The sequence below is a fragment of the Mustela putorius genome, unplaced genomic scaffold, assembly GCF_011764305.1.
Source record: "Mustela putorius furo isolate JIRA1106 unplaced genomic scaffold, ASM1176430v1.1 tig00000145_pilon_pilon_pilon, whole genome shotgun sequence".
Taxonomy (NCBI): Eukaryota; Metazoa; Chordata; class Mammalia; order Carnivora; family Mustelidae; genus Mustela; species Mustela putorius.
The window spans coordinates 15,985,414-16,115,728 of record NW_025421294.1 but is presented as its reverse complement, the minus strand read 5'-3'; the positions used below and the strand labels follow the sequence as shown (position 1 = coordinate 16,115,728).

At 38.4% G+C, this 130,315-nt stretch overlaps 1 protein-coding gene across 5 annotated transcripts; it reads left to right on the top strand.

Moving 5' to 3' along the window:
• Window positions 1–15,060: 15,060 nt before the first annotated feature.
• RBM27 (RNA binding motif protein 27) lies at window positions 15,061–96,130 on the top strand. 5 transcript variants are annotated; one of them, XM_004744699.3, is made up of 21 exons: window positions 15,061–15,323; window positions 30,526–30,644; window positions 32,096–32,220; window positions 40,460–40,551; window positions 41,217–41,410; window positions 42,138–42,398; window positions 44,770–45,063; window positions 46,696–46,830; window positions 55,787–55,951; window positions 57,604–57,753; window positions 61,431–61,575; window positions 62,229–62,382; window positions 65,113–65,409; window positions 66,682–66,822; window positions 72,827–72,946; window positions 73,871–73,945; window positions 74,089–74,253; window positions 75,691–75,795; window positions 75,917–76,108; window positions 91,530–91,640; window positions 92,859–96,130. In XM_004744699.3, the coding sequence occupies exons 1-21, from the start codon at window positions 15,265–15,267 to the stop codon at window positions 92,940–92,942; spliced, it is 3,183 nt and encodes a 1,060-aa protein (XP_004744756.2). In that variant the 5' UTR covers window positions 15,061–15,264; the 3' UTR covers window positions 92,943–96,130. The 5 variants fall into 5 exon arrangements, with proteins under 5 accessions (XP_004744756.2, XP_004744759.2, XP_004744758.2 ...); XM_004744698.3 differs by having other exon boundaries at window positions 15,062–15,323; window positions 42,135–42,398; XM_004744702.3 differs by lacking the exon at window positions 55,787–55,951.
• Window positions 96,131–130,315: the final 34,185 nt, after the last annotated feature.

Sequence of the window (130,315 nt, the reverse complement as noted above, 5' to 3'; positions counted from 1 at the left end):
GCTTGCCACTGTGCACAGATATTTACTACTCTCGGTGGCATTCAAAGGCCCGGAATCCAGACATTTTATAACCATTTATTAACAGTCTCTGTTTTTAAGCGCGGAAGCTTGAAACCTACCGAGTTCCAGTGTTCCAAGCTCACACTATTCAACTGTACTAGCATCTAAGACTGAGGGGTCCAATACGATATTCACGAGTTACATGTGGTTATTCATGTTTAAATTAAAATCCAGTAAAATTTAAAACTGAGTTCTTTAATCGCACTAGCCACTTTTTAAGTGCTGGATAGTCCGTGTGGCTAGTAGTTAGGGTATCATCGGACAGCGCAGATGTAGAACATTTCCACCATAGGAAGAGGAATTGACAAGCAATGATCCAAAGTTTTTACTTTCTGAGGTCAGATTAGGTACTCTCACGTGCATTTATTTATTAATTCAATAAACATTTATAAAACATTTACAAGCCGTTACCAGGGGCAGGTGCAGCAACAAGCGCAGAAGTGTGTCTTCCTAAAGGACTAATGGAAAGAAAAAAAAATTTTTTAATAAAAACTTTAATAAATTTAATTACTTTAAAATTATATATGTATATGTATATTTATATTTTTCAACAACTAATTATGAGACAAAAGTTTAATAATAGCTTAATGCCTGGGACATGGTATGGACTTGATAAAATTTGTTGCATGAGGGGCACTTGGGTGGCTCAGTCCATTAAGTGTCTGCCTTTGGCTCAGGTCATGATGTTAGGGTCCTGAGACTGAGTACCCTATAGGGCTCCAAACTCAGCAGGGAGTCTTCTTCTCCCTCTCTCTCTCTGCCTCTCCCCCCTGCTCTGCATGTGCGTTCTTTCTCTCTCTAAAATAAATAAATAAAATCTTTCAAAAAAGTAAATAAAATTTTTTGCATGAAAGGATGTGAACAAGGAAACAGGCTATGGAGAAACTACCAATAACTCTTTTGCCTCTGAGCTCTTACACTCACACGTACTCTCCATCACTTTTTTCCATCATATCTTCTTACTTTAGCTACTAACAATTTAGACATATACTTCCTGACAGCCCAAGTCTGGGTTAAATGTCCTCCCCTCCTAAATGTTCCCTGAAGCACACACTTCCTGCCTTCCCTTGGGAAGTTTCTTCACTGAATTTTTTTTAAAAACAAGTATTTATTTGAGAGACAGAGAGAGAGCACATGCACCTTCGCAGGGGGAAGAAGAGGGGTGCAAAGGAAGAGGGAGAAAGAGAATCTGAAGCACCCTGCTGAGCTTGGGGCTGAGGCAGGGCTTGATCTCACCACCCTGAGTTCCTGACCTAAGCAAAAATCAAGAGTTGGACACTCAACCGACTGAGCCACCGAAGCATCCCTCATTGAATTTTAACTGCGTGTTTATTTTTTTTAAGATTTTTATTTATTTGAAAGAGAGAGATCACGAGTAGAGAGAGAGAGAGAAAGAGAGAGAGGAGGAAGCAGGCCCCCTGCCTAGTAGAGAGCCCAATGCGGGACTTGATCCCAGGACCCTGAGATCATGACCTGAGCTGAAGGCAGAGGATTAACCCACTGAGCCACCCAGGCAGCCCTTAACTGCATGTTTATTTATCACTAGACTGGAAGCTATATGACAGCAGGCTACCTAGCAGGGTCTGGCACATAGTAGGGGCCTTATGAACATTTATTGAATGAATAAAAGAATCCTCATCCTCCACAACTCCCATAACATGGTTATATTTCCTGTTCCAATTCTGCCTTTACCAGTACTGTCATCTTTGATTCATCAGCTTTCAATTCACACTGGTAATTGAAATTATTAATATAACAGATATTCATTGGTTACCTCCTGTGAACCTGACGTAGAGCTAGGATACAGTAGGGAACAAGACAGACATGGTTCCTGTCCTTATGGAGCCTACAGGCTAAAGGGCATGAGACGTCAAAGAAAATAAACAGGCATTACACGATTAAAAACTATGAAAAATCTATCCCTTATTTAAATGTCCCATCCCCATGGGGAACCTGGGTGGCTCAGTGGGTTAAGCCTCTGCCTTCAGCTCAGGTTATGATCTCAGGGTCCTAGGATCGAGTCCTGCATCGGGTTCTCTGCTTGGCAGGGAGCCTGCTTCCTCCTCTCTCTCTCTCTGCTTGCCTTTCTGCCTACTTGTGATCTCTCTCTGTCAAATAAATAAATAAATAATCTTAAAAAAAAAATAAATGCCCCATCTCCTATCCCCTAATAACCCATTTCCTATGTAAATGAATAATATTCTTTTTTTTTTTTAAAGGGTCATTTGGATTCCATTCATTCAACAAAAATGTAGCTTCTACTATGTACAAGGCACTATGCTAGGGGCTAGAGATGCACTACTTTTTTTAAAGTTTATTAAGTAATCTCTACACCCAGCATGGGGCTTGAACCCACTATCCTGAGATTAGGAGTCGCTTGCTCCTCCAACTGCACCAGCCAGACACCCCTGGAAAGACAACACTTGAACAAGACAGGTGCAGTCACCTTCTTCACAGCGATTGCAGTCTAGCGGAACAGTCAAACATTGAAGCAAACGGAGAGATGCAGGCCCATGGAAGTGTTTTAAGCAAGGAAGGGACATGATCCCGTGTATTATAGAGTTCATTCTGAAGAAGGATTGAAAGAAAGCAAAAGTGGAAGAAGGAGGCTTCTGCAATTGTCCAGCTAAGAGGTGAAAACATTTTAGATTATGGTGATGGCAGTCAAAGTAGAGAAAGGTAAATAGATTCAAGATATTTGGAAAAAGAATTTATTACACCTTAGTAATACAGCTTTTTAATTGAGAACTGTCAATTCTTTGCTATGCCATATGGAATACCCTTTCTAAAGAGGTTTTTTTTTTTTTTAAGATTTTATTTATTTATTTGACAGAGAGAAATCACAAGTAGATGGAGAGGCAGGCAGAGAGAGAGAGAGAGAGGGAAGCAGGCTCCCTGCTGAGCAGAGAGCCCGATGCGGGACTCGATCCCAGGACCCTGAGATCATGACCTGAGCCGAAGGCAGCGGCTTAACCCACTGAGCCACCCAGGTGCCCTGGAATACCCTTTCTAGATAAATAAACTTAGAAAGGTAGCATAGTGGGAAAGAATTCAGGCTCTGAATCAGACCAGGTTCATCATTTTATTAGCTGGGTGACCTCAGGTGATTCAATTAACCACTTTGTTAAACAAGGGTCATAAAAATAAGTACCTCATAGGATCACTATGAGGATTAAAAAAATAATATGTATATAATATGTATACATATAATAATATGTAAATAAACCATATATACATACATATGTAAACACCTGGCATATAGTAAGAACTTTAAGATGTCAGCTATTTTATTATTATTTTAGGAAAATTGGTCTATACACATTAGTCTGATTAAAAACAGAAAAGCTGGGGCGCCTGGGTGGCTCAGTGGTTTAAGCCACTGCCTTCGGCTCAGGTCATGATCTCAGGGTCCTGGGATGGGGTCCCACATCGGGCTCTCTGCTCGGCAGAGAGCCTGCTTCCCTCTCTCTCTGCCTGCCTCTCCATCTACTTGTGATTTCTTTCTGCCAAATAAATAAATAAAATCTTAAAAAAAAAAAAAAAGAAAAGCTTACTTGTTCTCTATATTAATCTCTTCCCTAACCTAACTGAGCTACTTATCACTATAGAGTTGTATGATACACCTTCTCCAACTGTCAGACCAATCTGCTCATTATTCAAAACTCCACAACAGAATTCGCTTCCTCTTGCTTTTCTTTTAGATTTCTTTTTTGTCCAAACTCACCCCACCAGTCACTCTAGTAAATTCAACTGAATCACCACATCTTAATTTAGATCCATAAAACTATAATTACCTTTAGCTTGTCTCTGAGTCTCTTTGTGTTTGTTTTTCATGCATATTTACCTGACTTCCCTATCTTGAGATTACAGAGTCAGAGGAAGGAATTGTGGGCACTTCTTCTTTTTTTTTTTTTTTTTAATTTATTTGACAGAGAGTGAGAGAGAACACAAGCAGGCAGAGCAGCAGGCAGAGGGAGAAGTGGGCACCCCGCCAAGCAAGGAGCCTGACATGGGGTTTGATCCCAGGACCTTGGGATCATGACCCGAGCCAAAGGCAGTCGCCTGACCAACTGAGCCACCCAGGCACCCCTGGGCACTTCTTTTAATACTTCTACGGGAGTGCAGCATTCAATGAATACGGTTACTTCCCTAGCCTATTAGACACCTTTTAATTTTAAAATGATTTTTCAAACTTTTTTTTTTTTTTTTTTGGTTTAAAAATGGTTTTCAAGGGGCGCCTGGGTGGCTCAGAGGGTTAAGCCTCTGCCTTCGGCTCAGGTCATGATCTCAGGGTCCTGGGATCGAGCCCCGCATCAGGCTATCTGCTCGGCAGGGAGCCTGCTTCCCCTCCCTCTCCGCCTGCCTCTCTGCCTACTTGTGATCTCACTCTCTCTGTCAAATAAATAAATAAAAATCTTTACCAAAAAAAAAAAAAAAAGCTTTTCAAAAAAAAAGCTTTTTTTAACCTCTATACTAGTATTCTATCTTAATTTTTATACTTTCTGAATGGTGAATGGACTTTTTTTTTTGGTAATGATAAAAGCAATGAGTATGAAGAGAAGAATGAAAAATCTGTCTAGGACTTCTGGGATTAGCTAATCCTGGAGTTGCTCTGTGTGCAGCCTTTGACAGTGAATGGGCAGCAGAAGAAGAGTGTGTGGTGGTTGTGGTCAAAGGCTTTGGAGTAAGATGCCTGGGTCTAAATTGAGGCTCTGTCTCATGCTAGCTCTCTGCTCCTTCAACCGTGGGACTCTGGAACCTCATGTGTAAAATGTGAATAATGATAATACCTACCTCTTGAGGTGGCTGTGAGAATAAAATGAGCTACCAAGCAAACTGATTAGTCCAGTGCCTGGTTCATAGCAAGTGAATGTTCAAGGATTTTAAGCTAAAGAGAAGGAAGGAAGGAAGAAAGAGAAGTGGAGAATACTGGAAGCCAGTTTGATCAGTGCTGGGTCTGAATGTTTGTTTCAAACTTTATATGTTGAAATCCCAATGCCCAGTCTGAAGGTATTAAGAGGTAGAGCCTTTGGGAAGTGCTTAGTTTGGGAGGATGGAGTCCTTATGAATGGAATTAGTGCTCTTATAAAAGATAATCCAGGGGCGCCTGGGTAGCTCTGTTGCTTGAGCATCCGACTCATGGTTTCAGCTCAGGTCATGGTCTCAGGGTCTTAGGATCAAGCCCCACATCAGGCTCCAAGCTCGTCATGGGATCTGTTTGAGATTTCTTCTCCCTCTTTCTCTGCCCCTCTCTCCACTCTCTGTCTAAAAGAAATAAATAAAATCTTTAAAAAAAAAAAAAAAAAAGAAGAACCTGAACAAAATAAAACAAACAAAAAGAGAGCCCACAAGCTCAACGCCTACTTCCACTTTGTGAGTAAACAAACAAAAATGTAGGACCCAGAAGAGGGCATTCACCAGACATGCTGGCACCCTGATCTCACACCTAGTTTCTGAAACTATGAGAAATAAACTTCTATTGTTTATAAGACACCCAGCCTGTGGTATTTTGTTATAGCAGCTCAAAAGGAAATAATAAAGGGAAATTCTAAATCTGACTGACATGAGCTAAGAACAAGTAGCCGTGTTAATTAGGGAGACTTAGATATTAAGACAAATGTACCCGAATTAGAGAAGTTGCACTTCATAGGTACTAAAATTTTTAGAAACTTCTGTTGCCTAGATTTCTCCTGAAGTGGTGATACCTGTAATTCTCAGGAATTAGCAATCACTCACTCATGCTATACCACTCCAGACTCCGGAACCACAAGCTTCAGCCTGCCATCTTGTCAACATTCCACAAAGCATTGCCAGCTGTGTCATGGGCTCGTATGGGAAACGTGACACCTGAGTCATCAAAACACTGCTTGTTGTTCCTAAATAGCCTACCTACTCAAATTATCACCACCATTACCATCATCATTGTGGAGCAGTCCTAGGGCTCCTTAAGGAATGAAAGGAAGGAAGGAGGAAAGGAAGAAAGAAAAGGAGAAGAAAAAGCAAAGGAACAGCTAAATACAAACAATTATTAATTAATGAGATTCCAATTTTGAGGACCACATATATTTATTTGTATATATATATATATATTTTTTTTTTGAGGAGAGCAAGAGAGCACATGAGTGAGCTGGGGGTGAGGGGCAGATGGAGACAGAGGGAGAGAATCTCAAGCAGACTCTATCCCCATCAGTAGCCTGATGCAGGGCATCATCTCAGGAATAGGAGATCATGACCCAAGTGGAAATCAAGAGTCAGATGGTTAGCCGACTAAGCCACCCAGGTGCCCATGAAGGACTATGTTTTGAAAATTTGTTTTGCACATTTATGACATTTAAGATCCCTATTTTTACAGTACCAATGAAATGGGACTGCTCTGAACTATGTAAATTGGGGGCACAACCATAGGCCTGCTTTTTTTTTTTTTTTGTCAAGCTCTCAACATCTTAGTGGCCAGAAGTCAGTATCTTTTTCTAGACATTCTTCCATATAGCATCTGAGAATGCAGGCTCTAGTGTTAGATTGCCTGGCTTTGAATCATGAACCCCTTCCATCACCTCTGTTCTTTTTTTTTTTTTTTTTTTTTTTAAGATTTTATTTATTTATTTGACATTACAAGTGAGAGAGGCAGGCAGAGAGAGAGTGCTGAGCAGAGAGCCCGATGCGGGACTCGATCCCAGGACCCTGAGATCATGACCTGAGCCGAAGGCAGTGGCTTAACCCACTGAGCCACCCAGGCGCCCTATCACCTCTGTTCTAAACTTGTTGTGTGACCCTGGGCCAATCACTTGGACCCCTTTAGGATAGTACTTATTTGGTAATATTGCTGTAATGTTGTATAGTCATTTATTAATATTTACTGAGGATTGGGACACCTGGCTGGCTCAGTTGGTTAGGCATCTGCCTTTGGGTCAGGTCATGATCCCACGGTCCTAAGATAGAGTCCCACATTGGGTCCTTGCTCAGCAGGGAGCCTGCTTCTTCCTCTGCCTGCTGCTCCCCACACTTGTGCATGCTCTCTTTCCAACAAATACATTTTGAAAATCTTTAAACAAGGGGCGCCTGGGTGGCTCAGTGGGTTAAAGCCTCTGCTTTCAGCTCAGGTCAAGATCCCAGGGTCCTGGGATCCCCTGGGATTGAGCCCCAAATTGGGCTCTCTGCTCAGTGGGGAGCCTGCTTCCCTTCCTGCTTCTTTGCCTACTTGTGGTCTCTGTCTGTCAAATAAATAAATAAAATCTTTTAAAAATTTTAAAAATATTTACTGAGCATTTATTACCTATCAGGTTTGTTTTCAGTGCTAAGGAAAAAGGAGGACAAAATTCTTGACTTAATGAAAATTTATATTTTAGTTAGGATGAGGTAGAGAAAATAAATAAATGAAAAATTTCAGACTATGAAAAATGCTCCAAGGAAGATAAAACAGAATTATGTGATAGAAAATAACCAGAGGAAGGAAGTGAGGTGTTACTTTAGATGGGAAGGTCTGGTTAGGCCTTCCTAAGGAGGTGGATTTGAGCTGACAAGAAAAAGTTAACCACGCAAATATGTATGGAAAAGAGTTCCAGGCAAAAGGACCAGAAATGCCTGAGGTGGGAAGGACCCTGAAATGGTTGAGAAACCAAAGATGCTTTGTCCTCACTCCTCTCTCCCCAAACATCCAGGATCCCCTCCTCACATTCAAATGATGATTTCTTCTTAATTCACTGAAAACACAGAAGCTATCAGTAAAGAACGTCCATGAGTTACATTTCCTACCTCCATCAACAGGTGTTCTTTTCTTGACATATTATGAACAATCAGAGCGCCAATTAAGACCTACCGAACACTTGTACACTAAGTCCTGCTCTTTTTTCCTACTAAGAGATTTTATTGTTGCAGTTGCTCACCTCACCTCTCACATCATCAGATTTTCTTTCTTCATTACATCATACTCATCTGAATCCATACATATCATCTTACCTAATGCAAGCAAGCAGACAAAGAAGTGAAAGAAAAACAGAACAAAATGCAAGCTAACCCTATCTTCTCTATCTCACAGTGCCATCGAGTACCACCATTGTTCCACTCCCCTTTACAATAAAACCCTTCATGAGAACTGTCTTACTATCTCTAATTCCTTTCCTGAACTTGTTCCAGTCAAGTGTTCATTTCCTCCACTCTATGGAACTATCCAGGTCATCTGTGATTTCCACGCTGCCAAATTCAGTGGTCAATTCCTTATCATCATTTTCCTTGATCCAAGAACTATATGTATGACACTGTTGAAAACTTCCATCTTTTCTGAGACATATTTCTTTTCTCTCTGTTCTGCTGTCTCATGGCCATGCCTTCTCAGTTGACTTTCTAAATAGGGGGAAGCCCTAATGACCTTTCTAGATATAGTCACTTCCTAGACGATCTTATCCAGGCCTATGGTTTTAAACAAAATATACATGCTGATGAATCCTCAATCTTTAACACCAGACCCAATCTTTCTTATGAACTCCAGACTCACAGATCAAACTGTCTACTTGACATCCCCACTTGGATTTTTATATTTTTTATCAATTATGCCTAACAAGCTACCCCCAAACTTAGTGGCCTCAAACAATAACCATTTATTATCCCTCACAATTTCTGTGGGTTAGGTGTGTGGGAGCAACTTGACCAGGTGGTTCTAGCCAGTGGGGTCTTGAGATTACAGACAAATGTTGGCCAAGGTTATAGTCATCCAAAGGTTTGACTGGGGCTGGAAGCTCTGCTTTTTTTTTTTTTTTTTTTTTTTTTTTAAAGATTTTACTTATTCACTTTGACAGACAGAGAGAGATCACAAGTAGGCAGAGAGGCAGGTAAAGAGAGAGGGAAGAAGGCTCCCTGAGCAGAGAGCCCCATGCAGGGCTCAATCCCAGGATCCTGAAATCATGACTTGAGCCAAAGGCAGATGCTCAACCCACTTAGCCACCCAGGCACCCCAAGGAAGATCTACTTTTAACATGGCTTACTCACAAGGCTAGAAAGTTAGTTGTGGCTATTGGTAAAGAGGTTTCAGCTCCTCAAATTGGGGCTTGTTCACAGGGTTGATTGTCATGCAACATGGCAACTTACTTTCCCTAGAACCAGAGATCCCTGTAGAAGCTACAGTGCTTTTTATAAGCTAAACTTGGAAGTCAATTGTTGTTCCTTCTAGAGCATTCTGTTGCTTGCAAAGGTAAACCCTGATCCAATATGAGAGAAAATACACGTGGGTGTGAATACTAGAAGGTGAGCATCATTGGGGGCCACCTTGGAGGCTGGCTACCACAATGTATAACGTCTAAGAAAATATGTACTGTCTAATTTATGTCCAATACTGAATGTATGATCTACCAACCATTCTTGAAATCTGCTTCCCACTTGTTTTCCCCACTTCAGGCCAGTTACTCAAGTCAAACCCCTTGGTATCATCCTTGATTCCTCTTTGTGTTTTATACCAACAACTAGACTCTCAGTAAGACTCATTGATTCTACCTTCAAAATATATCCAGAATCCAACTTCTTACCATCTCTTTCACCGCTATTCTAGGCCAAACCAAACCACCATTACTTCCTAACTGGTTTCCCTATGCTTGAATTATTATCAATCCTACTTTTAAAAATTAAAAACTGGGGCGCCTGGGTGGCTACAGTCCACTTTTTCGGCCCTTCCAGCCTAATTACCACAAAGGAGCCATTTCAATCCTACTTTTAAAAATTAAAAACTAGAACAGATAATTTTATTCATTTGCTTAAAACCTTCAGTGTCTTCTGGTCTCACTCAGGGTAAGAACCTGAAGTCCTTACCATGACCAACAGAGTCCTCTGTGACTTGGCCTCTAATGACTTCTGTACCATTACTTTCCTCCTGGCTCACTCCACTCCAACCCCATTGCTCCCCACTTTCCTGAAATGTGCCGAACTAGTACCTGCCTCAAGTCTTTGCACGTCCCTGGAAAGCTCTTTTCCCAGATACCCATGTGACTAAAACCTTTACTGCTTCTTGACCACTGCTCGGAGAGTGCTTTAAAGTTCCCCATCGTGCTCTATCCCCACACTTAATTTTTTTTCTTTATAGAATATATCCCACCTGACATGATAGCTGTTCATTTGGCATCATTCTCCTCCTGCTAAAATAGATCTCCAAGAGAATACCTATTTTCTTCACTGCTAGAACCCCACGGACTCTATCGGTGCTTTGCATATTAGAGGTTTTCAGTAAGTGTTTCTTTTTAAGTAGGCTTCACACCCAAAGGGGCTTGAACTCATTATCCTGAGATCAAGAGTTGCATGATCTATCAACTGAGCTAGCTAGGTGGCCCCGGTATTTCTTGAAAGAAAGGCTGGGATGCCTGGCTGGCTCAGCTGGGAAAAGCATATAACTCTTGATCTTGACATTGTGAGTTTGAGCCTCATGATTGGTGTAAAGATAACTAAAAAATAAATAAATATACTAAAAGAAAAAAAGAAAAGAAAGGCTAAGCGCAGGAACCGAGGGACACCTAGGTGAATCAGTTGGTTAAGCATCTGTCTTTGGCTCAGGTCATGGCCCCAAGATCCTGGGATCAAGCCCCACATTAGGCTCCCTGCTCAGCAGGGAATCTGCTTCTCCCTTTCCCTCTTGCTGCTCCCCCTGCATGTTCTCTCTCTCTCTCTCATAAATAAATAAAATCTTTAACATAAACAAACAAACAAATAAGTAAATGTAGGAACTGAGGGCATATTGGTGGCTCAGTTGGTTAAACATGGGACTCTTGATTTTGGCTCGGGTCATGACTTCAGGTTCATGAGATCAAGTCCCGTGTAAGGTTCTGCATTAGGCATGGAGCCTGCTTGAAATTTTTTTCTCTCCCTCTCACTCTGCCCTTCCCCCCTCAAATAAATAAATAAATAAATATAGGAACTGGAAGAAACTAACCCATGAAACATTACCTGGTAGAGTGCCCAGCACAAAAGTATGAGGTATTATTATTTGATGTTTCCAAATCCCAAGGGGCTTATCTGATTTTTTTTTTTTAAGATTTTATTTATTTATTTGACACAGAAAAAGAGACAGTGAGAGAGCGAACACAGCAGGGGGATTGGGAGAGGGAGAAGCAGGCTTCCCACCCAGCGGGGAGCCCGATGTGGGGCTCAATCCCAGGACCTTAGGATCAACACCTGAGCCGAAGGCAGATGCTTAATGAAGAAGATACCCATGCGTCCCCCTAAGGGGCCATTTATATTAGCCATTCCTACAGTTACAGAGTGGGACAGAACAGCCTAAGTGTCTGCCTTAGGCTCAGGTCATGATCCCAGGGTGCTGGGATCAAGCAGCACTGAGCCCTGCATCCGGCTCCCTGCTCAGCAAGAAGCCTGCTTCTCCCTCTCCCATTCCCCCTGCTTCTGTTCCCTCTCTTTCTGTCTCTCTCTGTCAAATAAATACATAAAATCTTAAAAACAAACAAACAAACAAACAGGGACGTCTGGGTGGCTCAGTTGGTTAAGTGTCTGCCTTCAGCTCGGATCATGATCCCGGGGTCCTGGAATCCAGTCCTTCATGGGGCTTCTTGCTCAGCAGGGAGCCTGCTTCTCTCTCTGCCTCTGCAGCCGCTCTGCCTGCTTGTGTTCTCTCTCTGATAAATAAATAAAACCTTTAAAAAAGAAAACCAAAAAAACCAAAAACAAACAAACCCTTAAACATATTTCTCTGAAGAAAACAAATCTATATTTCCATAATGAAGAGAGACCATTCAAATCATCTCGCTATATATCTGCTAACTCACCTTGCCTTTGCATAGCCAAGATTCAAGTGACATTTATTTATTTATAAATAAAAGTAAGTTCTACATTCAATGTGGGACTTGAACTCATGACCCCCAAATCAGGAGTTTCATTCTCCCCTGACTGAGTCAGCCGGTGCCCCGAAGTGACTCTTCTCTGAGTCAGATGAGCTGCTACTTGTGACCCAGACTCAGCCGAGACTGATATTTTGATGGATGTGTGTTTAATTAGGTGATCATCTATAAACGTAGAGGCATGAGAGGGTCTGTTTGTAACTATGAAATTCCTGGTTTGAAATTCTACCAAAGCTTTGTCTAACTGCATTTTGGGAAGACAGATTGTGATTATACATTACACAGAAATTTAAATCTGAAAAATTACTCTTAACCTCTCTTATACACCTGGGACAGCTCTCAGCCACAGGTTAAAGAAGATGACCAAAAATAAAAAAAATTGTGGGCAAATCCACTTTGATTATGGAAGGCCTATCCACCTCTAGCAACACTTGTGTGAAATTGCATAGTTAACAGTTCTTCCTGGTTGAGGCCCAGTTACCCTAAAGCGGAGAAAGGGAACTTGGTTTGAATAAGGATGGTATAGATGTATATTCTTCCTATAGTCACTCTCTCCAATGCCTTATATCAATAACCTCTCTTAGATCAACTGACATCTCTTTCTCTTCTTGTGAAGATAAAACTGAGAGAAAAGCCAATCTTTGTAAAGTATCCATTTTTAACATCCACCTTCATTAAGGAAAGAACATTTATTTGATATTAGCCTTATTCTCTACTCTCCCAAGAACAGTGTCTAATAGATGGTAACGGGCTTAATACATATTTGTTGGATTAATTTTGAATGAACCACATCGTTAATATTTCAGTGTTTGCTTGCATGATATTTAAGTGAAGGTTATAGGTGTGGACTTTGTGGTCAAACACAAAGAAAGGCTGGGCCCTTCCACTCATTAGTTTCATGATCTCTCTGGAATGCAATTTTCTCATCTGTGAATATTGTTTACTATACAGGGGGCCTATGAAGGGGAGAAGCAACAATACATTGAAATATTTAGCACAGGGCCAGCACAGAGTATGTTCTCAAAAACTGTGGCTAGGATTATTATTTACAATGCCTGACTGGTTGGCTCCCGGAATCTGAACTCCCCAAAGGCTGGATCGATATAAATGGATATAACTTTTCAAACTTCTGTGATAAAAGCAATTCCTATTCCATTTCTATCACACTACTATTAAGTTCTTACCTAGCCTGAGGCCTAATCACATCACTCACATTTCTCTTTTTTATTTATTTATTTATTTATTTATTTTTAAAGATTTTATTTATTTATTTGACAGAGAGAAATCACAAGTAGTCGGAGAGGCAGGCAGAGAGAGAGAGACGGAAGCAGGCTCCCTGCTGAGCAGAGAGCCCGATGCGGGGCTCGATCCCAGGACCCTGAGATCATGACCTGAGCCGAAGGCAGCGGCTTAGCCCACTGAGCCACCCAGGCGCCCGACATTTCTCTTTTTTTAATTTGTCATTTTTGGGTAACACTTCATCTCTGTAGTAGGACGTAGTGAAGGAAACGTGAATAAGCACAAGGAAAGGGAGGAGGAAAGAGGGAAGCGGCAACCCTTAGATATGATAAAACTATGGGCTTACTAAGATCTAGATGCAAATTCTGATCCACCTGCAAATATGTGTGATTCTGGGTAAACTACTCAGTCTCTGGCCTTTTCCCCTCATTTGCAATGTTGGGGAGAAGGTGTCATGAAGGAAGCTCATTAGATGATTTCTAAGTGCATTTTGCTACTACTCTATGTAAGAGGCCCACAAACTGCAGGCAGCAAGCCAACCCTGGTTGGCCCCTGCTTCTGTTTACTTGCAAGGTAATGATGGCTTTTGCACTTTTAAATGCTTTTTTCTTTTTTTAAATTAAAAAAAAAATGTTGTGACATTTGAAAATTATCTAAAATTGAAAATCTTATATAAGTTTTATGTGGATACAGTCTTAATCATTTGCTTACATATTACCTACGGCCAGCTTCATGCCAAGCAGGCAGAGCTGGGTGGGTGTCAGAGACCTCCTGGCCCACAAAACCCAAGATATTTACTATTTAGCCCTTTTAAGAAAAATTTGCCTTTTCCTGCTCTATGCATAGATAGCATACCTGTTTATTTTAGGCTGACTCATCTCTCTTATAGAAAGGGTATGCTCATCAGGTATTTTTCAAAATATTATTATTGTAATGCATAATCCCATAAACTGTTCAGCTTTCTAAGAGGAGAAACCATTTTGCTCACCTTTGGAATCCAAGTGCTAGTGCCTTACATTGTGCTGGCATATAGCAGGTGCTCAGTATCTGTTATTGGATAAGCATTGTGAGACCAGTGCCAAGCTGGGAATTTCAAAACTTCAAAAGGAATTTCTCATTCAGTACAAACTAAGTTGGCTATTTTGGTAATTTCGATTGGAAAAAAATATTTCTAAAAACTTTTTTGCTGGCCAAAATTTCTCCCTGCAAAAACAAAAACAAAAACAAAAACAAAAAACAAAACAAAACCCTACTGAATTTAGATATCTAGTGAAAAGAGAATTTTAAAAAATATTAGAATCGTTCTTCTTCCTAAATAAAGCATATGTTAAAAAGATTGGTAAAATTGAAATGGCCTCAGCCTTCTACAACTGTGCGTCACGTTTTAAAAATGACGATTATTGGAGTCCAGGGCATGGTTGTCAGAAACATTCTGCGTAACTTAGGCATAGCGGCGAGAAATACAAGCATGTATGCTAAGCAAAATGATTGTGTAAGAAAAAAAAAAAAAAGTAAAATTTTGCATTCTGTGCAATGTGTCGAACGTGAACGTATTGCACGTTGTGTTGCAGATTTACTACAGCTGAGTCATTTCGGGACACAAGTGTGTTTCCAGGAAAAAACGAGAGGAAGGAATCAGGCTGAGGGGCTCGCCGGGTTCCCCCAGGCACTCCCAGTAGCAGACACCGGTATTCCGCGGCGGGCGGCGGCGTGGTCAAAAAAGGAGCCGCGGCCCCTTTAAGAGGCACAGCACCTTCTCCAAGATACCATCTTGCACCAGGAGTTCACGTAAGCTCTCCACCTACCTTGCTATATCCCCTCCTTCTTAACTGGGTACGGCCGGCCGGCGGGGCGAGCGAGCCTTTTTATTGGCTTTGCGCGCACGGCCTTCTTCCTTCTATTGGTTCTTGCGCCCGCCACTCGGCGCTATCTCCCGCCCAACTGAGCCGTCGGGCTAGGTTGAGTGAGGGCTCTTGGGTTAGTTCCTGTTAGGCCCCGGCCGGGGGAGTAGGTTGAAGTCTTCTAAGATGCCCGGTGGGCTGGGGCACCGGGAGCTGTGAAGAGGGCGTGAGGAGGCGGCGAGGGGAGACCCGCGGCAGGCCTGAACAAGAGCGGCGGCCGAGCCCGCCTTCCCTGCACCATGCTCATAGAGGATGTGGATGCCCTCAAGTCCTGGCTGGCCAAGTTACTGGAGCCGATGTGAGTGAGCCAGCCTGGGCCAGGGCCGGCGAACGTGGGCGTTGGGGGCCCGCGGGGGTGTGGGGGGAGGGGAGGCGGCGTGGGGGAGGGCGGAGCGGAGGGGCCGCGGTCGGGAGGTCCCGGCTACGTCCTGTATGTAGTACTATCACCATTGTGGGGGGGGCGGTGGGGGGGGCGGTGGGGGGGGGGAGCCAGAGCCTGGGGCGTAGAGGCGGTGTGGCTGTGGGACGGGGTGGGGGGGGCGGCAAGGACAGCGAGGGCTTTTTAAGTATAAATATTGAGGTGCTGGAAGGGGTAGCAGAAATAGTGAGGGAATTTAAAATTTTGTTGTTTGAGAACTGCGAGAGATCGCAAGGCTGTCGAGGGATTTTTAAACGTGAATATTGGGATCTTGAAGGGTGTAGCAGGATGTCGAGGGCTTTATTAACCGATATTAGTGTGAGACTAAGATCCAGAAGCGGAGTGTGGAGGGCCTTTTAAAAACGTGAGGGCAGAAAGGAGTAGTAGGGACATTGAGGGCTTTATAGCGATTATTGATGAGCGGTAAGGGTTCAAGAATTTTGAAGGATTTGAGAAACACGGGGTAGTTGAAAGGGATATGTGGGCATTGAAGTGTTTTTGGGAATTACTGGAAAGCTGTGAAATATGATAACAAGGATATGAAGGGATTTTAAAATATTATCCAAGAGTTGATAGTGCTAGGAGGACTAATAACTTCTAAATACCATTAAGGGTTGGAAAAAATAAGGGTTTTAAATTTTAAGGGTTGAAAGGGCGACCCTGGTATTTAGTATTATTGGAGGAGTATTTGAAAGGGGGAGACCTGAAGCATGCAAGCATTTTTAGTTATAGCTATTGGAGGAATAAAAGGTATAGCAGAAAGACTTAAAGAGTTTTGTAAATATTGTTGAAGGATTGTGAGGGCAACTGAGGATAGTGAGGTGTAGGATATTGTTGAGCAAAAAAGAATGAGAAGGGCTTGTTTTTTAAAAATATTTTGGGGGGTGTTAGTTGTAGAAATATTGGGAGGCTTCAAAGGGATAGCAGAGGTACCAGCTTTGTTTGATTGTTTTGTAACCATTGTAAGAGGGTTGGATTGTGGTGTGTTTATTTGGGATACCGGGGTATAGGTAGTTTCTGAGACATCTCATACAGGGAAGAGAGGGAAGGCTGAAGGGAGGATTGGAGAGAGATGATACCTAACTCTCCTGGGAAAGAAGGCATGGAAGGGGAAGGGAAGGGATCATTTCTTGCCTTCTTCTCATTTCTACTACTTATTCTATTAGAGGTGAGGACTTCTAAAGGAAAACTTAAAGGACTGCTAAAGGAAAAGGTACAAGAGGAAGGGATGGGCAGGCATGCTTCATTAGATGAGATTACTGTAGTGAAAAAATACAGTTTTTCAGAAGTGGAAAAAAGGCATAGTGTGGGAGGCATGGAGGTATGGTGACTTTGGTGCTCTTCCGAGATAGCTACTTCCCCGATTATCTATTTCCTGGTCCTTTTGAGAAATCTTGTTAGCTAACTTTGTTTGTTGTTGTTTTGCTCCTTTGATTTCTTGGACGTTAATGTCTAGGAAGAGATGCACCTGTAGTCCAGTGTATCAGCCTTGTAAAGGTAGGCTGGTTAAAGGAGACAGCATTAGGGGAGGTTTTTTTGTTTTTATTTATTTGTTTGTTTGTTTTATTAGGGGAGTTTTGATATCTGAAGTGCTATTTATATTCTGAGGATGAGGAATATGTGAGTAGAGTACAGGTGTTAGTGAAAGTACACTGAGGCTTTTGGGTTTTATATTAGCGATGGTCTGTTTGAAAGTTTTGTGGGAGAATATGGGCCGCTTGAGTATTCATCATACTTTTTCCACAGTATACTTTTGGAGCACAGTGATGGAGATGGATTGTGACAAAGGTGGGAAATGAAGTAAATAGATTTTTTTTTTTTAATTTAAATTTAATTTTATTTTTTATTATTTTTTTTAAAGATTTTATTTATTCATTTTACAGAGAGAGATCACAAGTAGACTGAGAGGTAGGCAGAGAGAGAGAGAGAGAAAGCAGGCTCCCTGCTGAGCAGAGAGCCCGATGCGGGACTCGATCCCAGGACCCTGGGATCATGACCTGAGCCGAAGGCAGCGGCTTAACCCACTGAACCACCCAGGCGCCCATGAAGTAAATAGATTTAGGGAAATTGACCACATATGGAACAGACTAAAAAAAAATAAAGAAAAAGGTCTGTGTTTAAAAAAATTCTTAACCTTCATGTTATTTAACATAAACCCTTGTTTGTGTGTGCTGGACAGTTTTGCATACAGGCTCTGAGTTTTTTAGTTAAATATGTGTGTCTTTGATAGAAGGTGACAAGTTTTAACGTTATAGTTAAGTGCCCTTCTTTTGTAAACTCCCTAAAATGTTTTATTCTGGGTAGTGGTGTTTTCTTTTTTCTTCTTTTTTTTTTTTTTAAGATTTTATTTATTTGAGAGAGAGAGCAAGAGTGAGGCAAGGGGCAGAGGAAGAAGCAGATTCTTCACTGAGCTAGGAGCCTGATGAGGGACTTGATCCCAGGACCTCCCAGGACCCTGGGATCATGACCTGAGCCATAGGCAGCCACTAACTGACTGACCCACCCAGGCACCTCTGGTTTTTTTCTTTTCTTTTTCTTTTTTTTTTTTTTTTAATATTTTATTTATTTATTTGACAGAGAGAGATCACAAGTAGGCAGAGAGGCAGGCAGAGAGAGAGGAGGAAGCAGGCACCCTGCTGAGCAGAGAGCCCAATGTGGGACTCATCCCAGGACTCTGAGATCATGACCTGAGCCAAAGGCAGCGGCTTAACCCACTGAGCCACCCAGGTGCCCCTGGTTTTTTTCTTAATATGAAAATTTAGTTTGGGTAGGAACTTATTAAACCTCCCAGTAGTATTTTCTCTTGACTTTTTTTGGGCTATTTATACTGATAAGTTTATAGATATTCTGTATTTTCATGGGTAAAAAGTATTTTTAAAGTGATTATTTGAGGGGCACCTGGGTGGCTCAGTGGGTTAAAGCCTCTGCCTTCCGCTTGGGTCATGATCCCAGGGTTCTGAGATAGAGCCCCACATGGGACTCTGCTCAGTGGGAAGCCTGACCCCCCCCCCCCCCCACCTGCCTCTGCCTGCTTGTGATCTCTGTCTGTCAAATAAATAAATGAAATCTTTAAAAAAAAATTAAAGTAAGGGGCGCCTGGGTGGCTCAGTGCTTTGAGCTGCAGCCTTCGGCTCAGGTCATGATCTCAGGGTCCTGGGATCGAGTCCCGCATCAGGCTCTCTGCTCAGTGGGGAGCCTGCTTCCCTCTCTCTTTCTCTCTGGCTGCCTCTCCGTCTACTTGTGATTTCTCTCTGTCAAATTAATAAATAAGATCTTAAAAAAAAAATTAAAGTGATTATTTCAGTTTGGTTTCCTCATTTGTTTTGAGTTACATGTTCAACTGAAAGCACACATCATGCTTTTTTTTTTTTTTTTTTAATCGTTACCTTTTTAGGGTTAAAAAGAGCTAAAAATCAGTTTAGATTTTAATAATATAGGTAGCTTTTCTCGAAGTACAAAATAAAAGTACTAAATTTTTAAAAAGATTTTATTTATTTATTTAATATAGAGAGGGATCACAAGTAGGCAGAAAGGCAGGCAGAGAGAGAGGGAGAAACAGGCTCCCTGCTGAGCAGAGAGCCGGATGTGGGGGCTTGATCCTGGGACCCTGAGACCATGACCTGAGCTGAAGGCAGAGGCTTAACCCTCTGAGCCACCCAGGCGCCCCAAACATACTAATTTTTAGTTCATATACGTAATGGTTTTGGATGGAAGTGGTAATAGGAATTAGCAAATGCAAAAAAAAAAAAAAAAAAACAGAAACAGAAAGAAATAGCAAATGCTGATATCATACATATTTTCATTCTTAGTATGTTGTCATGGGAGATTATTTTTTGTTTAGATACCCTAAAATGTAATAAATGATATGCTAAAATGGGTTGTATTTGTAAATTCACTTTTGGCATATTCCAGATTGAAGAACATTTTCATGGCAGATTGGCATGTTGTTACAACATAGCATTTTGGAGCAGTTGTTAGGTTTTCAGATAATGGAGTTGCAGTGGATATGTTGAATTCATACTATCCCTGGGCATGATCCATTTTTGCTTGTTTTATTTAGCTTAGTTTACAGTTAACTACATTTATAAAAGATTTTTAAGCATGTTGTGTCTAGTCACTGGTGTAACAAAGGCATACAGTGAGGTATTTCTGAACTAATCCATTAAAAAAAATTTTTTTTTTAAGATTTTATTTATTTATTTGACAGAGAAAGATCACAAGTAGGCAGAGAGGCAGGCAGAGAGAGAGAGAGGAGGAAGCAGGTTCCCCGCTGAGCAGAGAGCTCGATGCGGGACTCGATCACAGGACCCTGAGATCATGACCTGAGCTAAAGGCAGAGGCTTTAACCCACTGAGCCACCCAGGTGCCTTGAACAAATCCATTTTCTATGTAATTATTCTCTATAGACAAATTAGATATATCATCTGCTAGTAGAACTTATCTGTTACTTGCCACTACTTTTGTAGAGGTGGTACCTATCTATTACTTTTACTAGAGGAAAGACAGAAGAATGGTGCCGGAAGAAATGACTGCTTTAACAGGCCAGAGAAAAACCTAGTACCATATTTGTTGGCAGTGCAGTTCAGGGAGAGAAACCATCTTAGTCAAGAAGTTTATATATTTCTTTTCTTACTGTTACGTGAATAGACGAACTCACAAGTCTTGTTTGATGTCTTTATATTGCCTCACTTCCAAAATATCCTAGATATCTTAGTCATAGAGACTATGTAGGGATTATGCGCAATTGGGAGATGTCATGGTTTCTCTCAGAAATAACTTCTCATTTTTCAGTATGTGAATCCTTTAAGAGCAATGTCTAAGTAAATCTAGGGGATATATTAATCACTGAAGAAATTAAAAGTTTAGAAAAAGTTCAGGCAAGCATTTTTCAGTAACAAACATGCATTTCTACCCAAAAACGTTGTCTTTAGTGGGAAATGTTTTAAGTTATTTATACCAGATATATTAAATATATATAAACATATATAATTCAAGGTTGCTCGTTTGGCTTATTATAAAAATTTGTCTTGGTGTTAGTTTTAAAAAGAGTGATGGTGTTTGTAATACTTCTTGGACACTTGCTCTATTATAAAACATCTTTATGTGAATCAGGTTATTTAGTTTCTAGTTTGTCTCTATGTCTGATTTACTGTGTGACTTTAGAGAAATTCTCCAAATTTTCTCTAAACAGTTAATCATATTAGCCTTCTACCTACCTCACTGATATGATATGAATATTAATGTGTAGGCTATAAAAAGGGCCTGTGTACCTTAGAATCATTAAATATAAATGAAATTTTATGGCTTTTGAAATATGAAAATATATTAAACTCTTTTTTGCAAAAATATTTTACTTATTAATGTTAAGCTGTACTGTCACTTTCATAATAATCTAAGGCATGCTGGAGCTAGAGTCTCATTGCAGGCCCTGTAGATAGGACTGGGAATTGCTAGGGAAAGCCATGGCTATGAGGTGCACTTTCTGTGAATTCAGTGAATTCAAGATCTTTTTAAGTGCACTAGGAGATTGAATATGTTGTCATCTCCGAGTGTATGATGGATAAGGGAGCGATAAGCTTCACATACTAAGATCATTTTATTGGTTCAGTGGTCGTGGAGGGGTTATACTTTGGTTGAACTCTGGAGTTACATCGTGCCATAGATTTGCAGTCCTTAATCACATTAAATTCTGATTAGTAATGTCTGGGGCTGCTCAAATGGGGGGAAAATTTGTCACCTAGCAGCTGTGAGACCTGACCTCTCAGATAAATAAACTACAAAGGTGAAATGAGTATTTTGGAGCTATGTTCTTGAGACTGGGTAGTTCTGATAATGTAGTTAGTGGCTTCAAGGAGTTCGTATACCTCGAAAGTGCTGTTGGACTTGTTTAAGGAGACGGTTACCTATTTCACAGAAAAGGGCTTATTTTGACCAAAAGACTTCTTGGCAAGTTTTAGTATACTAAGTTAAGGACATATTTGTTCTTATGTCCTTTGGTCTGCCTCCTAAATATGTCTGACTTCATTCTTCCTGGCCCAACTGCTATAGGCTAGAAGCCAGAAGTTGCTTTTATAGCTCTATGTTTCCTATTACTGCCTTGTCTCATCCTCTTACAGGGCTGTTACTTACTTTGTTGTTAATTTTTTTAACCATTCGTTATTTTGCACTGTAATTATTTGTTTTCATGTTCATCTTTTGGCCACTAGACTGCTTGGCAAGGTATGTCTTGCTCAGAGTAATTTCATTACCAAGCAAGATGCTTGGCCTTTAGTGAATGATCAGTAAATGTTTAAATGAATCATTTTACTTCTATGTACATATAGGTTGGCTGACAATTTAAAACACAAGATTTTTTAAAAAAATGTTTTACTTAATTATTTGACAGAGAGAGAGAGTGCACACTCAAAAGAAGGGGGAGTGGCAGGCAGAGGGAGAGGGAGAAGCAGGCTTCCCGACATGGCCTCAATCCTGGGACTCTGGGATCATGACTTGGGCCGAAAGCAGATGCTTAACCGACTAAGCTACCCAGGTGCCCCTAGATTTTTCTTTTTTAATAGTCTGATTTTAGGGTGTACTTAGGTGGTGACTGCTGCTTTGTGACCCATAGTCCAAATATCAAAATGGTGTTTGCGTATGACAGATATATGTGTGTGTGTGTGTATATATATATATATATATTTTTTTTTTTTTTTTTTTTTACCCAAAATAAATCTAGGGGTAATTTCTTCAGTTCATGAAAGCCTTTAGGGGAAGATGAAAGCTTTTATTTGAAAAGAAGTAGAAAAAAAAATGAAAAGAAAAGAAGTAGAAGTACCATTATTTCTCTCATTTTTTTAAAAAAAAGATTTATTTTATTTATTTGACAGATAGAAATCACAAGTAGGCAGAGAGGCAGGCAGAGAGGGGGGGGGAAGCCGGCTCACGCTGAGGAGAGAGCCGGATGTGGGGCTCGATCCCAGGACCCTGGGACCATGACCTGAGCCGAAGGCAGAGGCTTTAACCAACTGAGCCACCTAGGCGCCCCTATTTCTCTCTCTCTCTTTTTTTAAAGATTTATTTATTTATTTATTTGACAGACAGAGATCACAAGTAGGCAGAGAGGCAGGCAGAGAGAGAGAGAGGAGGAAGCAGGCTCCCCGCGGAGCAGAGAGCCCGATGCGGGACTCGATCCCAGGACCCTGAGATCATGACCTGAGCTGAAGGCAGTGGCTTAACCCACTGAGCCACCCAGGTGCCCCCCTATTTCTCTTTTTAATATCTGTTAACAGGTTCTTAGAACTTAATAGTTATTCACATTAACAATTTGAAAATGTCAACTCAGATATTACTTCTTTTTCTTTCTTTCTTTTTTTTTTTTTTTTAAGATTTTGTTTGTAAGTAATGCCAACACCCAACATGGGGCTTGAACTTAAAACCCCAAGGTTAAAAACTCTCAGGGGTGCCTGGGTGGCTCAGTGGGTTAAAGCCTCTGCCTTTAGCTCAGATCATGATCTTAGGGTCCTGGTATCAAGCCCTGCGTCGGGCTCCCTGCTGGCCGGGTAGCCTCCTTTCCCTTCCTCTCTTGCCTGCCCTTCTGCCTGCTTGTGATCTCTCTCTGTCAAATAAATAAATAAAATCTTTAAAAATAAATAAAAAAAAACCTCTCAATCTCCACCAGCTGAGCCCGCTGGGCGCTCCCCCTGGACCTTTACTTGTTTTTCCAGTGTTGTTTTATTGAAGGAATAATCAATCTGAACATAGATCAGAAGCAGACTTTTTGTTTTTTTATACACTTTTTCTTATAAAAATGCAGAAAAAAAAGAAAATTATTTGTATTTATTTCTAGTTTCTCTTGTGTATATGAACTTCCATGTGATAGCTTCCATATGATAGCTATAATCAGACTCAAATGTAGAATTTTTTAATCTGTATTTTTCCATTTGACCTTCTTATCAGAAACATTTTTCATATTTGTGTATTGTTTTTATAACCATTCGCTTTGGATACCTAATATTTCATGAACAGTGGAATGGTTGTGCTGACATGACTTTTTCTGTTAAAAATAATGCTGTTTTCAGGGGTGCCTGGGTGGCTAGTCGGTTAAGTGTCTGCCTTCTGCTTAGGTCATGATCCCAGAGTCCTGGGATTGAGTCCTGTTGGGCTCCTTGCTCAGCGGGGAATCTGCTTCTCCCTCTGCCTCTCCTCCTACTGATGCACATGCTCTCTCTCTCACTTTCTCTCTCTAAATAAATAAAATCTTAAAAAAAATATAAAGTTCTTTTTACACCACACACACATACATATATCTATCTATCTAGTGTTAATTAGGTATCAGTATTTTCTGTGTTTGGCTTTATTTCCTGAGACTAACTTCCCTGAAGCTAACTACAGCTACTGGTCAGAGAACATCAACTTAAAAAAAAAAAAAAAAAAAAAAAGATTTATTTATTTTAGAGGGAGGGGGACCATGTGTAGCTGGGCGGCGCACCTGCACATGGAGGGGGAGAAATTCAAGAGACTCCCCACTGAGGGTGGAGCCCTACTCCGATTGATCCCAGGACCCTGAGATTACCACCTGAGCTGAAACCCAGTTGGACAGTTAACCAACTGAGCCATCCAGGCACCCCGTTAATATGAACCCCATGAATATTTATTTTTAAAGATTTTATTTATTTATTTGACACAGAGAGAGAGAGAGAGATCACAAGTAGGCGGGGGGGGGGGCGGGGGGGGGCGGTGAGTAGGCTCCCTGCTGAGCAGAGACAACCCCCCCCCCCCCCCCCCCCCCGCAGGACTCCATCCCAGGACCCTGAGATCATGACCTGAGCCGAAGGCAGAGGCTTAGTCCACTGAGCCACCCAGGCACCCCCCGAGAATATTTTTATTGGTTGTTGATATACATTAAGAGATCGTGTTTTGTTTTTTTTCCTCCCAGTGGCTCAGTAGCATATTCATTAATTGTCTCACTTTTTTAGTATATGTGCTGTGGAAGTGAGCATAATTGTCTCACTTCTAAAACAAATATTACACCAAGGTAGAACTTAAAATTGAGGGGCACCTGGGTGGCTCAGTGGGTTAAGCCTCTGCCATTGGCTCAGGTCATGATCCCAGGATCCTGGGATCAAGCCCCACATCAGGCTCTCTGCTCAGCAGGAAGCCTGCTTCCTCCCTCTCTCTCTGCCTGCTTCTCTGCCTACTTGTGATCTCTGTCAAAAAAATAAATAAAATCTTTTAAAAAAAAAACAAACTTAAAATTGAGCCCATATTCAGAAACGTAGACTTTTCTGGAAATGGAAGAGATTTAAGTAGTGTTGGTTTTTCCTAAAACAAATAGACTTCGATTTTTTTTTAAAGATTATTTATTTATTTATTTGACAGACAGAGATCACAAGTAGGCAGAGAGGCAAGCAGAGAGAAAGGAAGGGAAGCAGGCTCCACGCTGGGCAGAGAGCCCTATGCGGGGCTCGATCCAGGACCTTGGGATCATGACCTGAGCCAAAGGCAGAGGCTTTAACCCACTGAGCCACCCAGGCGCCCAGACTTTGATATTTTTAAGTAGTGTTTTTTGGGTTGGGGACTAAGGTAAAGAAAGACCTTTGCTCTTTGGTCTTGGGATTGGGTATATGTATGAAATCTGTGAAGCTGATGTGCCAGCATAGCAGATGTGTCATATACCTGCAGTGGAGATTTCATTAAGGAGGAAAAAGACAAATTAGAGGTTTTACACATAAAACCTCATTTTACTTTACATTTTTAGGGCAATATCTCTGTTAACTTCCCCTGATGAAAATTCATTCTTGTTGATAGTTATTTTTTAAATAAAAGATAGATAATTGAAAGATGTTCTTAGAACGTTATTATGCAAGATGTGAATTTTAAGGAGTCCTCATATTTCTAATTTCCATTAAACTTACAGAGATTTCTTTTGTTTGTTCTTTAATTAGAACAGAACTACTGGTTGAGCCATAGAATGCGGATTTACAGTAAGAAAGTAAAAATACATGTGGTATAAAATAGATTTTTAACTCTGTGGAATTGTAACTGAGTTTTCATTCCATAGGTGTGCTTTCTGCCTGATCTTGAGTGGATCACTTAATTTGTCTTTACATACTTACAAATTTAGGTATCTATAAAATCAATAGTAACCCCTTGATTGTACTGTTAAGGCCTTTTAGAGACTATAATAGAATAGTAATTTTAGATGGGTATTACTGTGTTTTCTAATCTCTTTTTATAACAGAAGCCCCTTTCTATCTAGAAATGTGTGTATTTAATATAGCCATGGATTTAAAATCTTAAAATCATCTTCATTCCCAAATATTCTTGTCCCTGTAGTTACTTAAAGTGAATTTTCATAAGCTTTGGTTACAAATAAATAGCTAAAGGATTTTAAATACTCTGAGGTAAGAGAAGTAAGAAGTAGTCCTGCATTTGTTGTGTAAATTATCAAGGATCTTAGTCATGCTCGGATTTTTGCAATTCACTCTGGAAGTTTGGTTGGGCTACTGTTAGCATTGGTGCCAGAGCTACTGCAGTATTATAATTGTCAGATTTTAAGGATTATATAGTGGGGGTGATGAAAGAATAAATAAGAACAGTGATAAAGGTACAGAAAATTACAGCATGAAATTCCCCAGTGTATTTAAGTTTCACCATTTGATCGGTGTGATTTACTATTTCAGACCACCAATTTCCTTCATAGTGTACTTTATGGATACAGATTAAGAACTGTTAAATTTAAATGGTCCCATTCCGTTGGCTGTAAACATGCTTTTTGTATTTGGTACAGAATTCTAACTATCAGTTACTAACAATCACTCATATTGCACAAATACTTAATATCTGTGATCACTCTCTTAAGAATCTAGATTTTTTTTGCTCTTTTACCTTCTTGTAACTATTCATCTTGAAGCTTAACACATCACATCAAAATATATTTCATCAGGAGCAACCTTACTCTGCATTTGTTTTTCAGAGTGTGAAGACTAAATACATGTTTAAGGTATCTGGGTTTGTTTAACTCCCCTCATTTATCCAGTAATCTCAATGTTGTGCCTGCTTCTTGCTAGAAACCTCGTTATTACCCAGCTTTCTATCTTTTGGGTCATGAGACTCCTCAAAGGTTCTCCTAACAGCAGAAAAAAATGAGATTGTCTCTTTCTACCATTCTCACTTACTTTTATTTTTAAAAATGTTATTCATTTATTAGAGAGAGAGAGAGAACTCGCGTGCCTGTGAGCACAAGTTGGGGGAAGGGCAGAGAGAGGAAGAAGCAGGCTCCCCGCTGATCAGGGAGCCCAATGAGGTGTTTAGTCCCAGGACCCAGGGATCAAGAACTGAGCCAAAGGTAGCCGCTTAACCGACTGAGCCAACCATGCGCCCTTGCCATTCTTATTTTTATTTTATTATTTATTTATTTATTTATTTAAAGATTTTATTTATTTATTTGACAGAGAGAGATCACAAGTAGGCAGAGAGGCAGGCAGAGAGAGGAAGGGAAGCAGGCCCCCTGCTGAGCAGAGAGCCTGATGTGGGGCTTCATCCCAGGACCCTGGGACCATGACCTGAGCCCAAGGCAGAGGCTTAACCCACTGAGCCACCCAGGAGCCCCCCATTCTTATTTTTAAAAATCCTTTTCTTTCTGTGTTAAAATATCTTCCTTATCCAGGATCTGAACTTTTTAAGTAAAGGTAGAAATCTGATAGATTTTTTTTTTTTAATCCTCTCCCATTCGAATGTTGATTAGAACTATTCTGACCAAATACCTTACTGTTTTCAGGAGTGAGATCAAATCTCTCTACACATTTCTGTTTTAAGGGGTTTATGGATTAGCCAAGGTGAGAATGGCCTCTGTAACATTTTTGAACATACTATTATTTGTTTTATTATTTATTATTTTTTTTAGATTGAGTAATTGACATACAATGTTATATTAGTTTCACATATACAACATAGTGATTTGATTTATACATGGTGTAGTGGTCATCACAATAAGTCAAATTAGGGGCGCCTGGGTGGCTCAGTGTGTTAAGCCGCTGCCTTCGGCTCAGGTCATGATGAGGGTCCTGGGATCGAGTCCCGCATCGGGCTCTCTGCTCAGCAGGGAAGCCTGCCTCCCTTCCTCTCTCTCTGCCTGCCTCTCTGCCTACTTGTGATCTCTCTCTGTCAAATAAATAAATAAAATCTAAAAAAAAAAAATGGTAATTTTCAAAAAAAAAAAAAAAAAACAATAAGTCAAATTACAGTCTGTCACCATACAGAGTTATTAGAATATTATTGATTGTATTCCTCAGGCTATACGTTACATCCCCTTGTCTTACTTACTTTGTAATTGGAAGATTGTGTCTCTTAATCCCCTTCACCTATTTCATCCATTTTCTCTCCCCACCCCCCGCATCAGCTCCCCTTCCTCTTGCAGCCATCAGTTTGTTTTCTGTATCTGTGAGCATTTCTGTTTCTTTTGTTTTTTAGATTCCACATGTAAGTGAAATCATACGGTATTTGTCTTTCTCGGACTTAGCACACTTAGCATATACCTTATAGGTCCATTAATGTTTTTGCAAATAGCAAGATTTCATTCTTTTTTATGGCTGAGTAATAATACATTATATCTATATATACCATGTCATTTTTATCTTCTTTATTCATTTACCTATCAGTGGATTTTTTTGGTTGTTTCCTTATCTTGACTCTTGATGAACGTAAGGGTGCATATGTCTTTTTGAATTAGTGTTTTCATTTTCTTCAGGTAAATAGAAGTGGAATTACTGTATGATGTCATAGTTCTATTTTTCATTTTTTGAGGAACCTCCATACTGTTCTCCATAGTGGCTGCACCAGTTTACATTCCTATCAAGCAATGCATGAGTGTTCCCTTTTCCTTACATTCTCACCAAGTTGTTATTGCTTGTCTTTTTTGTTTGTTTGTTTGTTTGAGAGATTTTATTTTTCAATAATCTCTACACCCAACATGGAGCTTGAACTCAAAATCCCTAGATTAAGAGTCACATGTTGTACCCACTGAGCCCGCTAGGTGCCCCTCTTGTCTTTTTGATCATAGCTGTTCTGACAGGTGTGAGGTGATCTCTTTTTGTCGTTTTGATTTGCATTTTCTAGTGGCTAGTGATGTTGATCATATTTTTAAACGCCTGTTGGCCATTTGCATGTCTTTTTTGGAAAAATACGTGTTCAGGTCCTCTGCCAGTCTTCTCATTTTTTTTCTTTAAAGATTTTTTTTTTCTTTTTGATTTAATTATAGTTGACAGGTTTTTTTTGGTTTGTTTGTTTTAGGCCTTCTATTCATGTTTTGATCAGATTGTTTTTCTGATATTGATCTGTCTATCCATTTGAGAATTTAGAAGTTGGGTTTACCAAGGTAATCTGTTTGAAAATGGAATTTACATTTTTTACTTAAGAAAAATTCTGGCTAAACTGCCTTTTTTTTTTTTTTTTTTAGATTTTATTTATTTATTTGGCAGAGAGAGATCACAGGTAGGCAGAGAGGCAGGCAGAAGAAGAGGGGGAAGCAGGCTTCCCGCTGAGCAGAGAGTCCCGATGTGGGGCTCCATCCCAGGACCCTGAGATCATGACCTGAGCCAAAGGCAGAGGCTTAACTCACTGAGCCACCCAGGCGCCCCTAAATTGCATGTTTTTATTAATGTGTAGCTCCTCATCTTGCACACTTACACTTTCTCCTAGTGCACTTTGATCCTTACCCATAACATTAGCTCTGAGTTTTTTAAGATTGACAGTCACTGAAAGTTGCTTCCTTGGATTTGGTGCATAAATGTGCATTGATGTTCAAAGAATTAGCCTTTCCCACAGCAATATTGGCAATAAAAATTTTTATTTTATTGAAATGTGAACTTTAAAAATATAGACAAGAAGGAAGTAAAGGTGCTGGCTGATGCTTGGTTTTCTTTTTATAAAATTCGCTTTATGTACTTAAAAATATATTTTTCCTATATACATAGATGCACACATCTATGTATATATATTTATGTGTAATATCTGAATATATCTAAATATATATGCTTATTTATTTATATATAATATAATTTACATATAAATTACATATAAATTTTATATAAATATATAAATATATATAAATATATAAATATAAATTATAAGGTAGATAAAATGTTAGGCCTGAAGATTGCTACATGTTAGGAATTGACAACTTAGGGAATGTGGGCTGCCCTGGCATAGATGGTTTTGAATGTTGAAAGACAGGTGACTGGGGCATCTGGCTGGTCTACCTTCAACTCAGGCCTTGATCCCGGAGTCCTGGGATTGATCCCCACATCAGGCACCTTGCTCAGAGAGGATCCTGCTTCTCCTTCTCCCTCTGCTTCTCTGCCTGCTTGTGCTCCCTCACTCTCATTTGCTCTCAAATAAATAAAATCTTAAAAACAAAACAAAGCAAAACCCAAAAGACAGGTTACTACTGCCTAGGAAAAAAGAAAAAGACAAGTAGATAGAGGCTGTCCTTACTGCCCTTCTACCACTTCTTTTCTTTCTCTTCTAGGTCCCAGATTTTTTTCTCTTCTTGCTTGTAGCTGCTAGAGTATTTGTCAGTAATATTTAAGGTGCTAACCTTCTTGTGTTCTTATTTTTTAAAGAGATCCTTAAGATACTGAGAAGATTATCAGTGGACTTGATCACTATTTTTAGTTGCTGGTACCTGGGGTTATAGGGAATGGGGGAAAGGTGTCCCACTTGCCCTGGTTTTTCATCCTTGGTTACATGGAACAACAGATAGTTCTTGAGGATATCAACAGTGCTTCTAGAGCAGTGTAACTCAGGGGTTGATTGCCACCCTTTCCCTGTTACCATTGAGAAAGCAAACAAATGCAGATTTGGTTCAAAATTCTGGGTATAATTAGAAAATTGAACATAGGAGACACAGTTTTATAAAAATAAGCAGAAAGGAACAGTGTTGCTTGCATTATGTATATGCTCTTTGTTATACAAATCACCTTTGTTTGCAATCACTTTATTTTAAAGACCTTTATTTTTCCAAAATAGGGGTGACTTTATTAATGACATCGTTATTTGAAAAAAAAAATGTTTGAAAATTTTTGTTTTCTCTTTGTCTAACTAGATGTGATGCTGACCCTTCAGCCTTAGCCAACTATGTTGTAGCGCTGGTCAAGAAGGACAAACCTGAGAAAGAATTGAAAGCCTTTTGTGCTGATCAACTTGACGTCTTTTTACAAAAAGGTAATTATTATGTGCCCCCAGCCACATATTTACGTTTTAAATTTAAAGCTTTGAGTAAAATATTGAAATTAAAGTTTGGAAGGAAAGAAATCAGTCATCAATCCTTTAACATTTGAATATGTCCATTGCTGTTAATTATTTATCATGTATTTTGGAAGACTTTTTTTCCCCCCTTTTGTTTCCTTCTCTGCTTCTTTCCTGTGTTGAAGCAGTTGTAACTCCAATGCTTTTTTGGGGGAATGGGTCCTCTGTAGCTTGTAGCAGAGTCTAGTTGATGATTGGCAGTGTGACAAGTTGTAGATAATGTAGCTTCTAATGTCCTACTGCTTATTAGGACACTGAGCTACTTCTTTTTCCCCCTCTTGGCTGGAACCTTCCTGACCCTTCCTGTCCAGGAAGAGATGGATATGGATCTTCTCTTTGTGCTTTTAACTTCTGATCTTCTTACCAAAGTCCTTTCCATATGTGCAGAACTTCCTGGAGTCCTCCCCTACTAATTCTCTGACCTCAGCTCCTACCACTCCCCTTCACTTGTTCCATTCTATCCACCTTGTTCTCCTTGCCTTTTTTTTTTTAGCCTGGCAAACATGTTCCCAACTCAGGGCTTTTGAACTCATTTTACTCTTGCTTGAAATGGTTTCTTCTCTAATGGTTTCTGGTGTCTTCTCAAATGTGCCTTTTCAGAGTAGTTTCCTTTGAGTGCTTTATGTACAGTATATTATACCTCATGCCCCTATTCATCCTTTCCTCTTCCCAGTCTGGCTTCATTTTGTTTGTCATGGCGCTTGTCACTTCCTGCCATGTTAAATGTTTGCGTTTTTTTTTATCTGTGTCTCCTCGCCCCCGCATCGTTTGTCTTTCCTTTGTTGAGAACGGCTACTTGGAACCTGCGGAGCTTGGTACATAGAATGTATTCAATAAATATTGTTGAATATATGAAAGGAATGTAGTTAATGCATACTTACTGGTTGATCTAACAGTTGGTATGAGAAGATATCCTTTAATTCAAATATCTCCTTAGAAAGGAAAGATAGTAAGTAAGTATGGCTTCTTACTTGAAAAGTTAGAATTACATAGTTTTGGGTGAATTTTAGGGCTTTTTTTTACACATAAAAAATCCAGTGATTTCTCATATATATATATATATATATATGTATATATGAATATTCATCTTATATGAATATATAAACATATTATATGAATATATATTATAAATATAAGAATATTTATTCTCATATATGAATATTTTCTTTTGAAATTATTAATTTGTATTACTTGGTTTATAGTAGTTTCAAAATCCAGAAATAGTATCCTTCATCATAAGGGTTAGACTCATTTTTAGTTCCACCACCAGTATTTGAGATGTTCTCCTTTCCTCACCTTTGCCGTAGAGTGTTTTCAAACATCTGGCTTTGTTTGTTCAACACTTAAATAGTGTTTCTTCTCCTTAGAAACTTCAGGTTTTGTGGATAAACTGTTTGAAAGTCTCTATACTAAGAACTACCTTCCACCTCTGGAACCAGTTAAGCCTGAGCCAAAACCACCAGTCCAAGAAAAAGAAGAAATTAAAGAAGAGGTAATACAAAATTTTCTTTGCCTTTGGGGACTTTTAAGATCCTATTACTAGTATCATTCTTAGTTGGAAGTTGACCTCTTAAAAGTAATCATCTGTTGATTGTAATTTCTGTGTTTGGCACATGATACAGATTCTTTATCAGGGCTTCTAAGTTCTTTGGACTTGAAATGTTGGAAGAGTTTCAGATAGTGTGTTTAGTGTTCCAAGAAAAAGTTTAGTAATATTGAGGAATTCAGAGAAATCTTATTCAGGGACTTTAGAAACCGAAAACTTGGTTAAATGTAGAGGTTTGATTAAAGTAAAGTATTGATAAAACCTTAAGAGAAATTATTAAGTAACACATTTCCATATACTCGACCATCCATTTTCTCTTCTTTAGCCAGAGTATTTTTTTTTATAATTAATGTAGTTATAAATATCATTGTTAATGAGTGAAAGAAAAAGAAAAAAATGTTTTTATAATGTTGAAGTACAAAAACATTATTATTTATGGTAATCTAATTGTTTGAACCAAGGGGAAAATTTTATAGAGTTCATTCGTAATTCTTTTTATATATAGACAAAACAGTGTTATATAAGAATATGGGCTCTAAAATCAGGTTGCATGAGTTAAAATTTTTGTTCTAAAATAAGTTACTTGGTTGCATGGGTGGCTCAAATTTTTGAGGCTAAAATAAGGGGTCCTGGGATTTGAGCCCCGCGTCGGGCTCAAATCTGCAGGAAAATGCTTCCTCCTCTACCTGCTTGTGATCTCTGTCTGTCAAATAAATAAATAAAAAATCTTAAAAAAAAAAAAAATAAGTTACTTATTTGCTTCATTTTCAAATTAGGAAAATGATCATTACTATGATCTACTACTAAGTAGTGGTGAAGTACTACTAAGTAGTACTATTGAGTAATACTCCATTGAGATTTAAATGAGATTTTTTATACTTACACATCCTAATCAACTCCCTGGTACATAAAAATTATTATACAGAAATATTTATTAACTTTTATTTTTATTGTGAGTATCTAATAAGCTTTTTATTTAGGAATGATTTTAAGTTTACATAAAAATGACAGGAATCCTACCTAAAAGTTCAGTGCACTGTCTCTCTGTATTCACCTATTGAAAATTAGCCCCATTTGCTCTCTTTATATGTTAACACCCCAGATCATCATGTTCTGAATCTAGGAGTAAGTTAGATACATCATGATCTTCCAGTATTCTGCATTTCATAAGAATAAGGATGTTCTATTACTTTTTTTTTTAAGTTGGCTCCACACCCAGTGTGGAGCCCAGCGTGGGGCTGAACTCACTAGTGTAGAGATCAAGATCTGAGCTGAGATCAAGAGTCAGATGCTTAACCAACTGAGCCATCCAGTCATCCTGAGGATGTTCCTTTAGATAGCTATAATATCATTACTAGTTTCATTAAATTTAATAAAATATCTGTATTTCAGTTTTATCAATTGACACATCAGTGTCCCCGTTGCCTTTTTTTTTTCCCTCCCCAAAAAAGTTTCCCCTTTTTTATAGATTTTTTTTTCTCCTCCAGTGCAGGATTCAATCTAAGGATCATGTATTGCATTTAGTTGTCATTTCTGCTCTTAAAATGCTAGGTTGATTGAATGGATCCATCATTAAAAGAAAACAAAAGAAGTCATTAAATGACTATATTTAAGATCAGTGGAAACCACTGTCACAGTTTTGGTTTTGGCTCATGCCTTGTAATTGTTTCATAAAATCTTATTAAAATAGGAAAGACTCCTGGTGTGTTATTTCAAGTAATGGAAATAAGAGGAAACTTATCTACCATTACTTGATAATGTATAATTTTGGGTCTATGTGTATATGTTAAATCTTTAAGAAATAGTTAAAATCTTTGTGCTATCTGTCCTTTTCTATAGTTGTTGAAATTCAGCGGACCAGAAATATCTGTTTGAAAGATAGCTGGTTTGAATATAGGAGAAAATTTGCATTATTTTGAGTTTGGAAGGACAGTTTGAAAAAACATCACATTGTTATGCCATTTCATTTTTGTATCTTTATTTATTTATTTTTTTTTATTTATTTTTTTAAGATTTTATTTATTTATTTGACAGAGAGAGATCACAAGTAGGCAGAGAGAGAGGAGGGAAGCAGGCTCCCTGCTGAGCAGAGAGCCCGATGCGGGACTCGATCTGAGGACCCTGAGATCATGACCTGAGCCGAAGGCAGCTGCTTAACCCACTGAGCCACTCAGGCACCCCTCATTTTTGTATCTTTATAGTAAATCCTAATTTTGAAAAGTTTGAGGTGGCTATCAGCTTCTGTGTGTAAATATCCCAAATGATACTGTCTGGCATTTTTCTTGTTTCCTAAGATTTTTATACACAACTTAATTGTCATCATTGACATAAATAATAGCTCATATGATAGTATATAAACTAGTTTATAGTAATTCTGTTAGATAGTGTGGAATGAAAGGGGTTTGAAGTACCACACACCATTGGCTAATGGGCTGTGTTTCTGGTCTGTGCTGAGTTAATGCTCAGAACAGTGTACAAATCCACCTAAGACCTAGCCATTTTAACTTTATTCCTGGGTCCCCAGTTAACGTTGTACCATCAGTAGTTTTAACAGATTATTGGTCACACGGGGAACCATGTAAGAATTTGGATCATTGTCACAACTCAGGTGCAGGAAAAACCTTTGGTATATATGTGCCATATTTATGAAGCACAGTGTATTTTATCTGTAGTTGGAAGATGACTTGTGAATTTTCTATTCTTAAAATTGGCTGTTATTAAACCCTTACCCTAAGTTCATGCATAAGCAAAAGAATCATCCATTGTGATAAAAGATCTTAAGTATTATAATTCCTGATTTGTACTATGCCTGGTCATCTGAAATGTTAGAAGGCAGTTTTTCTTAGATATGGATTTTTGACTGGAAATATGAGAACCTGTAGCAGTTTTTCCTTCCTTTGTTTGAAAATATATTTCGTTTTAATTTTTTAACATATTACTATATTGTAGAGAATTTTCAGCATACGTCATAAAGGGACAGTTTATAATGAATTCTTACCTTTCATCACTCAACTCCAACAACCCATCAGTCCATGGCCAATCCTGCCCAACCAAATACCTGTTTGGTATACATTTTTTTTTTTTTTAAAGTAGGCTCTACACCCAGCATGGAGGTCAAGACCTGAGCTGAGATCAAGAGTCAGATGCTCAACTGACTGAACCGTCCATGCATCCCTTATTTAGTATACTTATATATCAAAAAGTGTTTAGTAGAATGGAGGCTCTTAGACTTGTGTAGCTATGATAGATCAAGATAATGAATAATTAAAACTTATATGTGCAATGATTAGACTTCTAATAGAGGATGTGAAGTAGAAAGATTTAAGTCAGGTGGACAACATAGGAGAAAAACTTTAAAAATTACTGTGCCTGGTGATACCATGATTCTATAAAGAAATTTACTTTTCATATTCTTAGAATAGTAAGATTGAAGTAGATGAGAGGTTTTGTTTTTGAAGTGGTAAGTTTATTTATTTTTTAATAATCTCTATACCTATCATGGGGCTTGAACTAAATGACTCTGAGATCAAGAGTCGCATATTCTTTCTAATGGAGCCAGCCAGGTGCCCTGAAATCTTCATATAGAATTTAAATCCAAGAATATATAGGATTATAATGCCAGATATATGTATGTATACACACACACACACATATATATATGTATATACACACACACACACACACTCACTTTTTATTTTTTAAAATATTTTATTTATTTATTTAACAGAGGGATAATAGTGAGAGAAATCACAAGTAGGATGAGCAGCAGGCAGAGGGAGAGGGAGAAGCAGCCCTCCCTCACTGAGCAAGCAGCCTGATGCGGGACTTGATTCTAGGACCCCGGGATCATGACCTGGGCTGAAGGCAGATACTTAACTGACTGAGCCACCCAGGCACCCCCCAAATAACTTATTTTAGATTAAGTTAGAAATAATTGTGGAAAAACATATCCTTAGCCACCAGGAAGTTGTAGAAAATTTATAAAATGGAGAAGAATGCAGATTTTTATTATTATTATTATTATTATTTTTAAAGATTTTATTTATTTATTTGACAGAGATCACAAGTAGGCAGAGAGGCAGGCAGAGAGAAGGAGGAAGCAGGCTCCTTGCTGAGCAGAGAGCCCGACACGGGACTCAATCCCAGGGCCCTGAGATCATGACCCGAGCCGAAGGCAGCGGCTTAACCCACTGAGCCACCCAGGCGCCCCTCAGATTATTATTTTTCAACTTTTAAAATGTATTTGTAAGAAGCCAGAAAATAATGAAAGAAGTCTCCATGTACCCATCATTCACCTTCAATATTTACAGATCTAGGAGCAGTGATCTTTTACTATAGTTCAGCCAGTTTTTAATCCTCTTAAATTACTTTGAAATAAATCCCAAAGATATCATTTTATCTATAAATACTTAATATGCATGTTTCTAAAAGATAATATTTTAAAAGTGATATTTAAAAAAATTTATATAAAAGTAATTCCTTAAAATAGTAACAGATACCTAGTTAGGGTTTAAATTTCTGATTGTTCATAAATGTCCATTTTTCCCCATTTGTTTTAATCAAGATCTAAATAACCAGGTTGGTTGATATTTCTTTTTTTAAAAAGATTTTATTTATTTGAGAGAGAAGGTGTGCATGTGCGTGTGCACACAAACGCACACAAGAGTGAGGAGGAACAGAAAGGGAAGAAGAGGGACAAAGCAGACTCTGTGGGGAGTGCATAGCTTGCGTCAGGCTCTATACCAGGACCTGGGATCATGTCCTGAGCCAAAACCAAGAGTTAGATGCCTAACTGCTTAACTGACTGAGCCACCGAGGAGTCCCTGAAATTTCTTTTTTCTTTTTTTTTTTTTTTAAATGTCCTTTTCCTTATTCCCTCTCACTTCCCTCTCTCCAGGGTAACCACTATTCCTTCCTCTAGTACCATGTACTAGTTTCTCCTGTTTTTTCCATTTTATGTAAAAGGAATCACAGTTTTTGCCTTTCTTTAGTTTTTTTTTTTAAGTTTTTGTTTTTGGGGCGCCTGGGTGGATCAGTTGGTTAAGTGGCTGCCTTTGGCTCAGGTCATGATCCTGGGGTCCTGGGATCGAGCCCTGTATCAGGCTCCTTGCCCAGCGGGGAGTCTGCTTCTCCCTGTACCTCTGCCTGCCAATGCCTGCTTGTGCTGTCTGTCAAATAAAGAAATAAAATATTAAAAAAAAAAAAAAGATTTTATTTTAAAATCTCTACACCCATCATGGGGCTTGAAATTAAAACCTCGAGATCAGGAGTAGCATGTTTCACCAACTGAGCTGGTCACATACCCCCCATTAGCTTATTATGTGAGGTTCATCCATATTTTGCAGGGCCTTTGACTTCTTAATAGCATTATTGAAATACAACTCCCCTACTATACCATTCTCCTATTTACAATGTACAAATGTGATGGTTTTTATTGTATTCAGAGTTGTACAGCCATCAATATCCATTATAATTATTTTCATCATCCAAAAAAGAAATAGTGTACCTACCCATTAATCTCTTGCCCTCCAACCCTTCTCCTCCAGGCCCCTCCCCATCTCTTAGGCAACCACTAATCTTTATTTCTTTATGGATTTGCCTGATCTGGATATTTCATGTAAATAGAGTGATACCATTTGTAGTCTTGTGACTGGCTTCTTTCTTTCACTTCGCATAATGCTTTCAGAGTTCATTTGGTTGTATCATGTATTCTTTTTTTAATTTTTATTTTATTTTATTTTATTTTATTTTTTTTTAAAGATTTTATTTATTCATTTGACAGAGAGAGATCACAAGTAGGCAGAGAGGCAGGCAGAGAGAGAGAGAGGAGGAAGCAGGCTCCCTGCTGAGCAGAGAGCCCGATGCAGGACTCGATCCCAGGACCCTGAGATCATGACCTGAGCCGAAGGCAGCGGCTTAACCCACTGAGCCACCCAGGCACCCGTATTCTTTTTTTAATGGCTGAATAATACTCCATTTTATGGATATATCACATTTTCTTTTCTTTTTCCTTCTAATTTTTTTTATTATGTTAGTCACCATATAGTACATCATTAGTTTTTGATGTAGTCTTCCATGATTCATTGTTTGTGTATAACACCCAGTGCTCCATGCAGTATGTGCACTCCTTAATACCCATTACCTCACATATTCTTTGTTAGGTCATCAGTTGATGCATATTTGGGCTGATAGGCAAGCGGTTAATACATTTTGCTTTTAGGAATAATGCTGGTGTGAGCATTTATGCCCAAGTTTTTAGATGATGTTATATTTTTATTTCTCTTCAATCCTTTAACTTTTTTTTTTTTTAAGATTTTATTTATTTATTTGACAGAGATCACAAGTAGGCGGAGAGGCAGGCAGAGAGAGAGAGAGAGAGAGAGAGAGCAGGAAGCAGGCTCCCCGCTGAGCAGAGAGCCCGATGCGGGGCTCGATCCCAGAACTCTGGGATCATGACCTGAGCCGAAGGCAGAGGCTTTAACCCGCTGAGCCACCCAGGCGCCCCATTTTTAGATTTTATTTATTTATTTCAGAGAGAAAAAGAGAGCATGAGTAGGAGGAGGAGCAGAGGGAAAGGGACAAAGCAGAGTCTGTACTGAGCACAGAGCCTAAGGCAGGACTTTATCCCATGACCCTGAGATCATGACCTGAACTGAAGTCAAGAGTTGGACACTCAACCGACAGAGTCACCCCAGCTTCTTGATCCTTTAACTTTTTTTTTTTTAAGATTTTATTTATTTTTTTGTCAGATGGAGATCACAGAGAAGCAGGCAGAGAGAGAGGAGGAAGCAGGCTCCCCGCTGAGCAGAGAGCCTGATGCGGGGCTTGATCCCAGGACCCTGGGATCATGACCTGAGCTGAAGGCAGAGGCTTTAACCCACTGAGCCACCCAGGCGCCCCATGATCCTTTAACTTTTTAAGAATATTTTTTCTCCATTAGAAGTTAATACACATCCATCAAAAAAATCCTTGCAAAATACAGAAAAGGAAAAAGATTTCCAAGTTGATGTCTTTTAAGTTTCTCTTAATCTTTAAATCCCCCTTTAAACCTACTTATATCTTTCTCTCTGTCTTCTTTTCCTCGCCTCTTTTTTCCCTTAAATTTTATCTTGTTGAAGGAACTTAGTCTTTTGTGCTATGGAGTTTTAACTGTCTGTATTTGTAGATTGCATCCCAGGGGAGTAATATATACTCTTTATTTCCCGTAAATAGGTAGAAAGAATGATTTTTAAATATAATCTAAGCAAATGATTCATGTTTTAGCCAGTGCCATATGTTTGCCGTATTGTAGCTATCATTTTAGGTTGCCTGAGATTTACTAAATTGTTATCATCTGTCCCATTCACTGACTCCTATTTGTTAAGTAAGCTTCTCCATTAGATGGACATTTGTTTAGCTCTTGTAAATGACTTTATTTCACCTTTCTCTAGTAGAGGCTATTTATTTGTTTTGAGATTAACTTTTTCAAAACAATAAAATCACAGATGATTTCTGGTCAGTCTTAACTGTTAAGCTTTAAAAGAAGATAGTATTTCCATGAATTCCAATACCATTTTTCTGTAAATCTTGTGAAATGTGTAATTTTATGGCACTTACTAACTTTACCATTAATTCTTGAAACCTTTCCTGTGAAATAAATCTACAGTTCTGAAATTATGAATATATTTTACAATTAGGGAAATAAATCATTTTACTGTATAATACTTAGAGACTTCCTCTTTCTGTGGTTTCATTATAAGGGATGAATTGCTGTTTTCCTTCTTCTGCTATTCTTACCTTATATTAATATTTAGGGTGTGTGGGTGGCACAGTTGGTTGAGGGTCCAACTCTTGGTTTTGTCTCAGTTGTTACCTCAGGGTCATGAGATAGAGCCCTGTTTTAGGCTCCATGCTGAGCTCTGGAGTCTGCTTGAGATTTCTCTCCTTCTGCACCTCCTGCTTGTGTGTTCTTTCTCTCTCAAATAAATCCTAAAAAAAGAGAAATTAACATTTAAAAATAAGTGTATTACTTTTAAAGTGAATTCAGCATCTTTTTTTACTCCTCTCTGTTGCCTAACTTTTTTGTATATAATTTGCAGTATTTCATTGTATTTGGCCCTCTCTTGTACTAGAAAAATTATCAGATAGATGTGTTTCATAAATAATAGAAGGACTAATCTTTTTCCTATTGAATGCTTTCATATAGGTATTTCAGGAGCCAGCAGAGGAAGAACGAGATGGTAGAAAAAAGAAGTATCCTAGTCCCCAGAAGACTCGTTCAGAATCTAGTGAGCGAAGGTGTGTGTTTATATTTAATTAGGGAGACACTGATAACTTGCATTTTAGTTACTGCAAGGGCATTAATGGGGTTTTTAATGTATGTACTGATGCCTCTCTCTCAACTGATTAAAGAAGGAGGTGGTTATCTTCCCTCCATTCTGTGTTTTTTGTCTTTGTCGTACTTTCTCTTCCTTTTATAAACAGTCATCATTATGTGCTTTCCCCAAGAGCACAGGGGTGGGAGTAGTCTCCTTAGAGGATATTAATGAAATGTTCCATTTGGTTAGGGGTGCTCACTATTAAGATAATCCATAGTATATTATACTACAAATAGTTCAGTTTATATGTTGATTCATCAGCCTGTGATTAAAAAAATTAGTCTTTTGTTTAGGAAAACTTTGGTTCTGCCTTTCTTTTTCTCGTTTTAAATTAATGCTTTTCCCCTACCCCTGCCCATACTTTGGTTTCACCTCTTTTTGTCATTTCTCCCCACCCAGTGTAATTGAGGGAATGTTTTTTCTTTTTATATAATGGGTCAGAGGAATTATGTTGTGGTTTTACAGCTTTCTGAAAAAGCTCAGACACTATGACTTTTGATGAATCGAGGGTATTTCGTACTCCTGATTTGTTGGCGTACTTGGTTTCTATAGTATACATATGGCGTTTATATCTGTGTATTACAGGACACGTGAGAAAAAAAGAGAAGATGGCAAGTGGAGAGACTATGACCGGTACTATGAGCGGAATGAACTGTACCGTGAGAAATACGACTGGAGAAGAGCCAGGAGTAAGAGTCGGAGTAAGAGCCGGGGCCTGAGTCGAAGTCGAAGCCGAAGTAGAGGGCGCAGCAAAGACCGAGATCCAAATAGGAATGTTGGTGAGTAGATGAGGCTTCCTCCTAAAAATCTCTGTATTCCTTATCTTGCTCTGTCTTGAGGATACCAGATTGCCCCTTAAAAGCACGTGTACCTTTACATGTTTGAGCAATGCAAAATCTAGAATTGTCTCAAAAACCTAATGCTAATTTTGTTATAAAGATAGGGCTCTGTTGTCAGGATGGAGTCAAAGGAGTTGGACTGAAATGCTTTTTGTAAGGATATCATAGTACATGCCTGGACTTAAAGTCATTTTGTGTAATTGAAACTAATGTCTTTTAATCAACAAAGCTATCACTGGAGGAAAAGTACCTGTTCCGTCCCTCACCCCCTCACTAAAAATAATTGTTTTGCTTTAAGGTGGTCTGGAGTTTATAAAATTAAAAAGGAAACAGATAAGTAGATAACTGAGATCCCAACCACTGATCTCTCGGGATATCCGTTTGGAAGTTAGTTCTTAGATACCTTCCTTATTAAATATGAGTTTTTTTCCATTATGTATTGATGTCGTTGTTATAAAAGATGATTTTACACAAGTTACTGGTCAAGATATGTCATGTTGTTGATGTTCCTTCTTTTAGGATATATTAATAATGAAAACACTTTGAAATATGGACAACTTAGTGAGTTTATTGCAATATTCTGTTCCCTGTTCTGTGAGAAAACAAACATCATTAAGAACACAAGTGTCTAATATTATTTCTTGTTTTTATTTTGTCTCCGAAGCAGAGCACAGGGAAAGATCAAAGTTTAAGAGTGAAAGGAATGACTTGGAGAGTTCCTATGTGCCTGTGTCTGCACCACCTCCGAGCTCTTCTGAGCAGTATTCCTCTGGGGCACAGTCTATTCCCAGCACTGTTACTGTGATCGCACCTGCACACCACTCTGAAAACACAACGGAGAGTTGGTCTAATTACTATAACAATCATAGCTCTTCCAATTCTTTTGGTCGAAACCCACCACCAAAGAGGAGATGCAGAGATTATGATGGTAAAAATTCTCTTTTATATTGTACCCAGAAGTACTAGTAAAGCAAATGTTGCTAATATTGCTAGTGTATGCAGAACTTATCATGGCAAAAAGTCTCTTTTCTCTTACATCCAAAAGTACTAGTAAAGCAAACGTTAGTATTGTATACCTTTTCATTATAGTCCAGATTTTGTTAAAAAGGATGAGTGAGAAAGAAAACCTCCTTTAGCATATGCTTATTTACTTTCTTGATTTAATAGTTTGGCTCTGGTTAAGAGAATGTTCAAATTTGACCCATTTGTTTGTTTCTTATTGTTCTTATTACTTTAAACATTGTAAGTATACCACAAAAATTGGTAGACATTAGGAATTGTAATTTTTTTTGTAGGTTTTAGTGCTGGGAATTTGTTAAGCGTTATATAACCTACTTAAAATTTTGATTTGCTGACTCTCCACTTGAATGAGTCTATTTGTTTATGTGTGTTTCAATTTTTTATTATGGAAATATTTAAATATTAGTAAAAGTTGACAAAATAATGTAATTAACCCTAATGTATCCATGATCTCATATCAATAGTTAGGAGATCATGGGCATTTTTGTTTTCATCTGTACTTCTCTCCTTGTTCTCCCAGACCATATCATATGAAGTAAATTGCAGACATTGTAACATTTTTTTCTGTAAATACAGAATATCTATTTTTACATTTTATTTAGTTTAAGTAGGAAATACAATCAAATCATAACTCAGGCATTATCTCATTCTCACCCTGGTCTCCTAGCTACTGAGTTCTCATTCCCAAGGCCAATTTAATGTTACTAATTTCTTGGGTAGCTTTCCAAACATAGTCTTGTGTATATGTACGTAAACAGATACGTGTAGTCTCCCCTGTTTTCTCTCCTACATAAACCCTAGTATACTCTTCACACTCTTCTGCACGTTTTTTTCACTTAGTGGTATTTTATGGCAGTTATCCTCATTAGGGCTTCCTTCATATCGTTTTTAGGTTTCTTAATTTTGTGAATGTAGGAAAATATGTTTAACTTAATTCATTATTAGTGTGCTTTTGTGGTATTTCTAATATTTTGTTATTATAAACAGTGCTTCCGTGAATAACCTAGTAAATAATTCCCACTTGAATGGTTTTTGTTTAAATTTTATTTTTAAGTAAACTCTGTACCCAGTGTGGGGTTTAAACTTAAAAACTTGAGAGTTGGTGGTGCCCATTGTACCAACTGACCAGCCAGGTGCCCCTTCTCATTTGAATATTTTATTTTATTTTATTTTTTTTTAAGGGGGAAGGGGCAGAAGGAGATGGGTGTGGAGCTAACTTGGGGCTCAATCTCATAACCCTGAGATCATGACTGGAGCCGAAATCAAGGGTCGGATGGTTGGGGTGCCTGAGTGGTGCCATCAGTTAAGTGCCCGACCCTTGGTTTCGACTCAGGTCCTGGTCTCAGGGTTGTGGGATCTAACCCTGCTCAGGCTTCATGCTCCGTTTAGAGTCTGCTTAGGATTCTCTCTCCCTGTCCTCCCTTTTCCCCTTTCACCTGGTCGTGCTCTCTCTCTCTCTCTCTCAAATAAATAAATAAATCCAAAAAAAAAAAAAGGTCAGATGCTTAAACCATAGAGCCACCCAGCTGACCCCTAACTTAAATATTTTAAACTAACATTTCAAATTACAGATACAGCAAGAGTGTAGAATTTAGAATAATACCATGAAAATAGGTAATTGAAATTAGATTGTCCAGTTAAATCCCTTACACATAAATTTCCTTTAAGTAATCTCTACAACTAGTTCAGGGCTTGAACTCATGACCCCAAGATCAGGAGTCATATGTTCTACCAACTAAACCAGCCAGGCACCTTGAATCTGAATATTTATTTATTTATCTATTTATTTATTTATTTATTTAAGTTTTTTGTTTTTTAAAAATTTGACAGAGAGTGATCACAAGTAGGCAGAGAGGCAGGCAGAGAGAGGCGGAAGCAGGCTCCCTGCCAAGCAGAGAGCCTGATGCAGGGCTTGATCCCAGGACCCTGAGATCATGACCTGAGTGGAAGGCAGAGGCTTAATCCTGAGCCACCCAGGCACCCCAGAATCTGAATTTTTATTATGAATACATAATGGCAAATAGGTTTGTAGTGGCTAGTAACCTGTTTTGGACCCTGTTACTTGCTACCTCAACAAAGCAGGGTCTCATGGAAGGTAGAGTACATCCATCTGGCCTTACCTCAGGCATATGTGATGATTAACAATAACACTAAGAAGGCTTCTAAAGTCCTTGGAGAAAAATTACTTTGTAAATCAGATTGGTAGGCTTTTCAGGGTCTTGTTTTTTTTGTTTTCTGAGCTCTAAGATCATAATAAGATTCTTCTTATATTCTTTCAGAAAGAGGATTTTGTGTACTTGGTGACCTTTGTCAGTTTGATCATGGAAATGATCCCCTCGTTGTTGATGAAGTTGCTCTGCCAAGCATGATTCCTTTCCCTCCACCTCCTCCTGGGCTTCCTCCTCCACCACCTCCTGGAATGTTAATGCCTCCCATGCCAGGCCCAGGCCCAGGTCCAGGCCCAGGCCCTGGCCCAGGCCCAGGCCCAGGTCCAGGTCCTGGCCACAGTATGAGACTTCCTGTCCCCCAGGGACATGGCCAGCCTCCGCCTTCTGTTGTGCTTCCCATACCAAGTAAGTACATGTTCATTAAATATTTTGTCCTTTAACAAAGAATTGTATTTAGAAGAATCTCTTCACTAACTTGACACTGGGTTTAAAGTTTTTGAAAGATAAATTAATAATAGAATTTCGAATATATTCCTGTAATTAAAATGTTATTCTTTATTCTATCCATTGTTTTATTGTATTATTTATAGTACCTTGAAAAAATCTTGGGTGACAGAATCTTGCTGGTTGACGACATCTTAAGAAATCCAGTTGTTTTGAAGATGTCAGAAAGAACATGAAATTTCCCAGTCTTTAAAGAATATCTCTTTGGGGGTGTCTGGGCGGTTCACTTTGGTTAAGCCTCTGACTCTTAATTTTGGCTCATATCATGATCTCAGGGTCATGAAATAGAGCCCTGCAGTGGGCTCCACACTCAGCAGGGAATCTGCTTGAATTCTCTTTGCCCATCCCCCCACTCATGTACCTCCTCTCCCTCTCTCTCGTGTGTTCAGATAAATAGATCTTATGATGGTATGTATGGTATACATACTATTTATTTATCAGAGAGAGAAAGAGAGAGCGAGCACAGGCAGGCAGAGAGGCAGCAGAGGCAGAGGGAGAAGCAGGCTCCCTGCTGAGCAAGGAGCCTGATGTGGGACTTGATCCCAGGACGCTAGGACCATGACCCGAGCTAGAGGCAGCTGCTTAACCAACTGAGCCACCCAGGCGTCCCTGGTATACATACTATTATTCTACTTCTGTGTATATTTCAAAATTTCTCAGATAAAAGACTATAAAAATTATTTTAATTTCTAGAAGAACTTATAAAAAGATGTGAAGAATGGGAATATTTCTGTTTAAAAATGAAATCCGAGTGTCATTTTCCCCAACATTTTGCTATGAAAAATTGCAAACTAACTGAAAAGTTGAAATAACTTACATTGAACACCCATATACTCACCATCTAGGTTCTATGATTAATATTTTACTCTATTTCTATTATCACATTATCTTTTTATCTCTCCCATTATTATTTTTTATTCATTTCCTAGTATGTTGCAGACATCAGTACATTTAAACATGTTCCTGCTGTATAGAACTTAAGAGTTCTATAGAACTCTACTGTTATTCTAGGAGTGTCTGGGTGGCACAGTCTTAAGCGTCTGACTCTCGATTTTGGGTCAGGTCATGATCTCAGGGTGCTGGGATGGAGCTCTGCATTAGGCTCCTTGCTCAGCGGGGAGTCTCTTTGAGGATTCTCCATTCCCCACTGAAGTTTTCTTTTTCTTTCAAATAAATCAGTAAATCTTTTTGTTTTTTGAAAAAAAAGGAGCTTACCATTATGCCAGAAAGATTGTTCGAGTTCCTTGTCAGTCATTTTTCATCCCTGCTCCCCAGAGGTAACCATCCTGCTTTTTTTTCACCCTAGAATTATTTTGTGTGTTCTAGAACTAAAATGTCCTCTTAATTATGCAATTTACTGTGCTGAAGCCTGCCTATATCAAATTCCTTAATTCTGTTCTGTGCCAAAGTAGGTACTTCAATTATGACTATTCCTAATTAGTTTTAGTATAGTAGGTATTTTTTATTAGTTAGGAAACTTTCATGCTCTACCTTTTTCTTCTTCTTCTTTTTTTTTTTTTTTTAAATTCTTAGGACCACCCATAACACAGTCAAGCTTGATAAACAACCGTGACCAGCCTGGGACAAGTGCAGTGCCCAATCTTGCACCAGTGGGAGCAAGACTACCTCCTCCTTTACCCCAGAACCTCCTTTATACAGTATCAGAACGTAAGTAAACATTGCTTGTCTTAAAATTGCTGGAGTATAAAAAAGCTAAGTTTCAATGTCATGCTTTAAAAAAATACAACTTTTCTTCTTATGGACTATGGACTATGCCGTATAAAAATTACATTTATATTTATATTCATATTCACAAGGCAGTTTACTTTGTGATTATGCTATATGGCTGTATTTTAACTTGTGTGCCAGTGGAAGGAAAGAGTAAGGCCTTCTGCTGTAGAGGAAGCAGTAACATTTAGTATCTTCTGAAGGACATGTATTTTGAAGCTTTAATCTCTTCTAAATGAAATTTATTTTGGAGCTTGTGTTAAAAAATTGAACTGTGATTGAATTTCCAAAACATAAGGTTTATCTTCTAAGGGTATACAAAAGGTTGGATAAAATATGCTGAATAATTTTTTAACTTGTATGCTGGAGTGACAGTTGAGAGCATCACTTAAACTGTAATATTTAGTGGCTATGCTATTTATAACATTTCTTTTTAACTATAATAATTTGTTCTTAAATCTTGGTTTTCTGATTTCTTAGGTATTTTTGTCATTATTTTTAGTTTATTTAAAGCGTTTTGAAATATTCCTTTCTCTAAAAACATAAAAACAAGGTGATTGGTTGTTAAAAGTATTAGATTTTTTTTTTTTTTTTTTTTAAGATTTTATTCATTTATTTGAGAAAAGAGTGAGAGAGAGAACATGAGAAGAAGAAGGGTCTGAGGGAGAAGTAGACTCCATGTTGAGCAGGGAGCCTGATGTGGGACTTGATTCCGGGACTCTGGGATCATGACCTGAGTCGAAGGTAGACATTTGACTGACTGAGTCACTCAGGTACTGTGAGTTGTTTTTTTTTTTTTTTTAACAGAGCTATGTAGTTCTATGAATAAATTCATCGTTTGTGCAGTGTATTATCATAAACATTTCTTCATCTTTATGATGTCATGGTAAGGCAGTTCAGCAATAATATCATTAAGCCCAGGTTTAAATCCTGTTCCATTACTTACTTTCATTGTCATCCTAGACAAGTTACTTAACTTCATAGAATGTCAGTTTTCTCTTTTGTAAAATAGGAATGATAATAACATTACTCACCTAAAAAGCGTGTTTGAGGAATAATTGCTTTAATACATCTATCTAGAATAGAACCTAGCTTCTAGTAAGCTAAATATAAAGGTTAGTTTTTATAATACTATGGTTACTATTGTCTCCTTAAAATGCGACTTTGCTGAAATCAAACATAATTATCTTCTCTTTGTCTACCTCCATTATTCTTGTGTGTCTTTATAAATTGAAATAACACCCATTAATCACCTAGAATTGAAACCTTGACATGATTGACTAATTGCTTTGTTTTGTTTATATTGGTTAATTAAGAAATCCTTTCTCTTTTTCTTTGAAATACCCCATTCTGTTTCTACTGTGACTTCTGCCCTCATCAACACTTGAATCACCTGACATTTGGGTTATTGCTATGATCTTGTTGACTCCATTATGTTTCAGTCCCCATCAGTCACATCATATAATGCTGCAATGCTAATTTTCCTGAGAAAACAAATCAGAACGGTACCTCATGAGAACTCTGCTGTGGCCACAATTTCCCCCTGAATTGCATATATATGTTTTTTATAAGTAGGCTCCGTGCTGAGATTAAGAGTCTGAGGCTCAGCCACCTAGGTACCTCTCACAGATGATCGTTGAGCCCCTCCCTATAGTTTCTCTTTCTATGATCTACCCTGCCCTTTTTGGTAATCTCTTTTTTCACTCAACTCCCACATGTATCTTCTCTGGTTATGCCAAATATACCTTGTCTTTGCCCCCTTGTTGTGGCTCAACTTTATTTTTCTGTCTTCATTCTAATAATTTGCTCTCTCTCTTTCAAGAAGACCTAAATCTTCTAAGTACATGGGGAACATTATTGCTCTGTTGTAAACTCCTACAGGACTAAAAAGAATTTATTACATATATGGCATATAATTGTACACAGGCCTACTGTTAGATTTCTTTTCATGGGTGTTAATTTTATGTTCAGCTGAGCTTTAGAACAGGAACCACGTCTTAGTATCTCAGTCTTCTAACTACTGTAGTGTTTTTTCGCAGAACGTGTTTGTTTCACTGCTTCTCTTATTTTTTTAAAAAGGTTTTATTTGTTTATTTGAAAGAGACAAAATGAGAGAGAGAGAGAGAGAGAGAGCACGACACGGGGGAGGGTCTGAGGGAGAAGCAGACTCCCTGCTAAATAGGGAGCCCAATGTGGGACTCAATCCTGCGACACCAGACCCTGACCTGAACTGAAGGCAGTCGCCCAACCAACTGAGCACCCCTTTTCTCATTTTTTAATCAGAGAAACTTTAAACAAAAAAATAAAAAAGGATGTATAATGCATTCCCATATACCTGTTACTCAACTTCAACATTCATCCATCCTGTATCATTTATTCTCCCCAAATAATCTCTTAGCATTATTTCTTAATGCCATTAGACTTGTAAGTACAAAAAATGGATTATTTATCTGAGAGTTTGTTGCAGATGGCACATTTTCTTACTGTTAAATTTAGCATTGTGATTCACAATAAAAATTCTATTTTGTTTTTAAATTTTTTAAAAGTCCGACAATTACCATTTTTTAAAATATCGTTAAATGTAACATTGTGACTCGCTCTAAAAATTCCATTTTGATTTTAATTAATAAGAATCTGGCAGTGGTCATCATCTGAGTGACTTAGCTTCATTATTATTAATGGAGCAAATATTTATTGAATGCTTTCTATGTGCCAGGCACTGTGCTACGTGCTTGAGAGCCAAGATGAAAAAAGGTAAACTCCTTGTTACTTGAACAATATTTTTCTCTTTTTAAGAAGCAAAAATATTTTGTGATATATTAGTAAAGTCCTTTTAAACATAAGTTCCAAACTTCTGTTTTAGATGCTGGTAAACATTTTTAAGAAAATTTGGGGGAGCAGTACAGTTAGCAACTTTTATTTGCCACGTTAGGGAATTGTATATGAAAATATCTAAGATCATTTCAATTTAAAAAATAAATTTTTACATTAAAATAAAAGATAAAAGGCTGTCCTTTTATATTTGGTTTTATGAAGTATTAATTACATTTTTTCCTTCTTTTTGTCTCAGACCAGTAAAAGGTGGTAACATCCTTTCAGCATTTGTGAATTACTGCTTTAGAGGATAGTCTCTTAGTTTGAATCACCGGTTTAAAGAGACTTATTTGGTTGGCAACTGAATGTTTTGAAAGTTACAGAATTATTTGTATCAGACAATTTAAAACTTCCTACTATGCAAACTACTCTTTTCCTTATTTATTTTAAAGATTTATATATTTTAGAGCGAGAGAGTACGCACATGTGAGTGGGAGGAGGAGCAAAGGGAGAGGTAAAGAATCTCAAGCAGCCTCCCCACTGAATGTGGAACCCGATATAGGACTTGATCTCAAGATGCATGAAATCAGTACCTGAACTGAAATGGAGTCAGATGCTTAACTGACTGAGCCACCCAGCAGCCCTTCTCTTCCTTTTTTAAAACTTAAATTTTTATTCTAAAATTTATACAGGAATTTGAAAATGTAGGGGATAGTTTCTGATCTCAGTGTAAATAGAACTTTTTTGGGGGGGCTATAATATAGTTTGTTATTCATAAATTTTTTTGTATCTTTCTATTCACTTGATTTTAAAAAGTTTTTTTTTTTAAGTTCGTTCTTTGCAGATAAATTGAATCTTTCAAGTTGTTCAGGTATACTTTCCTCAATAGTATAATTGGTAATTTTTAAAAAATTTAGAACTTGACTTCAAATGAAGTAAAAAAACTATGTTTACAATGTATTAGCTCTCAAAGTTTAATAAGTTGGGAAAGTTTAAATTATGGATATTTTGTTATCAAAATTATCTTTAAAATTCATAACACAGAAAATGTTTATAAGTGGAATAGAGTGTATCAGATGGTATTTCTGAAAAATATGTCAGTATAGACCCGAATATACAGAGAAAAATGAAATCTGGAGTTTTAGAGGTAAAAATAATCTGCTCAAGGCTAGGTACTGGGAATATACAGATGAATAAGAAATGACTCTTCCAAGAAGCTAAAAATCTAATAGTGGAAAAGAAATGTGTTTATTAAAAAAAAACAAAAACACCAAGTACAGTATATTTTGCTGTTATGACTAGATGAACAGAGTGGCTTAGAAATACAGGTGACAAAGGAACTAATTCTGTCAAAATTAAAAACCATAATTTTGGCTGCAATTATTACTTGTTTTGGAATGGGACCATTGATTATTAACTGAAGATAATAAATTATATCCACCATGTAAGTGGGTAGGATATCAGTGGCTCCTGGTAATGCTATTTAAAAGGTGACGTCAAATGGATATAGTTTAGAAAAAACTCTGAAATTTTGTTGTTTCTTGAATTAAAAATGTCACAGATACTCTGAAAGGACTTAAGTAATAGATGTAATTGAAATTTTATAGAAAGAGAGCAATATCACAACACCTATTAAAATCAGCTATTATGGGGTGCCTGGGTGGCTCACTGGGTTAAAGCCTCTGCCTTTGGCTCGGGTCATGGTCCCGGGGTCCTGGGATCAAACCCTGCATCGGGCTCTCTGCTCACAGGGGAGCCTGCTTCCCCCTCTCTCTCTGCCTGCCTCTCTGCCTACTTGTGATCTCTGTCTGTCAAATAAATAAAATAAACTCTTTTTAAAAAAATCAGGTATTTCCTCTGAAGTACTTAAAATATTTTACCTAAATTTGAATTAACCAATTCACTATGTATATTTTTTGTTTTCACAGTACCATTTTCAAGTATATTCCTTTATTCCCTTAAATTCAACCTGTTAAGTTTCTTTGAAGAAGACATAGTAGAAATATTTTATGATTGCTAAGCTCACTCTAAGGAGTGTGTGAAAAAGTAATAGAGTATAATATCTTGTATTCTACAGATTGATTTTTAGGTTAAAGGTAGTTATTAGTCTTCAAATAAATTTCTATCAGTTATCTTTGTGTTTCTGACAATATATTTTCCTGTTACCAACTATGTAAAATTACTGAAACACTATATTCCTACTAAGCTTGGGATTCCTCATTTAATTCTGTGGAACATTTCCCAGTGCAGAATCATGGATTTTGATGTCTAGAAAAGTATATCGATATCTGGTAGAGTCACTGAATATTGTCTGGGGTTTCTCTCCCCATATGTTTTACTTTGGTTTTCTTATATTCAGTATCTTACTGCCATATTTCAACATACAGACTTTCATCCAAAATACTTGTCATTGGGATACTTGTAATAAATAAATTTTCATCCTTTCTTTAAATGATTCTTTATTGAGTTCCTGCTATGCACCAGGCACCATTTAGGCCCAGGAGTGTTATATGGTGTGCCAGGTACCTTGGATTCTATGATAAATATGGCCAATAATTGGAAGGTGTAGCTTTTTTATTTTCGAATTGGGGTTTTAGTTTAAAACTTAAGATTTTTCTCCTGGCAATACTCTTAATGACAAAATCAGGAAATTACAGAGTAGCTAAAATTTCAGTGTGCTGAAAGACTGTCATCACATGACTAGAGTTAACATTAAGAATGTAAAAATTTTGCTCTCAGGCATGTAAGATGTACAAAAGACTTAAGATAGGAGCATAAACTTGGGATGTTTGCAGTTTGAAATTATCTAGTCATTCTCTTCCCAATCAGAACTAAACTGAATGAATATAAATTGTGACCAGCTCATCTTCACCAATATTGTAACCTAGTTGATTTAAGAACAGCTTATTTTGGAAAATTTCTGATATACACCAAAGGAAAACAAATACTGCAGGAGTCTTTAGGTACTCAGAGGCTTCAACACTCCTTGATATAATAGGTTAATCATGCTTCATCTATAACTCACCCCTCACTTGATTATTTTAGAAGCACCCCCAAATGTAATATTTCATCAGTAAAAACTTCAGTGTGTATCTTTCAAAGATAAGGATTAATCATATACCATCACAGTACTTTATCTCATAGTCCCAAAATATTTATATTTACTGTTGTCAAATATCCAGTCAGCATTCATATTTCCAAATTGTACGATAGGTGTCCTTTCATAGCTGATTCATGTGAAACTGCATCCAAACAAGGTTATGTATTATATTTAGAAGATACCTTTCTTAAGTCTTTAAATCTTAAACAATTTCCCTTACCTCTTTTTTGGTTTTTCCTTGACATTTATTTAAGAAACAGATCATTGTCCTGAATAATTTTTTCATATTCTGGGCTTGGCATATTGCATCCCCTCGTGTCATTTAACACATTTCTTCAGGCCTCTATATTTCCTGGAAATGGGGGGCTAAATTTGGAGACTTTAGGTTTACGTTGGTTTTTTTTTTTTTTTTTTTTTTTTGGTCATGAATATTTTATTGATATACTTCCTACTTCAGTATTTTATGATGGACATAATGTGGAGTTTTTTCATTTGCTGTAAATATTGATCAGTGTATACAGGTGTTTTCGTTCTGATTCATCCACTTAAAAAGTTGCTTATGGTTTCAGCAGCCATTTATGACCACTGCTTAGATATGTTGTTTCATTAGGGGTTAAAAAGTGTGATTCTAATTCTGTAATTTCTTGTACGTTAATTGACTGGCATTCTACGAAGTGAAACTCAGTATTGTTAACCATTTGGTTAACCTGAAATGCAGTTTTTATAGGAAAGACAGGATAAATACTTGTTTCCTTTCATTTGTCAGTTTTCAGAATAATGACCTGCTTTCCTAGTATCTTCCAAAAGGAATCATTATGAACTCATGGATTTTTAAAATTTTAATTGTAATTTTTAAAAAAGATTTTATTTCTGTGAAAGAGAATGAGAGAGAGAGAGAGAGCATGGGGGAGCGGGCGTTCAGAGGGAGAAGCATACTCCCCGCTAAGCAGGGAAGTGATGTGGGACTCCATCCTGGGACTCAAGGATCATGAGCCAAAGGCAGTCGCTTAACCAACTAACTGAGCTACCCAGGAGCCCAAACTCATGGATTTTTTTTTTTTCAAACTCATGGATTTTTAACATGTTTAATACGTTTCACCCCATTGCATCCTTTTTGGTGCTCACATTGTTTCATCTTTGACCATGGGAGCCTCTTCATGTTGGCTCCTGCAGATTTTGTTTTTTGATACACCTAGTGTTAGATAGTTTTCTTGCTTCTGGAAGCACAATGTATATATATATGACAGTATACCAGGTTCATCTTAATTTTCTGACCAAACTTAGAATCAGCTTTTTTATCTAAGGAAGCTTTTTGTTTTTAAATAGTATTTAGAGATTTCAGTAGTGTTGTTGAAGAACGTCAGGCTTCATTTGAATAAATAGCCTTCTTCCTGAAATGAAATTCATGCTGTCATGCATATTGAAAGGACATTGTGCAAATTAGCCTTTGACTTTTAGTTCTCATATGGACTGAGAATGCACTTCCCCATTTTTCTCTTTAGTATACTCCTTAATTCTGTAAGAAATTCTGCCAATAGGTCATTCTTACAACTGTTATTAGATGCTTGATCTATTAGATTGTTTTTTAACATAATGATTGAAAGAGACTTTTTTAAAGATAAATATTGAAAGAATTGGTGTTAAGTGCAGTTTTGTGTCTGCTATACAGTATGATTTGTCACTTGTACCTTTGCTTCGCATGTAGAAGGATGGTAAAATTTAGTACCTCTGTTTCCCTTCTACATTTCCTATGAAATCAGGTAGTTGCTTTGTGGCTTGTTCTGTTAAAGTTTATTAAAAATCTTTTGGAGGGGCACCTAGGTGGCTCAATGGGTTAAGCCGCTGCCTTCGGCTGAGGTCATGATCCCAGGGTCCTGGGATCGAGCCCCGCATTGGGCTCTCTGCTCAGCAGGGAGTCTGCTTCACTCTCACTCTCTCTGCCTGCCTCTTTGCCTACTTGTGATCTCTCTCTATCAAATAAATAAATAAAATCTTAAAAAAAATCTTTTGGAAATTTATAACTTTTAAGGACATTGATTGGGTGTAAAAAAACTTCTAAATTCGTTTTATTTTATCTTTTGCCACATTGTGAGTGTATGACTTTAAGTATAAAGTACTGAGTAATAATTGTAAATAGGTCTCTTGGGGTAATCAGTAGAATAATAGTAGTAAGTGACTGATGAAAAAACTGCTCCTTGATACTTCTTTTTAAATCCTGTTGTATCAAATTTGACTTCATTTTGTCAGACATTCTTCCATTAATAAATGTGAGCACTAAATGTCTTTTCTTTCAAAAAGTGATTCCTAATATCTGAGGTAATTTCATAAATACACTGATTGGTCTGTGTATCTGGGGTTTTGTCCTTTTTTCTTTGACTGTACTTATTATCCATCTGCTAAGGGGTAACAAGTTTTCACTATCTTGTTTAGTTTTTCTCTTTTGAGTGTTTCTTATTCTCTGTGAGGGTATGTTCTGGTGTATATGTGTGTGTGTGTTTAATTTCTTTTTTGATCTTTTTTCTGCTGTCAGAAATGGGAGTATGTTTTGTGTGAACCTGAAATTATGTGAGTTTGAGGAGAAGAGTTTTTGTTTTTAATGGGTATGACAGTCTTCACAACTACATGTTTTATTGGATACAAGTCTCTACCGTCTCAGGGTTTCAGGGCACCTTTGTCTGATAGTGTGATATGGTTGACTGTTTAGTTTTGGGTATGGTTAGCACATAGTTTTTCACTTTAGATTACAAAAGATGGAGATTATGCAGTCATACTATCTAATTCTTGCTCTTTATACCTCAGTGCATCCCAGCCCAGTTGTATGTCTTTTTCTTGAGTTAGGAAGAATCTCAGTAATACCTTTCTTGACTGCCATTCCCATGGATGTACTTTCTCTGTTCTTGGCTGAGGTCTCAGGAAGTATGGCATTACCTGAGAAGCTTGTGACTCTCATTCCCAGCTGCCCTCCTATTCTTTCCTCTGTAGGACAGCCCATGTACTCTCGTGAACATGGTGCTGCTGCATCTGAGCGACTTCAGTTGGGGACACCGCCTCCTCTGTTGGCAGCTCGTTTGGTGCCACCTCGAAACCTCATGGGATCCTCCATTGGGTACCATACCTCAGTCTCCAGCCCCACCCCTCTGGTCCCAGGTAAGCTTTGCTACAAATGGCCATCCACCTTTTTTGATCTTTTGTACCACAGCTTGCCAGCCTACGTGGTGACTGACCTACTGATCTACTGTCACCGATTCCTATTAAACCTCTTAGGTTGTTTTCTTTCCTTTTTCTTTGCTTCTTTGATTTGTCCCTAGTGGTTGCTAGATGATGAGGCCTCCTGTGTGTCTGTTACCTCTGGTGTCCTCTATATTGAGTTTTAGTGCCTCAGGAACAAAAGTCATGCTAATTCTTTGAACTAAATTTTAATCCAATAAATAGGAAGAGGATATCTAGTTGAATGTTTTCTAATCAGTTTTATATTTCAAGAAAAACTCAGTTAATTTTTTTAAAAACAAACATCTGATTTCTTGGTGATCAAGGGTGAACATCTTTTCCCCCCACTCTGCTCCATGTATGGACTGGCTGTGTATAACATAGTGATTTCTTGAAAACTCTTCCCTCCTACCTACATGTACATGTTGAAGACCTATGTGGAGTGCTTCGTGGGTGTCTCATGAGGTTTTTAACATTTCTCCTTTTGCCTTTGGATCTCCATTCATCGTAATTAACTTAAGGACTTTGAAGTTTCTAGGAGTTCTATATATTCTCAGGAATTAGAGAACAAGGTCATTTGATTATGTAACTTCTTTAAAACTCTCTGCAGCTGTAGGAGATTTAACTATAGGAAATCTTCTGTCAAGACTACCAAATGGTAACTGAAAACGTTTTTTTGTAATAATTTGCCGATCTTCTGCTTTGAATCATGGAACTGATTGGCCATTAATAAGGATCTGAGTGTCTCTTACCTTGTAGCTGAAACTTCCTATGAATGTCATAGAGAATTTTTCCACTAAGAAAATTTTTAAAAAGGTGCAGGAACTTCTAAAGAACAGTAGGGAAAACCAATGTCTTCACTTAATCTTAACTGTTCTTTGATTTTATGTAGGATAAAGAAGATGTATACTGTTTAGAGATTAACACGCAGAATTTCTTTAACACTAACAAAATATTTAGCATTAGAATTGTAAAAATTAAGTATTTAGTTTTAGAGAAAACAAAGGGAACATGATAAAGGTGGCATTGATGTGTGGTGGTAGGGAGTAGAATTGTGATTACTTTTAGACATACAAAATTCATCTTACTTATTTAGCTGTTTGAAAGAAAGCATTTGAAATGTTCTGTGTATGAAACCAGCTATTGTATCTGCATTTTAAAGTGTAGATAACCAAATAAGCAGATTGTTTTTTTACCCCTAATTAAAAGAGTACCTAGAAATTGGTGAGGCATGATAACTGAGGAAACCCAACCAGTCCTTTATATGTGGTGTTTATATATGTGCATGCTTCTCTTAAAAATGTTCATTGATGTTAGGATTAGGTGATGGATATAGAGGATAAAAATGAATAGGTAAATAAATGGAACTCTCTACGTAGTCAGGAATGGATCTGTGTATCTGTGTTTTGGGACAGGAGCATTTTCAGTTCTTTCACTTCTAACAGGTATATCTATTTACTGTAATTCAGATATGTATGTATAGGTCAATATATTTGTTGAAGAAAAATATTTTTTGCAGTTGTTTATTTTATTAATGAGAAATTAACTTCTCTCTGATTTGTTACGTGTTTTGTTGTTTTGTTTTCCCACAGATACGTATGAACCAGATGGTTATAATCCAGAAGCTCCTAGTATTACCAGTTCTGGTAGATCTCAGTACAGACAGTTCTTTTCGAGAACACAGACACAGCGCCCAAACCTGATTGGCCTAACATCTGGAGATATGGATGCAAATCCAAGAGGTGAGACTGCCTCATATTTACTTTGATGCTGTTGTTACACAGGAGTTCAGTATAGCATTCCGACCTCACTAAAGTCCGGAGTTACGTATATATTGTCTTTTTGAAGAGTGCTATGTAATTATATCAGATAAATGTGTTTGAATAACTGTATCTCCAAATTTTATTTTAAAGCTATAATTAGAATATATTTATTTTAAAATAAAAGTAATACTCATATTTCTTAATTCTTATTTTTGTAGATCTTTAGGCTGGTTTAGCTGTTTACTGGGCACTGTGTTAAATATTAGGTAAAGAAAGATGAAATGACATGGTCCCTTGCCCTCAAAGAACTGATCACTTAAAGGCCTACTTTGTATCCTATGAGCTGTGCTTCACACTAATAACTGAGAATCTGAAACACTGCAGTAAAATTATCATTTGATGTTTTTTAGTATTTATGATTACAACCCTATGTCTGGACCTTTGCAAAGAATAGTTGCAAACTTTTAAAGACTAAATGCAAAAAAATAAAATAAAGATAAATGCAAGTATTTACCTTAAATATGTGTTGATGTCATCCTTTCTCCTTCCCTCAAAAAGGGAAGGCTAGAAAGTTTAATGACATTCCAGTTCTTCTTACTTATATAGTTTGATTTGTAATATTTAATTTGAATTTGAATGACTGGCCATGGGCCATCCTAATAGTATTTTTCTGTTTTAATTATATGGGTATCCTTTTTCCTGTTCTTACCTTCTTTCCTATCTTGCTTTTATTAACTTTTCTTTAGTGCATTAATATCAGTGTTACTACTGCAGACTAACAGTTTTGTGTCAAGATGAAGCCAAATGCTTTTATATGTATGAATGTCTTTTATTCCTTTCCTATAACTCCTGGAAAAATGGTACTATATTTATTCTCTTTTTATAGATAAAGACACTGAGGCTTAGAGAGGTTAAAGATCTTGCCCGAGGTTACACAGCAATTAATGACAGAACTGGAACTTGAACCCAGGCATATCTAATGAAGAATGTGCTTTTACCTTCTGTACTATAATGCATAAATTATTACCAAATTATTTGAAATTAGTGGGAAGATCATATCCTCAGAAATTCATGTTTTCCTTTTGCCAGTAGTGTGGTCTTTGTGAACATTCATGTATAGTAATTCATGGATAATCTCACTCAGATAGAAGTCTTGTGGTTTTTTTACAACAGGCTTGGTTTGTCATGTTGGCAAGTCACCAAAATTCTAGCTATATATCTCTTTCCTTATAAAATACTTCAGTAAAGAAAAGCACTGAGCAATGTTAAGAGGTAATCCTAAGTGTTCTAGGGAAAATATAACGGCATCTCAAATTCTAGAATGCTTTATGCCATCACAATTGCTATCTTCTCCAGTAGGCTTCTAAAAACAAAGGCTATAACAGGGCAGAGACCATAGTTACTTTATTCACTGATTTACACATAAGGTCTAATATAATTGTTGGAGCTCTAGCAACTGCTGAAGAAATAAATGTTAAATGAATGAACTTGCATCACAATTTCCCCGTCACACAGTGAAATGGAATATACTACCCCCACCCCTCATTCTTACCCTAACTTCTAGCCCTACATGTTACTCTTTGCTGTGTTTTACCTTGGTGGAGTTACGAAAGTTAAGGAGAATATTGAGACTATATCAGGCGTAGATTTGTGTTACTTAATTTTTTATTCAACACACCTCTTCCTGTCCACAGATAGGCCATTGTAAGTTCACTTTCTCTAAGTATTTTAGTCGTGGGACGCCTGGGTGGCTAAGTTGTTAAGTGTCTTCCTTCGGCTCAGGTCATGATCCCGGGGTCCTGGGATCAAGCCCTGCATCAGGCTTCCTGCGTGGTGGGAAGCCTGCTTCTTTATTTCCCACTCCCCCTGCTTGTGTTCCCTCTCTCGCTGTGTCTCTCTGTCAAATAAATACAAAAAAATCCAAGTATTTTAGTCGTAAATGTTGTTAATGAAATATACCAGTTTATAGTATTGGCTTTGGATTTTCCTCCCAGCTTTTGAGTTTGAGAACTTTTAAACCTATAAAAAAATAAAGAAATGCAATAAACACCCGAATACCTTCGCTTAGGTTCACCATTTGTTATGTGTAGTCACCTTTGGGTGTGAATGCTTGCTTGTATACATGCACATTCTTCTCTTTCTTCTTCCTTTCTCCCTTCACTTTTTTTCCTTCAACTACTTGAAAGTATATTGTAGAGATTGAGCACTTTGGATCCTTTATTTTACATCCAAGAGTAAGGTATGGTCCTATATAAGCATAGTCTCGTTGCTATACTTAAGAGAATCGTAATTCCATAGTAATAATCCTATCTGAGTGGTTCAAGGTTTTGTTAAATCACATAAGAATACAAATAATTTCACTCTATTTATGGTGCTAAGTTCTTTGATTGCTTGCCCGAGGTGATAAGTATTAGATTTGTCCTTTGTAGTGTAATCATTTGTGGAGTGGTACTTTGGCACCACATAAATATCTTGCTCTCGGGGTACCTGAGTGGCTCAGTCAGTTCTGCTGGAATTCAAATTCAGGTCTTTGACTCCAAAGCTTGTATTCTTTCTTCTAAATGATGTGCTTCCAGGGGCTGCTTAGTGGCTCAGTCATAAAGTGTCTGCCTTCAGCTCAGGTCATGATCCCAGGGTCCTGAGATCCAGGCCCACATCCAGCTCCCTGTTCACCCAGGTGGCTGGGAGTCTGCTTCTCCCTCTCCTCTGTCCCCCTTGCTTGTGCTCCATGCACATGTGTGCACTCTCTCTTTCTCTCTCTCACACGTGCCTTCTCTCTTTCTCTCAAATAAATAAATTCTTTAAAAAAAATTTCTAAAAAATCTTGTTCTCTAACAATTTTCTACTGGAGTTTTAAAAAAGTTATTTTTTTTGCATTCTTTAAGGATCCTTGCCCAAATCAGTTTTTGATTTAATTTATTTATTTAAAATATTTTATTTATTTATTTGACAGAGAGAGATCACAAGTAGGCAGAGAGGCAGGCAGAGAGAGGAGGAAGCAGGCTCCCCGCTGAGCAGAGAGCCCAATGCGGGGCTCGATCTCAGGACCCTGAGACCATGACCTGAACCGAAGGCAGAGGCTTTAACTTTAACTGAGCCACCCAGGCACCCCCCCGCTTTTTAAAAATATTTTATTTATTTATTTGACAGAGATCACAAGTAGACAGACAGACAGGGCAGAGAGAGGAGGACTGAATCAGTTTTTACATTGGAGTTGCCAATGACTTTTTAAACTTGGATATTGTATTTTTAACAGAGGAGAAAAAAGGAGGCCATTGATAATTTTTTCTGTTAAGCATTTCTGAAAAGGAAACGGTAGTTGGGTGCTATTCACTTTGCTTTTTTAGCTTTTTTTTTTTTTTTTTTTAAAGATTTTATTTATTTATTTGTGAGAGAGAGAGAGTGAGAGCGAGCACAGGCAGACAGAGTGGAAGGCAGAGTCAGAGGGAGAAGCAGGCTCCCTGCGGAGCAAGGAGCCTGATGTGGGACTCGATCCCAGGACGCTGGGATCATGACCTGAGCCGAAGGCAGCTGCCTAACCAACTGAGCCACCCAGGCGTCCCTGCTTTTTTAGCTTTTAAGCTAAATATTTTAATCATTTGAAATTCCCCCCAATACTGTGCATTGTTAATAATGTTAATTTTTCTTTCCAACAGCTGCTAACATTGTCATCCAAACTGAACCACCAGTTCCTGTTTCAATTAATAGCAACATAACCAGAGTAGTTCTTGAACCAGATAGCCGAAAAAGAGCTATAAGTGGTTTGGAAGGGCCGCTCACAAAGAAACCTTGGCTTGGAAAGTAAGATAATTTGCTACTTAGTAACATCTACTTGGTGTTTTTGTTATTTTTGTGTGCATTAGTAAACTCATAAAATTAAGAGTTGTCATTAATGAGTTTCAAACTATGTGTCTCAAAAGTTAGGGTTCCCAGAGACATCATTAGAACATCTTAAAAATGGAAGAGCTAACAGAATATTAATAATAGATACTAGTAATTTATATTTGCTACAAATAGGTCTAGCCCGGTATTAATTATCGAGACACTGAAAGTGAATAGAAAAGAAGAAAAACTTAGGTATTTTTGCGGAAGCTGAAAAACACTTCATAAAAAAATGATGTTCTTTCCTTGCTTTAATGTTAGACTCCTTGGTAATTGTGGTGGATCTTTTTAGTATATAATTTTAAATCTCATTTGGGCCTCTTTCATTTTATGATCTTTTGCCATTCAGTTTTCTTTCTTTCTCTCTCTACCTCTTCTGTTCCTATGTAACGAGGAAGATACGAGAATTATTTAGTAATTGCTGCTGAAGAACGTTAACTAATTTCCCAGGAATATAAGAATGTCTTCCAGATGATGCTTTAATACATATAAACTTGAATTATTTGTTGACCTTTTCCGTGGCTAGGCATAAGGTGGGGGAATTAATCAGGATCTGTTAATATTCTTTTCAGGCAAGGGAATAACAGTCAGAGTAAACCAGGATTCTTGAGAAAGAATCAGTATACAAACACCAAATTAGAAGTCAAGAAAATCCCTCAGGAATTGAACAACATTACCAAGCTCAATGAACACTTCAGCAAATTTGGAACTATTGTAAACATCCAGGTAAATGTGGCTAGGTTGGTGACAGAATTAATGTGGTTTTATGCATTTTTGAAATATTCTTGTCCGTTCACTTTGCTTAAAAGAGCCATTAATTAGTGTGATTATCTCTGGTGCATGTTTTAAGCTCCACTGTATAGCCCTTAACCCAACTTCATGATGAAATTGTTAAGCTGAATTTTTTTTTTTTTTAATGCATTTATTTCTTATCCTCAACTTCTTCCTGAAAGACACAGAGGCTAGTTGGTGTATTTTTGTTCATAGTGCTATTCCTGGACAAATGACTTTCTAATCTGCTTTATTAGTATTCTAATTAGGTAGGTGAGATTTTTGTTAATTTCTAAGATTGTAATTTTGCCTATTGAATGACTCTTATATTGTAGTGAAATACTAGTTTTGTTAAGGATGGTTCTACTCTTAAGAATTTTTGGCAGTGTAACATGTTGTCTAATATCTCATATAAATAGTAGCTTTGGTATTCTGTCTCCAATTTATGAATTTGTGGTTGAGTGTTATGCTGTAATTGAGAGTACTTGAAGGCCTCATTAATTTTCCATTTCATTTAGTCACCCCTGTTAGTTAATGTTGTCATCAAACCAAAATGTGATTTATATAACGGAGTTTAAAAAATAGTATTAGGAAATTTGATATTTCAAAGAACTCAAATCTTTTTGAAAGAATTTTTTTTTTTGGAGATTTTTTAAGCAGTTTTTGGTCCCTGAATGTAGTACATGTTTAGTTTTATAGATGATTTGGAAATATATTAAACAAAAGTGGGGAAAAAATCACCTCAATCTTATTACTTCTGTAGTAACAATTACTAATATTTTAATGAAAAGACATAGTGTTTGTATGGAAGAACACATATACGCACATATACACATGTTCTCTTTAAAAATACACTCTTTAAGAATATATACCAAATGTCTCTGACTACCTTTTATCTCTTACATGTTTCCTAGGTCATGATTGTTTATAGCATTAAGAAAAATAAGATGGCTTAATGTAGTTTGGTAAATGAGTCTTGTCTGGTTTCCATTAACACATATCACAGACTTTGTGGCTTAAACAGTAAAAACTTATTTGGGTGGAAGTCCAAAATCAAGGTGCTGGCCAATTTGGTTCCTGATGAGATTCTCTTTCTGCTTTGCAGATGGCCACTTTCTTGCTGTGTCCTTGAATTGTGGAAGGGGAGGGAGATCTCTTTCTCTTTCTATAAGGCTTCCAGTACCATCTGATTAGGGCCCCACTATTATGATTTTTAACTTTAATTCCTTCCTAAAAGACCTATCTCCAAATGTAGTCATACTGTGGAGGCTTAGGATTTCAACATAAGAATTTGGGAGGTGGGTCATAAATCAGTCCCTAGCAATAGACTGTAATTTATTTACTTTTCTTCGTTTTGGGGAATTTCTGTTTTTGTTGTTTTATGTAAAAACAATGCTGTGGTGAGCCTCCTTGTCGCTGAACCTTCATTATTTTTTTTATGATGAATTGCTGAATTAAAGGGAGTTTTAAGACTTTTTATTTGAGCTGCCAAATTGTTCTCCAAAAGGGTTGTGCCAGTTGATACTCCTAAATGCACTGTATGAGGCATCATCAGTACTGTAATATGGATCCATTAAAATTTTTTTAGCCAGTTTTGTAAGTGAAAAATTATACTTGTTTTAATTTCCTTTTTTTAAATAGGTTTCTAATTTGTATAGATCTTTTGCATTTTGTTGTTGTTGTTGTTTGTTTGTTTGTTTGTTTTTTGGATATACTTATTGTCTTTGCCTGTTTTTTATGAAGGCATTTATGGTAGTGATTTTCTAAGCCATGGCTTGTCATATATATTAAAAATACTTTTTCTATTCATCATTTAGTTTAGGGCATATTTGGAATGACAGATTTTAAAATTTTATGTGGTAGAATCTATTATTCTTTGTCTTTATGGATTCTACTTTTATAGGAATGCATAAAAAGGTTTTCCAAACACTCAGATTATACCCATACCCACCTTTTTTTCTTTTGTGTTTTTATTAAGTTTTTTGTTTATTATTGTAAAATAGTTTCTTTTTCTGGAGTTTATTTGAATGTAAGATATCCAGAAGGGATCTAACAACTTTTCCCCAAGTGGTTAGGTAACATTATTAGGATTATTTGGTGAATAATAGTCTTTTATGTATAATTTTGGAAAATATGCATTTTATCTTTTAGAGGGATGGAGAACTTTATTTAGAAAGCATTCAGAGTGGATTTCAGCAGGTTGTTTACTTTTTAAAAATATATATATATATTTTTAAAGATTTTATTTATTTATTTGACAGAGAGAGAGAGGGAAGCAGGCTCCTTGCTGAGCAGAGAGCCCGATACGGGACTCGATCCGAGGACCCTGAGATCATGACCCGAGCCGAAGGCAGTGGCTTAACCCACTGAACCACCCAGGCGCCCCTACTTTTTTTAAAAAATATTTTTAAAATTTATTTGACACAGAGAGAGAGATCCATAAGCAGGAGGAGAAGCAGAGAGAGAGAGAGAGATGTAGGCTCTCCACTGAGCAGGGAGCCTGATGCAAGACTTGATCCCAGGACTCTGGGATCATGACCTCAGCTAAAGGCAGATGCTTAACCACCTGAGCCACCCAGGCAGCCCTCTGATCTACTTTTGAATTATTTATCAATAGTTTACTTGAATTTAACTGTTTGTTAATTTCTGTGGGGTTTTTATTGATGCTTTTGTTTTTTCTTACAGGTTGCTTTTAAGGGAGATCCAGAAGCAGCCCTTATCCAGTATCTTACCAATGAGGAGGCCAGGAAAGCCATTTCCAGCACTGAAGCAGTTCTAAACAATCGATTCATTCGAGTTCTGTGGCATAGAGAAAATAATGAGCAGCCAGCACTACAGTCTCCAACACAGCTACTCCTGCAGCAACAGCAAACACTTAGTCACCTGTCACAGCAGCACCATCATCTGCCACAGCACCTTCATCAGCAGCAGGTGCTGGTGGCCCAGTCTCCTCCCTCAACGGTACATGGGGGTATCCAGAAGGTAAATCATTGAATCACAGAGAATGACAGGTCCTTTAGTCCCACCCTGATCTAGATCATTATTTCTCAGTTTGGGTCCTTACGTCTTCTACATTAAAGCCACTCAGTTTTATCTGCAGACAGCAGCATCTCATCTCCTCAGAACTTATTAGACATGCATTTTCTTGGACCTCACCCCACCTTATTCAGTCAGAATCACTATGGTTAGTGCCTAAGCAAGCTCCAGATGATTTTTAGGAACCTTGAAGTTCTAATGCTAGTGTTAATTACCTGGGTACAAATTCCTGGGCCTTATCTCCCCAAACTGACAGAGTCAGTCTCCAGGTCTCCAGTCTCCAGGAGGCCCATAAATCTACATGTTTAAAGAAATATGCTTAGTGATTCTTCTCAACACTAAAATGTAGTAACTGTCCACTTCCAAACAACTTTGGATCTAGAACTTTTGCTTTGTTTTGTGTTAGAATCAGTCATCCTTATACCCACTCTTCTGTCTTAATTTTTCCATTTAGAAAACTCTTTTAAAATGCCCTTAAAACTTTCTAGAACTGAAACGTAAACTCCAAGAAAATGGGGATTTTTGTCTGTTTTACTCATTCTGTCTTGCATGCCTAAAACAAGGCCTGGCGCTGTTTGATAGACTTGAATGACTAGATGAAGGAAGGAAAGAACAAACTACTGTGCAGTAGAGCCATTCCAATATTGATGATAATGATAAACCTTTTCCTAGTGTTCTCTTGTTTCAGTTAAATGCATTCAGATTTTTAAAAAGGAATTCTTATCATACATAGTCTTCATTCATCATCCTTTTTATTTGCACCTAAACCTGGATTTCTTTTGTCTCTCTCCCTCTTCATGTTAGAGCTCAAAGGCAAGTGCTTCCCCTGGATGTTGGCCACATGGTGTATTAAAGTGATACTGTCACCTTTGTGATCTATTAGACCCAGTTCTGTTATTGTTAAAAGCTACCATTAGTTAAAACTCCCAAATCCCTGAAAGGGAACATTGGAAAAAATCATTAGAAATTTTTATCTGTATGAGCATATATACATATATGCATGCATTTTGGTATGACATTTTTCAGACATCCATAGAAGTATGGATAATGGCAGTCATTTCTATATCTACCACTTAAAAAATAAAACTTAACGGGTAATTGAAGCACCCTCCCTTCTCATTTCCTTATTTTCTTCCCCATGGTAATCACCACCCTGAATTTGTATTATTCCTGGCATTTTAAAAACTTTGACCACATATGTGCTTATTTTGTGTGCAGATGATGAGTAAACCGCAGACATCGGGTGCCTATGTTCTTAACAAAGTTCCTGTTAAGCATCGTCTTGGACATGCAAGTGGTAACCAGACTGACGCATCACACTTATTGAGTCAGTCAGGTGGTGCTGGAGAGGATTGCCAGGTCCGTATTACAGATTATTTAAAGCTGTTTAGTGACAGAGAGAAATTAAGACATTGACTTTCATCCAGATTTGTAATGTCTTGTTTCTTCAATCAAGGTAAATGTGAGAGCTAACCTGAGTGTGGCAGGTAGACTTCTCTAATTTCTGTGATTATGCTAGAAATGGGCAGTTAAATTTTTTTTCCTACTCAAAGTGAAGTAGAAATTTGAAGATTTTAACCACTTATTAATAGGGAGATGTCGTTCTTAGTCTGTTTCTTTTCCTCTTTAAATAAGAACATAATGAAGAAGATTCTGTTGTAATCGGAATTCAAACTTTGGAATATATTTTAAGAAGTTTCTTTCCTTTAGGAATGTATCTGTATGGTGACTTTCCACAATGGTGATTATTTCAAAGAGGGCCTGAAAAATTCTGAAAAAGAACAAGGAGGTACTAGCGCTAGCCCTACTAAATGGTAAAAAATATTATGAAGTCTGTATAACCAAGTCAGTTGATACTGGCACATGGATAGACTAAGAGAACAGAATAAAAGACAATTCCTTGCAAAAAGGAATTTTGAGATGTCAAAACAGTATCTTAGGCCAGTGGGGAAAATATGGACTTTTGATTGATGGTACATGGATAACTGGATAGCCATATAGAAAAGATAAAATTAGATCCATTTTTAAGTTACATAATAAGCTAGGATAATTTCCAAAAAGATCTGATATTTAGATGCCGATGGAAATGCCATGAAAGCAAATTTGGCAGTGTCTGGCAAAATTATGTATACATTTATTCTAAATCAGTAATCCTCCCCCTCAGAATGTATGCCAAAAGTATATTCGTCAAACTATGAAAAAATATATGTACAAGACTAGTAGTTGTAAGCTCTTTATGATGATAGCAAAAGACTGGAAACAACCCAGATGTCCATCAGTAGGGGACTAGTTACTTAAAATGTAATTGTACATTCATAGACTAGCATATGTGCAACTTTACAATGGAAAGAGAAGTATCTTCATATGAACCATGAGGTGATCATCAGTATATACTAGGTAAAAAAGAAGAGTAAAATGGAACAAAACATATATAGTCAGCCCTATTAGTATAAACAAGTAGGTCCAATGAACACATATAAATATTTGCTTATTGATAGGAATAAAAATTCCTAAAATTAATTTGAAAAAAATTTTTTTAATTTCTAAAATTTAAATCTTGATGGTTACAACAAGAAAAGAAGAAACTAGACAACTTTGACTATGTCTGGTTTTGGAAATTTGTCTTGGAACCATGTAAATGGTGAATGCAGTTATAAAATAAAATGAAAAAATTCATCTCTAAAAATTAAAAAGAAAAGACAAATTGACTGATGTTTGCATAAAAGGCTTTAAAACACAGTTACTTGACTATATATTCATAGTGAGATAAACCCTGAGGACAAAAAGCAATTAAAAAAATTTATTTATTTGAGAGAGAGAGAGCGTGCTTACGCACGAGTGTATATGAGCATATTGTGGGGATGGACAGAGAAAGGGAGAGAGAAAGCCAAACAGACTGTGCACTGAGCTTAGAGCCTGTCCATGACCCTAAGATCACAACTTGAGCTGAAACCAAGAGCTGGAAACTTAACCAACTGTACCACCCAGGCCCCCCGACAAAAAGCAGTTTTTAAAAAGTATTTTTTTTTTTTTAGAGATACTGTTTATCTATTTGACAAACAGAGATCACAAGTAGTCAGAGAGGCAAGTAGAGAGAAGAGGGGAAGCAGGCTCCTCGCTGAGCAGAGAGCCTGATGTGGGGCCTGACCCCGAGATCGTGACCTGAGCCAAAGGCAGAGCCCTAACCCACTGAGCCACCCAGGTGCCCCTGCAAAGTATTTTTTAACAGTCATGTTGTTGGCAATGTTGGTATTCTGAAGCTGGTTTGTTAGCATTGTAGGTTAAATCAAATGGATTATATTGTCACTGACAACTGAGATTTTTAATGTGGTTGAAAAGAAGTATATGGTAGATGAGGTTAAGTAAAAACACTGTAGTCCTGCTTTGAATTGAAACTATGGTTGATCCTTGAACAACTTGGATTTGAATTGTGCCAGGTCCACCTGAACATGGAACTTTAGTATTTACTTTTCTATATACTTGTCTATCTGTTTATGGTTTTTTTTAAATTAAGTTAGTTAACATGTAGTTTATTATTAATTTTGGGGTAGAATTTAGTGATTCATTAGTTGCATAGAAGACCAGGGCTCATTACATCAAGTGCCCTTCTTAATGCCCATCACCCTGTTGCCCCACCCTTCTACTTCCTCCCCTCCAGCCACCCTCAGTTTGTTCTCTGTAGTTAAGAGTCTCTCCCTTGTTTTTTTATTTTATCTTATTTATTTATTTGACAGAGAGAGATCACAAATAGGCAGAGAGGCAGGCAGAGAGAGAGGGAAGCAGGCTCCTTGCTGAGCAGAGAGCCTGATGCGGGGCTCAATCCCAGGCTCAGTCTGGGATCATGACCTGAGCCAAAGGCAGAGGCTAAACCCACTGAGGCACCCAGATGATTTATCTCCTTCTTCATTTTTATAATGTTTTATTTTTCGTTCACTTCCCTTATGTTCACATATGAGTAAAATCATATGGCATTTATCTTTACCTAACTTATATTTTGCTTAGCATAATGCATTATAGTTCCCATTGTTTCAAATGACAAGATTTCATTCTTTTTTTTTTTTTTTTTTTTTTAAAGAATTTTTTTCTGGTACACGGTTATGTTTTTAAATTTATTCAGATAAGTTTATTTTATTTTATTTGAAGATTTTATTTATTATTTGAGAGAGAGGGAGAACACGAGCAGGGAGGAGAGGAAGATGTAGGCTCCCTGCCGATTAAGGAAACCTATGGGTGGCTCAATCCCAGGACCCTGAGATCATGCCTAAGCCAAAGGCAAATGCTTAGCCAACTGAACCACCCAGGTGTCCCATAAGATTTCATTCTTTTTGATGGCTGAGTGTATATACACACACACAGACACACACTCCCCCCACATCTTTATCCGTTCATCTATTGATGGACGTCTGGGCTCTTTTAAATATGAATTTTTAAAATAATTACAGTAAAGACTGTAAATGTATTTTCTCTTAGAATTTTCTAAATGTTTTCTGTAATTTATTATCGTAAGAATACAGTATGTAACATACAAAGTATGTGTTAATTGTTCATGTTATCAATAAGCCTTCTGGTCCACAGTAGGCTATTAAGTTTTGGGGGGAGTCAGAAGTTAAATATATGGATTTTTGGCTGTGGGGTGGGGCATCAGCACCCCTTATAAACTCCTGAGTTATTCAAGGATCAACTGTATTGTTACAAAATCAGATACTGTTTTATCTTAAAAAACAAGCAATAAAAAAACTCTAGAACATTGCTTAATTCTGCTCACTGAAAAGATCTGGAAATAATAATCCTTCCAAGGGTATTAATGACCCCCTGCCCCCTCCCAAGCACTTAGAACCAGGGGTTCTTGAAGAAATGGCTATCCCCAGATCTAGGGCTGACAGTATTCTAGATGATCCTAGAATATTTTATCCATCCAGAAAATGAAGTTGTGAGAGATTTCTAGAATCCTGTCAGAGAATGCGAAATTGTCGTAAAGGCTGTAGATCTGTTCCTCACTGATTTAAAGGACATTCATAGGATAGCGGAATGTCTTAACCAGAGTATCATAGTAATTCTGTGGTGAATACTGCAGGATGAGTGACGTGTTTTCTTTAACAATTTGCAAGAAAAAGAGATGGGAAATGAAACAGTTTTACAGGAGACTTAAGAGATATAACCAGTGTCAGTAGATGGACCTTAATGGGAAAAAATGTTTAGAAAATTATAATATAATCTTAGGATGTGAATATCTAATCATATTAAGGAGTTACTGTTTTTTAAGTGTGATGATGGTATTGTGGTTATGTTTAAAAAAGAGGTCCGTATTTTTTAATGATACAACTGAAATATTTATAGATAAAACAATGCAGTGTTTCGGTATGAATGTGGAGTTGGGGATTTAAGTAAAACAGGATTATAATGGTCTCCCCTTACCTGCAGGGGATTCTTTCTAAGACACCCAGTGGATGCCTGACACCATAGAAAGTACCAAATCCTAATATTTTTTCTGTATATCTCTACCCATAATAAAGTTTAATATATAAATTAGGCACAATGAAATGAATAACAACGATAATAAGGTGGAACAATTATAACAATATACTTTAATAAAAGAGAGGTTGCTCTCAAAATATTGTACTATATTAGTACTTGTTCATGTGATGGTGTGAGGTGATAAAATGCCTATATGTTGAGGTAAAGTGAGGTGAATGATACAGGCATTGTGACGTAGTGTTAGACTACTGATGACCTTCTGATGAGTCAGAGGGTCATCTGTTTCCAGACTACAGTTGACCTCACGTAACTGAAAGCATGGAAAGCCCAACTGTGAATAAGGGGAAACTAATGTATTTTATGTCCTAATAATTGGTGGTGCTTAATGATGGATACATCAAATTGGTAATATAACTCTTTTGTTTTAAAAATTCCATTATAAAAAGATACCAAAACAAAGACAGTTATACATTTGGAAGTCAGACAGCCCTGATTGACTTGACCTGCCTCTTACTGGTGTATTAGATAACTTGGGAACATTGGTTTCCTTTTCAATAAATTGAGTTGCTATGGAAGTTGAAAAGTTTCGTGTTAGTAAAGCATGGAAGGGGAGTGTTTAATATGTACTACAGTGCTTAATAAATTGAAGGTGCTGCCATTTTTATTTTAATAAATAAGAACATGAATTTCAGCTACGTAGGGTTCCTGCTGTACTTCAGAGACTCTTGTATAGTTAAAGTAGCTTAATTTTGAGGATAGTTGACTACTGTATGATTGAGAGAAGTTTTGTATATGGTTATGAATAGTTAATGATATTATTTACACAATTGAAGTTTCTGTGAATTTCTCAATATTATATTCTTTGTCCCTTCAATTAATAATAAATAATTAATAGTTAATAACAACAGTTAACTCTTGAGAGAAGTATGATGGAGAGAAGTTTTGTGTATGGTTATGAATATTTAATATTTACACAATTGAAGTTTCTGTGAATTTCTTGATATTATATTTTTTGTCCCTTATATATTTAATTAATAATAATTAAAAGGAGCCTATGTTAGGAAAGACTTGAACCAGCAAGATTGTACTATATCATGTAGTTCTGTGCCTTAAGGGAAGACTAACTGGACAGTGGTCTGTTCAGAAGGGGAAAGGAATCTAAATACCAAAACTAGCACAGTAGAGATGACCACCAGATCTGTGAACTAACTACTTGTCTTATGTTTGATTATAAATTAATGTAGCATTTTATTAAATACAATAAGATTATGTTTACAGAGTACTTTAATCTTGTGTTAGGTGATTTGGAGGATGTCTCAGTTAGTCTTAACCTAGAAGGAGGGAAAACTAGAATGATGCTAAAGCTGTAATTGGTAAAGAAGCTGCAGTCATTCCTGTTAGGTGAGATAGATCTTTATTTGTTTTTATTGTTTAGTTAGTATTCCTCTTTTTTGTGTCGGTTCAATCATGATTGTGGAGTGGTCTTGTTTTTGTCTTGACCCATCCTGGTCTCAAGAATGGCCTTGTTGGAGGTTGATACTCTGTGAAATTGTTTTTGTTTAACAGGACAGTAAGGCCTCACCCAGAATAGTTGGCCAGCTCCTAGATAATAAGGGGCTGCAGTTCTTTTTCTTTCAATTAAAAAAATGTAAGGAGAAGAGGAATAATGTGATTGTATCCCAAAAAACGTTATTGCTAAAATTAATTTTTGTTTTTATATTTGAGTGACAGTTGAATTTATGTATACATAAAAATCTCATAAGTGAAGTTTTTAAATGTAAAAAAAGTTTTAACTCCTGAAAAAAAAAAAAAAAATACATGCAGACTTTCTAAAAAATTACTTGAAAGCATTTCTAAAATTTAATTTAATTATATTTGTGTTTCATAGATATTTTCAGCTCCAGGCCATCCAAAAATGATTTACAGCTCCTCAAACTTAAAGACACCTTCAAAACTTTGTTCAGGGTCTAAATCTCATGATGTTCAAGAAGTTCTTAAAAAGAAGCAGGTAACAGCCTTGATTCTAATTTCCTTAAAGAGGAAATGACCCGTTGAATTCCTAAGTGATTATGTTAACACATTTGAATAGCTCATGTTGTTATGAAACTACATTAAAATGTTTATTTAGCTGCTTCTGGATGTAGTGTATATTTGAAAAAAAGAAGAGACAAAAAAATATTTTGCTGTTGCCTTTCACTGGCTACATGAATCACAAGGAAAGAATTCTTTCCATATAGAAATAAAGAACACTGAGTTGTCCTGTTTTGTTTTTTTCCTCCAAGGTAAAGAAGCAGTTTTATTTCATTATTTCCTCTTTTAATTCCTCTCTTGATTTGTAAGTTAGAAAATATTTCACATAAAGTAAAACATCTATGTCGTTGTTACTCATATGACTCAGTTCTGAGTTGCATTATCTTTTTAGATTTTAAACTCGTATGAGTTTTTCAAATAGATATTTATATGTATTATCCCAGTATAATTGGAGATTTGATTAATAGAGAGGGGTGAGAGGCAATTTTTTCCTGGCAGAGATCCATAGAATTTGCTATGATTTCTGTCCTCTAGCTTCATCTCACATTTTTTAAACATTAAACTTGGAAAATAAAGATTGGCTTTTTACATTGGCAAACGAAAACAAATCTTATTTTTCTTCATAAATACATTTACATTATTCAAGTGAATGTAAATGTCATAGATACAGTGTTTGGCATTTTAAATATTTTTTCAAGTACAGTTATAAATATAAACTCTCATACAGAAAATATATTTAAAGGTTTCATTTCTGGTTTCAGCTGTTTTTTGATTAGGAGCAAAATTTTTCTTGAACAGCATAGGGATGACCTGGAAGAATTGAGTTGATCTTTTATCAGATATATGCAAATGTTGGCAAATTTTGTTATCCATTACTGATTCTTTTAATCTTTTCTTATAGGAAGCATTGAAGCTGCAACAAGACATGAGGAAAAAGAGGCAAGAAGTGCTAGAAAAACAAATAGAATGCCAGAAGGTGAGATGAGCTCATTATTTGCCTGCTGGAATTGATGGATATAATTGATTTTACAGAGATATCCCTCATAGTAAAGTTTATAAGCGTTATTTATATTAAAATTTACTAAGCATAGTTTTACTTTTTTCTGCGTTATTTTATAGATGCTAATATCTAAGCTAGAAAAGAACAAAAACATGAAACCAGAAGAGAGAGCAAATATAATGAAGACTTTGAAAGAGCTTGGTGAAAAGATCTCACAGTTGAAAGATGAATTAAAAACATCTTCTGCAGTCTCCACACCATCTAAAGTAAAGACAAAAACAGAGGTATCTATTTGTATTTTCCATTCAGCATAGTACTGTTGAAAATCTGTTACATGCTTTGCTCTTTGAAAATACACTGGAAGCCTTAGGTAGCTAATAGTCTAATGGGGAGACAATTAGAATGACAGGGTTTTTTTTAATGTTTCTATATATTCTGTGTACTCTCTTTGAAAGAGGTGCTAATACCCTCTTTAAAGATGTGGGGGTTTTTTGTTGTTTGTTTTTTTTTTTTAAAGATTTTATTTATTTATCCGACAGACAGAGATCACAAGTAGGCAGAGAGGCAGGCAGAGAGAGAGGAGGAAACAGGCTCCCTGCGAGCAGAGAGCTCAACGTGGGGCTCAATCCCAGGACCATGGGACCATGACCCGAGCCGAAGGCAGAGGCTTTAACCCACTGAGCCACCCAGGCGCCCCAAAGATGTGTTTTTTAACTGGATTTTTGGCTCCCTTTTCTGAAGATGAAATTGCTAAAGTGATGGCAAGAAAAAAGTGTGTTTTCCTGTTACATGAATTGTTTTTCTAATATTATAGTATAATGGAACTATCTCTTTTAATATTCAAAAGGTATCATCAGCTTTATATGGGTAAAAATGTGGTATTCTGTTGAAAAGATTAATCAGAAGTTCTAGATCCATGTAAGTCTTACTTTGTTAATTGCCATTTGTTTCCTTACCTTAGGAGAATACTTGCTGTACACAGTGGTTCCATTATACCACATCCCTGAGTGGTGTTATAGATTCATTTCTGGACCTTTAGGAACTTGGAATAAAAAATTTACCAGATATTTAGAATGCAAATTTTTATGTACCGTATTATAATGGATTTGGAATTGTGACTCTTTATTACTGGAAGATAAAAAGTTATTTCATCAACATTGTTTTTAAAAAAATACAATAAAATACTTTTATTGAAATGTCCCCCAATTATAGAAGGAACATATACACATTTAAAAAATTAGAGAGTATATGTAGGGGGTAAGAAATTCTCTCACAGTCACTCCATCTAAAGACAGACAGTTTGTCCCTCATACCAAAAAGAGAATGACGATAGTTGTAGGGTTCAAATCTGAAAGCATTATGTAGCTATTATTTATGTTTGTATCATTAATGAGTATTTGCTGTGTAATCTATTTTGCCTGTGTTTCATTCATGACTCTTTACTATCAGAAAATTATTCTCAGCTGACTGTTTCCAAGGTCTGAATCTTAGGCCATCTTAAGCAATAATACTGCTTATTATTTTTTATTGGTATCAGTATACTCTCTGTGTGTTTTTGTACAGTTAACCTTCCCTAAAACACTCAGGTTTATTGCATCCTCTTATTCTCATTTTGCCAAAAGAGATGTGTCATCCTGTAAGTATAATATTCTGAATAAGGTCTTAGATGTTATCTAACATTTTTTTAAACAAATACATTTTTACTCTTAATTTTTCCAAAGGCTCAGAAAGAACTATTAGATACTGAACTGGACCTTCACAAGAGGCTATCCTCAGGTGAAGACACAACAGAGTTACGGAAAAAACTCAGTCAGTTACAGGTTGAGGTGAGATTTAAGAGGAGTTACCCACTATGGTTAACACCTCAGATAATACTTTTTTCTTCCTCTGTTTTCCAAGGTTCAGTCTGACAATGTGTATTATATTCTACCTTTTATTGTTATTCAGGCTGCACGATTAGGTATTTTACCTGTGGGTCGAGGAAAGACCATGTCCTCTCAAGGTCGAGGAAGAGGCAGAGGCCGTGGAGGAAGAGGAAGGGGCTCACTGAATCACATGGTGGTGGATCATCGCCCTAAAGCACTGTCAGTTGGGGGATTCATTGAGGAGGAAAAAGATGAATTACTTCAGCATTTCTCAGTAAGTTTTTAAAGTAGGCAGATGCCAACTCTAAAAACACTGTATTCAGCATTTTCTTGCTGCCTTCTGTATAAATGTCAAGTGTTTTATAGATTCGAAAATCAAGTTGTAAAAAAATGGGTATTAGCAAATTCTTATTAATATATTTAAAGGTCAAGAAGCAGCTCATGCTTTGTAATTCCATAATACTCCCCATAAATGTGTTTGTACTGACAGGTTGTTCCCAAGCAAATATTTGATTTTTTTTTTTTTTTTTATGGTTGTTACATGGTTTAGCAGGTGTTTATAGTCAATAAGTGAAAATAGCTTGGGATGAAGGCAGAATTCAAAGGAGGAATTTATTAGAATAAGAAACATGTATCGCTATATTTTGTATATAGTGGCAAACACTTTTAGATAAACATGTATACAGAGATTTATTACAGGTGACTGTGTTTAATTTGCTACTTTAACTGAGTATTCTCTTTCCACTCATTCATTTAATAAATACTGAGTGTTACTTGTGTTAGAGCATTTTCATATATGATTTTATTTAATCTTAAGTAACTGTATAAAGTGCATGTGAAATTCTGTGTGTACAGATGAGAAAATGAAAGTTTAAAACTTAAGAGTAGGGGTGGCTGGGTGGCCCAGTTGTTAAGCGTGTGCCTTCGGTTCAGGTCATGATCCTAGGGTCCTAGGATCCAGCCTGGCGTCAGGCTCGCTGCTCATTGGGAAGCCTGCTTCTCCCACCTCTGTCCCCCTGCTTGTGTTCTCTCTCTCTCTGTGTCTCTCTGTCAAAAAAAAAATCGATAAAATCTTAAAAAAAACCAAAAACAATAATAAATAAATAAATAAATAAATAAAACTTGAGAGTAAACCAGCCAAGATCATGCAGTTAGTAAGTGGTAGAACCAAGATAAAAATACACACAGTTGACTTAAAATCTGGAATCCCTGCTCCTCAAACAACTTTTTTGAGAGAAAACATTTTCAGTCCCGTTTATTTATTTATTTAGAGAGTGAGCAAGTGAGCATGAATTGTGGGGAAGGACAGAGGGGAAGAAAGAATCTCAAGCAGACTCTGTGCCCAGTGCCCTGCTCCATGCAGGGATTGATCCCAGGACCCTGAGATCATGACGTGAGCTGAAATCTGTAGAGTTGGACTCTAAGCTGACTAAGGGCTGCCCCCATTTTCAGTCCTATTATGTGTTCAAGATGGTGAAGGAAGTCTTAAACAGCAAGACCTCACACACCGTTTCTTATTAGTATGATGCCCTTTAATCTTTTCTCATCCTGACGTTTGAAGAATAGTAGCTTGTTAAAGTGTCCAGATTTGAGAGCTATGTTGGCTGCATTCTGTTCATTTTTAAGATTTTTATTTATTTATTTGACTGAGAGAGATATCACAAGTAGGCAGAGAGACAGGCGGTCGGGGCAGGAAGCAGGCGGGGCTCGATCCCAGGACCCTGATATCATGACCTGACCCTAAGGCAGAGGCTTAACCCACTGAGCCACCCAGGTTCCCCATTCTGTTCATTCTTGAGCCGGTTTCTTTCACCAGTTTGACCAATATCTATATTTTTTTTTTTTTTTTTTTTTTTTGTAAACTGAGAGACTAGCTTTAAAGTGACTACTTGAGGAGTAAAATACAGAGAGGAGAGCTACCCATGTGCAGGGTATTCTTGGGGAGCTGGGAGAATGTGATTTTTGTCTTTTGATGTTGAGTATATAAAATTATTATCTTTTTGCCAAATATGTTGGGCATTTAAACCCATTATGAGCTCTGGTGTGGCAGTACTGAAGCAAAGCAGAATTGTTTTAAATTTGAATTTGCAGAGCGTTCTAGTTACAAAAAAAAGGTTATCTTTGTTAGGTAGGAGGCTGTGTGTTGTATCTTGAGGGTCTCTGGAGACTATGTAGATAGATGTGTAAGGTTTAGCCCAGAACTCATGTTCACATGTATCTCTTTCCTTCTCATAAGTAGGGTCATTCTAGAGCATTTGATAACCAATTTTCATGTATACATATATTTGATAAGTCTGAAATGATGGCATTTAGTTTGTGAAAAGGGGCATGTCCCAGCATTTGGGGAAGGAACAAACAAAGCAGTGCAGATGAGGTAACTTTGAGAAGGAGACATTGCCATCACATTTTGGGGGGGGGTTGTTTTTTTGTTTTGTTTTTTAAAGATTTATTTATTTGGCAGAGAGAACACAAGCATGGGGAGAGGGAGAAGCAGGCTTCCTGCTGAGCAGGGAGCCGGATGTGAGTCTCGATCCTAGGACCCTGGGATCATGACTTGAGCTGAAGGCAGCCGTTAATGACTATGCCACCCAGGCGCCCTTGGCATCAGTTTTTATTTTTTATTTTATATTATTATTTTTTTAAAGATTTTATTTATTTATTTGACAGACAGAGATCACAGGCAGGCAGAGAGAGAGAGAGGAGGAAGCAGGCTCGCTGCTGAGCAGAGAGCCCGATGCGGGACTCGATCCCAGGACCCTGGGATCATGACCTGAGCCGAAGGCAGAGGCTTAACCCTCTGAGCCACCCAGGCGCCCCTTGCCATCAGTTTTGATGGTGTTTTGTTGTTTGTTTGTTTTAATAGGGTGCTACTAGACAGTCTTGAGTGCTAGAAACATACCCTAGTAATGGATAATTGGGCAGTGGAGTATGTTTTCTTTGAAGGAACTACAGAAATATATATGCCTAGACGGTATTGTAAATAGATATAGTAAACTTCTTTGAGGTATTTTATATCCCACCAAGGCTAAGGTAAAATGGATATTTTCAGTATTCTTTTATTGTCCTTAATAATTGTGAAAGGATCATGGATGAACCATACCTGTATGAAAAGATGGTGGATGGATTCAGTGAAGCTCTTTTTTGCAGTATGAGGACCTAATTCTGGAATCCTTTAGTTTATTCTTTTATCCAGTAATCTGCTTCTAAGAATTTATCATAAGGTAATTATGGTTGTATACAAATAAGAGCTGTAAGGATGCTTAGTATAGCACCCCTTGTAATAGTGAAAAGGGAGCAATCTAAATTCTCAGTGGCATTTTACTGCTATTGAAAACTTGTTTTTTTGTTTTGTTTTGTTTTGCTTTGTTTTTTTGAAAACTTGTTTTTAAAGAGTAATGCTACGAGAAAATTCTCAGGATTGACTTTTAGGTTAAAAAAAAGTGGGATACAAGATTATCCATAAACTTGGAATGAAAGTCCATTAAATTTATATTTCTAGGTTGGCAGAATTCAAGTTGGTTTTTCATTGTTTTCTTTCTGAGGACCTATTTTCTTTGCTTTCCAAATGAACATATATTACTTTTTAAATCATACTTCTTAATATCACATTCATGTTTAGGGTGAAATATTAGTGTTGTTGTTTTCTTAAAAGATTTTATTTATTCATTTGAGGCAGAGAGACTGCACATAAGTGAGGGCAGAGGGTGAGAAAGAGACTCCCCGCTGACCAGGGAGCTAGCTAGTCACAGGGCTTGATCCCAGGACCCTGAGATCATGACCTGAGCTGAAGGCATATGCTTAATTGACTGAGCCACCCGGTCACCCCCATATTAGTATTTTTTTTTTAAAGATTTTATTTATTTATTTGACAGAGATCACAAGTAGGCAGAGAGGCAGGCAGAGAGAGAGAGGAGGAAGCAGGCTCCTTGCTGAGCAGAGAGCCTGATGCGGGGCTCGATCCCAGCGCCCTGGGATCATGACCTGAGCCGAAGGCAGAGGCTTAACACACTGAGCCACCCAGGCGCCCCTATACTGTTTATTTTAAAACCAAATTAGAGGAGATGTATTAATATTGGGCTCTTAGATCCCAGCTGCTTATATTTTTTAAAAAGAAGTATAAATTAAAGTATATACATATTTAAAATACATAATCTATTTAATATATAATGAGAACTATATATAACATTAAGCATGTTATATATAAATATTTTAAAGAATTTATGAGAGCGAGTGCAAGCATGCGTGTGCATGGAGGACAGAGAGGGAGAGAAGGAGAATCTGAAGCAGATTCCTCACTAAGTAGAGAGTCCATCTTGGGGCTTGATCCCATGACGATCCCATGATCAGTAGATCGTGACTTAAGCTGAAACCAGGAGTCAGATGGTTAACCAACTGAGCCACCCAGGTGCCCCACACATAAATATTTTAATAGCCTATATCAGAGGTCAGCAGACTTTCTCTGGAAAGGACCTTTAGGTTTTTGTTGGCTATATACAGTCTCTCTCAGGTTTTCTTTTGCCTCTTCCTTTATCTGCTCCTTCTCTCTCTCTTTTCTTTTCTTTTTTTAATTAAAATTTTTTTTTATTTAAGTAATCTCTGCACCCAATATGGGGCTCAAACTCAGGACTTTGAGATCAAGAGTCGCATGCTCTTCACCTGAGCCAGCCAGGTGGCGTTCCTTTTCTTTTTAAGTTTCTTGTTTTTTTTTTTTTTTTTTTCTTAGAGAGATTTCATTTATTTATTTAACAGAGAGAGGGAGAGAGCACAAGCAGGGGGAGCAGCAGAGCACAAGCAGGGAGCCTAATGCACAGCTTGATCCCAAGACCCTGGGATCACAACCTGAGCTGAAGGCAGACACTTAACCATCTGAGCCATCCAGGCACCCCAGTGTTTTGTTTTGTTTTGTGTTTTTTAAGATTTTTATTTATTTATTTGAGAGAGCACACGTAGGGTAGGGGCCGAGGGAGAGGGAGAAGCAGACTCCCCGCTGAGCAGGGTGCCTGATGCTGGGCTCAATTCCAGGACCCTGAGATCATAACCTGAGCAGAAAGCAGACACTTAACTTACTGAACCACCCAGGAATCTCTCTTCTTTTTCAATCTTATAACCTTTTAAAAACATAAAAACCATTCTTAGCTCACAGGCCATCAAACATAAGTTGCTGGACCATATTTGGCCTGATGACTCTAGTTTACTGAGACACGGTATATATCACCATATTTTTATTTATTTATTTATTTATTTATTTATTTTAAGATTTTATTTATTTATTTGGCAGAGAGAGAGAGATCACAAGTAGACAGAGGAGCAGGCAGAGGGAGTGGGCTAAGCAGGTTCCCCACTGAGCAGAGAGCCCGATGCGGGGCTTGATCTCAGAACCCCAAGATAATGGCCTGAGCCAAAGGCAGAGACTTAACCCACTGAGCCACCCAGGCACCCCCATATTAATTTTTATATTAAGTATTTAAGTTTAAAAATATAAAATAGTATTATGTAGCATATAAAGAGAATTTTATGTATTTTTAAGGTAAAATCAGTGAGTTTGGAAAGAACTTTTAAAAAAAGAGTCCTTATTTATGTATCTTTCATTTGACAGAGAACTGAGGACTAAAGACCTTTATGAAGAATTCCCTCTAAGTATTTTAATATTAAACTTTAGGTCAGAAGATGAAAATTTTAAATCATAGAGTCTTGCTTGAGGGCACAGACAGGACAAGAGCTAAGGTACATTCCTTTGCCCCTGATTAAAGAGAAGTTTGGCAAGTTTCAACAGAAGAGTTACTTAAACTATATGTTTGGAATACTTGAACTGCACTTAAGCATTTTCAAGTAATATCCATCAGTTAGTTACAAGATTTTTGAACTGTTGTGGTATGTTTTAGCTTGTGTCACTCAGTGATACAGGGTAAAACTTGATTTTTTTTTCTTTCTAATTATGAAAGTAATACATGCATGTCAGGTTGTGTTTGGCTGCAAGTAAAACATGAATAATTTGGGAAATATGAACATTTACTTTCTTTCTTTTCAAGAAATCTAGCAGTATGGAGGTTTTAGGTTTACTTTATTCAGAAACTCAGGCACACAACTTCTTTTCGTATTTCTCTTCTAGTATCCTAGTATGTTGGCTTTTTTTCTTAGGCCTTTTCTTCATGGTGTGACACCAGGATGTCTACAACAACCACAAAATTCATGGCCTCTAAAAAGGATGTCCAAAGGCAGAAAAGAATAGTACCTTTCTTATGACATTCTTAAAAATCATGAGATAACCTTCTAAAAAAATATCCCTGCCTCAACCCTTACCTTCCATGCCCACCTGACTCCTGACATGCACCACTCTCTGAGCACTCGTGCCCTCATGTGTCTTAGCCAGAATTGTCACTTACCCATTTGTAAGCTAATCCCTGTTGAGGAAACTGTTAACATGATTGAATTAAATCAGTCATGGTTCCATATGACAGTTGGTCAATGATAAAAATCAAGATCAGTTAGAATGGAAAGAGGTTAGGTAGTTGGTTTAGACAACTAAGTCAATGTCTTTTTTTCCCTACAGTTTTATTTAGATTTGTTAACATACAGTGTAATATTAGTTTCTGGTGTACAGTATGGTGATTCAGCACTTCCATACATTACCCAGTGCTCATAAAGACAATTGCACTCCTTAATCCCCATCACCTACTTCACCCATCCACCCACCTCCCATCTGATAACCATCAGTTTGTTCTCTACAGTTAATGAGTCTATCTCTTGGTTTACCTCTTTCTCTCTTTTTTTTTTCCCTTTGCTCATTTGTTTTGTTTCTTCAGTTCCACATATGAGTGAAGTCATACGGTATTTGTCTTCATCTGACTTACTTTGCTCAGCACAATACTCTCTAGTTCTACCCATGTCATTGCAAATGGCAAGATTTCATTCTTTTTTATTTTTTAATTTATTTTTTTTTATTTATTTATTAACATATAATGTATTATTAGCCCCAGCAGTACAGGTCTGTGAATCACCGGGGATTTCATTCTTTTTTATAACTGAGTAATACTTCATTGTCTGTGTGTCTGTGTGTATATACAGCACATCTTTATACATTCATCAGTCGGTGGACACTTGGACTATTTCTATAATTTGGCTGTTATTAAATAATGCTGCTGTATCAAAGTACTTGTATCCCTTTGAATTAGTGTCTTTGTAGTCTTTGGGGAAGTATCCAGAGTTACAGTTGCTGGATTGTAGGATAGTTGTATTTTTTTTTTTAAGATTTTATTTATTTATTTGACACAGAGAGAGAGAGATCACAAGCGGGCAGAGAGGCAGGCAGAGAGAGAGGAGGAGGGAAGCAGGTTCCCCGCTGAGCAGAGAGCCCGATGCGGGGCTCCATCCCAGGACCTGAGATCATGACCTGAGCCGAAGGCAGAGGCTTTAACCCACTGAGCCACCCAGGCACCCCGGAGAGTTGTATTTTGGCAGTGCAGAAGTATAGTTATATTTTTAACTTTGTGAGGAACCTCCATATTCTTTTCCACAGTGACTGTCCCTAGCTCACATTTTCACCAGCAGTGCAAGAGGCTTTTTCTTTTACCACATTTTTGTCAACACCCGTTGTTTCTTGTGTTATTGATTTAAGCCATTCTGACAGGTGTGTCTCACTGTAATTTTGATTTGCATTTCCCTGATGATAAGTGATGGTGAGCACCGTTTATGTGACTATTGACCATCTGGATATCTTCTTTGGAGAAATGTCTGTTTATGTCTTTTGGCCGTCTTTTAATTGGATTATTTGTTTTTGGGAGGTGTTGAATTTTATAAGTTCTTTTTGTATGTTGGGTACTAATCCTTTATCAGATATGTCATTTGCAAGTATCTTCTCCCATTCTCTCATAGGTTGCCTTTCAGTTTTGTTGGTTGTTTCTGTCATTGTGCAGAGGCTTTTTATTTTGATGTAGCTCCAGTAGGGTTTTTTTTACTATTATTTCCCTTCCCTCTGGAGACCTATCTAGAAAAACATTGCTACAGCTGATAGCAGAGAAATTACTGCCTCGGTTTTCTTCTAGGATTTTTATCATTTCAGGATTCAAATTTAGATTTTTAATCCATTTTGACTTTATTTTTATGTTTGGTGAAAGAGAATGGTTGAGTTTCATTCTTCTCTAAGGCAATGTCTTCTGTGATGTTCACTGAAGAAAACTTGGAAACCATTCAGTTACAGAAAGAAGAAAACACCTAAGTACCTTACATTCTTTTGATAGGAATGTTTTAGTTTTCTTTTCTTTTCTTTTTTTTTTTTTTTAAAGATTTTATTTATTTGACAGACAGAGATCACAAGTAGGCAGAGAGGCAGGCAGAGAGAGAGGAGAAAGCAGGCTCCCCGCTGAGCAGAGAGCCTGATGCGGGGCTCGATCCCAGGACCCTGGGATCATGACCTGAGCCAAAGGCAGAGGCTTTAACCCACTGAGCCACCCAGGCACCCCTGTTTTAGTTTTCTTAAAAGTTACGTGTATATCATTTGAAGAGTCAGGTGAACTGAATAGCTACCAAGTTGTTAAACATTCTCCAATTGTATTCTCGTTTTCTGTTCTTTAAGGATGTCTACTTTTAAATCTTTCAGCTGATTTTCTGGGTATTTTTTTCATTTTTAAATAATTGATTTTACTGCAACTTTTTGATTTTTTAAATTGTAAGCATTTTATATTGACCTTAATCCTTTGCTTTTCAGCTCCCCAGTTTTTTGGCTGTGTTGTATTCTGTCCTATTTTCTCTTTTCTTAGGGATTTATGCCTTAAAAAAAAAAAAAAATCACTTTAGTGTCATTGCATATACTATGAATGCTATGCAGTCTTCTCTTTTGTAACCAGAGAGCATTTTGAGTCTTAAGAAAGTAAGAGGTCTGAGTTTCTGTACCCCCAGAAATATTTATGTAATTCATTCAAATTTTTGTGTTCTTACTAGCAAGAACTTCTAATTTGCCTGCTCCTTCATTCCTGGAACTTCATATAAAACAATGGAATACTTCTGTTGTAATTACTGTAGACTTCTCACATACAGTTAGCTTTTCCCTATAGCCTCTCTAGAGAGGGTTTTTACTTTCCTTCTTCCAAGAAGAAGGAAATATTTGAGAGTGTTAGTGTATGAAACTGATACCTTATCATTTGACAAGTAATACACTTTTGCGTTTACCAGAATAAAAGTTACCCTTTCTCTGTATTTAACATACAGAGAAACTGAATTCAGCACTATTCAGCACTTCAGTTATTGCCCTTCTTCAGACTGTGTAAAAAACTTTTAGTAATTTTGATCTTTTGTGAACCTACTGATAACTTACTGCCATTTGATAGCTAGTGGGTTTTCTGTTTTTTTTTCACTGTTACAAATGATGTTAATATACATCTTACTGGATTTGGTGATTTAGAGTAGAATAATTTGTTATGCAGGACGGTCCTACACATGTCAACACCTTTAGCACTGCTGTTAAATGCCAGGAAGTGCTCTTCAGTCTGTATGACACCCACAGTAATGTTACTATCTCTGGTGAAGACCCTTTTTTGACATTAGTTTGTAGGAGTGATGACTAGATCCAAGGCATGCATATTTAAAATTTGGGGACAGCTTGCCAAATAACCCTGCAGGAATAATGCTGTACTAATTCATACTTGTGGTGACATTGAATAAGAGTACCTATTTGCTTATATCCTCAATAGCACTTGAGTTTTGTGTTTTCATATTTGCTAGTCAGGTAATTGATGAATAATGACTGACAGAACTGGCATCAGTTTCTGATCTGGGAAAATGGTGGGGCTAGATGAATTTCTCTCTGAGTATCTTCTGCCTCTAAGGTTCCAAGTACCCCTGAGTTATCACATACAACTTTTCATTGATGGCATATAATCAGTTTTCTCATGTTCATGTATATATTGGTGTGTATATATATATATATATTTTTTAATTACCTTATTATATGTATATTTTTAAAGATTTTATTTATTTGACAGAGAGATCACAAGTAGGCAGAGAGGCAGGCAGAGAGAGAGAGAAAGAGGGGGAGAGGGAAGCAGGCTCCCCACTGAGCAAAGAGCCCGATGTGGGACTCGATCCCAGGACCCCGAGATCATGACCTGAGCCGAAGGCAGCGGCTTAACCCACTGAGCCACCCAGGCACCGTGAATTACCTTATTATATTTTGAGGGGCAGCACACATGTACAAAGTGTAAAAGAAAGAAAAATGTATGCAGTGAAAAATAAGGTTTCCTTCTATACCCATTCAGTTTCACTCCCCAGAGGCATTTATTATTTTCTGTTTCTTATATACTAAAAAATATTCTTTCTGTGTATATGTATTATTTTGTCTCTCTTTAACCCAAATGGTGGTATGTTACACAGTACTCTCTTGCATGTGCATTTCTCATTTATTATGTATTAGCTTGTTAATAGAGATGATGCTATACTAGTACATGTGGTGTTTCTCTGGTATTTTTTGTGGCTTCTTGGTATTTCATTGCATCGATGAACCACATTGGATTCCAACAATGTCTGTAGTGATGGACAGCTAACTTTTGCCTACTATTTCATTATTTCAAGCCATATTACAAATATGTGTGTGAGATAATACATATGTGGGTATAGAAAAATTATGTATTTTTAATAGATATGTGACATTTTAGAGGCCATTTTTAAAGCTGTTAAAGTACTTTTTTTTTTTTTTTTTAAAGATTTTATTTATTTATTTGACACACAGAGATCAAGTAGGCAGAGAGGCAGGCAGAGAGAGGAGGAAGCAGTCTTCCTGCTGAGCAGAGAGCCTGATGCCAGGCTCGATCCCAGGACTCTGAGATCATGACCTGAGCCAAAGGCAGAGGCCCAACCCACTAAGCCATGTAGGCGCCCCTGTTAAAATACTTTTCAACAAAAAAATGAAGACATGCAAATAGTTAAAAATATGGTTAATCAGAAGTAAAAATCTCCCCTCTTTTCTTGATCTCTGCCTACTCTTAAAAGGTAGTCTGTACTCTTAGACATCTTTACAGAAAAACGTTACTAATATAAGAATATATACACAAAGTCTCTCACTTAAATTTTATCAGAGTGGGCTTATATTATATAGAGCTACATTTCAGGCCTTGCTTTTTCAACATAAATATCTTAGCTGTTTGGTGTTTTCCTTAAAATTATAAGGATAATACTCAACTTAAAATACTTACTGAAACAAACTATACCAAGTAGAAATGTATATAGTTCAGTGATTTATCAGAAGGTAAACTTGTGTATACCTAACCCTCAGGTCAAGAAAAAGAATATTCCCATCCGCCTTCCAGTCATTGTTTTCTCTCCTCCTCAATAAAATGACCATTATCCTCACTTTATCATAATCACCTTCTTGCTTTTGTTACACAGTTGATCCTCATTATTCATGGATTTCGTATTTGCACATTAACCTACCTAGCAATATTATTTGTAGGATCAAAAATCAATATTCAAGGTGCTTTTGTGGTCAGTTCAGACTTTGACGGAGCTGTGAAAAATTTGAGTTACCTGATGTAATGTTCCCAGCTCAGGTCAGTTAAAGTGATGCTCTGCCCTTTTTGTTTCGGCTTTCATACTATAAACAGCTGTTCTTTTTGCAGTGTTTTTAGTACCACATTTTCCTCATTTTTGTGCTTTTCACTGGTTGTTTCATTATTTGAAATGCCCCCCACCCCCAAATATAGTTCTCAGGTGCTTTGTTGAAAGTTCAAGAAGGCTGTGATGTGCCTTATGGTGAAGACCCATGTATTATGTAAGCTTTGTTCAGGCATGAGTGCTTTTAGCCATGAGTTCAGTGTCAGTGAATCAACAGTATATTTTAAATACGGTGTCTTTAAATATAAAACAATTGATTAGTTGATGTTTTGACCAGAGGCTCATAGGAACCTAACCCTCTCTCGGCCCTAGGAGCAGTGATTGAGTATTTGCTAATTCTTTGCTTGCAGTGAACTTCATATGACTTAGTGTGAATAATGAGAACCAGCTGTAGTTTTATCACCTAAATGTGCGTTCCTAAAGATTATAATATTACTCTTTTTAAATTTGTATGAATGGAACCACACAGTCTATATTCTTTCGTGTCTGTTCTTTTCCCTTAACATTATGTTTGTAAGATTCATTAATGTTGTCACATGTAACAATAGTTTCCATTTTTAATTGCTGTATAATTTTCAGTTGTATAACTATAACATAGTTTATTCTTCATTTCTCCTGTGGATAGGTATGTGGGTTATTTTCACTTTATTTTTATGAACACTGTTGATAGGATTCTTCTAGATCATTCGGTGTATATGTGGGCATTCGGTGTATATTGTGGGGCAACCCAATAAATACAGGTTAATTCTTCCTTCCTTCAGAACGCAGTCTTTCTCAAAATTCCTCTTGTGGTTACAGAACTGCTACCCTATTCAGAGGGCAACCCAATAAATACAGGTTAAAGAAGTCTTTCTCACTTTCTGTGGTTATAGAAGTAATACATCTTTTTAAAAATTTTTTAAATAACAAAGTCTAAGGATCTAATATATAACATGGTGACTGGTTGACCACACTGTATTGTATAATTGAAATTTGCTAAGAGAATAGTAGAACCTAAATATTCTCATCAGAAAAAAGGTAAATATGTGAGGTGATGAACGTGTTGTTAATGAACTACATAGGGAGACTCTTCACTCTTTATATGTATATCAGATCATCGTGTTTTACACTTACAAATATCCTTCGGTTGTGTTTTACCTCAGTAATCCTGGAAAGAATTCAGATAATACCGAAGTGAACAAAATAGTGAAAAAGTCTCTAATTGGGCTGTGTATGTTAAACGAATAAGGGCAAAGGATATCTATTACATGCATTACGAGATTTTTTTCTTCAAGTTTATTGAAATATAATTGATGTAAAACACTGTGTTAGTTTAAGATATATAACATAATGGTTTGATATATGTACATATAGTGAAATGATTACTATGAAATAAGTGTAGTTCACATCTGTCACCTCACATAGTCAGAATTCTTTTTCCTTGTGATGAGATCTCCTCTCAGCATCCACCTGTGGTTTTTTTTTAGAAGATGGCAAATGTATATTTGGATGGGACCATTTCAGTACATCATTTTAGTATGTCCCATAAGTTAAAATGTTTGGTACCAGGTTATAAACGTGCAGCCCCTACAGGGATAATAGAGTTTTCCCTAAGATCACAGGCTGATTTCTGTGCAGACAGTAATGGGTTATGGATCTGGCTTAATATATACAATATATAACCTTTTTTTTTAAAATTTTTTAGAAAATTTTTAAGATTTTATTTTTTTATTTGACAGAGAGAATGAGCATAAGCAGGGGGAAAAGCAGAGGGAGTGAGAGAAGCAGACTCCCTGCTGAGCAGGGAGCCCACCATGGGGCTTGATCCCAGGACCCCAGAGTCATGACCTGAGCTGAAGGCAGATGCTTAACTGACTTAGCCACCTATGCGCCACCACCCCCTACCTTTTTAAGATTTTATTTACTTATTTGACAGAGAGAGAGAGAACATAACACTTTTAACATGCAGTGATCTGAGTGTTCTGTGGAAACATTTGGCAAATGGTTAATGACATTTATCAGCATTTTTTTCTAAGAAAAACTAGAGTGAACCCCTATTTTTAAAAGAACCATTTCTATTACATTTTTCAGGATTAAACCCAGAATTGGGGATATTCTGCAATGTGGCATCATTGAAAGAAAAGCTGTAGGAATGACTGAGCTTTCACTTTAATGATACTTTAGGTCCCTATTCTTTTTATCTCTGTTGCTTTTTCTTTAAAATTTTTGCTTTCTCTTTATGAAGTTTCTTGAGGAGGAAGAAATTGTTTGGGTGGTAGTCCTAAGAAATACATCTGAAACTGAGCAATTTTACCTTGAGTTAGGAAAGTAGGTGTTTTTAATTAACGTTTGTTAAATGTATAGAATGGCTGGTACTTGCCATTGTTGTATGGCATTTCAGAGGAGGAAGTTGGAATAGCTTTATCAACTACAGGTGGAGTAGTTGACCTCAGTAAGCATTTTAAAAATTATACTTTTAAGTTTTCAGTCTAACTATGTAGATTATCAAAGCTAAAGACTAGCAATCGTTTTAGGATAGTATTTGTTGAGGGGCGCCTGGGTGGCTCAGTGGGTTAAATCCTCTGCCTTCAGCTTGGGTCATGGTCCCAGGGTCCTGGGATCAAGCCCCACATCCAGCTCTCTGCTCAGCTGGGAGCCTGCTTCCTTCTCTCTCTCTCTCTCTGCCTGCCTCTCTGCCTACTTGTGATCTCTGTCTGTCAAATAAATAAATAAATAAAATCTTTTTAAAAAAAAGATAGTATTTATTGAAACAAAATCATGGGAAAGAAAGGGAAAAATAAAACAACAAAATCAGAGAGGGAGACAAACTATAGGAGACTCTTGATCATAGGAAACAAACAGGGTTGCTGGAGGGGAGGGGGTAGGGCGTTGGGGTAACTGGGTGATGGACATTAAGGACGGTATGTGGTATAATGAGCACTGGGTATTATATAAGACTGAAGAATCACTGACCTCTGTCTCTGAAACCAATAATAAATTGTGTTAATTAATTGAATTTAAATTTTAAAAAGCATGAGATTTACCAAGTATGTCATTTGCATACCTGTATACTTTGCTACACACTTTAATAATTTGTATGTTAGGGCGTATATTAATTTGTTTTTTTGTTTAATGCCTTTCAATATTTATAATTGTGCTAACCGTGATTTTTGTGCATTTGGATAGAATACTCAAATTCTTTTTACATTATTTTTATGGACTCCTTAGAGCAATCCTGAAACAGAAAAAAAGTGAAAAAAAAGCTGAGATACTTTGATATTAAGCAATATTAATGCTTTAATTAATTAAAGCCTTATGGAGCCTTATGGAGGCTCATTTATGTTCAGTTACTTGCCAATTCATGGTAGAGCTGGATCGAGACTTTAATCCCAGCATCTTGCTCAATAATCTTTCTTTAAATCTTTTTAAAAAAATATTTTATTTATTTTTGAGAGAGAGAGAGCGCACAAGTAGGGGAGAGGGACAGAGGGAGAAACAGACTCCCCGCTGAGCAGGGAGCCCAATGCAGGACTCAATCCAAGAACCCTGGGAATATGACCTAAGCTGAAGGCAGACGCTTAACTGACTGAGTCACCCAGGTGCCCTTGTTCAATACTGATGTCAGTAAAATCATGAGCAGAAGAAAAAAAGTATTTGTTGTTTTCATTATGACTTTTGTAAGTGGAATGACAGTATCATCTAAACCAAGACAAATTCTAAAGTTAACATGACATAAATACAAGTCATAGACTATCTGGGCAAAATAGTACATGTGGTTCTTTAATTAAAAGGGACTTCAGGGTTACTGGAGGGGAGGTGGGTGGAGGGATTGAGTAACTAGATATTGGGCATTATGGAGGGCACGTGATGTGATGAACACTGGGTGTCACATGCAACAGATGAATAACTGAACTCTGCTTCTGAAACTAATGATAGACTATATGTTCACTAATTGAATTTAAATAAAATAAGTTTAGAGGAGAAGGGATTTTACTTTTTCTAGTTCTTACTAGATAGATAGATCCACTTTAATTTTCCTCATCAATCATTACACTTTTTAAATAGCATACAATTTGAATACAAACTTAACGTGTTTTTCCTAAAATCTATTTTAGCCTGCAAACCAAGGGTCAAAATTCAAAGACCGTCGGCTACAAATACCATGGCACAAGGCCAAGGTGCCTTCTGTATCCACTGAGACCGAGGAAGAAGAAGTCAAGGAGGAGGTAAATTTAACGATTGAAAATAAACATTCAATTAGATTGTTTCTCAATTAGCATTTTTCTTGACACTAAAGTAAGTAAAATAAATCTTAAAATAAATCTTGTTCTTTTATGCACGCTGTAACTTAAAGACTAGTCTACAAGTTTACTAAAGAGCCAGAACAGTTGCAGACATAAAAAGTTATTTGCGGGGGATATTTTCTGGCATAGGAGAGACTGTTGTTTGTTTGTTTTTTTTCCTTTTTTCTTTTTACTTTGTGTTTATTTGGCTTTGTGCTCTAGAAATTTTTATTCTGTTAAGTGAGGACATGGATTACACGAACAAATTTAATTTTAGCTGGGTGTTTAGCTTTTTGCTTATTCATGTTCCATAAGTAATAGATTTGAGTTTCTTACTTTCCTTCTATGTACAGTTGATTAAAATGAGAGTAAGGAAGTGGGAATAAAAGGGAAGAAATATAAAAACCAAGGACTTAACATAGTACAAGGGTTAAATATAATGAAACTCTTAAAATACATGAAAAATAATTTTGCTTTTTTACTCCCTGTTTCTAATTTCTTTGTTAAAATGGACACTTAGCCAATGTTTCAAGTTATTTGATTTGTTGTAATTTTGGTTTTAAAAGATGTTAGCATTCATGATTGATCAAGAGTCCTCTGGGTAGTTTTAAAAAACAAAAGCAGAAACATTTCCCATGTTTAATAAGAAGAAAAGGAAAGAAAAATCTTGGTGTTTTGGGAATGTTTGTAGATATTTCTACCACATGTAAGATTCCAGATTTTTATGTAAGGTTGAGAATGTTGGTGTCATGAGGAAGTTAGTAAGTTCTCCATCACAGATAACGATATTAAAGGAAAGGTTTAGGAGCTTGGTCATTTATTTTCCTTCTTTTTAAGTTAATGGAATAAAATTAATTTAAATTTATTTAATTTCATTAAATTAATTTTATTAAAACCATTTCATAGATATTTTTCCTACTAAACATTCATGTATTATTTTCCTGATGATATTAGAATGGAAATCTCTTGAAACTAGCAAAATTAACAAGGGAGAGAATATGTATATGTTAACTGTTTGAGGTGTCTTTGCCCTGAAGGATACTCTCTGACTGCATCACTTGTAACTCCAGCCTGGGTTTTGTATACTAGTCTTTTTGTCCTTTGGCCTAAAAACTTAACTTGCTTGTACTACTAAGCAGATTTTACCCTCTCTTTCTTCAGGAAACAGAGACCTCAGATTTGTTTTTGCATGATGATGATGATGAAGATGAAGATGAATATGAGTCTCGTTCATGGCGAAGATGAAATCTGATGCGAGCTGTATAATTTTTAGGAATATTGTTTAGAAGAACAACTTTTTAAAATTATTTAAAGAAGTCAATGAGCCAAAAATTTTTTTTATTTTTCTTTTCCACACAGTAGGTTTAAGGACAGCAAGTTTGCTATTTAAACACATCTCATAACTGTTCATGATATTAAAGCACCAAAGGCCTAGTGACTTTTACACAGTTGTGAAGATCCACAGGAATGATATGGATAATCTCTAGAGCCTTATTTTCCACACCACCTGTTTTGTTGCTATTGGTGTTGGATTATGATGTAAATGACAGGGTGTTCAGAAATTTTATTTTGGATTATAATCTGATAAAATTTCATTAAATGTCAAAATCGCCTGGAATCTCTTAACTCTCAGCTATTATGGATGGGTCGTCAGACAGGAGATATTTGTAATTAAAATACCCTTTTGCTTTCAAGAGTTGTCTTGGAAGAAGAAAAGTAAATTTATTTTAATTTTTTTACTGTGGAGGAGCCCAGTTTGTATTCAATCTAAATTTTCGAGGGGGGGTGTTTATGTGCAGTACAAGTACTATTTTAGTGTAAATCATAACAGACTCTGTATTAAATGCTGTAAAGCAGTGGTAGCTAGCTCCATGGTATTTCCATTCTGTCATCATATTAACTGTCCTGGATTTATGCTACTGATCCTTAGTTTGCTTTGAAATTAGTGAATATTGGTTCAGTTGGTCCTGTTTAAAAATACTCAGAATGTAAAAGGCTTTCACCTCTTGCCCCTTGTCCCCATTTTCTTTCTCCTGCCTTTATATTAATAGCCCTGACTTACCCACTATTGAGACAAGTGATTCTTCTGGGCCACCCAAAGTCAGTCCCAAATAAAAAGTTTAAACCAGCACCTTGATAAATAAGTGATGTTTTGATGAGAATAATGGAAGGTTTGCGGGGGTGGGGGGAAGAGAGTCACCAGCTTTTCTTTTTTCTTTTTTGAAGCTTCAGTTTAGTTAATAGTTACACAAAAGGGTTAAAAAGTGTCTGAAATTCTTCACCTAAATTTAAACCATGATGATGAGGTGACTGGGGATAGGGTGGGGGGGGGTGGGATGGGGGATGGGGATGCTAGTAATAAATGGGAGTCATAACTTGACTTTGATCAGATGACTTTATATTTTCATAATTTTGTAGCTTGTTGCTATCCATGAACATATGCATCCTTCATTAGACAGTTTCCTTCACTGTGTGCATTTTTACTGTACACTGTATAGAGTAGAGTATCTGTTAAGTAAAATATATATGTAAATTTATGTCCTTGTGTTCTGAATGTTAGATGGAAAGCAGAGGAGCAACACTACACTGTATTGACCCCTGGGAAAATAAAATAAATAATGTACATAGGATGTCACTTTTTCAAGGATATACACATCTATGTTTTTATATATGTGTGGTGTGAAAATTTGAAACTTCCTGTTGGCTTCAGAAGGTTCTTGGTGATTGATTACTAGATCAAGGATTTTGTTTCCTGGGGTAAAGGCTGTTTCTCAAAATAGAAACTGTTCGCTAAGAAACCTAAAACCATCAGGACTCTAGATTTACTTAGCTGTAAGAAGTTAAATCCTACGTTGTGATTATCTTTTCTTTTCCACGTATTTTCCTGGAATGATGTCTCAAACCAGGATCATTTTTAAGTTGATGTAATTTTCCCTTCACAATAATAAAGACTTCTTTTTTCTAGATAACACTGAAGCTAAAATAAGCTCATAAAAGCAGGAAAACCTTACAACGGGGTACCTAGAATAAGCAATCTTGCTCCTTCCTCCTCCATCATCTCTAATGAAATTTTGATGTCTGTGGCTCAGTTGGTATATATTTTGAAAGATTCATTGTGGTGAATATTTTGAGTCCTGACAGTTTAAACGTGATAGAGGGAACAAAGGATTTATATATTTTTTGTACAAAGTTTTTTCTTAAACTGTATAATTTTGTAAATAATTTGTTTGGTTTTTTTGTGTACTAAAACTACCAGCGTATAGATTTCAATAAGAATTGTTGTATTTTTGTATTTGGAAACTGAAAATTACAGTAAATTAATGGAGCTGTAAAAGAAAATTTTCAGTAGACTGACAGTTCAGCAGAATGAGATTCCTTTTCATATGATTTTTTTGAGCTTCAAAATTGACATCGTATGATAATACTCTCAGTATAGAGAGAGTAGAAGATTTGTTTGATTTTTTTAGTTACTGGGGGAGAGGGGATGAAAGAAAAGGGTGTTCAAGTAAAGAATAGACGGACACTGTTTTCAGGAAGATTTGAAGCCCTTTCTTTAAAATAGTGTCATTTTCAGTACACCTTAAAGTAGGACTAAAATAATTTATAAATGTCCTAAGAATTCCAAGATGTGTTTGACTTTCTAAAATGAATTCAAGATATGGGTTGAATATATTATTAGAAAATTTAGTTAAGGTTAGCATAAAATAGTTGAATGTATGTATTTTTTTCCTTTAGAATTTTTTTTAACCCCCACCCTCAAATCCTCAAACCCTAGAATTTCTCTTAAAAGTAAGTAACTATCATGGCTTGTTTTCCTGGCCTCTTCCCTTAACAAAAATAACATACTCCATCTGAGGCAAATTTTGTTCTTTTAAATGAGTATGACATCTAAGAACTAATGAGCAGTCGGAGCCACCGGTCTGGCTAGGTTAGCCTGGTTTACTAATGGATTGTTGCCCAGGCTTAACAAAGCAACCCTAGGGCATACGGAATTTTCCTTACTTTCTTCGTGTTGTAATATCAGGAAAACATTGTCACCAGCTCAGATGATAAATTGGGAAACAGTCTAGTTAGGTGGGTCCGTGGTGATGGATCATTATTTGAAAAAGAAGAAAAAAATCATGTGAAAAGGAATAGTGGTTCCTCTTGATGTATAGTATGCCTGTATTATAGTTTTTACAAAATTGTGAACTTGTGTAATAGTATAATAGGAGATATTGTTGAATTTCTAACTGTTTATACATTTAAATTCATATATGTAATGTTTGTTTTATCGATTACAATCTGAATTTCTAAGAAGCATGTTGACTTTTGCAATAAAGATGCAATATGGAATGGTTCACAATTGGAAAAAAAAGAAAAAAAAGTATTACAAATTTAAAATAATTTGGAAATTTTATGAACCATTCCAAAAATTCTAACAATCACCAAAAGAGCTGTAATTCTGGCTTGTTCTGGAAAGAAAGAAAATGTGTGTGTATGCTTGTTTGTGTGTGAGAATGAGTGAGCAGTGGATATGTCTGTGTGTTTCATTTTGGTTTCATGTATATGAGAGAATGCACTTATTATGCATTTGGGTACGGAAGTCCCTGACTGTCAAATATTCAATGAATTTAAGAAAATGTAATCAACAGGGTGTTCTTTAAAATGAGTGAGAAGGGTATTGCAGAGGCAGTTGTGAGTAACCTCGGATAGCCATATTTTTTTTGGTCGTGGATGGATCCCGGTATCCCAGATACAAAAGCACAAACAGTTTTATGAAAAAAATTATTTGAATGTTACCTTGAGATTTTTCAGTATGCCTCCCAGTCAATCGGAAGGACATTTTCCAGAAGTAGAATAGAGAGAAGGGAAAGAGCACAGTGAAGAGATGACTTACAGATAGGTCAGCTCTTGGTGAGTATTTGTAAAGAATAACAGGACAAGGAAGTGATATTACACACTAAGGACTGGATGGTGATAAGAAGAGGAGATACATCACTGGGGCTTATTTTCTCACTTTAAAATTGCTTTTCTCGTTCTTATAAAATTCCCCTTCAGAAGATTAGGCATTGTCTACGAAGAATTCTTTAGATCTCAACTTTACCGGAAAATACTAAGGAATGGGAACAAATTTCATTTTCATTCATTTCAAATAAATTTTATCTATTTTATAAATTAAGTAAATGGCAGGGTCTGTGTGACCATTTGTTTTGACTAGATGATAATATAACCAGCATTATGTTTGTAATAAACATTAGTTTTGGGGTGGTTGGGAAGGGGCCACCAAGCACACTATTAAACACAGTTGTGTCTGTTTAATGGTAGTAAGGGGAATGTTTTGCTACAGTGGAGCTCTCATTGGTAGAAATTACTGGTTTTGTGTGACGTTTTTACTGACTAATATTAATTCTTACAAAGCCAAGGATAAATTTCTAATCCCAATTCCTAGTGTACTACTACCTAGTCTGGATCTAATTAATGTTACTGTAAACGCAGGGTGAGTGTATGTCAATCTGTGGGATCATCTGAGATGAGAGAGTCAGGATAGCTTTCAATACGTGAACCAACATTGGTAGGACCCTTTTTTTCCCCAATTTTAGTCTCAAATATCTATGTGAGGAGCTAATAATGTGTCAAAAAAAAAAATGTACTGCTATTGCTTGTGTTTTCAATCACCATTTATGGTACATTGATCTTACTGCCAAGTGATCTCCTTTCTACAGGATCATCTACCATTTGGCCTCTTAACCTGATTCTACATTCGACCTTAGGTTAACTAAACCGCCCCAGCGTTCTGATAGAGGTGACTTGATACAGTTGAAATTAAGGTCAGACTAGTGTTTGAGGATTATTGGCAAGGTTTTTGTATTTGGAGGCTACTCTTTTCTTGGGCTTCTGCAGTTTTGTTTTTGATGGTAGTGGTGATTACACATTATAAACACTGCTGTTAATTTTTCTTTGTATTTGTTATCTTTATTTTTATAAAAGAGGAACAAGGGAGGAAGGCCCTATTCTAATACTCTATTAAAATTATTTTCCATGAACATCAGCCTATGTTTTCTACTTCATAGAATTCTACTACTTTGGTATAATAACCATTAGTTCTTAAAATAATAGAGTCTATTAAATATAGACTCGATATTTCAAAATTGTTCTTTACTCAATCCTTTGTTGGGGTGTAGAGGTGTGAAAAGACTTTCAGTGGCCCTCGCCATGTTTCTTTTGGTTTTGTGAGAACTTCGTAAAAGTGGATGTCTGGTTAACAGTTTTCTAACATCCTTGTGATTCTCTTAGCTTTCCCTCAGGTATTACTGTGAAATATGGATATATATTCTCCCAGTTTTAAATGAAATTAGATCCTAAGGGCTAATACAGACCTTGCTAAATTCGTTCAGTTTCTTGAGGATGACTTGGCTTCAAGAATGTGTTTGCCCACATGTTTGGTTTATGTTTTTGGATCAAACACTGCCTGTTTATATATGGAAACATCTGTTCCTCTATAAACTACTGAGTTCTAGTTTCTGAACAAAAAGGTTATTTGTTTACTCTAGGATTGAAGTTTTTAACATTGAGAGCCTGTAGGGGGCACCAGCAGCCAATATTTAGTTAGCTTTAGAGCAATGACTAAATCTTTGACAGCAGCTCAGAGCGAAAAACACATTTTTGCATTGTGACCTAGCATACACCCACATGAGAAAAAAAGTTTGCCAATGTGTACCCTTACTACGGAGTATGCACCTGGTAATTTTTTATTTTATTAAAAATTCTTGTCAGGATCCACTCTGGCTTTTAGAACTGCAGTTGGCAAAGTAGCCTTTTGAATTGCAGGGTGAATTGGAATTTTAAACCTCTCTCTCTCTTGCTGTCACATCACTACTATTTTGAATATAAAATGATAAAATTTTATCTTCTGTGTTTGCTTGCAAAAGTAGTCTGGAGCGTACTGTTGACCATTGCCTTAAAGGTGGAAGTAATACGTACACTGACCTCTTTATTGATTAGTGTGTGCTCTTGAACATGTGTTCAAGGTGTTGTATAGTTTTCATTTTTTAGAAGATTTAATTTTAGCGCATGTGCATGTGTGCATGAACAGGACGAGGAAGAGAATCTCAAGCAGACTCCTTGCTGATGTGGGGCTCTATCTACTACCCCGAGATCATGACCTAAGCTGAAACCAGGAGTTGGATGCTTACCAACTGAACCACTAAGGCACCCAGGTGCCCCTGTAGTTTTCAATTTTTTAAATAGACAAGTGTGAGAGGGTTTAAAGCTGCCTGCAGTTTTAAATTTTTGTCATTTGTGTAGGGAATGGAGTGGAATACTGTTACATTGGTGCTACTTTTTACAAAATTCAAGTCACTTTGCAGACATTATTTATTACTTAATAATTAAAAAAAAAAAAAAGGATCTCTCTGTGAAGTCCATACAACTTGCAATTACTTAGTGGCTGTGAATCAATAAAAGTTATTTGGCTTTGAATTTTACTTTGCGTATGGAGTTTACCTTAGCTATCAACCATTCAAAACAAATTAAGTACACTGTCCCTGTGAGAACATTGTACATATTTCTAATATTGTGCCATTAAATTTTATCCTTTCAGATGCATTGCCCTGTAGGTTTCTGATTGGTATTGATAAACCCCTGTATGAAAAATAACTACCCATTCCATGCTACTTTTCTTAATTTTGGGCAAGTGTGTCATTTGTAGCTTTGTGGGCCTGAGCTTTTTCAGTTTCTAAAACGTAAAGAGAAAGATTGTGAACATATTGATGAGAATGTTGCCATGTCTTCAGAAAGCCACAGAGAAGCCATTAAGCCTGCAAAGTAATGAAATCAGTACTAATCACGCAAGTATTGTACATTTCAGTATTTCTATTCTCTTGTCTCTCTGTACATTCCTTGTGGGATTCCTTAAGCAAGAAAGCCTGACTTTCCTATAATACCAATGGTACCAAGTAAATGTTTTCAATGAAACTGATTGGTATTTTTGAGCTATTCACTTCTAAAAATAGAATAACTGGCATGTATTGAATGCAGGCTTTGTACCCAATAATGGTTCAGAACTTTGCCTGCATTCTCGCTTGCAGCTACAAGCTTTGAAGAAAGTGCTCTAACCTCTTGTTCAGCTTTGAACGCTGAGTTTGGAGAGGTTAAGTGGCTTCCAGCCTATAGTGGTGGGACCAGAATTTGAACAGTGGTCTGACTCCAGAGCTCATACTATTAACCTCTTTGCTGCTTCTAATAAAATGGAATATTGCAAGTCTGTAGAATGTCACTGTACTTTTTTATCAGTGTCTGTCAAACACTGCCATTCTGGCTCCATCTATCTCATCTACCTTGGATTGGAACTAAGCTCCCTTGGGGAGCAACAACTGTGTTTTTAGGTAGCGTATTGGAAACCATAGAGAACAGTTTATATATGCTAATTTGTGGGGAAGCATTTTAAAGTAATTTTCTGTGACCTCCATAATGTGCAGCCAGCCAATTTGATACATTTCACACTAATTTGGCTATATCATAACCTATGTTTATTTTATTTTCAATTTTATCTTAAATATTTTCCCCATGGCAAACCGGATTATGATAATTTACAGTATTTCTACCTTGCTTCTTTGTGTTTTTCAATATTTCTGGTGCCTTCTTCCTTTTAACCTTGGCATTAAAAAAATCATGTTGTACATAAATAAGTTTACATGCTTTAATTTAATGATGTTTTCATATAGTATACTGAATTTTCTAGGCAGAAAGTGCTGAGAATAGCAGTGTTCGCTTATAGTTATGTTTATGCCATAGATTTTTAAAAAAATATTCGCAGTGAATAAAACTGATGTTCATGTCATTGTTCTATTGTTTATAGAGTTATTTGATTTTTTTTTTACATGTTTGGATTTCTTATTTTTAGTAAAGTTATTCTAGATCCTTGGGGAATTTCTAATATTAGCTATTTTGGCAACTATAAAATGTTTATTGACTACTAATGGTATGGTGGTAATTATAACCTGCAAAAAGAAAATAAAAAGCAGATGTAAGCACCCTTGGGAGAAAGGGGACTTTCTTTTTTTTCTTGACAGCCCATGAAATCTAGGCATGTTCCACTAGATGCAACAGAAAAAAGATTTTTATTCTTGACAAATTTAGTAGCCTTTGGAAATATTTCCACTATAACAATTGTCTCAGAGAAATGGCTGAGACAAAAGACAGTGATAACAGTACATATTTTTAGGTATTTGTGCCTAAAAATTGGATTCTGCCATTAACAAATATTTCACTGTCATTAAATGCTGAAAAAGCAGGTGTGCAGTTTTTAAAACATTATCAGCATTCTTGGTTTTGATTAAAGATGGGCAAGAATTTTATACACAGAACTTAATTCCTTAGAATTACATTAAAAAAATTTTGGGGGAGAAAATGTATCAATGACTTGAAAGCACTTCTCTCCCTGTGATTTATTTAAATCCTAATAAATTATACATTTCTGCACTTTAGCCACTCATGTGAACATTATTTGGAGTTATCTCAATAGAATGTTTTTATGCAGTCTCCTGAGACCCCAGGTATGTCAAAGAAGTTTCATCCGTTCTTAGTTTTATATTTTTGGTGACTATTCTTGTAAGTCAGATAAAGCTAAAGAGAAGACTTTAAAGATTGGATTAAAATCTGTCAGAAGTGAGGGCTTACTTATGTAGGAACTCTTTTATGGCAAGCTTCTGTGCTGAGACCTTCATATGTTTGGGAATCTATCTGTGACTTGTAGGCACCAATCAGTTTCTCAGAAATGACCATATCTTGGGTGGGGGAATCCCTAACTGGTACATTATGACATGTTCGGAAGACTTTGAACATTGTAAAAACAGCACATAGCTGATTTTTCATCTCATGTGTTGCAGTCCAGGAGGATTGTGTTTTCCTGCATTTTGCTGTTTCAGTGATCATCACTGGCAGCACTTTTATGCCTCCTAGACTTTGGATGGCAGAACTGGTGTCAGTAGACGGTTTCACTTGTTTTTCTTTCTTTGTGGCCTGAGTGGGTTAGACTCCAAAGAGAATTTGCACACTAAAAATAGGAGAAAAGCACAAGTTTTGATTCTGTTCAACATTTTAATAGGGACTCCTTGAGGACATTTGCCGAGAAACGTGACCCATTAGTGTGTGTGTAGGAAGTGTGTGTGTGTGTGTGTGTGTGCGCGCGCGCGCGCGCGTGCGCATGTCTCTGTGCGCCATAAATAAGAAATTAAGAAAACCTGTTCGGTCAGAGAGGGTGAAATATTCTGCACACAGAAGCCCTGTAATAACTGAGTAAGTGACTGGAAGAATCAGGGCAGATAACAGTCTATCTCTGCTTTTTATTTGATTCATTTTCATTTAATTTCACCACAGTCCATTTTAATGGCACTAAGAAATTATGGTCAACATGGAAAAAGAACTGTGAAGACTTAACTACTTCCTGATTGTGTTTTCTATGAATTTTTATTTTTTTAATTTAGTGTTCGTTTCTTTAAAGTATGGTACTCTTTTGTGTAGTACTTTATTTTTTTTTAAAAGATTTTATTTATCAGAGAGAGAGAGCGAGCACAGGCAGACAGAATGGCAGACAGAGGCAGAGGGAGAAGCAGGCTCCCTGCCTAGCAAGGAGCCCGATGTGAGACTCGATCCCAGGACGCTGGGATCATGACCTGAGCCGAAGGCAGCTGCTTAACCAACTGAGCCACCCAGGCGTCCCTGTGTAGTACTTTTTAAAAACATTTTATTTTTAAGTAATCTTTACACCCAATATGGGCCTCAAATTTAGAAGCCTGAGATCAAGGGTCACATGCTCCCCCGAACTGAGCCAGCCAGGCACTCTGTGTATAGTGGTTTTGCTGTCAATATTGCCTTTGCGAAGAGAGATGGCAAGCGGGTCAGGACCTGATGACGCACATGTCTGAGGCAGGCAGCTCATCTCCACAGCTGGGGTGTTCCTCACCCTATAGTGGCCAAGAGAGCTCTAGCCTTTATGAGGATCACAGTAATCCTGGCTACCATTTCAGTGTTCCTTATGTGACTTACTTGTTTTCAAACGTTCTCATTTAGTTCTTTCAACAAGGCTGGGGGTATATTCTAGTTTTTCTTTTTTTTTTTTTTTTTTTTTTTTTTTTTGAAGATTTTATTTATTTATTTGATAGACCGAGATCACAAGTAGGCAGAAAGGCAGACAGAGAGAGAGGGAGAAGCAGGCTCCCTGCAGAGCAGAGAGCCCGATGCGGGGCTTCATCCCAGAACCCTGAGACCATGACCTGAGCCACAGGCAGAGGCTTTAACCCACTGAGCCACCCAGACGCCCCTGGTTTTTCCCTTTTTGTACAAGGGAAAACAGAGTTATAGACGGGATCCGTCACCCATATCTGAAAGCAAAGCCAAGACTGAAAGTCACGTTATATTTGATTTCACAGTAAGGCTTTTAACCATTGCTTGATGCTGTGTTCACATCCCAATTCCTGCTACTTGTGCCAGCTTGGATTAATTATTCTTAACTGCTCAACTTGCATAAAATGGACATTTTAATATTAGTTCCCATTTAATGTTCACAAGATTGCAATAAGCATTAAATGAGATAAAAGCTCTGAAAGAACTTTGTGAAATGTAAACCACTATTAGCACATCTTCTAAGCTTCATCAAATGGTCTGAATGGAGTCAGATTCAACTACCATTGAATTTCCTACTTGGGTTATTAAATCTTAGCAAATTACTTACATGTGTTTAGTGATGTTGGAGACAAGGGAATATTTCACACCTGAGTCTGCACTTTTATATTTCTATAATATGCCACATTAATCAACTAGATAAAGACAACTGGATTCTAGGTAATGACATTTTCTCATAACTTAGCAGCTAGAAATACACATTACCCGTAGCCCTGAGCTGAGTCAAATACTGTATGTTTTGGCAGTTGTCCAAGTGACCTCATGCAGAAGAAAGGGGCTCGCTTTCCTGACCAGGATCCCCTACCAGTCTCCCCTGAAGTAAATAAGTATTTTTTTTTTTGTACTGACAGTGTATCACGGAGAAGCATACGTATCATCCCAAAGTCTTAAGCCCTGTAACTTGGGAATTTAGAAGGCATACTTCAGAATCCGTCTCACGGGCTGTGGTGTTATTTGCTACAGTTTGCTCTAGTCTGAAAAATCCTTTAGTGTGAATTTCTTAGTTGCATAAAGTGAGATTTTTTCCTTGCTGTCACATTTCTGTACAGTGTGTATACCTGTATGTAAAAAGGTGGCCAACGAGTTACGCTCTATGGGGAGCCCAAAGGAAAAGAGTTAAAATAGAAAAGTCAGTGAAACTATTTTACATAATGAGAATATTTGGGGGACACAAGAATTAACTATTGTGCAGATACATCGTTAGTACACAGTACGTGAAATTATTGCACAAATTTTTCAGGGATTTTGTGTTTCTGGGTAAAAGGCAGATAAATATTTAAAAGCAAGCTATCGTTTTCCTCATCTCTCCATAAAATTATCTTTCAGATGATACACTCTGAAAAGAACCATGTTATTATTAAACATTTCTCTTTTTTTTTTTTAAACTGGTTCTCTTGTTACCATTTAAGCAAATGTATTGATTTATTGAGCATTCTGGAAGATAAAAATGTTTTAGACACTCAGCTTGAAAACACACTGACACATTTTGTCTGGAAAGGATAGGTCTTCCCCTTGCTTGCTTCCCCTCCTCCTGTCTAACCTACCACACCATTAACCAGGGGGGGACTTTTTCTTCTCTGACAGTGTGTTTATATCTCTATTTTACACTTCCTCAGGACATCATCTCTCTGTTCATGAAAAGGCTAGATTTTTTCTATTTTTAAACCCATTTCCTATAGCAAAGTATTTCGTATTAAGGAGAAAGGAGGTTGTGGATCACCAGTGGTCGTGTGTGTAATTCGCTGGGAGTCCCTCTCCTTTGTTTTCTGCCTTATTCTTTCTTATTGTTGGAATGATTAACTCAATGTGATTACCCAGAAGCCAGAGGCAAAGTTGTACTTCAAATTTAAAATCAAAACAGGAGAGCAGGTGTAAAATTTTCGATAATGGCTTTATCCGGACTCGATCTGGAACATTAGGCCAAGGGGCCTTTTCCACTTGGGTCATGAATATTACCTGTGGATTCCGTTCCTACACTATGCTGTAACCCAAAAGAGTAAACCCTTGCAGGGAAAGAAAGGAGCCTGTGTTAAAATAAACAAGGCACTTTTTTCAAAGGCAGCAAGCCTAAGGATTATGTAATCAGTGAAATTATTACAGTGTTACAGTACTTTACACCCTGGGGTCCCAGATGACATGAAAACATTTTGAGTCACTCTCCGCATTGGTAGTAACACTGAAAATCCATTTGGGCAAATTCTGAAGAACTTAGTGATTACAGGGCGCCTGGGTGGCTCAGTGGGTTAAGCCACTGCCTTCGGCTCGGGTCGTGATCACAGGGTCCTGGGATCGAGCCCCGCATCGGGCTCTCTGCTCAGCGGGGAGCCTGCTTCCTCCTCTCTCTCTCTCTCTGCCTGCTTGTGATCTCTGTCTGTCAAATGAATAAATAAAATCTTAAAAAAAAATTATATGAAACACAGAGGAAACAACCTTGCCCTTTCCTTCCATACAACTTGATTTTTGTTTGACCTTACTAGCTAAGATTTTTCTAAGGACTTCTCCTCCTGAGCATTCAGAGGCTGGCAGCACTGGGAAGAAGACAAATTCTGGAATAATGATGTCATTTTCTTCCTTTCTCCCACTGGTTGGCTTAATTGTTATTACAGTGCACTCTGCAGGTATTTTAGTAGTGGGTACTCTTCTGGGTGTTGCTTTTTAAAGGTACTAGTATCTATCCTAAAGTAAAAATATCTGAGCCGAAGTTTGTGCCGACCAGCTAAATGAAAGAGTGGTCTGGAAATCGTACTTTTCCAAGCCTTCACAGGCAAATTAAAGAACTTTTTGTTGCAATGTGGTACAAAATTCACCTCTTTACTCCCCCCACCACCTTTTTTCATTTTATGGTTTATAAGCGTCCGTGACTCTGCTTCAGATTAATTGTATTCCGTTATGGGAGCGTTTGTGTATTTTTGCAGATCACAGAGCAAGTAAGCATGTCCTTGTCCTTTGGCTACAGAAACGTGTGGGGAGGGAATCAGAAATGTGACCAGTGTGGATCGAAAGACTTAAGTACGCTGTGGCCATACACCTGAGGGGCTCTCTGAATTCAGCTGGTCTGTGCGGGAAGGAGCATCGGCCACCCGGCCTGACAGGTCGTGTTGTTTAATCAAACACAGAAGTGACACAGAAAGCTTTGGCTGCCTGTTGGGTTTGATTTTGTTAAAACAGCCAATGGCGTGTGCACTTCGCCCAGCCCCTGTCCATTTCCCCCCCGCACTTGGACAAATGAGCTCATGTGCTCCTTCCAGAGAGCTTGGTTTTAGGTATTAGGCTCTCCTCTCTTTGTGGTATTTCTATTTTAATTTCACCGCCTAATGATTGGTGCAGGGATCATCGATGCCAAGGGAGTATGCCCAGGGGATGGGGGAAAACAGGGGGGTGGGTTGGATACTAAAGGAATCTATTGTTTTCGTCATGTTTCATGACTCCTTTCGAGTCTTTTGTGGGTCCTTGGCTGCAGCCATCCCAGCTGACCGGGCACTGAGCGGAGAACATTCACAGGCATTAAAAGAGGTTGCCAGTGGAAACAGGGACAGGCTCTGGTTGGAGAGGTAAGGCAGGCATTCTGGCCCCAGGAGAACATGCTGTTAGTCTTGTGTAGGCCACCTCGGTGGGTAATGTAGTCTCGGGAGTGGACTGCACTAGCTACTGAAAATAGTCCTCCCCTCCGCCCTCCATTTCTTTCTGATATGTAAAGCATTATTTCGACCGCGTGGACTAACGGCAGCCCATCCGTGGCCCTCGCTCACGGCAGACTCCTGCAGAGATGAGACAGGATGCTGGTTTCTGCACTAGCAACGTAACTCCCTCTTTCCCGCTGAAAAGTGTTAGAGCAGGGCAGTGAGGGAGAGTGTCCGTGTTCCAGAGATAAGCTCACAACCACCCTCATTCATGACAGCAGTCTTTCGTAAAGATTGATACTCTTTAATCACAGCAAACGGTGAGAGACAAATGTGCTGTGACACACGATGTAGAGAACCCCTGCCTTTGAACAGTAGCTTCCAAATCTGACTGTAAACTAGAACTTTCCTAGCAAGCTTTAAAAAATACTGGTTACCAGGCCCCAGCAAGGACGATTCTAATTCAGGAGTGCTGGAGAGGGGCTTGTGTAGACACACACCCACACATGTGCACACATCACACATGCACACACATCACACACACCACATGCTCCCTTGCACTCGCACGCTCAATATAAACAAATACATACGTAAATATGCATAGATATTTTTTAAAGTTCCCCGTTCCCCAGGTGATTCTACATGCAACATGAGAAATGCTTCCTAGGATCCCTCCACATGTCGATGACTCGTGATTCAACAGGCAGGACAGAGATGATCTTCCCAAAGAAGGGTCGTTCCCTGTGAGGGCTACAAGTGCCTTTGAAAAGAACTAATCCTCAGTCTCCAGCGAAGATGAGAAGAGGAGCCCTAGAAAAGGCACAGGGTTAGCACGCCAGTTTCTTGTGGCTGCCATTTTGGTCCCCAAGTTGCTATCAAGCATCTTGTTCCTCCTCATAGGATCACGAAGAAAATTCTGTTCTCAAAGGATCGTGCAAAATCATCATTACGGACAGTGTGAGTTAGAAGGCAAGGTGGAACCTGTCGCTGTCACCCCATCATAAAAGCTGTGGCTGTACAGAATGTGAATTCTGGGTGAAATACCCACTACTACCATACTCATAAATTCACTGCAGTAAAGCTGTCCTGAAAATAAAAACTATATGGAATAACAATATATAATAATAATACCTCACAAAAACTGAGCATGGGTTCTCAAGAGCTCATTTTACAACCTAGTGGTGGGTCCTCTCACCATCCCACGTTGCGAGTCAAGAAGCCGTGGTACTCAGAGGTCACTCCTGCCAGTACAAAGCTAGTGAGTAGAAGAGCCAGATTTTCAAGCTGGGTGGGCCCGCTCTCAGCAATGGCCCCACTTGTGGCATGCCTGGATAGCTCACTCAGTTGAGCGTCTGTCTTTGGCTCAGGTCATGATCTCAGGGGCCTGGGATCGAGCCCCGCTTTGGGCTCCCTGCTCAGCGGGGAGTCTGCTGCTCCCACTGCTGCCCCTGCTTCTTGTACTTTCTCTCTCTCTCTCTCAAATAAATAAATAAAACCTTAAAAAATAAAAAATGTGGTCCCACACAAACTGCCACTTTGTATCTGACAAGACTTTTGCAACTCAGAAAAGGGACCGACACATTTTATTCTGTCCAAATCAGGGTGAAAGCAGAAACGAAGGTTTGACTCATCCAGATTTGTACACGATGGTGTCGACATTTCCAGCCTTGCCCCTCATTCAGCGGCCATGGAAGCAGCTGCCTTTGGAACGGTTCCAGAAAGGGGGCAGCTTTCAAAGCTGTTTCAGAATAGCATCTCTTTCTTTTCGTCCTCCACCCCTACATCCAACTCCTATCTTTACTGCTTGATAGAATACTTAAACACTGGGAAACAGGAACAGAACCTGCTCTGATGATTTTCCAGCGCCTTGCAGTTTGAATAAATACTGTCTTGGGCAGGGCCAGTGTTTCCACAACTATTGCTGCCTGCCTTCCCTGTACACGGGCTGATTTCTCCTATTTGCACCTTTTAATACTCATTCCATCCTTCAAGGTTGTCTTTATAAAGATATATCTGTTTAGCTTTGGTGATTAGCAGAAACATTAGCAGACCTACTGTTTCAGAGCATACATAATTAATGGATGTTCCTCATTAATTTCTTCTGAAACTGACTCTTGTTAGACTACCGTTAGGTATTTCTTGAATTAAGAGCAGATACAAGGGGGGCACCTGGGTGGCTCAGTGGGTTAAGCCTCTGCCTTTGGCTCAGGTCATGATCTCAGGGTCCTGAGATCAAGCCCCGCATCAGGCTCCCTGGGAGCCTGCTTCCCCTCCTCTCTCTCTCTCTCTCTCTCTCTGCCTGCCTCTCTGACTACTTGTGATCTCTCTCTCTGTCAAATAAATAAATAAAATCTTAAAAAAAAAAAAAAAAGAGCAGATACAAGGAGTGGGGACTCTTTGCCAATTTTGAAAATAGGCCATGTACTTTGGAGGGGAATTATGACATCTGAGTGCCTCCATGGCAGTGAAAGGAAATTCCTCTCTTAATGAGATGCAACACATGTCTTTTTGCTAAACACCTGCCCTGCCGTCACTGGGTGCCTGTTCTGAGATCTGATTCTCTAATTTTCACATAAACCTGCCTTTCCCAGCCCCCCACCCCAGGACAGTGTGAGTAGTTATTATGGTCCTGACGTATTTACAAACCATGACAGCAAACCTGTCTTTTCATCAAACAAATCTGGAACAGAAGGATCCCTTGTGCACTCTGCACTTGCCTGCCTCCTCCTTTTGCTTTGTGCAAAGAGTGCATTTCACTTCTTGCTGAGCGTTCCTCTAAGTTCATACACATACGGTGAAAGCCTCGCCCCAGGTTAGCTTCAGTCCTTCACCTTGCTATTTATTAATGCACATCCCCTTTGAATAATCTGTTTAAATTAATGGGCAGAAAATAAATATATAGGTTCTAAGGCAAACGGTCTGTGTTTCTCAGAGCATTAGCCTAATTGATTTCTTTCCATGAAAAAATCCAATGCACATCAGCATTGCCTGTTTCTGACCCCCAGAGTAGGCAAAGTTTATCTCCCAAATATCAACAAAATATAGTCCGAGACTTCCCAAGGATCTCCAGCGACTCTCCAGCCTCTCTCTAAGCTGGCCTATCCTTCAATCCACCAAAGGGAAGCTGTGGTTGATTTTTAAAACAAAACAACAGAACTAGTAAATTTGTCATAGGGAGGCAAGTAGTAATGATGCAGTAATGTATGCAGTACATCAGTATGTAATAATAACGTAGTTACAAAGTATCGTGTCTTCTATACACTCTGCAGAAATTCTAAGTCATGGCAACCAGTGCAGCAAAGAGAAGCCATATTTCTTAGATGTTTTCTTAGTCACGTGGGCTCCTGAAGTTTTATCTCAAGGTAATAACACCGGGTATTCTTGAAATGGTGGTGTCAAACTCAAAGATCAGCATTAATGGGGCGCCTGGGTGGCTCAGGTCATGATCTCAGGGTCCTGGGATCCAGCCCAGCATCATATCAGGCTCTGTGCTCAGCAGGGAGCCTGCGTCCCCCTCTCTCTCTGCCTGCCTCTCTGCCTACTTGTAATCTCTGTCTGTCAAATAAATAAATAAAATCTCTTTTTAAAAAATCAGCATTAATGATTGATTAAATATATTATAGTTGGGCAATGCAGCCGATTAGACCTCATCCATTAGAAGCAATATTGTCTTAATAAAAATAGATAACTTTTTTAACATGATAAGGCACAGTGCTAAGCACTAAATAGTAGCTTTAAAGGATGTGTTAAAAAATGTCTCATCTATGATTACAATACTCCTTAAGGTGCATATGGTGATTTCCATTTTACAGATGAGAAAGCACAGAGAGGTTAAGTAACTTTCCCATGGTCACACAGTGAAGAGATGGCAGAACTGGGCTATGAATCCAGGTAAAATGAAGTTGCAAAATTGTCCAAGTGGATTATTAAAGGAAAAAAGGACATTATGAACCTGATTATCCAGTATGCTTTCATTTTAATTTTTAAGAAGATAATTTTTATTTTCTTCTTTTATTAGTAATCATGTATCATTTTTGTATTTTTTAATTGAAAAAAATGACTTTTATATTTAGAATAAAATGTGTTTTTCTTGACGTAAAACAGTGGCTATTTATAGGCATATGCTACAGTGTCCATTTGGTGTTTATTTAATAACCTTAAGATGACATTCCTTTTCTTGAACTTGCTGTCTAAATTCAGAAAAGAGCAGGCAACTTGTGAAAAAAAAAAAAAAAACCTCTGGTAAAAAGCACAAGACTCTAGGTTGCTATTAAACCTGTTTCCAGGGACGCCTGGGTGGCTCAGTTGGTTGGGCAGCTGCCTTCAGCTCAGGTCATGATCCCAGCGTCCTGGGATCGAGTCCCACATCGGGCTCCTTGCTCAGCAGGGAGCCTGCTTCTCCCTCAGCCTCTGCCTGCCGTTCTGTCTGCCTGTGCTCGCTCTCTCTCCCTCTCTCTCTGAAGAATAAATAAAAATCTTAAAAAAAAAAAACTTAAAAAAAAAAGATTAAAAAAATAAATAAATAAACCTGTTTCCACTATAATTTAGAATTGGTGCATAAAGCAAAAAACCAGGCAATGGGTCTTCCATGTCTAACCAACTGCAATGTCCCCCACAGGCTGCAGCACAGAGCCTGCGTGACGAGAGCGAGGTAAGGTATACAATAGGAAAGGCACATACCATTGCACCAACAGCTCAAACTCAATATTGGTTTCCTTAATAAATGACGCCATAAAGTTGTATTGAAGTGAATATACGTTATTAGTATCGCTTACCATGTTTATGATCCACTCCACATCAAAGTGACATAAAAAGCGGAGTTAGTAGCAATTAATATCCAGTTGCTCATCAAACTTTAATTTGTATTTGCTTTCCCCTGATTGATACATCTTTTATAACTGAAAGGCTCCATCTCTTTATAACATGTGCTATCATTCAAGGCCACTTGTTTTAATCACTCTGCAAACCAGCATGAAATTGTCTAATAATTCACCCACGTTTTGTCACAAGTGCCTGAAGTTACGACATCCTTTTCCAAGGAGCAGCGGTCTCCCTCAGAACATTTGGAATTATTAAAACAGTGGAGTAGCTTCCTGGCTAGGATTGATGAATACATTGCTGGTTCTTTCACAGACGTGGGGTTGATTTCTCTCTTTTTTTTTCTTCACCTGCTGGTTTGGGTTTTGGTAGCACAGCCCCAGAAGAGAACTCCCCCGGCTGTGGGGCACTTGGAATAGGTTTTGGGGGAAGGTTGCAACGGAGAGGTGCCACCTGTCAGCTTGGACCATAACACTCATCTTAAATAGTTATTCATCCACAGCCAGTGCAAATTTGGATTGGAAATCTGGTAAAAACAAGCAGACAAACAAATCCTGTTATCTTTCAAGTTACCTTCCTCTTTTTTTTTTTTTTTTAAGATTTTATGTATTTATTTGTCAGAGAGAAAGAGAGAGCAAGAGAGAGCACAAGCAGGGGGAGCAGCAGAGGGAGAGAGAGAAGCAGTCTCCCTGCTGAGAGAGGAGCCCGATGCAGGGATCGATCCCAGGACTCCAGCCCAGAGACCCTGGGATCATGACCTGAACTGGAGGCAGATGCTTAACTCACTGAGCCACCCAGGTGCCCCTCAAATTACCTTCTATTAGAGAGAGTACAGAGGTTTTATTTTGTCTAGCTGTCGTAACTCAGAGAGTTCTCCAGGGTATCAGAGGGAATTCTGAGCACACAGTGGGGTGACCTACAAGATCCTGACCCTTCCCCTCCTACAGAGCCCAAGTGAGATTTCTCAGTGGCCCAGCCACTGCCATGCTTTAAAGGGTTGCATTTTAAAAAATGAAAGTATGAAGTTGGCATACTTAAAATCCCTGCATTAACAAATGTAAATACTTTTCATATTTAAGGAAGAGGAAGAAGAAAGGAGAAAAAAAAACAGAAAAGAAAAATGACAATGACTTCATAATCTTGTTAGGAGAAAAATCTCACAGGTCAGAAGGCCCTTCCCAAAAAAGTCTCTTGGCCAACGCCTGCGGTAGGCACTCACCATACCACACCCTCACCAATGTCCATAACCCAGCCACTCTGTTCCCTCTCCCCACCACATCACCCAGCAACCCTCAGTTTGTTTCCTGAGATTAAGAGACTCTTATGTTTGTCTCCCTTCCCAGTCCCGTCTTGTTTCATTTTTTCCCTCCCTACCTCCCATATGCCCCCATCCTGCCTCTCAAATTCTTCATATCAGAGAGACCATATGATAATTCTTTCTCTGATTGACTTATTTCACTCAGCACAATATCTTCTAGTTCCATCCATGTTGTTGCAAATGGCAAGATTTTGGAGGGTTTTTGATGGCTGCATAGTATTCCATTGTATACTATACCTTTAAATAAATATAAATAAACGCTCGCCCTTGCCAGGGGCTGGGCTAAGTAATCTGCTCAGGTTCGCTGTGGGAGCGAACGTTGTTCCCTGAACGCTTTCCTTTCCGTAGAGCTCTGGAGGACGGGAATGAAGATGGCGGCCTCCCAGTCTCCAGGCGGAGGAGCCGAGAGCTCGGGGCCCCACTCCTCAGTGCACCTTCAGAGAAAAGCAGTCAATCATCCTTGTCCACCTGGTTTCCAGCCGCTCTCTGAGCTCACCTGACCTGTAACCAAGCGTTTTTATCTCTGGCGCATGGCCCCGTTTGGAGTCTCCAAACTCAGGAAATTCCTGTTGTACGCTCCTGCACCTCCCAGAGGAGGAAGGAGAGGGTCTCTCCAGATCTGCCACTTGTGGGATCCCTGCCGGAAGAGCAGTGGCCCAACTGTGTTGTGGATCATGGCTTAAGGTAACCCCGAGCTGAGACCCCCCACTTCTATCCATCTCTGTAGAAGAGAGGCTTCCCCGCTCTGATACCTGCGAGCTCTGCTACACTCACACATCCCTGATCCTTCTGTGACCCCCGCAGGACCTAAGAACACCCTGTCCCTGTGAGGGCTCCATCCCCACTTAGCCTCTGGAGCGACGTCCCTCAGTGGAGCAGACTTCTAAAAGTTCCGATTTTGTGCTGCGCTGCTCCACTGCTTGTCAGAAACCAATACACAGCCCCCTCCCCGGGGGGTCTATCTTCCCATGTGTCACCTCGGATTCACTTCTCACCATGTCCTACCTTCCAGAAAGTGGACGATTCTCTGTTCATAGAATTGCTGCTCTTCTTCAATTCGATCTCCTGTTGAGTTTGTAGGTGTTTGGAATGGTTTGATAACTATCTAGCTGAATTCCTGGGACCTGATGATATTTAGGTCTTCTACTTCTCTGCCATCTTACTGGTGAGGACCAAGTGTTCTGAGGAGGGGCCAGGCCAACCGACAGAGTCCAGACCAAGCCAAAGGCACCCCTCCCTCCCCCAACTGTGGAAAAACACGAGGTGGTGAGTCATGAGAACGTGGATCTTTCAGTCAGAGAGGTCTGCTTGCGAATGCTGGCTCTGCACCTTCCTTGCCATCTGAAACTGGCCAAGTCACCAAACTGCTGAGCCTCATCTCTCTCAGCTATAAATGCAGTCTAATAATGACACCCCCTCCCTGTAATATATTGTTATGAGGACTAAGTGAGATTACCCTCTCTAAGCACTTGGCACGGTGCCTGGCACAGCATCAGGGTTCGGTAAACACAACCAGTCTTATTACAAAAGTATGAGTTGCGGAGCTCAAGCCCCAGAAACGTGAATGAGTCGGGAGCGGCCCTCTGCAAACCACCAGGACAGCCAAGCATGGCTACAAGAAGCATTGTACGCCCCCAGAGAAACTGCAAGACAGCACTCACTTTATTCTTTAAATCATAAACTATCTCTGACTTCTGGTAAAGTTTAGAAACGAACAGAACCAACATCAAAGGTACCCACTGCTCAGCTTAAGAAATAAAACATTAGGAACAACAAAATGCTCTCCAGCTATGAAAATGAATGAGTTAGAGCCAGGCAGATACATCTCAGGAACGCCGTTCTGATCAACAAGAGTGAGTGACAATAAGATGTATACGGTCTGATGCCGTTTATTCAAGTTTACCAACTTGTGCAGCGATGCTGTGTGTGAATTGTCTAGTGGTGCAGAGGTGGGTAGTAAAAGTGTCCAGACAGAGAGGGGGATGATTGGTCTTGGGAAAGCTTTGAAGGACTGGAGCTCTTTAATTCTCAGGTGTCCTGGCTTTGTTCTCAGCAGGGCCTAGGCCAGGACCTCCCCTCCCTGCTGTTTTACACAGATGTTAGCCCCTGTGGAGACGGAACTCTAGGCAAACAGTGTTAAATATACTGAAAGCAAAATTCTTCCTTTGAATGTACTTGGCTCCCATTAATGTCCAGGGGCGCTCTCTCTGCAGGCCTCCTGCGCATAATGGCATGACATATTCAACCCGAATTCTGAAGGTTGGATGTAACATAAAAGCAGCCAACCAACAGCATAAATGTATATGAAATGAAATCAATAAAAAGTGTATTTTTTTCCTCTATTGAAGAGAGTCCTGGGAGGGTACATCACAGGAGCCAGGACAATGCTAAGGAGATGCTCACAGGAAGGATGAAGCGAGGAGAAGGTGGGGGCAGTGGGGAGAGGAGGAGGGAGGGCGGGAGGTTATGTTAATTTCACTGTGTGAACCAGGGTTTACTGAGAAATGTCTTTTCCCTCCTCACTTAAAAAAAATCAATGATCAATGCTTATGTGATGAAATAATAATTTGTGTTTTGTTCATCTGACTTTATCCTAAGAGGTCATCGTGATAAAGAATTTTTTTTCTGGGATTGGGTTGATATCACAAAAGGTCAATATCAGATTGTAAATTTCTTGTGGGTGAGAAACTGATATCAGGCTTAGCGAGAGGAAGGTTTTTCTTCATCCATCCTTTCCTGCTATAACAGCAGTGGTATTTTTACATCTCATAAAAGTAAAATGCCAAGAATTGCAATGAGTTCTTCGCATTGGCTATTTCATGTATCTTTCATAAAAAACATACGAGGTGGCTCAGAGACTGTGAGTAGATGAAGAGGGACCCCGGAGAGCCAAGGATGAACCCAGGGAGTCCAACTCCAAAACCTACACTCTATCACCACACAATATACCTCCCCCCACTGAAACCAACAACTTCAAAGAAATGGTTTATGTTTACTAACAAAATAATCCTCATGCTGTACTTTACCACAGGGCTCTAGTGCTTGTTGGGCTTTGGAAATTATCTAACACGAGCCTTTCACTTAGAAAACTTGTATTTGAAGTGATAATGTGCTCTGGTAGCTAAAATGTTGGTCTGGGAATGAGGGACCTGTTTTCGATCTCCGCTCTTATTCTAAAGTTATCCTGCTGCAGCAGACCAGCCTTTCCCAGCTCTTGTCCCTGACTTTCAAAATTGTCCTCTCCTCCCTCAGGTCTGGGCTTCTGCATCTTTTTTTATATGACATGAACTTGACCTTCTGTGACTTCAGGGTGACTGAACCCTAGATGGACATGGGACCTAGGGGAGAGCAGTCCTTGGAGGGTGGACAAAAAAGAGAAGTTTGCAAAATAATGCTCTCTTCTTCCTAGATCTGAGTGATGTCCAGAAATGCCTGGAGTCATCAGCTTCAGAATTACATCTAAAGACCACCCCCTTTATTCCCAGCCTAGAGCCATTTATGTGTTATGTTGTCCCATCTTTGCTTCTTTTATCCTGCTCTCCCTTCTCCGAACTCTTGACCTGGGGATCATTGAAACTTTTGCTGCTACATCGTCATGACTTCATTATGTTTTCCAGAATTTTAGTTTATTTTACATTAGTTACAATTTGGAATGTTTTTATCTTCTTATAGCGGATGGTGGTGTTGGGGACTCATTTAATCTTAAAAGAGTGTTTTCAGAGCACTTTATAACTAAATAAATATATTTATATACATTTGTAGTATTCATTATACAATATATTTACATATTGTCTGTATACTTTGTGTATGCACACGTGTGTGTGTGTGTGTGTGTGTGTGTGTGTATGTATTCATTTCATTTTCAGGGAATAATAGATATCTTGTAGCCTCTTGTCACCTGATTCCAGGCGTACAGGTGTAATCGTCCAGTATCATCTTGTGACTTTGCAGAGATTCGGAGGCTGGATCTTTGTATCTTTTTGAGTTCTTTGGTTATGAGTCATAGAAAATAAATCTAGCTAATTAAAAAAAGGAATTTACTGAAGATATAGAATAGCATACAGAATTGAGGAAAAGGCTGAAAATCTCGGAAAATGACAAAGGCCAGGCAGTGCTGATGCAGCAGGAATAATGGGACCGTACTATAATGTGTCACGACTGTTGTGAAGGAGCTCCTTCAGCCCTTTTCAGTCCACCCAGGATTCAGTGTCCATGTTGAGAACACTTGCCTGGTCAGCCCTGGTCACATGCCAAACCATTAGCCAGAGGAGGATAGGACTCATGATTGACAGACCCACCAAGATTGTGTCCATGCAAGAAGGGCTGGTTCCCCAAAGCGAAACTGGAGTGTCTGTTAGTGGAAGGGGGAAGGGATGGTGGTCAGATTAACATTATATTGGCTCAACATGTTATCTGATCTCTCCCCAAGAGTAGTATGAGCAAGGGGTCTATAAGAGGAGCTGCCGTATATAGGCTTGTTATCATCATAGTCATGGATGAACCCCACTTGGCTCTCTGTTACTTGGTGCAATAGGTGTGTTCTTGGGCTACGCGGACAGTCGTGATGTGCCAGTAGAGCACATACTTTGGGGCTGCATCTGCTAGATGTTGGGTTGGTGTAATTTGAAGAGATAAACCATCCTGTGGAACTAAAACCTACACTGTTGGCAGAGAAGGAGAATTTGATCTGGAACTTTTAGGAACAGAATTTTTCTAAGTGGAGATAAAAAAAAGTCAATAGTTATTTCTGATCAGGTCCCCACATATGTTTACTTCAACTCCGAAAATGCCCCCTCCCCTTGACTTCCTTACCTCTTTTCAATGAAAACAAATATTTCATATTACTCAGTTTTGGATCATGTCCATATGTATAATATGAAAGCTTCCCGGTTTATTCTCTATTTAGGTTCACAGAGATCGTTGTCCTCTAAAATATTCATCAGTTACTTTAAAGTAATTTTTAGTGCTCAAGTAATTTATGTTCATTGTAAAAAAATAAAAAAATAGAGATTGGCCAAAGGAAGAAAAATGAAAACCCGCAGACAACCACTTGCTGCTTTTCCGTGTATATACCTCTAGTGAATATATGTACATACATTCTGTAAAGGATTTATGCTTGCAATTTTCAAAAAATAGAATCATGTTTTTATATTGCTTTCATTATCTTTTTCTTCCAAAAATAAGTTGCTTCTTTCCATAACTATAAAAAATATTTCCTCTACATTGTTTTCAGACCTCCAACGAGCTGCATATTTTAGCAGCCTGTTAGCTTACTGGTTCATTGCAGAGAAAAAGACAACTTGCCACATTTCTTTTTTTTTTTTTTTTTTTAAAAATATATATATTTTTATTTGTTTGACAGACAGAGAGAGATCACAAGTGGGGGGGGGGGGGTGGAGAGGGGAAGCAGGCTTCAGCTTGACAGGGCACTGGATCCCAGGACCCTGAGATCGTGACCTCAGCTGAAGGCAGATGGCTTAACCCACTGAACCATCCCGGGTGCCCTGCCACATTTCCAGTATCTCATTGGGGCCTTGATTTTGGTTTGCCCTCTTTCCATGACCATGGAATCTAGATTTTTCTGAGGTGCTCCATCTCCCTCTCCCTCTGCCCGCCCCCCCCCCAACAACTGTTGTGTGTGTGTGTACACGCCCACGCCCGCGCGCGCGTACACACACACACACACACACACACTCTCTCTCTCTCTCTCTCTCTCTCTCTTAATTGCGCCGGGGCAACATTTCTTTAAGGAGGCGCTAGCACTGCTATTTCACCACTAGGAAGAAGGAGACAGACGGCTTTGAGGCCACGGGAGAAGTCAGTGGCAGAGCCCAAAAGAGAAATTCTAATGGCCCAGTCCTCTGGTCAAACCGCAGAGCCGCACTGCTTCCCCTTCCGCTGCCTCCGGGCCGGGCCGGGCTGGGAAAGGCGAGCGCTGCGGGTCCGGGAGGGCTGAATGGTGATTCGCCATTCACCTGCCAGGGCGCTCGGTGGGAGACGCGCACACTCCCCAGCTCTCAATTGCGGGTGAAAGCTTGTTATCACGTGCAGGACCCATTGATCTGTTTCAACAGTGACTCCTGAGTTATATGGCCCCTAAATGTTTGCTGCCAGAGGGATCTATATTGTGGACGAGATGATGGTACTTACTGGAAACTGTTGCCTGATATATGAGTGTGGCCGTTTAGTCTCAATGAAAGCATGCCCCGCGCTCTTGGAGATCCTCGCTCCTTTATAAGCCTTGCACCGCCCCGGTATGGTATATGGGGCTAGAAAATAGTGAAAGAAAATGACTTGTAAATGTCTTAGCACTTAAAGTAAAGTGGTATTTGTGGTGTGAGTGCAGAGTGGCACAAGCTGCCCAGAGGATGAATTTTTTAATTCATTTAAAAAAGAAAAGAAAAAGCTTAACAAATGTGTCTGCGCATTTACCCGGCATTTACTGTGCTTTGATAATTCATCCCAAGTGAATGATGGTGGAAGAGACAACACTAAATTACAAGGGTCTTCTCCCTAGCACCGTTCACAGTGGTGAAAAAATTGAAGCCATTTCAAAACTGAACCGTAGGAGATTGGTTAAATGAGTTATGATTTGGTTGTATAATGGCTCTGTGCTGTCATTAAAAATAAGTTGTATTAAGGCTTATGATGACAAGGAAAGTTGTTTATGATATAATGGTAGGTTAAAAAAAAAAACAAAAAACAGGCTCTGAAACGATTTGAGTCAAATGCCCGTTTTGGAATTATAATACGGGTGAGCACAGCCTCACCCTTATCCAAATGCGCATAGAGTATTTGTGCATTTGTGAGTCCTGATTGCCTCTCTTACTCCGTGTCCAGCTCTTCTCACCCTTGACTCTTTCGCGAACTCCCCCTATAACACCCAGATGAATGGCTTGAGACGTTCCCTCTCCTGAAACATCTCCCTTCGCCGTCTTCCTTCACCACTCATCCTTCAGCTCTCAGCTCAAACATCACTTCCCACAAATAGGGGTCAGAACCCTGTTATACATTCTCAGGGGCACCTGAGACGAGAAAGACATTTTCTGCACAGCACTGTGGAAGTTACCAATGTTGTCGACCAAATAGAGAGTATTTAAAGTCTGGAAACAAGAAAATATAATTTTTTTCATGAATTATAATATCAACAAACTATTCGAAATACATTCTCCTATGTTTTTAGATTTTGTGGACACCCTGTACTTCCGGTTCCCCTCTGTCTAGGCACATGATTGGCCTCCAAGGAGTTAAGGGTGGTCCTGAGACTAGCTTTGGTACGTTCAATGGGTGAGAAACAACATATATCAATTCTCCACAGAAGCCTGTAAGGAGCAGTCCCTCTTGCTCTAACCTTTCCTCCCTGCCATGGTCTTGCAACTGTCCAGGGGCAGAGATTCCACCAACCTTCATCGCTGAGTGAGGGTGCCCAGGGCAGAGACACCTTCTGTCCCCGCCGTTATGTGATGGACAAGTGTGAAAGATAAGCTGTTCTTTGTTATTTGAGGTGACTGAGACACAAGCATTGTTTGTTATCATAGCATCGCCTAGCTTCTCCTGACTAGTGTATTCTCTTATCAAAGTTGTGGTTTTACACTCACATGTCTAATTTTTAGTCTCATATATGATCTGCATCTCTAAGGTGATGGACACTGTACTAGAATGTGAGGCCTCAGAGCAAGGTATAAACCAAGTTCTCTGCTTTCATGGAGTTTCATTCTGGTGAGAGGCAGATCATAAAGAGAGTAAGCCAAGACCCGCATGAAATTAAGTCGTGTGCTCAGATTGGCAGCAGAGGGCTCCACTGGGGTCCTGCTGTTCCTGAGATGGGGTACAGGAAGCAGTGTGGGGAGTAGGACGTGTCTGGGCCAAGAAAATCAGAGGGGCAGTGAGGGAGAGGAGTAGGTCACATAGGACTTTGTAGGCCCTGGGACTGTCTTGGATTTCATTCTAATGTGATGGGAAGCTATTGCAAGGTTCTGAGCAGGGGTATGATATGATGAAACTCTTTCAAAAAGAATCACTCTGTTGGGGGCGCCTGGGTGGCTCAGTGGGTTAGAGCCTCTGCCTTCGGCTCAGGTCATGATCTCAGGGTCCTGGGATCGAGCCCCACATCAGGCTCTCTGCTCAGTGGGGCGCCTGCTTCCCCGCCTCTCTGCCTACTTGTGATCTCTGTCAAATAAATAAATAAAAATCTTTAAATTAAAAAAAAAAGAGAAAAGAATCACTCTGTTGTTTTGAAAATCAGCTAGAGAGACAGGGAGCTGCAAGTAGAGGTCAGGAGAGGTCAAAAGGCAAGAGGGTGGGGGTCTGGACATGGTTATTGGTTTGGAAGTAGCTATATTTGGAAGGTAAGAGAGATGAGATATGTCAGTGGATTGGATGTGGGGTGAACAAGAGAGGACTCAAACATCATTCCTAGATACTGCCCTGAGCAACTAGGCAAATGGTACTATTTGGGGGACAGGCCACGCTGAGGGAAGAGAGAGCTTAGGGTGAAGGTGGGTGAAACCAACAGTTGTATGAATGCATCTGAGTGTCTAGGGGAAAAAACAGTAGGAGGATATATACTAAGATGTTAGAGTATTTGTGGTTGTGAATTGCTTTTATGCCTCTTTGTGCCTCTTTATATTTTCTTTTTTTTTTTAAGATTTTATTATTTATTGGACAGACAGAGATCAAAGTAGGCAGAGAGGCAGGCAGAGAGAGAGAGAGAGGAAGCAGGCTCCCTGCTGAGCAGAGAGCCCGATGCGGGACTCTATCCCAGGACCCTGAGATCATGACCTGAGCCGAAGGCAGCAGCTTAACCCACTGAGCCACCCAGGCGCCTATTTTTCTAATGTTCCTATAATAAGCACAAGTTAACAATTTTTTTTTTTAATTGAGCCATTGTTTCTGATTATACCTTGGGAACTGTGAGAGAGCAACAAGTTCTCTGGGAACCCTCAGAGTCCTATAACCTTTGAAATGGTGTGCTCCGGGTTGTAGCAACACCCACTTTCTCAGCAGTACCCCTAGGGAGTGACCACTACAGCATAAAAAGGAAGAAAGTATTATGTATTTATGTAGAGAAATACTATTTTTCAAGGTAAAAGTGAATTTTTTAAAAAAAATATTTATTTGAGAGAGAAACTGAGTGAGCAGGCAGAGGGGCAGAGAGACAGGGAGAATCCTCAAGCAGACTCCATGCTGAGCACTGATCCCAACGCAGGGCTCAATCTCAGGGCCCCCGAGATCATGATCTGAGCTGAAATCAAAAGTCAGATGCTTCACTAACTATATCACCCAGGTGCCCCAAAGTGAATTTTTAAGTACAAATTCCTTAAACATAGCCAGCCCATACTTGAGGCCAGCAACTATGTACATTTTTTTTTCTTCTATTTTAACAGCTTTATCCACCACTGGAGGCAGTATCTTTTTTTTTTTTTTTAAAGAGGTTTTGTTTATTTATTTGACAGACAGAGATCACAAGTAGGCAAAGAACCAGGCAGAGAGAGAGAGAGGAAGGGAAGTAGGCTCCCTGCTGAGCAGAAAGCCTGATGCGGGGCTCGATTCCAGGACCCTGAGATCATGACCTGAGACGAAGGCAGAGACTTTAACCCACTGAGCCACCCAGGTGCCCCGGTACTCTCTTTAGTTGGGCAGACTCTGAAATTGCTCAGACCCTGGTGCAAGTCCAGATGGAGACTCTGTTCTCCAGTACCATAATTACCATAATTACTTGACAATCTGCGAATAGCCGGCCCCTTGGAGGAGGCATGAGTGTGTCTCCTGGCCTCGGTGCCCCCTCGGTGGACTGAGACGATATTTTGCAAAGAGTTGCTTAGGTTTCCCGAAAACCTTCATTCCCCCACGCTCCTACCTTCCAGAGATCTTAGGGTAATCACGTACTTAGAACAAGGCAAACATCACACAGTAAGTAAGGGGAAGACACAGCAAAACGTAGAGCAAAGCTATAACTTACTCACCGAGTTGGAAGAGAACCACAGACGTCCCTATTCTAATTACAGTGATTTTGGAAAAAGACTTCAGCCCTCCGGTGAGAAAGAAAGATTTTTGCCTCATTTCAGAACCAGCTTTACAATCATTCTATCTACCTTAAATATATTATATATATATATATATATATATATATATATACATACACATATATATACACACAGACACACACACACATACATATATATGTAATTGAGAGAAAAGAGATCCATTATAATACATTTGAAATTATTATATCTCTTTAAAAAGGTTATGTGACATTTTAAATGTGTGGTTTTCATAAGGAACTTCTCTTCCATGTCCCCCAACTCCCAAAATGAAGGTGGCACCCAGTTATACTTACCCAAATTGTATGTGTGAATTCTTTTTTTTTTTAAGATTTTATTTATATGACAGAGAGATCACAAGTAGGCAGAGGCAGACAGAGAGAGAGGGGGAAGCAGGGTCCCCACTGAGCAGAGAGTCCAACGAAGGGCTCGATCCCAGGACCCTGGGATCATGACCTGAGCTGAAGGCAGAGGCTTAACCCACTGAGCCACCCATGAGCCCCTGTATGTGTGAATTCTTTTTTTTTTTTTCAAAGATTATTTATTTATTTATTTGACAGACAGAGATCACAAGTAGGCACAGAGGCAGGCAGAGAGAGAGAGAGAGGAGGAAGCAGGCTTCCCGGCTAAGCAGAGAGCCCGACGCGGGGCTCGATCCCAGGACCCGGGGATCATGACCTGAGCCGAAGGCAGAGGCCCCAACCCACTGAGCCACCCAGGCGTCCCTGTATATGTGAATTCTTAAACAGCCATTTGCCCTCTCCACTCTAAAAAGACTGTTGAGAACATCACACTTAAATACAAGGGTTGGGGCTAAAGCTCATGCTTAGTGACACTGGTGACTTAGTGACTTAATGACATTGGTTAATAGCCAAACATAACAGTCATGCTTGCAGTCTGAATATGGCTAAAGATGGCTAAGAATAAACAAAGAGATCTAATTTTCTCAGTTTAGAAAGGTATCACCTGTGCTAGGTCTCTCTGAGATGCTTAATTAGTAGTAATACGGGGAAATGTTCTTTTTGTTATTCAAAGATCAGCTAGGAGAAACTTTCTAACAGTCCTACAAATGCGTGTCTTTAATGAAGACTTTGAATATCTGATGATTATCTACTTCGCAGCAAGAACAAGTGACTGCAAGTGACAGCCTTTAAAAATCTTGCTTATTACTTATGTGAAACATTTTTTTACAGATTATATTATTTATTTATTTGCCAGAGAGAGAGCACAAGCAGGGGGAGCCGCAGGCCAAGGGAGAAGCAGGCTCCCTACCCAGCAGGGAGCTCGATGCTGGACTCCATCCTGGGACCCTGGGATCATGACCTGAACCAAAGGCAAACACTTAACAACTGAGCCACCCAAGCACCCCGATACATTTTTTTAAAATATTTTATTTATTTATTTGGGGTGTCTGGGTGACTCAATGGGTTAAGGCCTTTGCCCTCAACTCGGGTCGTGATCCCAGGGACCTGGGATAGAGCCCCACCTTGGGCTCTCTACTGAGCGGGGAGCCTGCTTCCCTTCCCCTCTCTCTCTCTGCCTACTTGTGATCTCTGTCAAATTAAAAAAAAAAATCTTTAAAAAGATTTTATTTATTTGACAGAGAGAGAGAGAGAGAGGGCATAAGCAGGGGGAGCGGCAGGCTGAGGGAGAAAGAGAAGCAGTCTACCTGCCAAGCAAGGAGCCCCATCTGGGACTCCATCCCAGGACTCTGGCATTAAGACCTGACCTGAAGGCAGACACTTCACCAACTGAGCCACACAGGTGCCCCATGTGATACATTTGAATCACTCTAAGAAATTCAGAAAATACAGATGAACAAGCAAATAATGAAATGTCCTTGTAATGGAATGCTGTGCCATCATGAAAAGGCTAAGACAGAGCTTTACATTTGCACAGGGCAATGCCAACGTGGCCACACCAGCCACCAGCATGAAAATGGCTGGAACTACCATTAATGAGGGTGTAAATACTTCAGGCACACAACATGTTGGGCACATTAATTTATTCTTTTCCCTTTAAACACCCTGATGATTAGGTACCAAATAGTATCTTCTAAATGCAGATAAATTACTCTCTGTGAATTCTCTACCTAAGGATGGACTTGAGCTGAATTTGGGACTAAACAGCTGAGCTCCATCTGGCTAGACTGTCCATCCGTAAGTTCCTGTGATCACTTTGTGGGCAAAGTGGACCCAATTGAAGATGTGACGTTTTGACAAGATATTTTGAAACCGGTGACTGAGAGGGCTGTTAATTCAACAAACTCGAGCCAGTGTTCTATGGCGGAATAGTTCCTTTTGGCAGTCTAGACAGGCCCAGGCACTTGCACTATATATAGACTTCAGCTAGTTCTTAAGAAGCATATGATGGGAACTTCTTAAAATGAATGTTATTTACCTGCTAGGATGTAAATGCTGAAAGGATGTGGTCTACATTATGGACAAAGGCTCTGTAAAATGTGATATTAGAAAATGGAAATTTTACGAGTTCTGGGAACAGAAACAGGTGATGTGAGTGAAATGGGAGAAGATTATAATTTTTGCTGCCTTGCTAGAATTTAATCCAAAACACTAAAAACAAAAAAAAAAAAAAAAAAAAAAAAAAACAAACCATGAATAGGAGAACTGCAGCATCCCTGGGTCAGTTGTGCTCCTTTTGACTCTATCAGGCTACCTCTTCCTGAAAAATAACCCTTGTACTTGAGACGACAGTCCTTTCCATCAGAGTTCATAGGGCTCAAGTTCCAGAGTTCCAAGCCGTTGGGACATTTGGGATTCTCAGTCCAGCTCCCAGCCTGGGTGAATTACTCTTTGTTGTGTGGTCAAATCGTCTCCATCAGAGACTTGTAAGATGGGAGTTAGTGGAATGCAAAGGGTGAGACCTCACCAGATTTTGCTGTCATATTTACCTAGCTGTGTTCTAGGGACAAGGCAAGGTTAGGGTCCCCCTACTACTCCGCCATCTTAACTCCTCCCAGATTTTGCTTTCAGGTGGTCTTCACTAGCTCTGTGCCCTTGGCATTGCTTAGCCTCTAAAGACTTTGGCCAACTCATCTCTAAAATACAAATACCTCATGGGATAGTTGGAAGGATTAAATGAAGATATCTTAGTAAAGCCTTGGGTAAAGTACCTGACAGCATCAATAACTACCCTTTATGACCATAATTATTGTCAGCAACATCACGCAGAGGAGTAAGCATGACAGAGTTGTCATGACATCGGGGAACAGGCTGCAGCTGCTGAAATAGTGATAAGGCCATAGGGCGACTTTGGATCATGAGCCACACTCCTTATCTTGAACCAGGGACCAGTCTCCATGAGCGCCCACTATCCTGGGTTCTGGTGAGAACTCTGTTTTCCTCATCTTAAAGGAATTCTTGTTACTCTACTCCTATCTTGAACAGAATTTTCTTTAGCATCAAAAAGACCTACCTTACAGAAATGCTCTCTGTAGTATGACCGCATAAGAAAACAAAATCAAATTCATAAAAAAAAAAAAGGAAACAAACTGATTGATTCTCTGATGCCCCTGCCCAGATGAAAGCTTAATTCTTTCAGTACAATCTTAACCTATGAAGTAATTATACAGTGACAAATACTTGCTCATATTTTATTTCATTCAATTATTACTAGCAAACTTGGGAGGAAAATAGAGCAAAAAGTATGTTATCATCCTCGTTCCACAGATCAGGGGAACAGAGAGAAAGTAGCTCACTTGCCTAAGGGGCACAACTATTGGTAGAAATAAAATCAGAGTCTCTCTGGATAGGCTTCTTGCCTGTTGTCTTTCCACTGCCCCAGAGAAAGCCAGTCTGTGCAGTCACTCCCCTATTCTTTGCTTGCAACTGGCATCACTAATCAACCTCAATATTCTTTCCCAGCACCCAAACTTACCTTCAGGGTTATTCTTACAGTGTTCCAGATAGCCGTCACCAGTTGAATGTAAGTGACACAGGGATATAACAAATGTATTGGTCATTCCTGGACAAGACTGTCTGGCCTTCAGCATTGTGTTTCACCACTGAGCTCATCATCTCATTCACTTGGCATGTCAAGTGATACAGCTGGGAGTGAGAATGTTTTCCTAGGAACTCTAGTGCCAGGTTCTATTTTCAGCAGGTATGCGGTCAACATTGATTGTGTGCTCCTCCAGCTCTGAATCCTGGTCATTTTCATATCCCATAACCTGAAATGGAATCTGACACAGATAGACATTGAACCGTATTTTGATGGGATGGATGGATGGATGGATGGATGGACGGATGGATGGATGGATTTAGCAATTGAGTAGACCCATAGAAACATGTCTAGGGGGGAAAAGAGCCACCACTACCTATGGTTTTATAGACTTCCACTTCAGATGATGGCTTGATGCCTTTGTGTCTCCTAGAATTGGGTTGTCAATCTAGAAAGCACTGTCCACCTTCCAAACACTATTTATCTCCATTTATCAGAGGATATTATCAGACACTGTGCTGCTGAGGTAGCAAATTAGGTAGAGCTTTTAGTTCTGCGTCTCTGATAAGGATTTGGGGAAATGTGTTCCGCAAGGGGAGGGCAGGTACACGGTCTCTCTATTCTTCTGGCCTGGTGACAGCTGCCAGCACTCTGCTGAGTGATCAATAACTGGCTGCCAGTCCAGTTACTCCTCCCTGGCTATTTTTAAACTGCCACAGAGACCCACCATGGGCTCATGAAGAAATATCCTGAAACAAGGAAGCCCATTCTTCCACCCTATACCAACTTTGACCTTGGTCGCAGTGTCCAGAGATGTACACAAGTCCAAGTGTCCTTTCAGAGGGGTACCACTGAAAGCCATTTACAATGGGGCAGAAGACCAGCCATTCCCATGCACTTAGCCATCGATCATGGTGCTGTTCCACTGGCGCCTGGACTTTTGGCACTGTTGGTGAGAATGTGAGGTTCTAGTTCCTTCTGCCTTCTTGGGATTGTTTTTCATTTTGGTGGCCTCTTTCCCAAATAAAGATAAACGAAATCTCACAAGAAGTCCAGCCTGTCCCTAAAGCATCTTAGCTAAGACTCTTCACTCTACTTACTTCTTGTTTTACATATGGAATCTCTGAGAAGAAATTAGGATGGGGGAGAGTTTTTGACCTAATAAAAACATTTGTGGACTTTTAAAATTTACTCTGTAATGTTTGATAAAATGGGTACTGTATACGTATTTCCATTCCCTATTCTGTCTTAAAGAAAAGATGTTATAATCTCTCTCTCTCTGTCTTGAAGCCATGGGGCTTGAAATCACAAACCTGAGACCAAGATCAGAACTGAGAACAAGAGTTGGGACGCTTAACCGACTGAGCCTGATTTCTCCTCTCTCTCTGCCTGCCTCTCTGCCTAGGCGCTCCTGTTACAATCTCTTTTGTGGTAATGATGACTATTAAAAAATACTTAATATAGATTTCAGTTAACTTTATTTTTTTAAAAAGTGAGATACTTCAAAAATATGAAAAGATATGGGGAATAAAATTAACCCATATATCTATACCCAGCTGAGAAATAAACCATTATAAATGAAGTTGAACCTCTCCAGTAGTATTTTTTACTCCAAACTTGACTCCTAGCCCCAAGGGAGGCACTACCCTGCTTTTAGTTTTTCTCATTCCCATGCATGTCTTCGTGCTATATGTTTAAAATAACAGATAATAATAATATTTTGTGTGCTTTAAAATATTATATAAATGGCATCAAACCAAATCAGACTTTCTGGGCATGGGTTCACTGAAATCCTCAGTATATTTGTGAGATTTTTTTTCTCATTAGTATATGTAGTTTAAGTTGATTTTTAATACCAAACAATAGATTTTTCCAGGCCTGACTGGAGAGTCAAAAAGAGAAGGAAGGTTTGGGTATCTAGGTGACTCAGTCAGTTAAGCATCTGCCTTCGGCTCCCGTCATGATCTCGGAGTCGTGGGATGGAGTCCTCCCTGGGGCTCTCTGCTTAGCAGGGAGTCTGCTTCTCCCTTTGCCTCCCCCAACCCAGTCATGCTCGAGCGCTCTCCCTCTCTCTCTAATAAATGAAAAAAATATTTTTTTAAAAGGGTAGGCTTCTCCAACCCCTAACCCAGATCAGATATCCTCGTTAAGGATTCTCACCCCACCCTATAATATTTGATCACAGTGCTTTCAGTAGTCTTTGTTTAACGACAGAGTGATAAAGCACTCTGTATTTGTGTCATGTCTGTCTTCCCTGCTAGAGGGTAAGCTCTCTGAGGTCAGGGACTATGGAGGTCTTACTGCTGTACCCATTGCACTTGGTTCCGTGCTGGCCACTGAGCAGGCAGATAAATGGAGTTTGCTGGATGGCCTCCGGCGTAAGACTCCACTTCCTTAGCCATCTAATGCTTTCAGTGATCTGGTTCCCACTCCAGCTTCTGGGTGAATTCCTGCCCTCCTGTGACCTGCACCCTACCTTTGGGGTCCACTAAAACACCTGCGGTCCCTGAACCCTCTTGGGCCTCTTGCTTTGGCACATGCTGTTCCCCTCAGTCTAGAGCATCCACCCACCTTTGTTTGCCTCTCTCACTGCTTTTCGAATCTTAAGACTCATCTGAGATGGCACCTCCTCTGGGAAGCCGTCGGCAACAACTTCAGGCAAGAACACTGAGCTCCTTCTCTGTGTTCCCCCAGCACCATTCAGTTTCTGTACTCCTTTGTTCACTAATGTATTGAAAAATATGGACCGTGTTCCTACTGCAAGCCAGGACTTCTTCTGCATTCTAGAGTTACAGAACACACAAGATACCAGCTTTGTTTCTGACAAGTCAACAGGTTCTATGAAGGCACTGGGTGAGGCGATGAGACAGTCACTGGCAGTCTCCTGTAGGGAGGGCAGAGAGGAAGGCCTGTCTGTGGAGCTGATAGTTGAGCTGAGACCTAAGAAGATGAAAACGAGTCAGTCCCTCAAAGGACCGTGGCAGTATTTTCCAGGTTAGGAACTGCCTATGATTTATCTGCTCCCCCAATGCCAGTGAATGACCATCAAAGTATTTAATGAATGAATGAATGAGCCAGATTATGGTGGCTCAGAATAAACCTCAGTTATCAAACTTGCAACAGCCTCACTTCCCATGAAATATTCACACCAACCCAAATCAGGCCCTTCTCAGGTGCTAATAGCTGTGGGAAGAAAGGAATTCCACTGACCGGACCGGGTGATACCCACGGGCAGAGAGAACGAAGTGTCCGTCAGTTGCGGCTTGCCCTATTTTGGAGTTCACGTGCATGAGTCAAGCTACCCCATGCAGATACTTACCAGCAGGGCCAAAAGCAGCCTTGCTCCATTGCCACTAACTTGTCATTAATATTTCCACAGCATTAGAGATAATTATCCCCTATGGAGTGGTTGGCATGTGCCAGGCATGGTCTCACTTAATCCTCATTTTGTTCCTATTATTATCTCTGAGAAAATGAAGACTCATCAAGGCCTTCCAGCTAGTAAAGGTGAAGTCAGGGCTCATACTGGAGTCAGCCTCACCTGGAAGCCTGTGTTCCTAACCCAGCCAACCCAGGGCTGGTTTGATGGCTCGGCGCTGAGAAGGGCCCTGTGCTTGATTTAATGTTCTGTTGTTGCCATCTTGAAATTCTCTCTCTCTCTCTCTTTTTTTTTTTTTTTTTAAATATTTATTTATT

Excerpts from the sequence above, each read along its gene's own strand:
- RBM27 (XM_004744698.3), top strand. The coding sequence starts at position 15,265 with ATGCTCATAGAGGATGTGGATGCCCTCAAGTCCTGGCTGGCCAAGTTA. Across the intron at positions 40,552-41,216 it reads TCAGAATCTAGTGAGCGAAG|GACACGTGAGAAAAAAAGAG; the intron begins GTGTGTGTTTAT and ends TGTGTATTACAG. Across the intron at positions 55,952-57,603 it reads CCCCACCCCTCTGGTCCCAG|ATACGTATGAACCAGATGGT; the intron begins GTAAGCTTTGCT and ends GTTTTCCCACAG.